This window comes from Dendrobates tinctorius, unplaced genomic scaffold (assembly GCF_039654945.1).
Source record: "Dendrobates tinctorius isolate UK_male_01 unplaced genomic scaffold, ASM3965494v1 ptg000165l, whole genome shotgun sequence".
NCBI lineage: Eukaryota > Metazoa > Chordata > Amphibia > Anura > Dendrobatidae > Dendrobates > Dendrobates tinctorius.
This window is the reverse complement of record NW_027361832.1, coordinates 13,789,948-13,900,000: the sequence shown is the minus strand read 5'-3', so window position 1 is coordinate 13,900,000 and position 110,053 is coordinate 13,789,948. Positions and strand designations below refer to the sequence as shown.

Below are 110,053 nucleotides of genomic sequence, written 5' to 3'. Positions count from 1 at the left end.
AACATCACTGCTCTAGAGGAGATCTGCATGGAGGAATGGGCCAACATACCAACAACAGTGTGTGGCAACCTTGTGAAGACTTACAGAAAACGTTTGACCTCTGTCATTGCCAACAAAGGATATATCACAAAGTATTGAGATGAAATTTTGTTTCTGACCAAATACTTATTTTCCACCATAATATGCAAATAAAATGAAAAAAAAACAGACAATGTGATTTTCTGGATTTTTTTTTCTCAGTTTGTCTCCCATAGTTGAGGTCTACCTATGATGTAAATTACAGACGCCTCTCATCTTTTTAAGTGGTGGAACTTGCACTATTGCTGACTGAATAAATACTTTTTTGCCCCACTGTGTATGTATATATATATATATATATATATATATATATATATATATACACATACATATACACACACACACACACACATATATATATATACACACACACCTATTCTACGTGCATATATCTATTCTATCCTATTCTCTTCATTACTGTATGCGGCATCTGCCGGCTGTTACTATAGCTATCTATCTATGTATGTACACACACATACTGTATATACAGTAGGTTTTGAAGATTCTTTTGTTTTAAAACGATGTGTACAGTGTTAGTTTACAATGCAATTTTAATAAGAGTTTTTACATAGAGAGAACTGCTCTATGTAAAACCTCATGTTAAAATCGCATTGAATACGGATGTCGTACGCATGTCATATGGAAAAATCGCACTGAAATCGGATTACACTCGCATGACAATCGCATAGAATCTGTCCGTTATTTCCATCCAGAGAACGGACTGGTTTTTTTCTCACAAATGGGGAAGAGCCCTTAGAGTCTGCCAGTTATAGTAACATGTTCATACGTTAGTGATATTTAGGTCGTAAAAATACATTTTTTCTTTCCTGTCATGTCATTTTGCATTCATTCCTGAAAAGCACCTGAAGGGGGTTAGGCGGCGCTGATCTCTGCTTTTTCCGAAAGGCCAGGAAATCTTGTTACAATGTGCAGTGACAGTGCACTCTCTTGCTGGCTCGTCAATTCTCCTCAGAGCCGGTGAGGGAGTGCACTGTCACTGTCACATTGCCAAGACCCTGAGACAACTGACTTATACTCAGAGCAGTTCCTGAAACGGAGGTCACCAATTTCAATTCGTGTCAGGATGGAAACAGAGGCTGCAGCAGTGACCGCAGCCTCTGGGCCCTGATGACATTTCGTTTGAGTATCCCAGCATGCACTGGGGGTTCTAAAGAAGCATCGAGAAATAAAGAAATAAAACAGTTATGATAATGTAATTACGGAAATCAGACTGATTACTATCATGGCAAGAGAGCAAAATATAGCGCTAGGTCAGCAATTTGCAGCAGCCCCAAATGAATGACGACCATATGGGGCTGCTACCTGTTAATGGCACAGCGCTATACTCCACCATTTTGTCATAAACCCAACCCGTCTGATAAAAGTCTTATTGTTAAGACTGAAACGTTACTTATGTTGGATTTCACTTTTAATAAAGCATTACATCGTTTTTGCATACATGTGAGTGCCGGATTTCTTTGAATATATGGAGTGGTATCCTATTCCAGCACACACCCACACGGAGTGACATGTCTGGTTTCCAGAATATTCTGTAGAGCCATGCTTCAGGCTATGCCATCTGTTAACAAGCTACACCTGACTAAAGTTATGCCGTAAAAACTGATGGAACATTTGAAAAAAAAAAACAACAAAAAAATAATTAAATGTTGGCAGCTTTGAGTAAAGTGGACGGTGTCCTCCACATTGCAAAAGAGCACAGTCTGGCTTAGCAAGTCTAAAAACCCAAGACTACATTATTGATTTGATTAATTGAAGTACAGCATTCTTAAAAAAAAAAAAAAAAAAAAAAATATCACAGGTCGAAAAAAATGCATGCTTTCCTCCATAGCAGCAGCCTTTGCAATTCGCCCCCTCTGTCCACGCTTTCCTCCATAGCTGCAGCCTGTGATGACCCGATCCATGTGCTTTTCTTTTCTCCTTACCCACAACTACATTCCTACCAACTCCAGAACCACGGACTCTCAAAATCTAGTGCGCCAACAGCTGATGACAATGGCCAAAAACTGCAATATAGCTGGACTTATGTCATTACCTTAGCAATTAGCAGGATGATCATGGATAACAGCCAATGAGGAAGAAAAGCTTAAAAGGGACCTAATGCAGAAGGAAAGTTAGTATGCATATTATATACACATACTGTATGTAAACACATATGAGATCGCACACACACGGGTCTACTTTTAGTGATACTTTTGAGAATTTTATTTAAAACTCCGGTTGTAACCATTTTATGTCCTGGCAGCACAAAACCACTGATTGAGAGATGTCCTCCTTCTCCTACTGCAGGGTTTCCCAAACTCCAGCCCTCCCAGCTCCAACAGATCCCAGTTTTCAGAATTCGCTTAGCATTGCACGGGTGATAGATTAATTAGCAAGGTATCAGAATGCGCCAAAGGTTCTCACCTGTGCAACACTAATAAAAATCCTGAATTCATGCGCTGCGAGGACTGGAGTTTAGGAAACACATCCCACATCCATACGGTTACAATGAAGATCTTCATTCCCACAAGGAGTCTATGTAGTTGCACAATGATGAATGATGGCAGCACAGTGTGAGCTGAGCAGGAGTAGAAAGTCCGCTGACAGGTTCTCTCCTCCATCAGTAAATGCCATATGTTGGCTCATCAGAGTCCCGGTATCGGTCCAAATATCTTAATGGTTGACGGTGAGGAAATTTAACTTGTGGAGGATGATAAATTGGAGGGAACTGGTGTTCAAAGATGGGTTCCTTCATATCTAGTAGAGAAGAAAAGATGATCATCAATGAACACATTTTAGGTAGCAGTAAATGACTCGGTCTTTTGCTTTCCCAAACAACTGGAGTTGTGTCCAGCAGCGCAAACGTTTCTGCAGGCTGATCGCACTCTACCGACACACTGTAACAAGTCCAGCTGTGAGCAGGCAGAACCTTCTTCATGTAGCAGATAATGTGCTAGAAATGGTGGGATCAGGCCTATGTACTATGCACTCACTCAGGACATTGTGGAACACGTGGCTCACGCTGTCGTCCCATGCACACTGGAAGAACGCCAGCCCCGCCGGGGTCATCTTATCCTCATACTTTCTGTAGAAATCCAAAGTCTTAAATGTCCTCAACTTCAAGCTGTGGCTGTAAGAAATGTACAATGTAATATCTGCATCTAAATAAGACCGGGATCATCGAGGTAAAAGCAAAATTAAGATTTTACCAAGGGTTTGGGAGCAGCTTGCCCTTGAAATCAATGTGTCCTTCTTGCTTGAATAGGATGAATATGTATCTATGGTATCCAGTGCCTTTGGCAGGGAATGCGGGGAAGTAGTGACACACTTCATCTCCAGAATATACCTGGTTACCAGGAATGTTACCGCTACAGAAAACCAGAGACGGCGTGAGAATATATCCAGCCGAGCACAATACGAGGAGCGGCAGACAGTGAGATACTCACATCAGCCAGTGCACATACTCCGAGTCTGTCGCCCTCAGGTGGCCATCTGGAAGGATAGCACAGACGTGCATGTGTCAGAAATCAGATACAAGTCATTAATCCAGCAGTAGAGTATCAGACAATGTATAAAGTAGCACAAACATCTAGAAAAGTCAAACACCCTCCCCCACCCCGAAAAAAACAATAACAAAAACAAATATAGTGGTTTGGGGAAGGGGAATATCTACTAAACTTCAACTGTTTTCTAATGATCTGAATGCTTATGTGTATCCAACCCAAAAAATGACCATGTAAATGTATAAAAACTGCAATTACAGAGGGGCAGAGGCAGTAACAGTGGCAGCTGTTCTTGCCTCTGATTTCTAGGCTGATGCAGCACAAACACTGACAGCCTCCCTGGTCTTTAGCTAGTATGTGACCAGTCAGTTGCCATGTGCTTTATTTTATTGGCGTTAGAGCCGGGCCATCAGCAGCACGGGACGTGACCCATGCGGCCATCAGCAGCACGGGACGTGACCCATGAGGCCATCAGGAGTACGGCACGTGACCCATAAGGCCATCAGTCGTACGGGTCGTGACCCATGAGGCCATCAGCAGTACGGCACGTGACCCATAAGGCCATCAGCAGTACGGCACGTGACCCATAAGGCCATCAGTCGTACGGGTCGTGACCCATGCGGCCATCAGCAGTAAATATAGACTCATAAATGTGAGATCGGGGTGAAACAGAAAGAGGCATTTGATGAAGCAGAGCATTCTTCTACAAACCTGGATTTGTCAGCAGCAGGGTCCACAGAGAACCTTCCTCTGCCTGAAATGAAACTTCTGGAGCGCTGGCAGCCTACAATGATGAAACCACTGGTCAGGTACGTCTGTATGTTAGGAGTCTAGTCCTAGAGTGCCACTTATAGATGCCAACCTCTGCAGGGGTAACCATGTTCCCATAATACACAGGCATCACTGCGTCCTCTCCTGTGCTGTACTGGACTCTTAATGTGACCCAGGGAACAAATGTGGCTTCCCCAAAGAGATCCTTGTACACCCCATAATGCTCTGCCACCCTCTGTATGTGATTGGGGCCACATGAACTTTCCCACTCGGCCCGAACTTCATCCAGGGGAATGAGCACTAGGATAAAACAGAGAAAAATTCAATTACTCTAAAAAAATACACAATATCCAGCTGACAGCCATGAATGTACAGCCATGGTCACTGTGGACGAGAGCTGCATTATCTAGATGGTTCAGGAGAACGTCCCGGCGCTGCACATTAACTAGCAGAAAACACAGTGTATTACAGTAGCCGCGTATGTGATGTAACTAATTCTTATTCCCACTCCGGAAACAAAATCTAAAAAAGGAAACAGCAAAGAAGGGTCATACATGTGCGGTGACGCGAGGCTTTTTCCAGCTCCGGGTTTTTGTGGTTTGCTTTAAGCGCTTCCCTCTGGGCCTTTACTCTTTTTTTTATAGACGATGACACACAGGGGAAGCCGATGTCAAACTTCTGCAAGCCGTCATCTAGGAGACAGAGAAAAACGGTATCTTATGGCAACCATGGGAAATAAAAAATAAAATCCAACAGGATTAAAAAGACGTTATCTAAGAAGTAAAGTGACGGCAGACTGTGTGTGATGTCCACACTGTCAAGATTCCACTTTATTCCCATTGCGAGTGTGCGGTCATGTGACCACATATATGCGATTTGCTGTCTGGTGCGGACCTCACTGTCCTCATTGAGAAGTGGATGAAGAGTGTCTAGTTGCCCATAGGTATACAAATTGCTTACATGTGGTTACGTAACCCCTAACCCCCCCCAACAGATTACAGGGGAATGGTAGCAGCATATGACTTATGACTTTAGTGCAGCTCAGTGGTTAGCACAATTGCTTTGCACCACTGGGGTCCTGGGATGAAATCCCACCAAGGACAACATCTGAAAGGAGTTTGTATGTTCTCCCCTGGGTTTCCTACGGGTTCTCCTGTTTCCTCCCACACTCCAAAGACATACTGATAGGAAATGTAGATTGTGAGCCCCAATGGGCAGTGATAAGATGTCTGTAATGTGCTGCGGAATATGATGACACTATAAAAGTAAGCATAATAAAGCCAGTCCGCCTTGGCAGTCATGATGCTATTGCTGGCAGGACTGGATTAAGGAAGCCCCCTCCAATTGCCTGAACCATAATCGGCACTGACTGTTGCTCTAACCAGGCTACACAGCCGATATTGGAGTTTTCCCATCACGGCTGTGAGTTTGGTTCTCAATTGCACCTGATCAGAGATGAAGTATAAACAGCATCCTGTAAGAACGACATACATGCTGCTGCTGTACATTCAGATCATTTTCCATGACGGGGTTAAAATAGTTCTAGGAAGCAACAGTATCTCGATTACTCAATGTAGCAGTATCCCCATAGGTATATATGTGCACACGGACAGATCCGGGGCTCCGTGGTGAGCATCTGCCATAGGTGGAAAACACAGTACGAGTGTGAACAAAGCCCTAGAGGCGACTCTTATAGCGGACACCAAAGGTGCAGGAACAAATATGGACACTACCTGCGACCGGGTACAGGAACTGTCTGTACGTCTTCCACCAGTTTGTCTTCTTGCTCTCCTTGTCGGCGTAGCGGTAATACTTCCTGAAGCAGCGATACTTCTGCAAAGAGTCCAAATCCTTATCCCGAAACTCATCGTTGGGAAGTGGGCCCAGAGGAGCGGCTCGCCGGCAGAGAGCGGCTGTGGAGAGGAAGGAAAAACGTCACAATAAACACATTCTGTAAAGACCGCCATCTGCAGAGGACACCAATCACTGCAGCCTGTCCGCTCTGACAGCATAGTGACAAGCAGCAGCGACCTCTGATTGGCTACAGCGGTCACATGTCACAACAATGTCATGTCAGCACCAGGGGGAGTCATCTCTGGACCAGCATCAGTGCCGGACACACTGGCTGATGTTATATGTACACTACTATTCAAAAGTTTAGGGTCACTTAGAAATTTCCTTATTTTTGAAAGAAAAGCACAGTTTTTTCCAATGAAGCTAACAGTAAATGATTCAGAAATACACTCTATACATTGTTAATGTGGTAAATGACGATTCTAGCTGCAAACGTCTGGTTTGTAATGCAGTATCTCCATAGGTGTATAGAGGCCCATTTCCAACAACCATCACTCCAGTGTTCTTATAGTACTTTGTGTTTGCTAACTGTGTAAGGCTACTTTCAGACTTGCGTTACAAGGCGCAGCGCTTGGCCGCCGCTAAGCTCCGCCCCGGCCACGCCCCCTCCGTTAGCTCCTCCTATGGGCGCATGACGCTGGATGCGATCAGCGTACCCTATATTTAGCGTTGGGTACGCTGGCATGTTTTTTCTGTCGCATGCGCCCTTTTTGCACTGCGCCGACACGCGCCAAACGCACCTTGTTGCATTTTTGTGCGCTCGGCGCAGTGCAAAAAGGGCGCATGCGCCGGCAAAAGCATACCAGCGCACGGCTAGCGTACCCAACGCTAAATATAGGGTACGCTGATCGCACGCAGCATCATGCGCCCATAGGAGGAGCTATCCGGAGGGGGCGCGGCCGGGGCGGAGCTTAGCGGCAGCCCAGCGCTGCGCCTGGTAACGCAAGTCTGAAAGTAGCCTAAGGCTGTGTGCACACGGTGCGGTTTCTACTGCGGATCTGCTGCAGAACTGCAGGTGATGTACAGTACCATTATAGCCTATGTAAAAAAAAAACCGCTGTGTACATGCTGCGGTTTTTGTGCGGAAAAAAAAAAAGCAGCATGTCACTTCTTTTGTGCGGTTTTGCTGCAGTTTTCCACCTACTCCATTCTACAAATCCGCAGGTTGAAAACCGCAAAAAAAAGGAAGAAATCCGCAGGAAAAATGCAGGTCATTTGACCTGCGGAGTTAGTAAAATCCGCGGGAGGATCCGCACCGTGTGCACATAGCCTAAGAAGGCTAATGGATGGTTAAAATACCCTTGAAAACCCTTGTGCAAGTATGTTAGCACAGCTGAGAACATTTTGGCTGATTAGAGAAGCTATAAACCTGACCTTCCTTTGAGCTAGTTGAGAACCTGGAGCATTACATTTGTTGGTTCCATTAAACTCTCAAAATGGCCAGAAAAAAAGAACTTTCATGTGAAACTCAACAGTCTATTCTTGTTCTTAGAAATGAAGGCTATTGCAAGCGAGAACTTGCTAAGAAACTGAAGATTTCCTACAACGGTGTGTACTACTCCCTTCAGAGGAGAGCACAAACAGGCTCTAACCAGAGTAGAAAGAGAAGTGGGAGGCCCCGCTGCACAACTGAGCAGCAAGACAAGTACATTAGAGCAGGGTTCCCCAACTCCGGTCCTCAAGGCCCACCAACAGGTCATGTTTTCAGGATTTCCTTAGTATTGCCCAGGTGATAATTGCATCACCTGTACAATACAAGGGAAATCCTGAAAACATGACCTGTTGGTGGGCCCTGAGGACCGGAGTTAGGGAACCCTGCATTAGCGTCTGCAGTTTGAGAAATTGATGCCTCACAGGTCCTCAACTGGCAGCTTCATTAAATAGTACACGCAAAATGCCAGTGTCAACGTCTACAGCGAAGAGGCGACTCCGGGATGCTGGCCCTCAGGGCAGTGGCAAAGAAAAAGCCATATCGGAGAATGGCTAATAAAAGGAAAAGATTAATATGGGCAAAAGAACACAGACATTGGACAGAGGAAGATTGGAAAAAGTGTTATAGACAGACGAATCCAAGTTTGAGGTGTTTGGATCACACAGAAGAATATTTGTGAGATGCAAAACAACTGAAAAGATGCTGGAAGAGTGGCTGACGCCATCTGTCAAGCATGGTGGAGGTAATGTGATGGCCTAGGGTTGCTTTGGTGCTGGTAAAGTGGGAGATTTGTACAAGGTAAAAGGGATTTTGAATAAGGAAGGCTATCGCTCCATTTTACAACGCCATGCCATACCCTGTGGACAGCGCTTGATTGGAGCCAATTCCATCCTACAACAGGACAATGATCCAAAGCACACCTCCAAATTATGCAATAACTATTTAGGGAAGAAATAAATCCAAAACAATAAGCCTACATTAATGGCACTTCAAGCTAAACACTATCCAATACGACAAAAAACGAAGTTATGCCATAAAATCAATGACCTTTATTAAATCACATTACATAAAAAACACTAAAAAGTGCGCTTCAGGAGATACACGTCTAATAACGCCCAATTGGCAATACATATGTCATAACAGGCAAATGTCTAAAAGAAGCTTCAAAGTTGCTGAAAATTTTTTTTTATATACATCTGCTCCCCTATATATTATACACAGCACATATGGTAAGGTACTCAATAATGACCCCGTAAACACCACATCACACAGACAGTATAGATATATAAAGTCAAATGTGATATGTCATTCAATAACCAGATATATACAGGCTACATAGTGCACATATATAATCCCTAGTCCCTGCTGAAAGGTCTAAATTTAAACAGCATAATGCTATCCGACAGGGTACGTGGAGTAGCGCACAGAGCCAAATCAGCCTGAAATGAATAAAGTGCAAAGTGCTTTCTGAAATGGTACAACCTTATTGGGCGAAGATCCCCGACGCGCGTTTCGCCTTTGCTTCTTCCAAGGAGGGTGAGTAATCATTGATTTTATGGCATAGCTTCGTTTTTGTCGTATTGGATAGTATTTAGGGAAGAAGCAGGCAGCTGGTATTCTATCTGTAATGGAGTGGCCAGCGCAGTCACCAGATCTCAATCCCATTGAGCTGTTGTGGGAGCAGCTTGACCGTGTGGTATGCAAAAAGTGCCCATCAAGCCAAACCAACTTGTGGGAGGTGCTTCTGGAAGCATGGGGTGAAATTTCTCCAGATTACCTCAGCAAATGGGACTACAAGCAATGGGATGAAACTGAATGGGAGGAGACACAGATTAGATATTAGAAAAAACTTTTTGACAGAGTGATCAATGAGTGGAACAGGCTGCCACGAGAAGTGGTGAGTTCTCCTTCAATGGAAGTCTTCAAACAGAGGCTGGACAGATATCTGTCTGGTTTGATTTAGTGAATCCTGCTTTGAGCAGGGGGTTGGACCAGATGGCCCAGGAGGTCCCTTCCAACTCTACCATTCTATGATTCTATTAAATTAACTGCTAGAATGCCAAAGGTCTGCAATGCTGTATTTGCTGCAAAGGGAGCATTCTTTGACAAAAACAAAGTTTGAAGCAGAAAATTATCATTTCAAATAAAAATCTATTTTTCGAACCTTGTCAATGTCTGGACTAGATTTTATATTCATTTGATTAATAAAAGTATGAGTTCTCATGGAAAACACACAATTCTCTGGGTAACCCCAAACCTTTACACGGTAGTGTACATGGAAAAGCACTTGGGGATTAGAGGGGACTTCTACAGGAAGTATTTGGGGTGCACTTTTCTAAATGTGGAAAATGCATTTAGAGGGACTTTCCTGGGCTGAGATGCTGATAGATGGTCAGGATGAGAGCAGCCTGACACCCCCCGCTCCGTTCATACAGCGGCTACTGTCAGGGCTGATAGCGGCTGATCCGGGGGGGGGGGGGGGTGCTGGGGGTCAGACTCACCTCACACTGACCGTCTGTACTAAAGACTGGTCACCGGTATCTCAGCCCAGGACGATCCCTTTAAGACACATTCCCATCACTTTTGAACATTGAGGGAAATGTATTAACAAAAAGACACAAGAAAACTGTATGAAATGACATGGCGACCTCCGCGGGGGGGGGCTCCCTACTTTGTGTCCAGGTCGTCACCCAGCCCCTTAAGGCTGCGTTCACACATAGCAGTAGTATGCGGTTATCAGCCGTGCAGTTCTCACAGGCGTCTGGGCCCGGCCTCATCACATCTGCTGCTTTTGGCGGAGCTCCATGTGTGATAGGCAGAGGAGGACCCTGACTGCAGCTCTCCCGCCGTTTATCTCCGCCTTACCCGCTGTACTCAGAGTCCTCCCCGTCACCGGCCACACTGACATCCTGGCCAAGGGCGCCGCCATGTTCCCAGTGTCAGTGCAGCCAGACGGAGCGGGCGGAGACACAGCGAGCATGGAACCAATCACTGTTGGATAAAACAACCAATAGAAATCCGGTAGTCACTGTCATGTGATTATGTTCGAACCAATCACTCTGCAGCTCATGAAAGGGTCGAAAGGAAAGACAGAGAGCGCCTTGTCCAATCATATGCCTTGTAACAGTTTTTTTTGCCCTTAATTAATATGGCCGCTTCCAGAAAGCGTAAACGTCGTTGTCTTGGTAACTGGAAGCGTCTTAACTCTGTAATGACCAGATTGATGTGGCGATCGCACCAGACTCATGGCTGACGTGCTGGTGCTGCGGGCTATCCGGGGTAGAGCCAGGACCCTGAACCTGAGCGGGAAAAGACTGCATCGTGTGCCGAGGGCGGTGGGCAGCCTCACCCAGCTGACGGCCTTACAGCTGAAGAATAACGCGCTGTGCCAGCTGCCTGCGGAAGTGATCGCGCTGAGCAATGTGAGAGCCCGCAGTGATACTGGGGTGTAAGGCTAAGTTCACACCAGGCGTTTTTACAGCAGTTTTTACGCTACTATGAGATTTCAGAAATCTCCTGCACACAGCTGGTTTTGTTTTGTTCTCTTTTGGTATTAGGATTTTGGTCTTTGCATGTATTTTCACAATGGAGCATGTCACTTCCTTCAGCGTCTATTCATCGTTTTTCAATCATTGAAATGAATGGGAGGTGAAAATACACAAAAAAAAAAATACATAAGAAACGCAGGTATCAGGTTTTTCTGAGTGTTTTTTGTATCAAAACCTGATGCCATAGAATTGGACTTTTTTTTCAACACTAAAGTTTATCAGCATGCGCAAGAGACAAATCTAGCGTACCAAAACCGAAGCAAAAACGTAGCAAAAAAACCGCAAGGAAAACGTGCTTTCTTCTGCAGCTTCCTAACCCTCAAGAGATCAGGTTTTGCTGCGGAAAAAAAATGCTGACAAAACGCCTAGTGTAAACTGACACTAATTGGATGATACTGTTGCAGCATCCCTCCACTTTGAGTTGATGTAGGTCGTCGCCTAGCAACAGGTGACCCCCACTGGTGACTCTGGGCATCCCGACACCTGTGCGACTGCGGAGACTCTTGGCATCCCGGCACCTGTGCGACTGCGGATACTCTGGGCATCCCAGCACCTGCGTGGCTGTGTAGACTCTGGGCATGTCGGCACCTGGGTGGCTGCGGAGACTCTGGGCTTCCCGGCACCTGGGTGGCTGCGGAGACTCTGGGCATCCCAGCACCTGGGTGGCTGCGGAGACTCTGGGCATCCCGGCACCTGGGTGGCTGCGGAGACTCTGGGCATCCCGGCACCTGGGTGGCTGCGGAGACTCTGGGCATCCCGGCACCTGGGTGGCTGCGGAGACTCTGGACATCCCGGCACCTGGGTGGCTGCAGAGACTCTGGGCACTCAGCACCTGGGTGGCTGCGGAGACTCTGGGCATCCCGCCACCTGTGCGACTGCGGAGACTCTGGGCATCCCGACATGTGGGCGGCTGCGGAGACTCTTGGCACCTGGGTGGCTGTGGAGACTCTGGGCATCCCGGCACCTGTGTGACTGCGGAGACTCTAGGCATCCCGGCACCCGTGTGACTGTGGAGACTCTGGGCATCCCGGCATCTGGGTGGCTGTGGAGACTGGGCATCCCGGCACCTGTGCGACTGTGGAGACTCTGGGCATCCCGGCACCTTGGTGGCTGTGGAGACTCTGGGCATCCCGGCACCTGTGCGACTGTGGAGACTCTGGGCATCCCGGCACCTTGGTGGCTGCGGAGACTTCGGGCATCCCGGCACCTGTGCGACTGTGGAGACTCTGGGCATCCCGGCACCTGAGTGGCTGTGGAGACTCTAGGCATCTCGGCACCTGGGTGGCTGCGGAGACTCTGGGCATCTCGGCACCTGGGCGGCTGCGGAGACTCTGGGCATCTTGGCACCTGGGTGGCTGTGGAGACTCTGGGCACCTCGACACCTGGGCGGCTGTGGAGAATTTGGGATAAAAACAGAAAGTTAAAGATTTTCTCTGCATCGATTCTAGCTGCTGAAGAGAGGGAGTTTTGTGTATCGGGTACCATCCACAATTTCTAACAGAAGCCACACTCCAGGGCCAGATCTGGCCTCAGTTGGACCCCCTAGATGTATACCAGGGTCTACCCGGCTCTGATGAACTGTCTGTTGCTATCATGGACAGCAGCATAGCCAGGTCCGGCTTAACCCCTTCATGACCCAGCCTGTTTTCACCTTTCTGACCCGGACAATTTTTACAATTCTGACCACTGTCCCTTCATAAGGTAATAACTCTGGAACGCTTCATTGGATCCCGCTTATTCTGAGTTTGTTTTCTCGTGACATATTGTACTTCATGTTAGTGGTAAAATTTCTTTGATATCACTTGCGTTTATTTGTGAAAAAACAGAAATTTGGCAAAAATTTTGAAAATTTTGTAATTTTCCAACTTTTAATTTTTATGCCCTTAAATTAGAGAGTCATATCGCACAAAATAGTTAATAAATAACATTTCCCACATGTTTACTTTACATCATCACAATTTTGGAACCAAATTTTTTGTTTTGTTAGGAAGTTATAAGGGTTGGCTAAAAGTTGACCAGCGATTTCTCATTTTTTTAACAAATGTTACAAAACCATTTTTTGAGACCACATCATATTTGAAGTGACTTTGAGCAATCAATATGACAGAAAATGCAAAAAAGTGACACCATTCTAAAAACTGCACCCCTAGAGGTGTTTAAAACCACATTCAAGAAGTTTATTAACCCTTCAGGTGCTTCACAGGAATTTTTGGAATGTGGAAGGAAAAAATAAACATTTACTTTTCTTTCACAAAAATTTTCATTTAGACCTAATTTTTTTTTAGTTTTGCAAGGGTAACAGGAGAAAATGGACCATATATTTTGTTGTGCAATTTCTCCTGAGCATGCCGATACCCCATATGTGGGGGAAATCTATTGTTTGGGTGCACGGTGGGGCTCGGAAGGGAAGGAGCGCCATTTGACTTTCTGAATGTAAAATTTGATGGAATAATTAGCGGAAGCCATGTTGCGCTTGCAGAGCCCCTGATGTGCCTAAGCAATGGAAACCCCCCCACAAGTGACCCCATTTTGGAAACTAGACCCATTAGGGAACTTATCTAGATGTGTATTGAGCACCTTGAACCCACAGGTGCTTCACAGAAGTGTATAGCCTAGAGCCGTGGAAATAAAAAAAAATCACATTAAATCTTTTTTAGCTCCATATTTTGCATTTTCATAAGGGTAACAGGAGAAATTGCTTCATATAATTTGTTCTGCGATTTCTCCTGAGTACGCCGATACCCCATATGTGGGGGAAAATTACTGTTTCTCCGCACGGCAGGGCTTTTTATTGCAAAAACTAGTTTTTGCTTCACCATATTTTGAGAGCTATAATTTTTTCATACTCTGGCCGAAAGAGTCATGTGAGGGCTTGTTTTTTGTGGGACGAGCTGACTTTTTTATTAGTACCAATTTCGGACATATGACATTTTTTGATCGCTTTCTATTCCGATTTTTGGGAGAATGAACAAAAACCAGCAATTCAGGATTTTTTTTTATTTACACCGTTCCACATGTGGTAAAATTGGTAAGACAGCTTTATTCTTCAGGTCAGTACGATTACAGCGATACCTCATTTATATCATTTTTTTATGTTTTGACGCTTTTACACGATAAAAACTATTTTATAGAAAAAATAATTGTTTTTGCATCGCTTTATTCTGAGAGCTATAACTTTTTATTTTTCCAATGATGGAACTGTATGGCGGCTCGTTTTTTTGCGGGACAAGATGACGTTTTCAGTGGTACCACGTTTATTTATATCCGTCTTTTTGATCACATGTTATTACACTTTTTGTTCGGTGGTATGATGGTAAAGCATTGTTTTTTGCCTCGTTTTTTATTTATTTTTTTATGGTGTTCACTGAAGGGATTAACTAGTGGGACAGTTTTATAGAGTGGGTCGTTACAGACGCGGCGATACCAAATATGTGTACTTTTATTGTTTTGTTTTATTTACATAAATGTATTTATTGGTAATATATTTCTTTAATTTTCTTTATTTGGGCATTTTTAAAAAAATATTTTTAAACATTATAATATATTTTTTAATTTTATTACATTGTCCCAGTATGGGACATTACTATATAATGTTAGATCGCTGATCTGACACTTACCACTGCTGACAAGCCACCTCCCTGCAGGACCCAAAAGGACCCCGCGACCATCTTGGTGCCAGGAGTCTCTATGGAGACCATCAGAATAATGCGATTGCATCGCGTTATTCTGATGGAAGCACGCAGGGAGCCCCCTCTCTACTCGATGCTTCTCTATGCCGCTGTCAGTACTGACAGCGGCATTAGAGGGGTTAAATGTTCACGATCGGTGCTAGCACCGATCGTGGGCATTGTTACGGGGTGTCAGCTGTCACATACAGCTGACACCCGCACCCGATCACTGTGGCACTCAGCGTGAGGCTGCGGTGATCGTGCTGCCGTACTAGTACTGCTACGGGCAGAAATGAAGTTCCCGCAGAGCAGTACTAGTACGGCACGGATTGTGAAGGGGTTAGGGTTTATGTAGGTTCCAGGGTGACACAGTCCAGTTCCCGGAGGCCATGTTTAGTTTTCACATATAAATCTTTATTTGTCACTCACTAGAGTTGTTTTTTAAAAACCCACCCAGCAATTAGTGGCACTCGATACCAACGAATAGTGCTTGATTTTTTTCTGACAAATAAAAACTGTGCAGGGCAGACACCAATGCTGTTTCGCTTGAACACACGCTTTCTCAAGGCCTCACCTGGGGGAGGTGTTTGCCCGGCTCACTTTGTATATATCTGGATAAAGTCAGCAGTAGTCATTGGTATCGAGTGCCGCAAATTTTTGCATGGGTTTATGGATTTAGAGCTGTCTGTAATCTGAGCACCATCACCTGTGCTTATGGGCGCCGGATCTAGAGGTGGACCTGCCATGGTGTCTGTCCAGTGGAGTTGCCTGTTCGTGGAGTCTGCAGAGTCGGTGTGACATCCACTTTATGTCTTGTGTTATGAATGAGTCACCGAAGGAGGAAAAAACAAAAGTACAAGCTAAGTCCAGAAAACCGGAGAGGTTGGTAGCTATCGGATTGCAGACCCCTGATCCTATCCAGAACAACTAACAGTAGCCGCGGGGGGTTCCTACGATGCCCTAGACCCCTCGATCACAGCCGGAGAACTAAATAGGCCTAAAGAAAGAAAGGGGAAATCTAAACTGCCCCAGAGCAGACCCCAAAGCAATAGGCAGCCCCCAACATATAATGACGGTGAAGCAAGATGAAAACACTATACAGATAGAAAGATAGGTTGAGCAAACGATGGGGCCCAAGCTAACTAAAAAGGACAGGATAGAAAAGCTGCTGTCTGCAATCCGTAAAAAACCCTACCAAAAAATGTCCCAACCGTCTGATAGGAAAAACAGGCCCTGAAGTCGCTAGGACTTCAAAATGACTATATCAGCACTCAGGTAAATTCTGAAGACAGAGCAAGGAGACAAACTGATCAGAGACAAAAATGGAACTCAGCACACCCCCGACCAGGGATAGCTGAACTCCAAAAAACAAGGTAAACAAAACAAAACTAATAAGTTCAATAGCAGAGCAAAAACTTATCTTTGGGAAGCAGGAATCAGACTGGTCTCCAAGAATCCAGCAGAGAAATCACCAGCGACTCAGAAGGGCGTCGGCTGCCTTATATCCAGTCAGCAGTTCCTGTTACCCAGTCATCATCTACCAGATCAGGTGTTTGGTAATCAGCCTCACTACCTTCCTTCACCAGAAGAGGGAGTTCATCAGAAATCGACGGTGAAGGGGAAAATGAACTCACAACAGTCTTGCATTAGTTGTTTTTCTTTTTTTAGTTGTTGTTTTAATCGCCACCATTTCGGAGTCTGTAGGACATTCTGATCTCTTAATTCGATTTTTTGGGAGGCGAAGTGACCATAAAACAGAGAACTTCCCAGTTTGATTTTTGTTTTAGTGTTCACTGTATGGAATGAATATTATGTTTTATTATTTCAAACAATTAGGCAGGCGCCGATATCAAATATGTTCATTGTTGTATTTTTTAGATTTAGTAGGGCAACATAATCTTTTCTATAGATTCTTTTTTCAATCACCTCACTATCTATCTATATTAGATACAAGGGAAATTGTAGATGGCGTTGCTCCCATGTACCAGCCTGAGGTCAATAACTATGTGGCTTGTTCTGTTGTATTTTATGCAGTCGTTTTGAGGACACAAATGTTGACCTAGATAAATGTGAGCGCCTTCAGTTGTTAAAGGGTGTCCAGGATTTCATTTGATTTTTTTTCATAAATCAATGGAACAAGTTAAAATAAGAAACTTTGTGACATATCTTATAAGAGAAATCTGTTTTCTTCTTGCCCTGGTCATTCCCTCCTTATTCTTGGGTAAACACTGTCTTCAGTTAATACTTGATTACTTATACAGTACATTTGAAAGAGAAGACAGTGATGTAAGCGCTGATTGCGCGCAGGGATCATGTGACATAAGAACCTCACATGGGCCTCGGGAACGTGAGTGCCGACACCGCTGGAACAGCATCGGCACCGGGTGTTTTTATTTTAACAGGGGCAAACATTCAGAGTGAGAAGATGTTGTCTCAGTAGTGGACGGCCCCTTAAAGATCAGTCAATGATTTTAATATCATAGATAAACCCTTTGACATAATCTTGTTTTTGGAAAATCTGAAAAACATAGCTGTCATTGCTCAATTTAACCATATGATGTCTTTTCTACAGCTCACTGTTTTGAACTTGGGGAACAACCAGTTTGTAAAAGTTCCTGAAGAGCTGAAGTTTTTACAGTCCCTACAGATATTACACATGTTCGGTAATAGGATTACTGACATCCCAGGCTGTGTATTTGGTAAGTCATGAAATGTTGTAAATCAATTGTCTGATATACAGTGATCCCTCAGAAATTTTACAACATTAAGGTCGCCAATACAGCAGTAAAAGGTAGCCTTTCTTCTCAGGACATATTTTGATGGCCTGACTTTGTATTTTAATTTCCCACAATTTTTTGAGGGTTTCATCAGAAGTCCCAAAAATTACAAACTATTAGATGCCCTTATACTTGAGCAGTTTGGAGAATATGTAATTTAGTACATAACTCCAATTAAAAAAAAGTTAGGTGTTATGATAATATACAGTTAGGTCCATATGTATTTGGACAGAGACAACATTTTTCTAATTTTGGTTCTAGACATTACCACAATGAATTTTAAACAAAACAATTCATATGCAGTTGAAGTTCAGAGTTTCAGCTTTCATTTGAGGGTATCCACATTAAAATTGGATGAAGGGTTTAGGAGTTTCAGCTCCTTAACATGTGCCACCCTGTTTTTAAAGGGACCAAAAGTAATTGGACAATTGACGTCAAGGCCATTTCATGGACAGGTGTGGGCAATCCCTTCATTATGTCATTCTCAATTAAGCAGATAAAAGGCCTGGAGTTGATTTGAGGTGTGGTGCTTGCATCTGGAAGGTTTTGCTGTGTAGGAAACAAGCGGTCAAAAGCGCTCTCCATGCAGGTGAAACAAGCCATCCTTAAGCTGCAGAAACAGAAAAAACCCATCCGAGAAATTGCTACAACATTAGGAGTGGCAAAATCTACAGTTTGGTACATCCTGAGAAAGAAAGCACTGGTGAACTCATCAATGCAAAAAGACCTGGGCGCCCATGGAAGACAACAGTGGTGGATGATCGCAGAATAATCTCCATGGTGAAGAGAAACCCCTTCACAACAGCCAACCAAGTGAACAACACTCTCCAGGAGGTAGGCGTATCAATATCCAAATCTACTGTAAAGAGAAGACTGCATGAAAGTAAATACAGAAGGTTCACTGCACGGTGCAAGCCACTCATAAGCAGCTCATGATCCAAAGCATACCACATCATCTGTAAAACACGGTGGAGGCATTGTGATGGTTTGGGCATTCATGGCTGCCAGTGGCACTGGGTCACCAGTGTTTATTGATGATGTGGCACAGGACAGAAGCAGCCGAATGAATTCTGAGGTATTCAGAGCCATACTGTGTGCTCAGATCCAGCCAAATGCAGCCAAACTGATTGGTCGTCGTTTCATACTACAGATGGACAATGACCCAAAACATAAAGCCAAAGCAACCCAGGAGTTTATTAAAGCAAAGAAGTGGAATATTCTTGAATGGCCAAGTCAGTCACCTGATATCAGCCCAATTGAGCATGCATTTTACTTGTTAAAGACTAAACTTCAGACAGAAAGGCCCACAAACAAACAGCAACTGAAAACCACCGCAGTGAAGGCCTGGCAGAGCATCTAAAAGGAGGAAACACAGCATCTGGTGATGTCCATGAGTTCAAGACTTCAGGCAGTCATTGCCAGCAAAGGGTTTTCAACCAAGTACTAGAAATAAACATTTTCTTTACAATTATTTAATCTGTCCAATTACTTTTGGTCCCTTTAAAAACAGGGTGGCACATGTTAAGGAGCTGAAACTCCTAAACCCTTCATCCAATTTTAATGTGGATACCCTCAAATGAAAGCTGAAAGCCTGAACTTCAACTGCATCTGAATTGTTTTGTTTAAAATTCATTGTGGTAATGTGTAGAACCAAAATTAGAAAAATGTTGTCTCTGTCCAAATATATATGGACCTAACTGTAAGTAACTCACTAAAAACTGCAACTAACCCTGTTGGTTCCTGTACAGACTAGAGCTCTTGTCCCACTGTTCCTAGGGGTTCCTGCAGGTACAGATGTAGCCCTAACAGCAGACTAGATGATGGCAACCCAGACCTAAGCTGCCTAAAAGGCCATCGAGTTCTTCACGTTTCTCCTAAGGAACCAGAGGGCAGAGCAGAGTGCAAATTACCTACAAAAGGGAAAATGTGCTGAGATAGAGATTCCAGAGTGAGTAAAACAAACCACACAATACAAAATAAAGGTATAAGTACATACTGTGAGCGAATATGTAGCGAATATGCCGCCTACTTCCTAAAAAGAAACAGAAGGTAGGTGCAGAGTAAAGAACATAACCCTAGCTGGTCTTTCACTGACTGGCTTACACTACAGCAGTATGGCTGGACTTCCAAATGAGACTATCAGCAGCAGGAAGCACGACTAGGGGGAAAGTATATAAAGCTGCACCCAAAAGGTGATAGGGCAGATAAATGAGTAAATTGAACACCTGTTACCCTAAAAAGACTGAATACCAGAAACTAAACACCCGGACAAAAGGCATATCTGGTGTGTCTTCACAGACAGAGAAGCCACAAAGCATAGGCTCAAGAGTTCAAACCCAGACGCATGACATTAGTATGCTGTAAAAATGCAATGATTTGTAACTCTATTATAGCCATATTCCCTGCAGAAAATAGGACACAGATCAGAAGGTGAATGTTGGACATTTTTTCCATTTCATTTGAAAAAATAATTCATTCAGAAATTGATGGCAACAACACATCTCAAATAAATTGGAACAGGATTAACAAAAAGCTGGAAAAGAAAGTGTTACTAATGAAAACCAGCTGACTGGTCAATTTTCAGCTAAGTCACATGATTGTGTATAAAAAAAACACTTTAGAGAGGCAGAGTCTCAGAAGTAAAGATGGTCAGAGATCCACCAATTCACCACATGACATAGTAGAAATGTCACCCCTTAGATCCCAGTCAGAGGCCTTTCATACAGCCAAATCAGACCTCATGCTTTGCACTGATAGGGGGCAGCAGCCCGAAACACGATTGAGTTTGTCTTTTATCCTAAGTCATGTGGTAAGGCTCGATAAAGGGTCCATATTGACTTCCAATAGGAGTTGCTAAAGTTTAAGTCCTTTTTCTCTCTGAAGAATCAATTTGCATGGACTCAGGAATACATCCAGAAAACACTGTCTGTGCACACAGTTTGCCATGCAAACTGTACATGATGCTGTATCATGCATAGAAGAAGTCGTATATCAACACAATCCGTTGCCGCCTTCTTTGGGCCAAAGCGCATTTAAAATGGACTTGGACAAAACGGAAAACTTTTATGTGGTGTGGTGTAATGACCACTGTGTCCGCTAGGGGGCGCTGTTTGGATGTCCCAAGAGAGAGGATGAGTGGCGGAATGCGGGAGGACTGGTATGTATCTCCAGGTGGGTGGCCTTGAGATGGAGACTGACGTGTGTGTTGAACAGCTGTTGTGCTGTTTCAGTGTGTCAGGGAGAAGTCTCCAGGTAACTGGGGAGATGGGCGGACCCAGTTACCTACAAACCCACCCAGGGGTTGTGTTTAATGCTTGTAGTAAAAGACTGTGAGTATGTGAAAGACCTGTGATGAGGTCATAGCCATGTGACCCGGTGGGCGTGGCTACGGACCATATATGGTGGCCAGGGTAGGTCACATGTGGTGAATGTAGGGACCTGGTTGGTCCAGTGTGGAAGGTCCCTCTAGGAGATGTGTCTCCTGGCACACAGCATGAGAAGTGGCTGTGTGGAATGGCTGCCAGCATCTGAGAGTTCCCAGAGGAGGGAAGGAACGTCTGCAGCGAGCTGTAGCAGCCATGAGGTAAACCCTGACGGGATGAGAAGTCTGTGAGGCTGAAGAGCCTGAATACTGGACATTGAGACCCTGTGTGACCACAGGCTCTGTAATGGATGCTATGCTGGTGATATAAACTATAAGTTATTGGTCACGGTTTATGATGCGTGAATAAACCGCAGGGACTGATATGGTTTTATGGAAAACCTGTGCCAGATGTGATTATTGGGCTGCCAAGCGAGTATCCCCTATCCGAATGACAGCGCTACTTCACAGTGGTCAAATGAATTAGGGAGCTTACATTAGTGGCTCCGCTCCATCACAGAAATAAAAAAAACAACCCAATAAAGAATAACGCATAATCGAGACAGAGGCCAAAAATATTTTTCTTTCATTTAAAAGCCTGAGACGAGTTTCACACATTCATGTTTCACTGTGCAAGTACGAACAGATACATGGACTGACTGCGGGACTTCTGCACTGAGGTTGTCAGCGTCACATATGTCCATGAGATTTTGGAGTTTGGATCCGTGGCCGGTCTGTGCATCTTGGTCTGTACTCGGGCGGATGTGACAACCCTGCCTAATACTGACTGTGTCTACAGCAGTTCAGCATATTTTAGTGTACTTTCACATCCCTTTTCCTAAATTTTTATTACTTGACTTATTAATGTAGTTATTTTCTAGAGACATGTGTACAGTAGCAGGAACGTTATATTTGAGAAAGAAATGAGTAGAAATTTGAGAAGGTTTCTTTGACGTAGTATTGCAGTCTTGAGGACCCTTATCTATAATAACACAGAGATGACGTCCTCCACCTCCTGTTCCTGTTCACTGGTGGAACGTTCTTGGCATCGATCCTCCATGGCTACTGGATGGGACGTTCAGTACACGGACTGCTGAGCGTAACAGGCAAACTAGTAGATCTTGGAGGGTAAATGAGGTAATGTGATTGTACCTCCCACTTATACACTAAGCCTTCTGCCAGGAGAGAGAGACTTTGTAATAAGAACGTTATGGAGTTGCCATGTTCAGTTGTTGTCACGTCGCAGCCAGACTCAGGGCCTGCTGTTCCGGCGTCGGCCACTAGGAGGCGCCGGACGTCACTGCCAGACTCAGGGCCTGCAGTTCCGGTCTCGGCCACTCGTGGGCGCCGGACCGTCACGTCGCCGTCGGACTCAGGGCCTGCTGTTCCGGCGTCGGCCACTAGGAGGCGCCGGACGTCACTGCCAGACTCAGGGCCTGCAGTTCCGGTCTCGGCCACTCGGGGGCGCCGGGCCGTCACATCGCCGTCGGACTCGGGGACGGCTATTCCTGCCTCAGCCACTGGGAGGCGCCGTGGTTCGCTCCAGGGTGAGGGTGGTGGCAGAGAGGGGGCTCCTGCACAGGCATCTGGTGGGTGCAGGCTCCGCCCCTCTGTCAGTCATGTAGGGCTTACTGCATGTCCATCTGGCCTGGTCCGGGGGCGGTCCTGGTTACATCATCGGGCCGGGAACCTGTGAGGGAGGACTTGATCCCTCAAATACCTGGGGACTGGTCTTGCAAGCCGCCGGATATATTCTTGGTTCCCCTGCGTGTTACTGTGTGAATTTCTATAGTGTATACTCTGACCTCAGCCTGGATTCTTGACCATTCTATTGCCTGCCGTTTTTGTACCTCCGCCTCTCTTCCGACTTTTTGACGCTGACCTTTGCTTGGATTCCTGACTCTCATTCTGCCTGCGGATTCTGTACCTCGCTGCCCTCCTGGTTTTACTGACCCTGGCCTGGACTTTTGACTCTCCCTCTGTCTGCTGATTTTGTGCCTCTGCGGCGCCCTGGTCTCAGACTCCTGCATCCTGACCTTGATTACGGGTTTTAGTTTTGACCCCTTGGTGGCCGTCCTGCTCTGGTCCACTGCTACTCTAGACAGCTACCTCCTGGGCCTTGCTACAATTCCAGATCCCTGTATAGGGGTTAAGGGTCTCGGGGTTACTCGGGGTGCTGTCCCCACTGCAGCCCAGATTCGCAGACGTCCGTCACATTATATCCGGCCTAAAAAGAACTGCTTTTTGTGTATATTTCCATCATATATAAAAGCAGTCTCCTGATTTTTTTTTTTTCCCTGAGCTGATTACCTGGCCTACACCTGCTCCAGTGCACAGTCTGAAGGAATACTCCCATCTTCCTATACCATCATGCTGCAGCCTGGAGGCTTCAAGGGAAATGCTGAGCGTCAGAAATCCACATTCCTGGGACGTCTGCCTCTGGGCAGCTCTGGTCGTGCTGTCCCAGAGGCTCAGGTATTGCCCGCAAATGCGGCTAAACTTTTGTTACCCATTTCTCTCATTTTCAAAGAAATCTTTGTGTGTGAAGGCCTATGTGGATTGTGGTTCCGCAGGCAACTTCATAGATTTTTTGCTTGCAAGGAAACTCGGTGTACCTCTTTTAAGGCTTAATGCTCCTATTCAAACCACGGCGATTAATGGTACATCCATTATCCAGGGTGGAGTGGAATTTGTTACTACAGAGATTGTTATGTCAGTGGGGGCATTACACACAGAACATATGTCATTTTTTGTTATTTCCAATTTATCACATGCAGTTGTGTTAGGTATGCCATGGTTGCGCCAGCATAATCCTATTATTGACTGGCACCAAGGGGATATCGTGCGCTGGAGTCCACAGTGTCAGAATCACTGTATGTCGCTGTCAGTGAACCAAATTAAAATTAAAACACCCTTTATACCTTACGCATTAAGGGACTATGAGGACGTCTTTTCCATAGTGGAGTCTGAGAAATTACCGCCTCATAGAGAGTATGACTGTCCTATAGACTTGGTTCCAAGTGCTCGTCTCCCTAAGGGGAGAATATTTAACCTCTCTGGTCCTGAGCGTGTAGCCATGAAGGACTACATAGCGGACAGCTTGCAAAAAGGTTTTATTAGACCCTCCACTTCACCTGTAGGGGCTGGGTTTTTCTTTGTAGAAAAAAAAGATGGTGGACTCAGACCGTGTATTGATTATCGTGAGCTGAACGCGATTACTGTGAAAAATCAGTATCCGCTTCCACTCATCCCTGATCTGTATAATCAGCTACTAGGAGCCCGTTGGTTCACTAAGCTTGATCTCCGGGGGGCTTACAATCTGGTTCGCATAAGAAATGGGGATGAGTGGAAAACAGCCTTTAACACACCTCTTGGTCATTTTGAGTACCTTGTGATGCCGTTTGGATTGAGTAACGCGCCCGCCGTGTTCCAACACCTTGTGAATGATATATTCAGGGATATTTGTGGGGTATATGTAGTGGTTTATTTGGATGACATCCTGATTTACTCCGCTGATGTTCTTGCACACGTGCAACATGTCCGTGCTGTACTCCAGAGACTTAGAGAACATTCTCTATACGCCAAGTTGGAGAAATGTGTTTTTATGGCTGAGGAGGTACAATTTTTGGGGTACATGATTTCTGCTAAGGGGTTTCGCATGGATCCTGCCAAGATCCGACCCATTAGAGAATGGGTACAACCTAAAACTCTAAAAGCGCTGCAGCGATTCTTGGGATTTACTAATTACTACCGTAAATTCATCAAAGGCTTCTCTGAGATCGCCAAACCGCTCACGGATCTGACCCAGAAGGGGGCTGACGTGGTTAATTGGAAGCCAGAGGCACTTCAGGCATTTTCTGTTTTAAAGGAGTGTTTTTCTGCCAACCCAATATTAATTCAGCCTGATCTAGATCGCCCCTTTGTGGTAGAGGTTGATGCCTCTTAGGTTGGGGTAGGTGCAGTGCTTTCCCAAGGCACTGCCTCTCTCACTCAACTCCGCCCATGTGCCTTCTTTTCCCGAAAATTCTCCCCTACTGAGAAAAATTATGATATAGGGAATCGGGAATTGTTGGCCATAAAGTGGGCCTTCGAAGAATGGCGCCACTTTCTCGAAGGTGCTAAACACAAGGTTACCGTGATCACAGATCACAAGAACCTGACTTACTTGGAGTCTGCTAAAAGACTGAATCCTAGGCAGGCCAGGTGGGCCTTATTTTTCTCAAGGTTTAACTTTGTGATCACGTTTCGTCCAGGGATGAAAAATGTAAGGGCTGACGCCCTCTCTCGAAGTTTCTGCCCCTCACAGGCTGAGGACTCGGAACCAGTCCCAATACTGGCCAATGGGATCGTCGTGTCGGCCGTGTCTCTGGACCTTCTGGAGGAGATCCGTAGATCCTCAGAACAAGTCCCGGACACAACGCCCCCCCCAGAAATTGTTCGTTCCGGCCCCGTTGCGTCTACAAGTTATGAAAGAGTCGCATGACTCTGTCCTGGCAGGCCATCCTGGTGTTAATAATACAGCCAGACTAGTGACCAGGAATTTTTGGTGGCCGACGGTGGTTAAGGACTGCAAGGATTACGTACTGGCTTGCGAAACTTGTGCTCGTGCTAAGTCCCCCCATGTCAGTATCTAGTCCTGGAATCTGTTTCTCTTGCCCTTAGTTAACATGGATCTTGATGTTTCCACGTCGGCCATCTTGCTTCCTGCCAAAGCTGTATATAAAGCCAGCACCTGCTCTGATTCATTGCTTGTGTATTATGTATTGGACTTTGTGCCTCTGCAGTCCCAAGCCTGGACTTACTATCCCTGTTGGTCCTCTCTTAACGGCGAAGTCCTCTGCCAACCTGCACGTCTGGATCCCTGCCTGCTGACCGAGTGATTGCTGAACACTTGACTTCAGGAACCTCTGCCTGACTACACCTGCGGTGAAGTAAGAACTCCAGCCAGCTAGTGTGTTTCTCCGCTCTGCAAGAGTCTGTGTCTTGTGCCCGCATTGCTCAGTGACTTTGCATGCTGTGTCGCAGAGTATCAGCTCTGCTATTACCTTTTATCATATTGACTGAACATTTATCTGGACTTATATGCTATATTGCATTCAGATCATTAATACAATATTGCTTGCACAACCCACTGTGTCTGTAGTCTCTTTGACCTAGCCACTGGTGTCCAGTTGTATCCACTAGTATCGTGACAGGATACACAAGCCTTAAAAATGGATGCCGCTGGGTCAGAGACTTTAGAAGTGCGTGTTAAGAAGCTAAATAATATCACTGCCACTGTACACGCTGAAGTGCAGACATGGAAGAGCAGAATAGAAGGCCTAGAGGGGCAGACTAAATATGATATACAAGTGCTCAGTCAGACCCTTCAGGAATTGCGTGGCCGAGTTGCGGCTCTGGAGGCACAATCTCAGGCTTCTGTTCCTACCATCCCCAAACTACCACCATTTAGGTTTGGTGGCGACCGAGACAAGTACCGTGGGTTTCTGAACCAGTGTCGTTTATACTTTGCTGCACATGTCTCACAGTTTCCTACAGAACTATCCAAAGTATTGACTATCATCATGTTGCTGACTAATAAAAAGTAGATATGACAGGCTCAAACCCCAACTTAGGTGCTCTGGGAAAAAACAAGACTAAAGTATAGGAGTAACCCCGGCACACTAATAACATGAAAGTAAAGTCTTCTCAACGACAGTCTTTAATTGTTGTGATTTTATTGATTGTGAAAAAAAAAAAAAAAGGGTGGTGTTACAATCCAAAAAAGGGTGGTGTTACAATCCAACGTTTCAGCTCTACATCTCGAGCTTTCATCAGGGATATGACTACAATATATACAATAAAAGAACAAAAATCAATAAATAAACTTTATAAAGTATTATAAAACCAAAAATCTAGTGATAGGTGATACATAAGGTGGGGACAGTGTCAAACATCCTTTGTGAAGGTGTGTATGGATCTATAATGATGTGAGGCCAGTGAGTACATACTCACTGGCCTCACATCATTATAGATCCATACACACCTTCACAAAGGATGTTTGACACTGTCCCCACCTTATGTATCACCTATCACTAGATTTTTGGTTTTATAATACGTTATAAAGTTTATTTATTGATTTTTGTTCTTTTATTGTATATATTGTAGTCATATCCCTGATGAAAGCTCGAGATGTAGAGCTGAAACGTTGGATTGTAACACCACCCTTTTTTGGATTGTAACACCACCCTTTTTTTTTTTTTTTTTTTTTTCACAATCAATAAAATCACAACAATTAAAGACTGTCGTTGAGAAGACTTTACTTTCATGTTATTAGGTTGCTGACTAATAAGGCCCTTGCCTGGGCAAACCCTCTGATAGAATCACAGGATGCATGTCTGAATGACTTCAATATGTTTATCGCCACCATGGGGCAGATGTTTGACGATCCGAACCGTGGCCTTACAGCTGAGACGGCCCTGCTGAATTTGCGTCAAGGTAAACGCCCAGTGACTGAGTATGCTATGGATTTTAGAAGGTGGGCTCAGGACACCACCTGGAATAGTGCAGCGAAGTACTCTATATTTAAGAAGGGGTTGTCCAGTTCTATCAAGGACGAGCTTGCACGTGCGGAGGCTCCCACTGCTCTAGGTGATTTCATCAATCACTGTATTCGCCTAGACGCTCGCATCTCCGAACGAAAACTAGAAAGGTGGTCTGAGATGAACCGCAGCAATAAATCGCTTCTTCCTTTCCTTCCTAAGGAGATTCCGGACTCGAGTCCACACCTGAGCCGATGCAGGTAAATTCCCTACGAAGTCGAGTAAGTGACGAACGGAAGGAATTTCGCTTCAAGGAGAATTTATGTTTTTACTGTGGGAAGTCAGGACATTTTATTATCAACTGCCCCAATCGTTCTCGCAGAACAACCGCAGCCGTGGTAGAACGCGACTTCTCTGAATCATACTCCATGACTTCCGAATCAGGGCCACTCGAAATTGCAGCAACCACTCCTGATTATGACTTTTCAGATATGAACTCTGTTACATCCGAAACGATACTACCCATTAATGCTGTTATTCTATCTTCTGCAGTTTCATACCCTTGCAATAAGAAAAAAGATTCACATTGTTACCTTCCTATTAAGATCTGGATTGACTCCCGTTGGGTGAACAGTTCCGCCATGATAGACTCTGGGGCTAGCGGTAACTTCATGGACACTTCTTTTGCTAAGGAATATGGAATCCGATCACAGAGAAGAGTGTCTTCAATTCTGATGGAGACTGTGGATGGGTCCCCTTTGACCTCGGGGCCCGTAGACCAGCAGACTGAACCACTGAAGGTCCTCATGGGAGATGATCACCAGGAGAAATTGCCCTTCCTTCTGATTTCCTCTCCACATTTCCCTATTATCTTGGGTTTACCCTGGTTGCAGGCTCAAAATCCCATCATTGACTGGGAGACTAAGAGATTGCGCTTCCCAGCTAAAGAGGTAACTTCTGAGAAATTGACTGATCCATCTCCGGCCTACCCATCATCGGACCTAGAGTTACCGGCAGTTTATAAAGAATTTTCGGACGTGTGAGATAAAAAGAATGCAGATAAATTACCACCACACCGCTCTTATGACTGCCCAATCGAGCTTCTGCCTGCTGCTACCATTCCTTTTGGTAATATTTATCCATTGTCCGGTCCTGAGCTCAAGACTCTCAAAGAATATATCGACGAGAACCTGTCTAAGGGGTTTATACGCCCCTCATCCTCTCCAGCCGGTGCACCCATCTTTTTCGTTAAAAAGAAGGATGGATCCCTCAGACCCTGTGTTGATTACCGGGAAATTAACAAGGTAACCATCAAGAACCGCTACCCCATGCCATTAATTCCGGAGCTTCTCGAGAGAGTTCGTCAGGCCAAGGTCTTTTCAAAATTGGACCTACGCGGGGCATACAATCTAGTCCGTATAAGACCTGGAGACGAATGGAAAACAGCATTTAGGTCTCGATATGGACACTTTGAGTATTTGGTCATGCCATTTGGACTTTGCAATGCCCCAGCAACGTTCCAACATCTCGTAAATGATATTTTCAGAGACATTCTTGATATTTTTGTCGTAATCTATTTGGATGACATTCTGATTTTTTCTAGCTCCATGGAGGAACATCAGCAACATGTCAAGACTGTCTTACAGCGGTTGAGGGAACACCAGCTGTACATCAAGCTGGGGAAATGCGAATTTCACAAGTCGGAGATTCAATTCTTAGGTTATGTAATTTCTCCACAGGGTCTGAGTATGGATAACAGCAAGATCAAGGCAATTCAGGAGTGGCCAATCCCCAAGAACGTCAAGGAGGTCCAACGTTTCATCGGGTTTGCTAACTTCTACAGACGTTTCATCAAGAACTTCTCTGACATCGTCTCGCCCATCACCCGGTTGACACAAAAGAAGACAGCATTTATTTGGTCCCTTCAAGCCCAAGAAGCATTCTCTCGGCTCAAGACCAAGTTCACGTCAGCACCAGTACTGATCCACCCTGACCCGGAACTCGCCTTCATTATTGAAGTGGATGCCTCAAACTGTGCCACCGGGGCTATACTGTCCCAAAGAACAGGTGAGAAGAATTTACTTCATCCTTGTGCTTTTCTTTCCAAGCAACTGTCTCCTGCCGAAAAGAACTACGATGTAGGAAATAAAGAATTACTGGCTATCATCGCCGCCTTCAAGGAGTGGAGACATCTTCTGCAAGGAGCCTCACAGCCGATCGTGGTCCTCACGGATCACCGCAACCTTGAGTTCATCAGGTCAGCAAGATTCCTGACCCCACGGCAGGCCCGCTGGAGTCTTTTCCTTAATCAATTCAATTTTACAATCTCTTATAGACCAGGTTCTCGCAATGGAAAAGCAGATGCTCTATCCCGGATGTTCTCCACTGACGCTGTTCCAGATGCTCCACCTAAGACCATACTTTCTGATTGCAATTTTGTAGGAGTCATTCAGAATCAAGATTTGCTGCAGGTCATCAAAGAAGCTTACAACTCTGATCTTTTCCTGTCTCAGCCATCTGATGAGGTAAGCCTTCTTTTTAGGAATGGAGTTTGGACCCGGGAACAGCGCCTCTACATTCCTGAAGCCGTGAGGTTAAGAGTGTTGAGATTGGTTCATGATTCCAAGGTTGCAGGGCACAGAGGAATTCAGAAGACTCAAGAATTCTTATCTCGCTTCTTCTGGTGGCCAGGTTTTCGGAAGGATGTCCAGAAGTACGTTTCATCTTGTGAGGTATGTTTCAAATTCAAGGTTCCACGTGCCTCCCCTACTGGTCTGTTACAGCCTTTGCCGGTGCCGTCTCGCCCGTGGGGATCCATTTCTATGGACTTTATTGTAGAACTGCCCCTTTCTGAGGGAAAGAGTACGATTTTGGTGGTGGTCGATCACCTGACCAAGGCGGCCCATTTCATCCCTTGTTCCGGTTTACCCTCTGCGAAGGACACTGCTGACCTAATTATCCAGAACATCTTTCGCCTGCACGGGGTTCCGGATGAAGTTGTTTCTGACCGTGGAGTTCAATTTACTTCAAAGTTTTGGCGAAGCTTCTGTTCAGCATTAGGCATAGAAGTTAACTTATCTTCTGCTTTCCACCCACAGTCCAACGGGCAGACAGAACGTACCAACCAAACACTAGAGCAATACCTTCGCTGCTATGTTTGCCATTTGCAAGATGATTGGGTAAGGTTACTCCCCTTGGCCGAATTCTCTTATAACAACTCCCAGAGTGCCTCCACCAAACAGTCACCATTCTACCCTAACCTGGGATATCACCCTAGCATTCTTCCCAGATTACCGGTAGATACATCTTTACCAGCAGTTGCCGACAGGATCTCTTCACTTCAACAGGACCTTGAACTTCTGAAAGAGACTTTGGGTTCCGCACAAGAGAGGTACAAGAATGCAGCTGACAGATTTCGCAAACCAACACCAACATTTAAGGTAGGAGATTTAGTCTGGTTATCTACGAAGAATTTAAAGATGAAGATCCCTTCCCCTAAGTTGGGACAGAAGTACATTGGTCCTTATAGTATCAGTGGTCTGGTAGGTGCTGTTGCATGTCGCTTAAAACTCCCAAGAACACTGAAGATACATCCTGTCTTTCATACTTCCCTACTAAAGACTGTAGTACCAAATCCTTTTCCAGGACGTTCATCTCCTCCTCCCGATCCCGTTCTTGTGGATGGTCAAGAGCAGTTCATCGTTGAGAGGATTCTGGATTCAAGAATCTACAGAAATCGACTGCAGTATTTGATTAAATGGCAAGGCTATTCCTCAGAGGAGAATTCCTGGGAACCCGTGGATAATATTAACGCCTCCCGACTGATTGAGCAGTTCCATCAAAGGTACCCTGGCAAGCCTGGTTTAGGGTCGTCCGGAGGCCGTTCTTGAGGTGGGAGTAATGTCAGTATCTAGTCCTGGAATCTGTTTCTCTTGCCCTTAGACTTGCCCTTAGTTAACATGGATCTTGATGTTTCCACGTCGGCCATCTTGCTTCCTGCCAAAGCTGTATATAAAGCCAGCACCTGCTCTGATTCATTGCTTGTGTATTATGTATTGGACTTTGTGCCTCTGCAGTCCCAAGCCTGGACTTACTATCCCTGTTGGTCCTCTCTTAACGGCGGAGTCCTCTGCCAACCTGCACGTCTGGATCCCTGCCTGCTGACCGAGTGATTGCTGAACACTTGACTTCAGGAACCTCTGCCTGACTACACCTGCGGTGAAGTAAGAACTCCAGCCAGCTAGTGTGTTCCTCCGCTCTGCAAGAGTCTGTGTCTTGTGCCCGCATTGCTCAGTGACTTTGCATGCTGTGTCGCAGAGTATCAGCTCTGCTATTACCTTTTATCATATTGACTGAACATTTATCTGGACTTATATGCTATATTGCATTCAGATCATTAATACAATATTGCTTGCACAACCCACTGTCTGTAGTCTCTTTGACCTAGCCACTGGTGTCCAGTTGTATCCACTAGTATCATGACACCCCATAATCGGCCTGCCGGCTGGCTCCAGTCCTTGCCTGCCCCAGAGAGTCCATGGACCCACATCTCCATGGACTTCATTACTGACCTGCCACCCTCAGAAGGGAAGACATGCATCTGGGTGGTGGTAGACAGGTTCAGTAAGCAGTGCCATTTTGTTCCCCTGTCTGGACTACCTAATGCAGAAACGCTGAGTAAATTGTTCGTTATTCATGTAATACGACTGCATGGCGCCCCGGTGAATATCGTGTCCGACCGAGGAACCCAGTTCGTTTTTAAATTCTGGAGGGCGTTCTGCAAATGGATTGGCGTTGAATTATCCTTCTCCTCCGCTTACCACCCTGAGACCAATGGTCAAACTGAGCGCACTAACCAGGGCCTAGAGCAGTATCTCCGCTGTTATGTTTCGGAACATCAATCTGATTGGGTGGAACATCTCCCGTTAGCCGAATTCGCCCTAAATAACCAATACCAAGAATCCATCAAAACCACCCCGTTCTTCTGTAATCTTGGTTTACACCCACGTTTTGGTTCATTTTCGGCTAAGATGTCGGACCTCCCGGGGGTAGAGAAATCCATACATCACTTAAGGACCATCTGGTCAGAGGTGAACTGAAACTTGAAAGGCTCCCAAGTCAGACAGGCTTCGGCGGCAAATAAACGGCGGTCCAAGGGGCCGCACCTGGGAGTTGGGGACAAAGTTTGGCTGTCTACCAAGAACATTAAACTTAAGGTACCGTCTGCCAAACTGGGCCCCAGATTTATTGGTCCCTATGAGATTTTGGAGGTAATTAACCCGGTAGCCTTTCGCTTAAAGCTCCCTCAGTCCTTCAAAATACCCAACGTTTTCCACAAATCCCTCCTAAAAACGTACCGCTCCCCAATTCAACCTGTCCAGTCCCCTCCTCCTCCAGTTTTGGTCAAGGGTACCTTGGAGTACGAAGTCCAAGGTATCCTTGATTCCCGATTAGTGAGAGGGTCCGTGCAATACTTAGTGCATTGGAAGGGCTACGGCCCAGAGGAGAGGTCCTGGGTCCCCGCTGGAGACATCCATGCCAAGGGGTTAATTAGAAGATTTCACCTCCTTCACCCGGACAAACCGGGTTTTGAGGGTCCGGAGGCCCCTCTTAGAAGGGGGGGTACTGTCACGTCGCAGCCAGACTCAGGGCCTGCTGTTCCGGCGTCGGCCACTAGGAGGCGCCGGACGTCACTGCCAGACTCAGGGCCTGCAGTTCCGGTCTCGGCCACTCGGGGGCGCCGGACCGTCACATCGCCGTCGGACTCGGGGACGGCTATTCCTGCCTCAGCCACTGGGAGGCGCCGTGGTTCGCTCCAGGGTGAGGGTGGTGGCAGAGAGGGGGCTCCTGCACAGGCATCTGGTGGGCGCAGGCTCCGCCCCTCTGTCAGTCATGTAGGGCTTACTGCATGTCCATCTGGCCTGGTCCGGGGGCGGTCCTGGTTACATCATCGGGCCAGGAACCTGTGAGGGAGGACCTGATCCCTCAAATACCTGGGGACTGGTCTTGCAAGCCGCCGGATATATTCTTGGTTCCCCTGCGTGTTACTGTGTGAATTTCTATAGTGTATACTCTGACCTCAGCCTGGATTCTTGCCCATTCTATTGCCTGCCGTTTTTGTACCTCCGCCTCTCTTCCGACTTTTTGACGCTGACCTTTGCTTGGATTCCTGACTCTCCTTCTGCCTGCTGATTCTGTACCTCGCTGCCCTCCTGGTTTTACTGACCCTGGCCTGGACTTTTGACTCTCCCTCTGTCTGCTGATTTTGTGCCTCTGCGGCGCCCTGGTCTCAGACTCCTGCATCCTGACCTTGATTACGGGTTTTAGTTTTGACCCCTTGGTGGCCGTCCTGCTCTGGTCCACTGCTAATCTAGACAGCTACCTCCTGGGCCTTGCTACAATTCCAGATCCCTGTATAGGGGTTAAGGGTCTCGGGGTTACTCGGGGTGCTGTCCCCACTGCAGCCCAGATTCGCAGACGGCCGTCACAGTTGTCCTTAGAACATTCAAAGGGTAAACTTGGTAAACCGGACCAACTAATCACTTGCGAAAGAGAAATACATTGTATATTGATGTAAGAAGTTATCCATGACAAATACCATATCATCGAGCTAAAGGACGCACCCAGATAATAGGACAAATATATCTTGCCAATTAAAACTACCCTTGAGGTGTGAGGTGGTGGATGCAAACTCGTCATCATTATTTCCATTTTAGTCAATTATCTTCTGTGGGGATTGCTGCAGGGTGGATTTGATTTAAATCTAACTGATTTAAATCACGACTTAAATCACGATTTAAATCACTAGTCAGTAAGGCTTGATTTAAATCAGTGATTTAAATCAAAGTTTCTACCTAAACTAGTTCTTGCTACTTTAACATGCAAGTAGATGAATATTTTTAGAATCACTTTTTATATTACTTTTTTCTCCCCAGTTTAATGGGTTAATCATTCATATTTGGACACCACTGTTCTGTTGTACTTAGGAAGGGGAAAAATAATCCTGACCTTAATAACAATTGAAATAGATTTATTCAACTGAAACAATAACAACATTACAGCATAAGTTATTTGCTTAAACAAACATCCATGTTTGTTAACTAATTTGGCTAAACAAAATATATACACTCACTGGCCACTTTATTAGGTACACCTGTCCAACTGTGTGTTAAGACTTAATTTCTAATCAGCCAATCACATGGCGGCAACTCAGTGCATGTAGACATGGTCAAGACAATCTCCTGCAGTTCAAACCGAGCATCAGTATGGGGAAGAAAGGTGATTTGAGTGCCTTTGAACGTGGCATGATTGTTGGTGCCAGAAGGGCTGGTCTGAGTATTTCAGAAACTGCTGATCTACTGGGATTTTCACGCACAACCATCTCTAGGGTTTACAGAGAATGGTCCGAAAAAGAAAAAAAATCCAGTGAGCGGCAGTTCTGTGGCCGGAAATGCCTTGTTGATGCCAGAGGTCAGAGGAGAATGGGCATACTGGTTCGAGCTGATAGAAAGGCAACAGTGACTCAAATTGCCACCCGTTACAACCAAGGTAGGCAGAAGAGCATCTCTGAACGCACAGTGCGTCGAACTTTGAGGCAGATGGGCTACAGCAGCAGAAGACCACACTGGGTACCACTCCTCTCAGCTAAGAACAGGCATCTGATGGCTACTTTCAGCAGGATAATGCGCCATGTCATAAAGCTCGAATCATCTCAGATTGGTTTCTTGAACATGACAATGAGTTCACTGTACTCAAATGGCCTCCTCAGTCACCAGATCTCAATCCAATAGAGCATCTTTGGGATGTGGTGGAACGGGAGATTCGCATCAGGGATGTGCAGCCGACAAATCTGCGCCAACTGTGTGATGCCATCATGTCAATATGGTCCAAAATCTCTGAGGAATGCTTCCAGCACCTTGTTGAATCTCTGCCACGAAGAATTGAGGCAGTTCTGAAGGCAAAAGGGGGTCCAACCCATTACTAGCATGGTGTACCTAATAAAGTGGCCAGTGAGTGTATATATTTTAAGAAACTTAGACTGTCAGCCCAGCCGACACATGAAAAACTTAAATACTACTGTCCCTGCTGTCCTCTGTAGCTCACTTGTCGTCATCTTCATCATCATCTTCTTCTTTGTTCCTATTCATAATCTGGAAAAGAAAAACAAGCTTTCCTGCTTTATTGGGTCCCAACCGATTTCTCAATTTAGAATGAATGAGTCCAAAGGAAGAGAATATTCTTTCAACGCCTGCAGAAGAAGCTACTGCTGTTAAAAGTGAAATCATTACTTGAACAGTCTCTAAATCCAAGCGCTTAAGTGACTTCCACCAGTTTACTGGTGTGACCTTCCTTAAAATATCTTCAGCAAACATATATTTCTTGAATGGTTCCCCCTTAGCTCTGAAGTTTATTATAGTTGGCATTAAAGATGGATGATTGCTGGATACCCATGTCATAGCTAACTCCTCTTCCTCAGCACTTAGGTTTTGACCCTGATATTGGATATTGACAATATTTGCCAAAAAATGAGCTGGAGTCAGTGCTTGTCCCATTCGTTTGTTTACTGCTTGTAATTTAATTCTGTCCATGTGTAGTTCTGTTTTTAAGTGTTCACTCAGTTCCTTCCAAATTTCAACAGCATCCGCAATAAAACAGCTATTTTTCTGTATTTTGTTTAAAGCTTGAGAGATGGGTTTCAGGAAGCTCAGCATATGTTCAACATTTCTCTTAAGCCCAATGTTGAGGATTTTGGCCGTGACAGTGCCATCTATTTTATCTCGATTTTCTTCACAAAGTGTCATCAGAATAGGCCAGTTTTTGATATACTGCTCAAAACAGTCCACCACAGAGTCCCATCTAACATCTTGTGGGAGCGTTAGCTTGGTTCCACCCATCCTTTTCAGAGCTGCTGCAGCAAAATGATTATTACGGAAGTATTTAGCAATTTCAACAACATTAGCCTTTATTTCTGGAACACTTAAGTCTTTGGCTAAGAGGTGCAGCAAATGAGCACTGCAACCATATGTTATTAGCAGCTTTGTATTCCCTCCCTGCTCTTCTAAATCTCTTCTCATCTTGGATACGTTTGCAGCATTGTCAGTGACCAAACTGCGTACTAGACATTTGAATTTTTGTTCACATGTCGTTATAGCTTTTACTGCCACTTCTTGTAAGTATTCTGCTGTGTGTGCATTTCCTGACGTATCAGTTGTTTGTGCAAGGAAGACTTTACCTTCTTCTGTTGTTATACAAGCACATACAATAGGATCATTGTGGACATTACTCCACCCATCAATACTTAGGTTAACAATTTTACCCTCCAGAGCTGTTGCACATTGCTCCATTTCTCTGTCATACACTTGATCCAGCAGTTTCCCTGCAACATCAGCTCTGCTGGGTGGACTGTATCCTGGTCTCAGTGACTGAACCATATTAATGAAATGTGGGTTCTCAGTCAGACGGAAAGAAGAGTTCGTTGCATAAATAAACTGGGCAATTTTTTCATCAATCAACTCTTTTTCTAATCTGCTAGTTCTTATCACAAACCTATCTATGGTGGTTCCAGGAGGTAAAGGTTTTTTCTTCCTTTTGGGTGATGGTGATATGTGGCTGTGGGTGTCTGATGATGATGCTGCTGCTGCTAATGAAGCACTGTCCTGGATGGATAACTCTGAAACTGTAGAACAGGATGATGGTGATCTTGGAGGTGGATAGTTTCCAGAATCCATGAATTCCCCTAAACAAAAAAAGTCAATGCTGTTATTTTATTGTTTATACAATTTCTGCTTATTGTACACAACACATCACTGCCCCTGCCCCAAAAGGAATATTTGTTTTTCTTCATAACTGTACCAAATGACAGTAACATGCAGTAATAATAAGAAATATAATTTTTCTCACACATGACAGTTCAGTCTTTAGAAATAGGATTCAATAAAAATGTTTACCAACCTGAAGATCCTGCCTGTTCAGAAGTGTTTCTTTGGTCATCTTCATCACCGCACTTCTCATGATGTTGCCTCATTCGCGCCACCAGGCCTTGCATCTCTTTGTTGCATCGTTTGCATTTTGCACGCATGCCTGCCTTACCGATAGGTGAAGGAGCTTCATTAAAATATTCCCAAACTGGGTCTCTTTTACGGCCTGCTGCCATTATAAGGAAAGAATGTAATAAACCTCAGATCGTACACACAAACAGATCCAGACTTGTCTGTCTGTGGCTATGCTGCAGTATTGTGCTCAAAGTTTCACTTTCATTTTCTTGTCTGCTTGCCCTTCCTCCTCCTCACACTTAGATTCACATTCTTCTTGTGTTGTGCAGATCTATTCCACTCCAAACAATCAGAAACATATTGTCTAACTTCTTGGACTTGGCACTGAAGGGGTTGATTCTGTATTCATAGGTTTGTAGAACAATAGGATTAAGGTCTTTTTCTCAACTCTGTTCACAGGGCTGCCACTAGGAATTTCGGGGCCCCATACTGGCAAAATTTTCGGGGCCCCCTTTAGACTCCGCCCAGGCTCCATCCAGCCCCGCCTCCACCACTCGAACTGTCCACAGTCCCACCGCTCTCTCTTGGATAAACTCCACTTCTCACCTATCACACATTAACAGTTCCCATCACCAGGTCACACATATAGCCAGCAGCTTTTGCTTTGGCCAAAAGATTGTTTTAAGTCGCCACCATAACAGGGTAGACACTTTTGGCCAGGCCCTACTCTACTGTAACCTATTAAATATTTGTTAAAATATGCAATACAATTTAGGTATATTTTTATTTATTTTTCAATTTTTTAAAATGACCAATAATATCACATACAAGGAACAAATACCACCGCACCATGTCCAGACCACAACTTACCACCACATACAAGGAACAAATACCGCTACACCATGTCCAGACCACATATTACCACCACATAGTGACCTATAATAAGACATACAAGGAACAAATACCGCCATACCATGACCAGACCACATATTACTACCATAGTGACCGAATAATATCACATACAACGAACAAATACCACCGCACCATGAACAGACCGCAAATTACCACCACAAAGTGACCAAATAATAGAATATACAAGGGACAAATACCACTGCACCACGACCAGACCACATATTACCACCACATGGAGACTGAATACTACAATACTGACATTAATTAAAAAAACATAATACTATGACCATAAGAGACATTATACACACAAGATCTGTACTTAGTATGCAGTGTCTGTGTACAGGTAATATAGTGATCAATGACATTATACACAGGAGCTCTGTATATAATGTACAGGTAACACAGTGATCACCGGTGACATTATACACAGTACCTCTGTACATAGTGTCAGTGTACAGGTAACACACTAACTCACCAGTGATGTCTCTAGGTGAAGTCCTTCATCTTTGTTTTTCATCTTTCATCCAGCACAGATCGCCATCACGTCTTCCAGCCAGGACTTGTCTCTGCAGGAAATAACACAGTTATCTAGAGCTCCGCTTGCAGAACACATTACTTATTTTTTCCCAACTTCTACATTACACCACATGAAGAAAAAAAGGCGACATAGTATCACTCTACACAGTAACAGAACCGCCCCCCCATTTACAACATTATCCTCAAGAAAATAAAATACATCACTGCAGTAATAATATCCCTTAATTAGCCCCTATGGTAATAATATCCCCCATCCTGACTCCCGTGTGTCTCATTTTTGGCTTCAGCCATATGTTCTCCCATCCCACCCTCATCAGTATCCATTCTGCCCCATATGATCTCCCTCCTGACCAATCTGTCTAAATCGTATCCATCCTGCCCCATGACCCTGCTCCATCTATCTCCAATCATGCCCGGTGTCTCACATTCTGCCCCCTCCTGTGTCTCACTCTCACATTCTGCCCCCTCCTGTGTCTCACTGTCACATTCTGCCCCCTCCTGTGTCTCACTGTCACATTCTGCCCCCTCCTGTGTCTCACTGTCACATTCTGCCCCCTCCTGTGTCTCACTGTCACATTCTGCCCCCTCCTGTGTCTCACTGTCACATTCTGCCCCTTCTGTGTCTCACTGTCACATTCTGCCCCCTCCTGTGTCTCACTGTCACATTCTGCCCCCATGTCCAGCATTCTGCCCCAGTGTGTTGCATTCTGCCCGCAGCGTCCAACATTCTGCCCCAGCTCACAGCCTGCCCCCATGTCCAGCATTCTGCCCCCAGCGTCCAGCATTCTGCCTCAGTCTCCAGCATTCTGCCCCAGTTTCGAGCATTCTGCCCCATGTCCAGAATTCTGCCCCAGCGTCCAGCATTCTTCTGCCCCATGTCCAGCATTCTGCCCCGTCTCACAGTCTGCCCTCATATCCAGCATTCTGCCACCAGCGTCCAGCATTCTGCCCCCAGTGTCCAGCATTCTGCCCCATGTCCATTCTGCCCCCAGTGTCCAGCATTCTGCCCCATGTCCATTCTGCCCCCAGTGTCCAGCATTATGCCCCATGTCCAGCATTCTGCCCCCAGCGTCCAGCATTCTGCCCCATGTCCATTCTGCCCCCAGTGTCCAGCATTATGCCCCATGTCCAGCATTCTGCCCCAGCGTCCAGCATTCTGCCCCATGTCCATTCTGCCCCCAGCATTCTGCCCCATGTCCAGCATTCTGCCCCCAGCGTCCAGCATTCTGCTCCCAGCATTCTGCCCCTAGCGTCCAGCATTCTGCCCCCAGCATCCAGCATTCTGCCCCCAGCATTCTGCCCCCAGTGTCCAACATTCTGCCCCCAGCGTCCAGCATTCTGCCCCCAGCATTCTGCCCCAGCGTCCAGCATTCTGCCCCCAGCGTCCAGCATTCTGCCCCCAGCGTCCAGCATTCTGCCCCCAGCGTCCAGCATTCTGCCCCCAGCGTCCAGCATTCTGCCCCCAGCGTCCAGCATTCTGCCCCTAGCGTCCAGCATTCTGCCCCCAGCGTCCAGCATTCTGCCCCCCAGCATTCTGCCCCCAGCGTCCAGCATTCTGCCCCCAGCGTCCAACATTCTGCCCCCAGCGTCCAACATTCTGCCCCCAGCATTCTGCCCCCAGCATCCAGCATTCTGCCCCCAGCAATCTGCCCCAGCGTCCAGCATTCTGCCCCATGTCCATTCTGCCCCCAGCGTCCAGCATTCTGCCTCCAGCATTCTGCCCCCAGCGTCCAGCATTCTGCCTCCAGCATTCTGCCCCCAGCGTCCAGCATTCTGCCCCCAGCATTCTGCCCCCAGCGTCCAGCATTCTGCCCCCAGCATTCTGCCCCCAGCGTCCTGCATTCTGCCCCCAGCATCCAGCATTCTGCCCCCAGCATTCTGCCCCCAGCGTCCAGCATTCTGCCCCAGCGTCCAGCATTCTGCCCCATGTCCATTCTGCCCCCAGCATTCCTGCCCCATGTCCAGCATTCTGCCCCCAGCATTCTGCCCCCAGCGTCCAGCATTCTGCCTCCAGCATTCTGCCCCCAGCATCCAGCATTCTGCCCCCAGCGTCCAGCATTCTGCCCCCAGCATTCTGCCCCAGCGTCCAGCATTCTGCCCCGGCCCCCTGGATAGCCGCTCTCAAAAAAAAAAAAAAAAAAATTCTTCTTACCTTGTTATCTGGCTGTGCTCCAGCGGCGAGGCTCCCTCCCTCTCCCAGTCCCACGTGGCACACTGACTGAATGAGGAAGTGGAGGAGCAGAGCAGTGTGTGTCAGGTCAGGTGAGGGCGGAGCTGTGGCTGGACCATTGTGCAGGGGGGGATTTCGGCGCTGGCTGGACCATGGTGCGGGGGGGGCCTGCCCGAGGGGCCCGGGGGGCCCGGCAGGCGCTGAGTCTGAATTTAAAATAAAGCTGCAGAAGCCTGTATAAAATGTAGGGGGGCCCCAGCGCGGATCGGGCTGCCAGCATGGTCGGGCCCCCCTAATCACCGGGCCCCATACACATGTAAGGCCTGTCATGCCCTGATGGCGGCCCTGTCTGTTCATGTTGTAACATTTTTGCCGTGAAGAAGAGGCTGGGACCTCTGCGGAGTCAAATTCAGTTTTGAGAACTGCGTAAGTAAAGCGAGCGTCTGTGATAATATAGGAGAGAAACTGCCCACTAATCCTACAGAAACCTCTGGAAGAGCATGGCATTGTGAATGTTACACATATACAGCCTTTATTCTACTGAGTTAAACAACTCCGCTTTATCTCATGATGGAAGAACCTTTGGATGGTAAAATATTTTCCTCAAAAAGCAGTTTATTGAAAAAAATCCAATTTAAATAAAAAAAATCCGATTTAAATAAAAAAAATCCGATTTTTTTTATTTTTTTTAAAAAAAACATTGATTTTTATCCACCCTGGATTGCTGTGTATAACTATCTCTAGTATGTTTGTTGGTGCAATGAACTCATTTTATAAGCACAGAGGCGTAGCTAGGGGTTCAGCTCAGGGATGGCGAATCTTCTGAGTGAGCCCTGGTTACAACCATGGTGGTGCACTCCAATTGTGGGTATAGGGGAACCTCATCAGATCACCAGGCTGAAAATACATCTGTATACAAACACCAGCACTGATATTACCGCCATAGAGTGACATCAGAGTGACATCGCCATAGAGTGATAATAGTCCTACAGACCATACAAGTGATTACAATGCAGTTATATATTAGATGACTTGTAGCTGACGTTCTTTCTGATGGAATCTTCATTTTTTTCGTCTTTTTCAATCTGGCCCAGAGCGACACAACAACTTCTCCAGCCAGGACTCGTCTGCAGAGTTTACATCAAAGACACATTTCACTTTTCACATTTCCAACACCAACCCCATCTATTCCCAACCTGCAGAAACTCCTCATCCTGCTGATACCCCAATACTGAGCCACTGCTGCCTAATGTGTCCCTATTACTGTCCCTATTACTGTGTGGGGATTCTCTTAATGCCGCACATAATAATACACTGTGCCCTTTACAAAGTAAAATGCCACTTTTGTGCCCTCTGGATGGTAAAATTACCCCTTGAGGAAAAAATGTATGCCCTGTGTAAGTGCCCTAGAAAATAGTGGTCACATTATGCCCCTGGAAAGTAATAACGCCCCCTGTGTGCCCATTTAATGGTCACAATACCCTGACTGGCCTTATAACAATAATTTGTTTGTTTGCTCACTTAACATTTAAAAATATCCTTGGAGTCCCTCTGTAATAATGTCTTCTGAATCCCCCATGTACAGCTCTTCTATGCACTGTATAATGGGCTAACAGCTCCCCTATATACAATATAATGCCCCCATAGCACCCGTATAGACAGTATGATGGGCCCACGGTTCCCCTATACACAGTATAATGCCCCCATAGCACCCGTATGCACAGTATGATGGGCCCACAGTTCCCCTATACACAGTGTAATGCCCCCATAGCACCCCTATACACAGTATGATGGGCCAACGGTTCCCCTATACACAGTATGATACCCCCATAGCACCTCTATACACAGTATGATGGGCCCACAGTTCCCCTATACACAGTGTAATGCCCCCATAGCACCCCTATACACAGTATGATGGGCCCACGGTTCCCCTATACACAGTATAATGCCCCCATAGCACCTCTATACACAGTATGATGGGCCCACGGTTCCCCTATACACAGTGTAATGCCCCCATAGCACCCCTATACACAGTATGATGGGCCCACGGTTCCCCTATACACAGTGTAATGCCCCCATAGCACCCGTATGCACAGTATGATGGGCCCACAGTTCCCCTATGCACAGTGTAATGCCCCCATAGCACCCCTATACACAGTATGATGGGCCCACGGTTCCCCTATACACAGTATAATGCCCCCATAGCACCCGTATGCACAGTATGATGGGCCCACAGTTCCCCTATACACAGTGTAATGCCCCCATAGCACCCCTATACACAGTATGATGGGCCCACGGTTCCCCTATACACAGTATAATGCCCCCATAGCACCTCTATACACAGTATGATGGGCCCATGGTTCCCCTATACACAGTGTAATGCCCCCATAGCACCCCTATACACAGTATGATGGGCCCACGGTTCCCCTATACACAGTATAATGCCCCCATAGCACCTCTATACACAGTATGATGGGCCCACGGTTCCCCTATACACAGTGTAATGCCCCCATAGCACCCCTATACACAGTATGATGGGCCCACGGTTCCCCTATACACAGTATAATGCCCCCATAGCACCTCTATACACAGTATGATGGGCCCACGGTTCTCCTGTACACATTATAGTACACTTCTCTAGAGTGAATTTGTTCGGATTTGGGTCTGAATACGATTGGCAGCTAATATTGTTTTTCAATATTCGTCAAACACAGCCGAACGTCATTGGAGTCAATGGGAGTAGAAATTACCGAATATGTTCGGAACCGATCATCAAACACACTTTCGGAACGAATAGGGTATCAATTTGGCACAAATATGGCAAATTCAGATTGGGTTATTATTTTAACCCACTGCTAGCCATTAGTGGCCAAAACTTGTAAGTGCAAATCCCCTTAAGCATTCAAACATACTCCTTGTCATACCCATTCACATTAACGAGGCAAAAGATGAAACTTTGGACTCAGTTTGACCTGCTTACCTGTGGGGTTCATTTTTTTGTCATACTCAACAGCTTGACACCATTTCATCTTTTAGACTACTGATGCCCAATAAATTGTGGGCCACTTTGAAATCAGCTATGCTCTCTAGGTCGTTTGCTACAATTGGCCCATGTGCGAGGTCCGAGAACACGAATGTCTGAACGAGCCTATAGTTAAGCTGTACAATTAGTATTCATGAAATCCAGTACCATAGAGCATATCGGTGACTTATAAAAGTACAGTCAGTAAAATTAGATGCTATGGCCTCTCAAGTTGTATACTGATGATCATTATTCCAAATATGTCAACTCCTGCCTATAATATTATTTTTCATTTATCTTTTTTTAAATGAACAAGATGGATTACAGAATCTGATATGTTTGAATCTGAACAATAACTTCATTGAGAGTCTTCCTGCGGAAATTCAGAAGTAAGTACCGTAAGTTAGCTGGTCAGCATGTGAAAGGTTTCTTACCTTTGATATTCCTAGTGATTAGTTACTACATTTTAAGGCCTCCTTGACAGGACCATGTTTCCAGTACATGTGTTTTCGATTTTTTTCACGAATACCACATGTACCCATTATAACCAGTGGGGCTGCTCTTATAACTGGATTTTTACTCTTGGCCATGAGACATATCTGTTTTTTTATGGCAGCATGGATGTCAAGGGTCAATACCAATCTAAGAGTCCGTGAAAAACACTTACAGCATACAGATGGTATCTGTATGCTCTATGTGTGCTGTACGTGTTTAACATTGCAAAGTATAAGAGAAGCTTCGTAGCTGATTTTTTTTTTATTTCACTGATGACACATTGATAGTAAAAACAGACACATGAATGGAAAACACTGATGGCACCAGTACCAATTTTTCACGTATTTGTTTATCCCCTTTACAACATTTGTGGTACCTATACATGGTCGGCTAGGGGTTCTTGATCTATTACATATAGGTACATCATGGCAATCGTATGCAGCACAGAAGCTATGCCCGTGTGATCACCACCTGGAGCTCAGCTTACGTGATAGTCAAGCCACGGCTCTCACAGCTAGGAGCAGTGGTTGCACCACCCCCGGCTGTTTGATTCCCTAAATGCTACAATCAATATCGATCACAACATTTAGGAGGCTGGGAGAGAGAGGGGGCTCTGATGATCCCTCAGTCTGCCAGCTATGTCAAGCCTGTAAGCCCTTGATGAGAGACAGATAGATGATAAATAGACAGATGTCCTTGAGATGTATAATTAGTGCATTGCCTGTGTAGCTTACTGTACATGTAGTAAGCAAATAAATACAGTAAATAAAACAAATGATATGAGGTTCCCCCATTTTTGATTACCAGCAAAGGTAAAGCAGACAGCTATGAGCTTATATTATCAGGCTGGGAAGGTCCATAGTTTTTGGGTATCACATTAGATGCCTCCAATTCTGGTGCTTTTCCTCAGCTCTACCTCAGCTATTGCTGATTGCCCTGGTACATTGACAATTGGGGTAATAGGGCTTGGGGTTCATGTCAGCCGTGATTATTCAAAAATCACAGCTGGCATCAAGCCCTGGTGTTAATAATGGAGTATGATAAACAAAACACACATAAAAATACTTTATTTGAATAAACACTCCCTCACACTTTCCTTGGTTCACCAATCTATGAAAAAAACATTCAGGTCCGCTGTAGTCCACCTAATCCGTATGAAAATCATAAAAAGAGAGAAATAAAAACAATACACCATTTGTTTTTGTTTTTTTTTTAAAAATGTTCCCAACAAGATCTGACGTAGTCCAGCGTTCCCCGAAATAATAAAGTTGTCTAATCACTTAGAACACACCAGGAACGGTGTAGAAAAGAAATAAAACACATTCTTGACCTGCTGTTGATTCGTTCATTCTGCCTCCCAAAGATCACAGTAAGGGTTGGCTCACATCCTGCGCTCTACAACATCCAGGTTTCCATGTAAATCTCCAAAATAAGTGATTCAGATGGAACCCCCTGATTCCCTATAATGAGGCAGATGGAAGCACTGTGGACGCCGTCTGGCCTATGATCTAGCGGTATACGTCTTTATAAGCATTCATAAAATTATGGTCCACCACAGTTTTGTGCAACTCTGAAAAGAAGGCGGACCACTGAAAGAGGCCAGGCGCAGTCTAGAGTAACTTTGCTGCCTCATTATAGTGAAAGGATCTGTCAGGGCTAGTGATGAGCGAACCCCTGGATGTCTGGGTCCAGCGGGTTCAGCCGCACAGCTAAAAAAAAGTTCAGTTCAGGTATGAGAACAGTACCTGAAACTGATCTCGGACCCCATTCAAATGAATGGGGGGCCAGAACATCCATTGCTTGCCACGCTGTCCTCTGCATGGCAGTGTGGGAAGAATGGTCTCTGATTGGCTGTAAGATCATTATCGCCGGTCAAAGAGCTGTGGTTCACACGCTGTGAGATGACAGCGTGAGACAGCAGCTTGGACCTGAGGTAAAAAGTTTATCTTCAGTCACAGGTGTCTGTTGATGGGAATACTACTCCCATCAGCCTACACCTTCTGTCGCTGATAACATCGAGAGCAGGCAGTGGCTGGTGGAAGTATTCATCAGCCAGTGCCTGCGCTATAAATAAATAAAATGACATGAGGTTTCAGCTTTATCATGACTGGTTATCAAGAATAGAGGGGTCCCCTCGCCGTTTTTTAAAATTATGTAAATAAATATTAATAAAAAAAAACAGCGTTGAGTCCCCCCCATTTTTGACAACCAGTCAAGCTAAAGCAGACAGCTAGGGGCTGTTATTCTCAGGCTGCTAAGAGGCCATGGATATTGCAACCCCCCCAGCCTATCATTGTCACCATGGCAACCATTATGATATCATCGTCGACATGGCAACCATTATGACTTCATCGTCGCCATGGCAACCTATTATGGTATCAGTGTCGCCATGGCAACCCATTATGACACCATTGTCACCATGGCAAACTATTATGACTTCATCGTCACCATGGCAACCTATTATGGTATCATTGTCGCCATGGCAGCCATTATGACACGGTCGCCATGGCAACCATTATGACTTCATCATCACCATGGCAAACTATTATGGTGTCATCGTCGACATGGCAACTATTATGACTTCATCGTCGCCATGGCAACCATTATGACATCATCGTCACAATGGCAAACTATTATGTATCATTGTCGCCATGGCAACCAATTATGACTTCATAGTCGCCATGGCAACCTATTATGGTATCATTGTCACCATGGCAACCCATTATGACATCATTGTCACCATGGCAAACTATTATGACTTCATCATCACCATGGCAGTCTATTAAGGTATCATTGTCGCCATGGCAACCATTATGACTTCATCATCACCATGGCAAACTATTATGGTATCATTGTCACCATGGCAACCCATTATGACTTCATTGTCACCATGGCAACCATTATGACTTCATAGTCGCCTTGACAAACTATTATGGTATCATTATCGCCATGGCAACCCATTATGACATCATTGTCACCATGGCAAACTGTTATGACTTCATCATCACCATGGCAATCTATTATGGTATCATTGTCGCAGTGGCAGCCATTATGACATTGTCGCCATGGCAACCATTATGACTTCATCGTCACCATGGCAAACTATTATGGTATCATTGTCGCCATAGCAACCCATTATGACTTCATTGACGCCATGGCAACCATTATGACATCATCGTCACCATGGCAACCATTATGACTTCATTATCACCATGGTTATCTATTATGGTATCATTGTCACCATGGCAACCCATTATGACCTCATTGGCGCCATGGCAACCATTATGACATCATCGTCACCATGGCAACCATTATGACTTCATCGTCACCATGGCAACCGATTATGGTATCATTGTTGCCATGGCAACCCATTATGACTTCATTGTCATAATGGTAACCTGTTATGGTGTCATTGTTGCCACCCATTATGATTTCATTGTCATCATGACAGCCTATTATGGTATCATTGTTGCCATGGCAACCATTATGACGTCATCATCACCGTGGCATCCGTCTATGGTACCATCGTCAACATGGCAAACATTTATGACTTCATCGTCGCTATGGCAACCTATTATGGTATCAGTGTAGCCATGGCAACCTATTATGACACCATTGTCACATTGTCACCATGGCAAACTATTATGACTTCATCATCACCATGGCAACCGATTATGGCATCATTGTCGCCATGGCGACCATAATGACATCATCGTCACCATTGCAAACTATTATGGTGTCATTGTCGCCATAGCAACCCATTCTGACTTCATTGGCACCATGGCAACCATTATGACATCGTCACCACAGCAACCATTATGACTTCATCGTCACCAAGGCAAACTATTATGACATCATTGTCGCCATGGCAACCATTATGACATCATTGTCGCCATGGCAACCATTATGACATCATTGTCGCCATGGCAAACTATTATGGTATCATTGTCGCCATGGCAACCATTATGACATCATCGTCACCATAGCAACCATTATGACTTCATCGTCACCAAGGCAACCGATTATGGTATCATTGTTGCCATGGCGACCATTATAACTTCATCGTCGACATGACAACCATTATGATCATCGTCGCCATGGCAAACTATTATGTATCATTGTCGCCATGGCAGCCATTATGACTTAATTGTCACCATGGCAACCATTATGACTTCATCATCACCATGGCAAACTATTATGGTATCATTGTTGCCATGGCAGCCACTATGACTTCATTGTCATCATGGCAACCTATTACGATATTGTCGCCATGGCAGCCATTATGACTTTGTTGCCATGGCAACCTATTATGGTATCATCATCGCCATGGCAACCATTATGACTTAATCGTCACCATGGCAACCATTATGATTTCATCATCACCATGGCAACCGATTATGGCAACCATTATGACTTCATCATCACCATGGAAACCTATTATGGTATCGTTGTTGCCATCCCATGGCAACCCATTATGACTTAATTGGCGCCATGGCAACTATTATGACATAAGCGTTGCCATGGCAACCATTATGACTTCATCATCACCATGGCAAACTATTATGTGTGACGATTCTGGCCTAATACGTCCAAGAGTGGACCCTCTGGGTCGTGGATCAGGAGCCCCTGGGCCGAGCTCACCAGGTGAAGACCGACCCCTGTACAGGGATCGTTAGGGGCAGGACCGCAGGGGGCAGAACCGCGACAGCCGGTACCAGGAGGGACGGCTCGAAGGACAGGCAGGCAGAACAAGAGTACCAGGACGGAATAGCGGAAGGCACTGGGCAGGAGTCCACATGAGGAGGGTCGGAGCGGAGGGGACAGGGCAGAGACAGACAGACGGGAGCGGAGCAGGACACAGGGCACACAGGGGGAAATAGCCCTAGACAGAAGGACAGGCAGGATACTCTAGAGCAGATATGCTGCCGATGAGTGCAGGGAAGTCACACAATCACCAGGCGCCCTCAGAATAGGGCGGACGCCTGATATATCCTGAACCAGGAAGTACGTCCTACAGACCCGCCCCTCAGCGACGCCCCCCACTAGCAGAAGAGAGCGGGGGAACGCGCGTGCGCGGCCTAAGGCCGGCGCGGTTACCCGCAGCAGGGCGGAGGCCAGAGCGGAAGTGCGCGTGGACAGGAGCGTGCAGGTGAGGGGATGCTGCGGCGGGCACCGCCGCTGAAGGGGCATCGGCGGGCACGGCCGCCGATGTCACATTATGTATCATTGTCGCCATGGCAACCCATTATGACTTCATCGTCACCATGGCAAACTATTATGTATCATTGTCGCCATGGCAACCCATTATGACTTCATTGTCACTATGGCAACCCATTATGACTTAATTGTCTCCATGGCAAACATTATGACATCGTCGCCATGGCAACCATTATGACTTCATCGTCACCATGGCAAACTATTATGGTATCATTGTCGCCTTGGCAACCCATTATGACTTAATTGGCTCCATGACAATCATTATGATATCATGGTCACCAAGGCAACCGATTATGGTATCATTGTCGCCATGGCAGCCATTTTGACTTCATCGTCACCATGGCAACCTATTATGCTACCATTGTCGCCATAGTTACACTGTAAATAAATACAAAACAAGAATAAAGTCCTTTATTTGAAATAAAAATCCACACCCTGTTTTACCAATTTATTTAAAAATAACAAACAAATCTATACTCATCTTATGCCCATTCCAATAAAGCCCTCGTCCCCTCAAAAAACAAACAGAAAATCATAAACAACAATAATACTCGCTTAACGCTCATTCCATTGAAGCCCTGGTCTCCTGTAAAAAAAACAAAAATAATAACATAATTCATGTCTGCTACAGTATAAGTGGTTTTCAACCTGGACGGTGCCAAGATGAGACGGCCAAGGCTGAAAACCATGGGAGAATGAACTGCTGCATGACTAGTCGTAACGTCATCAAAATTACCATAGGTCACTGAGTTGCGTTCCCAGCTCACTTCACTGTGAGATGGGATTTCGAACTGCCGTGACCTCAGTGAGATCACCGCTAGTACTGTGAGAATAAGTCTCACAGTGCAGCTCTGAGCTCAGTGAGTTCACCACAGTTCACCATAAGAAATTTCTTATGGTGAACTCACTGAACTTAGCACTACATTGTGAGACGTTTTCTCACAGTGCCAGCATTTCTGTAGCGATGAGAGCCTGCTTAATTTACGGGTGCATGACTCTAGAAGCACGAGGTGGCATAATGTATGCGCATTACAACGTACTGGGGACTACAACGGCGGTATGTAAAATCTGGGGATAAAACTAAATTTTTGTGTAATTATTTTTTCTTCACTGCCCAATGATATAAAATTCTTTAAGGCACATGTGGTGTCAACATGCTCATTGTACCTCTAAATGAATTCATTGTGTGTGTAGTTTGTAAAATGTGGTCATTTATGGGGGTTCTGCTGTTGTGGCACCTCAGGGGCTCTGCCAATGTGACGTGGCACCCTCAAACCATTCCAGCAAAATCTGAACTCCAGTATGGCGCTTCTGAGCTTTGCACTGTGCCTCAGTAGTTTTTTTTTTTTTAAATTCTTTATTTTCAAGTTTAAACCACACCATAAGACAGAACATCGTTTTACAAATACAGATGGTTAAAGATTGCTTAGACGTCGGTCCAAGGTGTTAAAAAATAATAAAGGGGGAAAAACAAGGGGGGGGAGGGAAAAGTGGGTGGGAAAAAGGAAGAAGAAGAAGGGAAGGGAAAAGAGGGATACATAATAGCAAACAATAACAATGACATCAACACAAAGCAGTCGTCGGCATCGACACTAGCAATAAATGAGTGTATTATAAAAATAGAGTAGGTGAACAGTTTTATAAGTAACCTTGGAACCAGCTACCCCAAAATCAAGGCCATCAGGTCTAAGTAAGCTTCATGTATTATCCGATCTCTCGCCTGGAGGATTATCCCCCAGATATCTAGTCCACGGGGCCCAGGTCAACACATAAGATTTGTGGTTGAAGACCTCCCAGCTAGACAGCTCCTCCAGACGAGAAATCTGATTTATCTTACCATGCCACTCCTCCAATGTGGGGGGAGCGACATCTTTCCAATGAACAGCTATCAGTTGTTTTGCAGCACTTAACATCAATGGGAGTAGGCCATGTTTTTTTGGTAAGAAATCCTTTGATGGGCACGAAAGAAGAACCTCCGTAGCCCTGAGATTGGTCTTTATTAACTGTAATTTCTTGAGAACTAGCTCGACACCGTCCCAAAAATGTCTCAATTTGGGACAATCCCAAAATATGTGTGTATGATGTCCTCCAGGGTTGAGGCATCTCCAACAAGCATCATTATCAGCAAGACCCCTCTGAAAGAGCTTCGCGGGAGTCCAATGCCACCTGGTCAATATTTTATAAGAATTTTCTTGCAAAAGAACACACCTGGAGAATCCCCGTGCACTAGATAGCATTCTAGATACTTGTTTCTCTGTGAACGTAGTATTAAGTTCCATTTCCCCAGGAGTAAATAAATGAGGGCTTAAAATGTACTCCCGGAGAGATCAGATGTGAGTAAATACGAGACAGGATTTTTAGCCGTGGAAGCGGGAGTTTGATCATATTATCTAACTAGGACCAGTTTGATTTGGTCGGGAATTTCTTCCTAAACTGTAGAAGCGTACGTCGAATGTGCTGGCACTGAAGAAAATTAGTTGGTTGACTCATTTCATTTGATGGCCAAACTCCTCCCTGTAATATTTTATTACCGTAAAAGCTATTCAATGTATCTCTAGGGAGGGTAAACCACAGATTATAAGGATCCTGAAAATCAGAATCCAATAAAAACGGTATTGAGCTAATTGGCGTTAATGTCGAAGGAAAAGTGTCCTCTGGTAATTCCCCCAACATCAATCTTTTGATACGTAATGTAGTAGAAGTTATCTCATCCAGTCTAAGAGTAACCGGTGGTTTAGCCCTAGTCCATAGATAAGGGAAACCCCTCGGGCCCAGCAAAGCCAGGTCGACACAAGCTCCCTCCCCACCCTCAGTGCGAGACACTACCTTTAACCATCTGCCAAGGTGGATTGCCTTATAATATACCAGGGGGTCTGGAACTCCCAATCCACCAGAGGAGACTGGGTAAGTAAGAAGCCTATAAGGCAACCTAGCCGGTTTAGATTTCCAGATAAATTTTCCTATTAGTGACTTTAATGACTTAAAAAAGGTCAGGGGTATCTGAATCGGTACCATATTCATGGCATACAAAATGATAGGCATAATATATGCCTTAAACACGTTGATGCGACCCAACCAAGATAAAGTGGGTAGGTTATATTTATGCATCAGATTAGTAACTTTCTTCAATAAGGGTATGAAATTACTTTGAAATAAGTTAGTGGGGTCCCTAGTTATGAATATTCCTAAGTATTTAATAGAGCCATTAGCCCAAGAGAAGGGAGTCTGCGTACGAAGAATGGAAAATTGGGAATGAGAGAGAGTGATATTTAACGCTTCAGATTTGGCTAGGTTAATTTTAAAATTGGAAAGGGAGCCAAACTGTTGAAAAATTCGGAGGATGATCGGGAATGTCTGAGATGGGTTGGATATGAGGAAAAGCAAATCATCTGCGAAAGCTAGCGTTTTAAATGTCCCCGGGCCCACCGACAACCCCTTTATGCGTTGTTCTTGTCTGATGCTTTGTATCAAAGTTTCTGTAACCAAAATGAACAAAGATGGGGACAGAGGGTATCCCTGCCTAGTCCCATTGTGAATCTCCAAACTTTTTGATAGGGTGCCATTTATCCTGACCCTGGCCGTCGGTTGGGAGTAGAGAGAGAGGACTGCTGTTATATATTGAGGAGGAAAACCGAATTTAATTAACACCTGCTCCATGAATCTCCAGCACACTCTGTCAAAAGCCTTTTCGGCATCCGTTGACAAGAGTACCAAGGGGACCTGCCGGGTTTTAGCAAACATTATAGACTGTATGACTCTAGTGGAGTTATCTTTCCCTTCCCTACCCCTCACAAAGCCCGCCTGATCCGCATGAATCAATTTGGGTAAAAAGTTGCTTATTCTACCCTCTAGTATTTTAGCCCACAGTTTTATGTCCGCATTAAGTAATGAAATTGGTCTATAGCTGGCGCACAGGTTTGGGTCCTTACCCTCCTTCGGGAGAACCGTAATATATGCCTCCAGTGATTGCTTTGGGGGAAGCTGGCCTTTCAAATAGGAATTAAACAAGGTCAACAATTGAGGAAAGAGTGATTTTATAAACTTTTTATAATATATAATGGGGAGACCATCCGGGCCTGGGGCCTTTCCATTTGGAATGGTGGAAAGAGTATCCAAAATTTCTTTAGGGGTAACCGGAGCAGTTAACAAAGTTTGGCCTTCCGGGGTTATTTTAGGTAAAACTAGTGGAGTCCGGAACTCTCTAATTTTTTCTATAGCTTTTATTGGGTCTTGCATACTATCTGGTATGCTTAGATTATATAAGCTGTCATAAAAGGATCTAAACTCCTCAGCAATATCAGCGGTCTCGGAAATTGAGGAGCCATCCAGAGTTTTGAGTTGCCTAATAAACGTCCTTTCTTGCTGCTTTTTAAGCAATGAAGACATAAGCTTGCTGCTTTTATTGCCATGGAGATAGAACCTCTGTTTACATCTCATATAGGTTTTGGCCGATTGGATATTTGAAAGATTTTTTAGCGAATTTCTTAGGTCCGTCAGTTCAGTTAGTGTCTTAGTTACTTGAGATCTCTTATGCAATCTTTCCAAGGAATTAATTTGGTGCAAAATAGACACAACCTGTTTTGTCCTTTCTTTTTTGAGATGGGAACTCAAAGCTATAAATTCTCCCCTCGTTACCGCTTTATGTGATTCCCACACCACAGGTATGGGTGGGCCAGAGTGCAGATTTGTCTGAAAAAATAATTCCAGAGTGTCAGTCAGTCTCGTAATGTGGGAATCTGAATCTAATAATGTCTCATTAAGCGACCAAGACCTGGCTGGTCGCGGAAGGGTTTCTATGCCCATGTCGAGAAAAATAGGAGCATGGTCCGATAGTGTGATAGCGTATATGGTCGCATTTTTGACTAATGAGAGGTTAGTTGTTTGTGTCAATATATAGTCAATTCTATGATAGCTGCCACACGGATGGGAATAAAAAGTGTAGTCTCTGCCCGAAGGAGAGAGTGTCCTCCAGGGGTCTATCAAGTGTAATTCTTGGAAAGAAAGGTGTAATTTTCTCAGTGCCTTTTGAGAAAGGGTAGACTTGCCCGTGGAAGTATCCAAAAATGGATTAAGTGGTACATTAAAATCTCCCCCCATCAGCAATAATCCTTCAGTAAATAGTTTTAAGGTATTCATTGTCCTGCACAGCCATCCAATCTGATTCTTGTTTGGGGCATATAAGTTACATAAGGTAACTTTGGTGTTAGCAATAAGGCCCTTCAGTATAATATACCTTCCTTCAGAATCTGAAAGGCAATCATGCAAGACAAAAGGAACATTTTTTTTAATAGCAATACTCACTCCTCTAGATGCCGACCCACCTGTACTATGATACCAGGTCGGGTAACGAGATCTGGACATGTCTGGTACTCTCCCCGCTTTAAAATGTGTCTCCTGTAGAAAGATCACACTAGCCTTTTTTGCATGCAGAAGGTTCAATACCTGATTTCTCTTACACGGGGAGCGTAGCCCCTTTACATTATACGAAGCCACTACTATAGTGGCAAATTTTTCCTTGTCACCCATAGTAAATTAGATGTAGCAAAAGAAAAAATAAATGATAAAGTGTCCCATGCCGACAGACCACAAAAAATACAAAATGCAAGGTGAAATAACAGTAACCAATAGATAACAATAACCAACTACCTGCCTGCGGCAGGAGCAGGGGGACCAACATGCCCCCCATGACAGAGCAGGGAATCACATCCCCAACACACGAGTAGCACATGTTAGCTTGTACGGCAGTTAAATGAAAGCGTCAATACCTAGGCAGGTGCCAATCAAGGCAAACTAAAGTGATCCAAAACATTGCAAAGTTAAACCAAAACTACTGAGTCCAAATGTAAGAAAATGCGACTAGACCCAATAAAACAAAATTCAGGGGGGCATCTCTTTTCTTGCCCCAGATTTCCCTCGCTTAGGGGGCATGCGTCTCTTCACTGAGGCCCAATCCCCCTGACCTCCTGTATAAGCGTTGATAGGAGGAGGTGTGCGAAGATCCATATCCAAAGGTAGCCATGAAGGAATATCAATAGAAGCAATGTCAAAAGTGTCCCATATTTTGCTTAAGTCTTCGGGACTTCTCACTGTTACTTGTTTGCCGTCTCCATTTACCGATATTCCAAACAGCCATTTATAGAGAATTTTACGCGAGCGTAGTATTTCCAATAAGGGTCACAGGATTCTTCTCTTTGCAAGGGTTGACGGCGCAATGTCCTGGTAGAGTTGTATGGCAGATCCTTCGTAGGCGAGATTTTTAACATCCCTTGAAGCAGACAAAATAACATTGGTGTCCACATAACTCAACAAGCCGCAGATCACATCCCTCGGGGGTTCAGAGGGCTTAGGCCTGGGTCTGAGCGATCTATGGACCCTCTCAATTACAATTTGGTCGCATTTTTCTTGCGGAATTAGGAGGGCAAAGATTTCTTTTGTGGATTTTTCCAGTATTTCTGCAGAAACACTTTCAGGCAATCCTTTAATCCTTATATTTTTTCTGCGGCTTCTGTTCTCTTGATCTTCCAAGGCCAGAAGAGAGTTATTAAGCTGTGCTCTGTGGTAGTCCAAATGGTCCCTCATGGCATTAGAGTGGCTAATGAGAGAGGACTGAGATGCTTCAAGGGACTCCACTCTGTTACCAATATGTGACAGATCAGCTCTCATACCAGATATCTCTGTAACCAAAGGTTTTAATGCTTGGGTCAGAAGTTTTTTAAATACTGATCTAGAGAACTTCCCAGAGTCTGAGTGGGTAATGTCGCTACCTGAGACATCTTCACTTGAGTCCGAGTCCTCGACCTGTTCCTCTACCTCAGCATTTGTATGTAGCTTTTTTGGTGTGGGCCTAGCCGACCCAGGTTTATTTTTCAAAAATTTCTCCATTTCGCTTTGCCTGCCTTGATGCACCCCAGTATCCAGCGGTTTTGCACGCTCTTTATTAGATTTGACCATAATGTTGAATTAAAGCGTGCATTTAAATCACTCCTCGTGCATTTAGGGAAAGTCTATTAATACATGTTCATAGGTGAAGATGACCTCATGCGTATTAAAAGGTGGAGCGCTGGCATTAGTAAATAAGGGCCTGATATGGTGCCCTATATATAGTGTTTCTCACTTCTGTGGTATGGGATCAGGCCGGTCTTAGTGTCTCTGGAAAGGGGGAGCAGTACCCCCAAACCCCCAGTTACTATATACAGCAGGAGCGCCCGTCCCAGCCACCAGGAGCACCCAGCACTGCGGCCACCCTCTGATCACCAGCCAGGCTCCTGCGTCCAGCTCACCTCCCTCTCCTCCGGTAAGCAGACCTTCTCCTTCCTTCCTGTAGCGGTCAGCGGTCTCTCCTCCAGCATAGGCCGTGGCCCTCCACCACCTCCAACGGCTCTCCACAGTCTTCTGGCCCACGCCGCTCAGGAAGAAACAGGAAGACGCAGCAAAGATGGCGCCTGTCCACCTCCGGCGCCAAGACCCGTTCCCCGCGGCCGCTCTCCTCCCAGAGAGCCGCGGTTTCCTCCACGCAGTCCTCCACCACTCTCTCCTGGTCCAGCTCTCTCCGGGGGGCACACAGACACCCCCGTTGGGGTCAAAATAGGGCTCACTTCGTGGCTGGCAGCGGGAGCAATAGCAACACACGTCCTCCCCACAAGCGATCCAGGCCACGCCCCCGTGCCTCAGTAGTTTTTGACCACATATGGGGTATTTTCGTACTCAGGAGAAATTGTGTAATAAATTGTACTGTTCAATTTATCCTATTATCCCTTTGAAGAATTAAAAACTTGTGGCCAAAGCATCATTTTAGTGGACGAAATGCTAATTTTCCATTGATTCAGCCCAATGTTATACAATTCTGGGAATCACCTGAGGCTTGCAAAATGCTCACTACACCCCTAGATGAATTCCTCAAGCTGTGTAGTTTCCAAAATGTGATCAATTTTGGGGGTTTCTGCTGTTTTTGCTTGTCAGGGGCTTTTAAAACGTGACATGGCATCCACAAAGTATTCCAGAAAAAAAATGTGCTCCATCATTCAATTGACGCTCTTGCCATTCACCCAAACAGTGCCACATACGGGGTATAATGTACTCAGGAGAAATTGCAAAACAAACTGTATGGCCTATTTTCTTCTGTTATCCTTGTGAAAATGAAAAATTTGGGGCTGAAGCATCATTGTTGCAGGAAAAATGTATGCTTTTCATTTTCACAGCTCAACGTTATAACATTTTGTGAAGCCTCTGTGGATCTAAGGTGCTCACCACACATCTTAATAAGTTCTTTGAGGAATGTAGTTTCCAAAATGAGGTCACTTGTGGGGGATTTCCACTGTTTAGGTACATCAGGGGCTTTCCAAACAGGACATGGTATCCACTATCTATTCCAGTCAATTTTGCACTCCAAAAGCCAATTGGCGCTACTTCCTTTCCGGGCCCTGCCATGTGCACAAACAGTAGTTTTCCACCACATTTGGGGCATCAGTGTACTCAGAAGAAGAGTAGAAATTTCACACAACAAACTGTATGATCTATTTTTTTCCTGTTACCCTTGTGAAAATGTCAAATTTGGGGCGAAAGCTGATACTTTTGTGGGGAAAAAAGTAAATTTTTCATTTTTTTTCTCCCACATTGCTTTAATTCTTGTGAAGTACTTGAAGGGTCAATAAACTTCTCAAATGTGGTTTTGAGCACTTTGAGGGATGCAGTTTTTAAAATGGTGTCACTTTTGGGTATTTTCTGTAATATATGCCCCTCAAAGTCACTTCAAATGTGATGTGATTTTTGTTGGAACAATGAGAAATCACTGATCAACTTTGAATCCTTATAAGTTCCTTACCCCCAAAAAATTACCGTATGTTTTAAAAATGATGCTGATGTAAAGTAGACATGTGCAAAATCTTTTTTTTTTTATGAACTATTTATTGTGATATAACTGTTTGGTTTAAGGGCATTAAAAAATTGAAAATTTGTAAAGTTAAAAATTGAAAAGTTAGAAAATTCAAAATTTTTGCTAAAATTCCAATATTTTCACAAATAAATAGAAAAAATATTGATCTAAATTTACCACTACCATAAAGTACAATGTGCCAAAAAACAAAACAAAACAGTGTTATTACCAAATAAAGTGACGCTGGTCAGAATTTTAAAATTTGGCCTGGTCACGAAGGTGAAAATAGGCTTGAAGGAGAAGGGGTTAAAAGTAAATAAATGGAAAAATCTGGGGAGCAGCAGAAATAAAATAAGAGCAAAAGTCCTCTTGATGCCTCCTTCACACGTCCATATTTAAAGGCCTTATTATTTCATCTTAACCATAGGACAAATGGATGTTATTTCGGGAGGGGGCTGTCATGGTGTGTTTTGAGTTTTGGGTAGGTGATGCAGGGGTTAACTTTGAGAACCTCTCTGTGGATTTGAGGAGGGTTCTTATAGCATCAGGGGAGAGCCGTCCTCGGTCGCTTATAATATCAGGCTTCAGACAGAGACCAGGTTACTGACCGACAGCTCAGGGGGCAAGCACATGGGGTGGTTGTATGATACCCAGCGTCTTACCTCGCAGAGGGAGGCTGGAGCACCACGTGGGTGCAGGCAAAACCGGGTCCAGGACCTGTGGGGAGGGCAGAGTGGTATGGAAGCGCTCAGAGCCCGCAGGACCTGCAGTCACGTGACCGCACGTCAGAAGGAGGGGGCAGAGCTATCGCTGAGCTCCCACAACGCTGCTGAAACTGGTGACAAGGGAGAGACAGAGAGTGGTCAAACAAAGCCAAGGTTCATACACAGTATGGGCAGGCGCGGTACAGGAGGGATAATCAGAAGGGAGGTCAGACAAAGCCAAGGGTCATACACGGGCAAAGCAGGTACAGAGTCCGCAAACCAAAGACATAAACCGTAACAGAACAGGGTCAGAATACCAGGCAGACAGACAATGATTGGCGTGCAGCACGGATAGAGCAGGGTCGGGCACACTCAGATAGGAGTATAAGCGACAGGGGACGGCTCTCCCCTGATGCTATAAGAACCCTCCTCAGATCCACAGAGAGGCTCTCAAAGTTAACCCCTGCATCACCTACCCAAAACTCAAAACACACCATGACAGGGGCCCACTGAGCCCCATGCAGTCAAAATATACCAAAATTAGTGCGGGTGAAATGTAGGATTATGTGCTATTTATTAAACTGATAGTACATGGCTACACCAGAGCGAAAGCATTGCGAGCAGCTCTTCATTTTTAATTCAGTGGCCCCCCCACCAAGACATATGGTATATACATTACTGTAGCTTGGACAATTAACCTGAGTAAATAGGTTATCGGTACAGACTGATCTCCCAGCTGTGTGCTGCATACATTCTTATCCGTGACCCCATGACTACTGTAAATGTTTTGCTCAACTACAGGGATCAGTGCTCTTAATCTCTGGGTGTTTTTGCTAGGAGTAAGCTCATGCAGCATAACTAAAACATGCTGGGCACCATGGTAAAGCTAACTTCCACCATCCACTGAATAAAGGCGAAAATAGCCGCTAGCAGAAATAACTATTCATAAGACTCAAAATAGATTTTAATGCTAAAGGGCATTAGGTCTGCTACATAAACAGGAACATGTTAGCATATGATAAAACGTGATTAGAGTGGCAAGGATATTCGTCAGTTTAGCTCTTGTTACTTCCTGTTATCAGGGTTTAGATGGCATGGGTGGCATTTAAGTAGAGGATGTCTTTAGCCATATTTTCCCCATATTTCAAATTATTTCAGAAATATATCTTCTAAACAGCACATCTGCTGCCTTGGGGTTATGTTAGACTGAGATCTTTTTTCACTCTCTATATCCAAACGTTCGCTTGTTCATGTCACCTTCACCCTCCAATACATCTTCAGAATCCTTCCTTTTCTTATTGTAGAAAAAATAAAAGCAAGATGTCGCTCGGATTCATTCTCATCTTGACTACTGCAACTCACTACTAATCGGTCTTCCTTTCATTGAATTCGCACCTCTACAATCTATTCTGAATGCAATTGCCAAGGTCATATTTATGCACAGCCACTACACTGGTGCCTCTACCCTGTGCCAGTCATTGCACTGGTTTCCCATCCTTGATAAAATACATTATATAACATACAGTGGGGCAAAAAAGTATTTAGTCAGTCAGCAATAGTGCAAGTTCCACCACTTAAAAAGATGAGAGGCGTCTGTAATTTACATCATAGGTAGACCTCAACTATGGGAGACAAACTGAGAAAAAAAAATCCAGAAAATCACATTGTCTGTTTTTTTTTTCATTTTATTTACATATTATGGTGGAAGATAAGTATTTGGTCAGAAACAAGCAATCAAGATTTCTGGCTCTCACAGACCTGTAACTTCTTCTTTAAGAGTCTCCTCTTTCCTCCACTCATTACCTGTAGTAATGGCACCTGTTTAAACTTGTTATCAGTATAAAAAGACACCTGTGCACACCCTCAAACAGTCTGACTCCAAACTCCACTATGGTGAAGACCAAAGAGCTGTCAAAGGACACCAGAAACAAAATTGTAGCCCTGCACCAGGCTGGGAAGACTGAATCTGCAATAGCCAACCAGCTTGGAGTGAAGAAATCAACTGTGGGAGCAATAATTAGAAAATGGAAGACATACAAGACCACTGATAATCTCCCTCGATCTGGTGCTCCACGCAAAATCCCACCCCGTGGGGTCAGAGTGATCACAAGAACGTGAGCAAAAATCCCAGAACCACGCGGGGGGACCTAGTGAATGAACTGCAGAGAGCTGGGACCAATGTAACAAGGCCTACCATAAGTAACACACTACGCCACCATGGACTCAGATCCTGTAGTGCCAGATGTGTCCCACTGCTTAAGCCTGTACATGTCCGGGCCCGTCTGAAGTTTGCTAGAGAGCATTTGGATGATCCACAGGAGTTTTGGGAGAATGTCCTATGGTCTGATGAAACCAAACTGGAACTGTTTGGTAGAAACACAACTTGTGTTTGGAGGAAAAAGAATACTGAGTTGCATCCATCAAACACCATACCTACTGTAAAGCATGATGGTGGAAACATCATGCTTTGGGGCTGTTTCTCTGCAAAGGGGCCAGGACGACTGATCCGGGTACATGAAAGAATGAATGGGGCCATGTATCGTGAGATTTTGAGTGCAAACCTCCTTCCATCAGCAAGGGCATTGAAGATGAAACGTGGCTGGGTCTTTCAACATGACAATGATCCAAAGCACACCACCAGGGCAACGAAGGAGTGGCTTCGTAAGAAGCATTTCAAGGTCCTGGAGTGGCCTAGCCAGTCTCCAGATCTCAACCCTATAGAAAACCTTTGGAGGGAGTTGAAAGTCCGTGTTGCCAAGCGAAAAGCCAAAAACATCACTGCTCTAGAGGAGATCTGCATGGAGGAATGGGCCAACATACCAACAACAGTGTGTGGCAACCTTGTGAAGACTTACAGAAAACGTTTGACCTCTGTCATTGCCAACAAAGGATATATCACAAAGTATTGAGATGAAATTTTGTTTCTGACCAAATACTTATTTTCCACCATAATATGCAAATAAAATGAAAAAAAAAACAGACAATGTGATTATCTGGATTTTTTTTTCTCAGTTTGTCTCCCATAGTTGAGGTCTACCTATGATGTAAATTACAGACGCCTCTCATCTTTTTAAGTGGTGGAACTTGCACTATTGCTGACTGACTAAATACTTTTTTGCCCCACTGTATAACATATCGCAATCACTCCCAGAGCTCTCCTCAGTGCTGCATTGCTCTATAGCTTCTCCCTCATCTCTATCTACAATCTTACCCATCTTCTTCACAGTGCTGCACCACCTACATCTCTTCCCTCATCTCTATCTACAAATCTGCCCATCCTCTCTGCAGTGCTGCACCACCTACAGTAACCTACGAAAATATTCACCACCCTTGGCTTTTTACCTGTTTTGTTACATTACAGCCTGTGTGTAAATATTTTTGTAATCCGATTTATATGTGTGATTCATAAGCACTAAATAGTCTTAAGTTGGTGAAGTGAGTTGAAATATAGGCATAAAATAAGTTTATGGCATCCAATAACTAAAAATTGGCATGTGCGTATGTATTCACCCCTAAAAATTTCTGGTGCAAATAATTACCTTCGTGGTCACATCTTTAGTGAAAGGAAGTCAACATGTGTGCAATCTAAGTGTCACATGGTGTTAGGCGTCGGATTCCTGGCACTGCACAGCGGGAATCCAGAGCCAGACATCCTGCGGTCTCCCATTATCCTCCGACCGCTCGGACTCCTGCTCAGCAATCTTGGCGAACCAGGCATTCCCCACAGACTCGTTCTGTGAGCCTGGATGTTGCTGCCACCTCTGGTGCAGCAATGATAACGCAACCTGCTTTGCAGGGAACTGCTCTAGAGGCTAAGTCCTCGCGCCGTGCGACTGGGCATGCCCGCAACTTGTCCTCTCAGTGGAGAGCAGGGGTCACATGTGAAGGTCCTATGTCGGATCTGATTGGTCCTTCCTATAGTACTGGAAGGTCCCGGAAGCGCATGGCTATAAAAAGCCTGCATGGCGGCTCGGCCATGCGCTAGTGTAGCATATTATGCTGTGTGTGTATGGTGATGGATGCATGGACTGGTGTCTGACTTATTATGAAACCCCTTCCCTCGGATATTACGAATGGTGACAGTATGTTGGGTTAGTCAGCTCCAGATTGTGGCAGGCTACACGCCACTGAGCCTTCCTCACCTACACTAGCGTCCGTCGGTGCCCGGCTCCTCCGGCATCGTCGCTTAGCGGCTTCAGTTACGGCCGCGCTGCTGTAGTAGCAGCTTTTGGTGTTCGCTGCTGCGACGCCACACGCCGGCTGACCTGTGCAGCTAACAGGTTCAGCCTTTACTTCTAGTTCATACTTTGGCGTCTCTGTGACTAAACAGAGTCCGCTCTCAGGCTCTCGGGTGACGTTAACCCGAGCGCTGTATCGCACTTCTAGCGTATCTGCCATCGTCCAGCAGCGGTCTTGTCATCTACCGCACGGTGGACCCCGGGCGGCGAACGCACCTTCCATTATTTATATCTGGTGCGTTCCGCCGACCCTTACATTACACTAGCGCCAGGGTCTGGCTGGCAATGGCAGACGTGCAGCAGCTGCAGCGCTACATTCGGCAGCTGGAGAGCAGGTTGGCGGCTATTGAGAGCACCAACTCAGCTGCGAATGCTGCGCTAGCTGCTGCTCAGACAGTCGCTGAGGCTGTCTCACGTGCGCCCACACTTTTGCCCCTGCCGACAATGTCTCGCCTCCCGCTCCCCGATAAGTTTTCGGGTGATAGTGCCTCCTGTAGGGGATTCGTTAGTCAGTGCTCCATCCAGCTGGAGTTGCTGGCTGCACGGTTCCCTACGGAGCGGGCTAAGGTGGGATTTATTGTCTCTCTGTTGTCTGGCCGGGCATTACAGTGGGCCACGCCATTGTGGGAACGTGGTGATCCCATGGTACAGGGGGCTGCTCAGTTCCTCGCGGCTCTGAAGCAAGTCTTCTTGGGACCACGGGTCACCCACGATACGGCTCTCCAACTGTTATCTTTAACACAAGGGTCACTTTCGGTTAGCCATCATGCTGTCCAGTTTCGGACACTGGCTTCCGAGTTAGAGTGGCCGGACAAAGTGTTGGTCCCGGTGTTTTGGAGAGGCCTGGCTGAGCACGTAAAAGATGCTCTAGCTACTAGGGAGATTCCCACCAGTTTGGAGGAGTTGATCGCCGTTTCCACCCGCATTGATCTCCGCTACACGGAGCGCGGGTTGGAACGAGCGCAATCCAAACTTAGGGTTAATTTGGCTCCCACCTTTACTGAGCCGCTGAAATTTCCCGCACAGGAGCACCTCTCCTCTGAGCCTATGGAGGTGTCTCGCACCGGCACTAAGTTGCGTCCGATGCGAACCTCTGTGCGCTGTTATCAGTGCCGACAGTTGGGCCACTCGGCTGGCACATGCCCTCAGCGGCCGAAAAGACGACCACGTTCAGTGGCCGTAGGTGGTGGTCAATCCAAGGTGGGACCCTTTTCACCCAAACCGGTGTTCCGGGGTACATTAGATAGTGGGTCCTCCTCCTGGGAGGCAGAGGTCACCCTGGATTCCGGGGCCGAGGGGAACTTTATGTCCTCGACTTTTGCCCAGAGACACGCTATCCCTCTGGTGATACTCCCCCAACCTCTGACCATCAGGGTGGTAAATGGGGCACCGTTACCATCTCAGGTGACCCATCAGACAACCCCACTCGGACTCTCTATTTCACCCTCACATCGGGAGACTCTGTCCCTGCTAATTATGCCCAATGGCATCGATCAGGTGCTCCTCGGAGTTCCCTGGCTTCGTTGCCACTCCCCGCATATTGACTGGGCTTCAGGGAGGATTCTGGGCTGGGGCAAGGACTGTGAGGGAAGGTGCCTGAGGGGCAGCGTTCAGGTGGCTTCCACAGAAGTGCCTGCGGATCTCTCCTCGCTCCCCAAACCCTACCACCATTACGCGGACGTCTTCTCTAAGAAGTCTGCGGAGACGCTCCCACCGCACCGTTCCTATGATTGCCCGATTGATCTCCTGCCAGGCACAGAGCCTCCCCGAGGCTGTGTTTACCCTTTATCACTCCCTGAGATGGAGGCTATGTCCCAGTATATCCGGGAGAACCTGGCTAGGGGTTTCATCAGAAAATCGGTGTCACCGGCTGGTGCCGGGTTCTTCTTCGTACAGAAGAAGAACGGAGAGCTATGCCCCTGCATCGACTACCGAGGTCTCAATGCTATCACGGTTAAAAACAAATACCCCCTACCGTTGATCTCGGAGTTATTTGACAGGTTGCGGGGGGCCCGGATCTTTACTAAACTAGATCTGCGGGGTGCATACAACCTGATCCGCATTCGCGAAGGAGACGAATGGAAGACAGCTTTTAATACCAGGGATGGCCATTACGAATACCTGGTTATGCCCTTTGGCCTTTGTAATGCCCCAGCTGTCTTCCAAGATTTTGTCAACGACGTCTTCCGCGACATGCTCTCTACCTCGGTGGTGGTCTATCTGGATGACATACTCATCTTTTCGCCAGATTTGACCACCCACCGGAGAGACGTCTGCAGGGTCTTTGACCGTCTGCGGGCAAACTCGTTATTTGCCAAGCTGGAGAAGTGCCAGTTTGAGCAGGAGTCCTTGCCGTTCCTGGGCTATATCATCTCGGCCCAGGGGCTGGCCATGGATCTGGCCAAACTACAAGCGGTAATGGACTGGCAGGAACCCCATTCCCTCAAAGCGGTGCAGCGCTTTTTGGGGTTCGTGAATTACTACCGCCAGTTCATACCACACTTTTCCACACTGGTGGCTCCTTTGGTTGCTCTCACCAAGAAAGGAGCTAACCCCAATGCTTGGTCAGAACATGTCTCCAAGGCCTTCTCGGCTATAAAATCACATTTTGCTGGCGCTCCCATATTACATCGTCCCGATGTGGATAAGCCGTTTATCCTTGAGGTAGACGCTTCTTCCGTCGGTGCAGGAGCAGTCCTTTATCAAAAGGATGCTCAAGGTCGGAAGCACCCCTGCTTCTTCTATTCCAAGACCTTCTCACCGGCGGAGAAAAATTACTCCATCGGCGACAGGGAGCTGCTAGCCATGAAGTTGGCTTTTTCTGAATGGAGACATCTCCTGGAGGGAGCCCGGTTTCCCTTTCTGGTATATACGGACCATAAAAACCTGGTCTATCTACAGACGGCCCAACGCCTGAATTCCCGTCAGGCCAGGTGGTCGCTCTTCTTCTCACGATTCCGCTTCACCCTCCACTACCTCTCTGGAGAGAAGAACGTCCGTGCGGATGCTCTCTCACGTTCAGTGGTCTCAGCGGAGGAAGGAGAAGCTGAGCCTCGGTTAATTCTCCCGCTGGAGAGTTTTACGACCGTGGCTCCAGTTGCGCTCGAGTCGGTACCACCGGGCAAGACCTTGGTGCCTCCACAGCTACGGCCGGAGGTCCTCGCCTGGGCACATGCCTCCAGAGTGGGTGGCCATTTTGGTAAAAAACGGACCGCCAAACTCCTGGCAAGGTCATATTGGTGGCCACATATGGCTCGAGATGTCAAGGAGTACGTGCAGGCATGTGTTTCGTGTGCTCGGAACAGACCCTCTAGACAGAGGCCGGCGGGGCTGTTGTTTCCCCTGCCAGTGGCGGATAGACCATGGGAGATGGTTGGCATGGACTTCATAGTTGGCCTGCCCAAGTCTGGTGGCAGTACGGTCATCTGGGTGGTCACCGACCATTTTTCCAAAATGGTGCATCTGGTGCCACTCGCACGCCTGCCTTCCGCTCGAGGTCTGGCCACCTTGTTCATTAAACACGTATTCCGTCTACATGGCATGCCGGACAAAATCGTGAGTGACCGTGGTCCCCAGTTTGCGTCTCGGTTTTGGAGGGAGCTCTGCAGTTTACTCAGCATCGAGCTAAATCTATCCTCCGCTTACCATCCCGAGACGAATGGCTTGGTCGAGAGAGCCAATCAGACCTTGGTCACCTATTTACGACATTTTGTCTCTGCCAGGCAGGATGACTGGGCATCCTTGCTACCTTGGGCAGAATTTGCCCTAAACAATGCGGTGGCTGATTCCACTGGTCAGACGCCCTTTCTCCTAAACTATGGCCAACATCCACGTGTCCCTGTCCCGATGCCAGTGTCCTCCACTGACTCCAGGGTGGCAGACTGGGCAGTGGAGGCCCGGGACATTTGGGATCGCACTCAGGATGCTATCCGGGCATCTAAAGAAAGGATGAGGGCGTCCGCCGACATGCATCGGCGGCCTGCGCCAAGCTTCTCCCCTGGCGACATGGTATGGCTCTCCACCCGAAACATTAAACTGCGGGTTGAGTCTCCCAAGTTCGCACCGCGATACATTGGACCATTCAAGGTCCTCGAGCGACTTAGCTCGGTGGTCTACCGCCTGGCTCTACCTCCACATTTGGCCATTTCGGACGTGTTCCATGTGTCCCTCCTCAAACCAGTTCACATGGTCCGGTTTTCTGAGTCATCTGCCGGGTCATCAGACTTATCGTCTGATGAGTTTGAGGTTAACGCCATCGTGGGGCGCAGGTTTGTCCGTGGCAAAAAATTTTATTTGGTGGACTGGAAGGGTCATGGGCCCGAGGCTCGGACCTGGGAGCCGGTGGAAAATATTCACGCACCGCTCCTGATCGCGGCCTTTGAGCGCAGTGAGGCTCAGAGGGGGGGGCCCTAGGAGGGGGGGTAATGTTAGGCGTCGGATTCCTGGCACTGCACAGCGGGAATCCAGAGCCAGACATCCTGCGGTCTCCCATTCTCCTCCGACCGCTCGGACTCCTGCTCAGCAATCTCGGCGAACCAGGCATTCCCCGCAGACTCGTTCTGTGAGCCTGGATGTTGCTGCCACCTCTGGTGCAGTAATGATAACGCAACCTGCTTTGCTGGGAACTGCTCTAGAGGCTAAGTCCTCGCGCCGTGCGACTGGGCATGCCCGCAACTTGTCCTCTCAGTGGAGAGCAGGGGTCACATGTGAAGGTCCTATGTCGGATCTGATTGGTCCTTCCTATAGTACTGGAAGGTCCCGGAAGCGCATGGCTATAAAAAGCCTGCATGGCGGCTCGGCCATGCGCTAGTGTAGCATATTATGCTGTGTGTGTATGGTGATGGATGCATGGACTGGTGTCTGACTTATTATGAAACCCCTTCCCTCGGATATTACGAATGGTGACAGTATGTTGGGTTAGTCAGCTCCAGATTGTGGCAGGCTACACGCCACTGAGCCTTCCTCACCTACACTAGCGTCCGTCGGTGCCCGGCTCCTCCGGCATCGTCGCTTAGCGGCTTCAGTTACGGCCGCGCTGCTGTAGTAGCAGCTTTTGGTGTTCGCTGCTGCGACGCCACACGCCGGCTGACCTGTGCAGCTAACAGGTTCAGCCTTTACTTCTAGTTCATACTTTGGCGTCTCTGTGACTAAACAGAGTCCGCTCTCGGGTGACGTTAACCCGAGCGCTGTATCGCACTTCTAGCGTATCTGCCATCGTCCAGCAGCGGTCTTGTCATCTACCGCACGGTGGACCCCGGGCGGCGAACGCACCTTCCATTATTTATATCTGGTGCGTTCCGCCGACCCTAACATTTGGTCTGTCAGTATATACACACTGTGATGCAGTGACACCTGTGACAGCTAGGGGGCGCTGTATGGGCTCCCCAGGACATACATGCATGCAGGTGGTTTCTTTATTGTGATGCGGAAACAGTGGCTGGCATTGTTGTAAACAGGGCAGTGGAGTCGGAGTCGTGGAGTCGGAGTCGGAGCTCATTTTGGTGGAGTCGGTATAAAATGGACCGACTCCGAATCCTAAAGTATATAATAAATTGGGTACAGTAGTTCTATGCAGAATGTGCTGAATATTTTTTCATAGGAATTTGGGAAAGTTATGAAATGTCCTATAAATGGCTGTTCTATTCCTGATCTAAGGCTACATTCACACACAGCGTTTTTGCTGCGTTTTTTTGAGGATACGTTTTTCAGCTGCAAAAGCAGATCAGCTTTTTAAAAAACCGCATCACCTGAAAGATTTTTGAGCTCATAGATAATGTTTTCAAAAGCAAAAGCAGATTGGAAAAACGCCACACAAACTGACATGCTCATTCAGCCCAAAAACGGATCCTCACAAAACAATGTGTCTGAATGTCATATCTTGAAACCTATTGACTTTGCTGGGATGCCCAGAGTCACTGCATTTTACTGCAAAAAACGGATCCGCAAAAACGCTGTGTGTGAATCATGGCCGTAGCCAGCGAGGGTCAGGGGGGGCAGCTGCCCCCCCTAGAAGCAGGGGCACGCACCTATCAAAACTCACTTGTATGCTACAGTGCTCCCATCCTGCACCGGCTCCAGACTGCAGGGGGCAATCTCCCCTCCTCTGTCCTGTCTTCTGCCATCTTCACCAGAGAGAGGAGGGGAAGGGGTGCCTGCCCTGCACAGGATCCAATTCCTGGGCCCCGAGCTGGAGAAAGTGGGAAAGTTTTGCACATGCTGCAGCTGGCAATAAGAGAGAGTCTGCAAGAGGGACATGCTGGAAATCTGATTGGAAAAGTGAGGAAATTGGTTATTGCCGCCAGAACCCCAAAAATTGATTCCATCTTGAAGAGACGTGCTGAGAAATGGGCAATTGTCGATCAAGCCACTTGGTGGGGCAGCACTTATTTAATGATTGAGCGATTGCTTGAACTAAAACCGTTTCTTATAGATATGGCGAACCCTCAAGTAACTCTAAATGAAGGTCAATGGACACTGGTGGCTGAATTGAAGGAATTACTTAATCACCCATTTACCGTAACTAAAAAATTACAAGCTGAGGATTTAACTTCTGGCATTTTCATAAGGGAGTGGAAGAACTTGCTATTTTGCCTGTCCCAAAGAGGAGGTTTAATCGCAGATGGCATTTCTGCTTTAATGAAACGGAGAGAGACACAGCTATTAGGAAATAAAAAAATTTCTGGCAGCTGTTTATGTGGACCCAAGTCATCATACTGCTTGATGATCAACAGCTTACTAAAGGAAAAGAAGCTCTGACTGAGGTATCAGTTAGGATGAGTGGCCTACAGGAAGACTGCCAGGCGCAAGAGGACTTGGGTCCTGACAGTGCTACTGCTGCCATATCTTCATCCTCATCAGATGAGGAGTTTGACTTTGACAAGTATTTGGATGACATGGAGCAGGCAAAGCGTTGCTGCAAGGAAAAAGATTTCACTCCGTCTCCTATAGCAAGCAGATTAACCATATTTCAGCAAAATGTTTCACTTGCTCTCAAACAAATAGAAAAATTCAACCGTTCATCAAAACTGACTGTGCATGAGGCAATTCCTTTATACCCGGAAATTGTTAGAGATGCTGCCCATATGGTTACGGCTTTGCCTCCAACCCAAGTTAGTGTAGAGAGGTTGTTCTCTAGCCTTAAAATTATTAGGTCAGATTTGAGGACATCTATGAAGGAGGATCTGATGGAGGCAATTCTATTTCTTAGAACAAATTCATAGACTGCACAAATGTTATTTAGTATGTTTTTGTTGAAAACTGTTTTTTGCCACTTACATAGTTTATTACATAGTGTATTACATATTTACAATTTATTACAGTTTTTTGTGTTCTAAAGTTGTATTCCAATAAATATATATTATGGTCTATCTAATTATCTTGATTATTGTATCATAAAAATGATTAAATGTTTGATGTTCACATTGTACTACAATACATTTTTCACTTAAATATAAGCAATATATGTGGGAGTCGGAGTCGGTGTAAGGGAAATTGAGGAGTCGGAGTCTCAGGTTCTGCTTACCGACTCCACAGCCCTGGTTGTAAATGGCCGATATGTTTTTCAAATAATTTTTATTAATTTTTCATAAGGGAAGAAAGGGTGAACAAAAGGGAAAAGGGAATAATATGAAACTTAGAGAACTCTTCTTGTATAATAGATGCTTTGCAAAACATGCCATACAATATACTTCGTAAACATTAAACATTTTACTGTTGTATTTATCTTAATAGTATTAAACTAAAGACTAAACTAACCTAACACTACTACCAATCCAGTCTTAAAGCTTAACCTCAGTCGCATTCCTGTAGGAACCGTAAGCAGCTTATTGTAACTACAAAAATTTTGAGTTCCACCGAGCCCACTTTGTGTGGTATTCATTCAAAGAGTTGCTATTAAAAGCAAATCTTTCTTCTGTAGAGCTATGGAAAAGTAATGTGTCTAGAATATCTGAGAAGGAAGGGATATCTGATTTTTTCCAAAAAAATGCTAATGAATTTTTTATAGTTAGAAAGATGTGAATCATTATATATTTGGTTGAAGGATTGATACTCTCCAGATCTAGAGAAGTAACATCTGCGGGGTTACAGTAATTTCACTGTCATGTAAAGTATTAATATGTATTAATATGGATTTTGACTTCCTTTCAGAGGATTTTTAGTTTTGGACAGCTCCAAAAGATATGATATAAATTGCCATTGTTTCCACATCCTCTCCAACATTGGGATGACATCTCCTGATTAATATGGGATAGCCATATAGGCGTATAGTACCATCTATTCATTACTTTATAAAAGGACTCCAGTAAGGCCATAGAAATAGTAGACTTATAGGTATGCCTAATGGCGTCCTCCCATTGTTCTGGTTGATCTATAATATTTAAATCAAGCTCCCATTTGTGCATATAATTGTTTTTTGAAAAGGATGTATGTTTGTTAAAATGTGAGTAGATATTTTTAATACTCCATTTAAAGTTATGATTAATATTAACTAGTAATGAAGAGACAATTTCCAGATTCTTAGCCCTGCTGCGTAACAGCTTTTTTATATTCTCTTTTACCATGAAAAAAGAATATATTTCTGACGAGGGCAGATGATATTTGGATTTAAGCTCACTAAAAGTACTAAACTCTTTCCCATCCCATAAGTCTCCAACTTTTTTTTATGCGTACCTCATCCCAGGTATCTGGTATTGAGAAATTGTAAATCTGGGCCAAGAAGGAAAGAGGGAGTCTTCTAATCATATCCTCCTTATTCTTGTCATGATACCAGTGCTGGGTGACCGGCATTTCTGGGGTTAATGTTTTGATCTCAGTGCAGACTCTTACCTGCACACCTGGGACCTATTATGGTGGCCTCTCATTGGTTCTGGGAAAGCTTCTTATAGCCTCAGGAAGCTCCCATCCCCCGTCAGTTATACTTTCGCCCTTGGCATTGTGTGGTGACCCCTGAGTGTGTTAGTGCTGTGTTCTGGTTGCTTGATTCTCTGTGTACGACTCGGTCTGTTCTCTGGATATTGCTTTGGATTCTGCTTGGTACCTTCTATGTCTGTTTGGTTTTGACTTTTGCTTGGCCCTGACCATCCGTTCAGTCTCATCCCTGGTACTTTACTGATATCTCTGTGTATGACCTCCGTTTTGCCTGACTCTGAGTATTTCTGTATAGTGTCCTGCCATCTCTGAAAGCAGGACGCTAAGCCCCGCCCCCTTGCAGTCACATGACCATAGGTCCTGTGACTGCTTGCTAAACTTCAGCGTCCACAGGTCCTGTGTATCTGTACTTTCCGGCTGTACCTGACCCCGGGCCCCCCTACAGTGCGGGTGAGTCCCTGCTCAGCGGAGGCTGCACGCCGGTGCTGACAGGATCCTGACATTATAACTGACCATTAAGTTTTTGGGGGTTTTTTGTGCAGAGAGTTATGGATCCCATACAGTCTCTGGCTGACCAGATGAAAAGTCTGACTCAGATGTTTCAGGGTTTATCGCTGGAGCAGCAAGCTCTGGCTCGTTCTCAGCAGCAGGTTTCTGAGACAGTGCGAGGGGCTTTATCTGCTGGGTCTCCCGGTGCTGGGGCGAGGGATGTTGTTCTGGTGTCCCCAGAACCACCTGTTAAACTGCCTGATTTTTTTTCTGAGAACAAAAAGGATTTCAGGGTCTTCATGGAGGGGTGCAAACTTTTTTTAGTTTGAGACCACGTTCCTCTGGGGACGAAAACCAGAAGGTAGGGGTCATTATGTCATTATTAAGAGAGTCCCCACAAGCTTGGGCTTTTCTCCCTTCCTCCCACTGCCCCTGAGAGACTGTCTGTGAATGCATTCTTTGAGGCCCTCGGGCACATTTATGATGAGCCTGACCGAGTGCGATTGGCAGAGGACATGGTGATGAGCGTCTGTCAGGGGAAACACTCGGCTGAGTGGTTTTGTACTGAATTCCGCCGCTGAGCCGCAGAGGTCTCTTGGGACGACGACGCACTCCGAGGACTCTTTCGCAGAGGCTAGTCCGAGCGGCTGCAGGATGCCTTGGCGTTACATCCCCCACCTAACTCTCTCTCGAGGACGCCATGACCCAGGCCGTCCGGATGGACCACAGGCTGCGGGCCAAAGGGGTGATGCAGGTGGAGATTCCATTGTTCCCCAGTGGGAAAGAGACTGCCCCTGAGCTCACGGATGTAGACGCCCTCTCCCTGAAGGATACGGAGAGGAAACGCCGGAAGGACAAGCAGTTATGCTTTTACTGCGGTAAAAGGGGACATTGGAAAAGGGAGTGTCCTGATTGCCCGTCTTCGACCCGGTCGGCGGGAAACGACTAGGTCTGGGTAGTCAACGGGGAGACTACTCAGACCCTCAAGTACCCTTTTCCTCGTTTTCTAAAGTGTTACTTCATGTGGAACTGTTTGTGGATGGTAGTTCTTTTCCCTCTACAGCCTTCGTGGACTGCGGATCATCGATTAATCTCATTGACTCCCAATTGGTCACACACTGCACGATAGGGACAGTAAGGCTCAAGGTTCCGTTCAAGGTGGTGGCCATTGACTCCTCTCCCCTCACTAAGGAGGGAATTCTCTTTATGTCTGACTTGTTTTCGCTCAGAGTCGGCGCTACTCATGTGGAAAACCTTAGTTGTTTTGTTCTGGACAATCTACCTGCAGGGTTGGTGTTGGGCATGCCCTGGTTACATCGCCATAACCCAGTTATTAACTGGAAAATGGGGGAGATTGTTCAATGGGGGTTTAATGATTTTAAGTTATGTGATAAATCCGCACTGCTGGTTGAACCTGTTAAATCCGTGTCTGTATCATCTGTTGAGCTGGAAGGTATTCTGGAATGCTTGAAGGACTTCAAAGATGTATTCTCTGAAAGCGAGGCCGAGACGTTACCACCACATAGACCCTTTGACTGCGCTATCGAGCTGGTCCCGGGGGCTAAATTACCTAACGCCCGTCTGTTTAATTTATCCGGCCTTAAGCGCTTGACTATGAAGGAGCACATTGCTGAAAGTCTGCCCAAGGGACACATACGTCCTTCAGTCTCACCTGTGGCGGCAGGTTTCTTTTTTGTAAAGAAAAAAGATGGCGGGTTACGTCCCTGTCTCGATTTTCGGGAGCTTAATCAGATTACTGTACAGAATACGTACCCCTTTCCGTTGATTCCCGACTTGTGTAACCAACTATCAGAGGCAAAGTGGTTTTCTAAACTGGATCTTTGGGGGGCATATAATTTGATAAGGGTCCGAGAGGGGGATGAATGGAAAACTGCGTTCCTCACGTCAGAGGGACTGTTTGAAAATTTAGTCATGCCGTTTGGTCTTACCAATGCCGCCGCCATATTTCAGAATTTCATCAACGTGGTATTCTCGGATCTCATTGGTCGTTTTGTCGTTATCTACTTAGATGATATTTTGATATACTCCTCTGACAGGCATTCTCATCTGGAACATGTATGAACTGTTCTCCAAAGACTGAGAGAAAATTATCTGTATGCCAAATTGGAGAAAGGTGTATTTTATGTGCAAGAATTGTCTTTTTTGGGATTAATAGTATCCTGTGAGGGTTTTCGCATGGACCCCAAGAAGGTGCAGGCCATTGCGGATTGGGTGCAACCCCAACATCTTAAGGGTCTTCAGCGCTTCTTGGGGTTCGCCAATTATTACCACAAATTTATCCGGGGGTTTTCGCAGGTGGTCAAACCTCTCACGGATCTAACATGCAAAGGTGCGGATGTGAGAAATTGTTCCTCGCTCACAAAAGAGGCCTTTGCGACGCTGAAAAAATGTTTTATGTCTGCTCCTGTGTTGGTACAGCCAGATCCGTCCAAACCATTTGTGGTGGAGGTGGATGCCTCCGAGGTGGGGGTGTGGGCAGTGTTGTCCCTTGGGCCTGCCACTCTAACCAACCTCAGGCCATGTGCTTTCTTTTCCAGGAAGTTCTCTGCTGCTGAAAGAAATTATTATTTAGGCAATAGAGAGCTTCTTGCGGTCAAGTTGGCGTTTGAGGAGTGGAGGCACTTTTTGGAGGGGGCCAGTCACCTGGTTACTGTGATCACTGATCACAAAAATTTGTCATACATTGAGTCTGCTAAAAGATTAACACCCAGACAGGCCCGTTAGTCACTTTTTTTTTCTCGTTTCCAGTTTACAATTACATTCCGTCCAGGGTCAAAGAATGTCAAGGCTGACGCCTTATCTCGTAGTTTTCACCCTGTGTCTGCCCCTGAGCCACCGTCCTCCATTCTGCACCCTGGGGTGGTATTAGAAGGGATCTCGTCTGAATTGGAACGGGAAATTGAGGGGGCCCAATCACTGGCTCCTGCGGCCAAGCCAGGGGGCAAATTGTTTGTCCCAGACCAACTTCGCCTTAAACTCTGGCAAGAGTTCCACGAATCCAAGTTGTGTGCTCACCCTGGTATATCAGCCACGTGACTGGCGGTGGCTATGATCTTCTGGTGGCCTACCCTTGGTTCTGATATAAAGAAATTCATTTCTGGTTGTGGGGTCTGCGCTCGTTCTAAAAGCTCCCATAGCCGGCCGGCGGGGGAGCTGATGCCCTTGGAAGTTCCCGAAAGACCATTGACCCACCTGTCCATGGATTTTATTACCAATCTTCCCTCTTCCAGGAGTAATACAGTGGTATGGGTAGTGGTGGACAGATTTTCAAAGCAGGCTCATTTTGTTCCCCTGTCCGCATTACCTTCAGCTGAGACCTTATCCAGATTGTTTGTGCAGCATGTGGTCCACTTGCATGGGGTACCCCTGAATGTGGTGTCTGATTGTGGTGTGCAGTTTGTGGCTAAGTTTTGGCGTGCTTTCTGCAAAAAATTAGGGATATCTCTGTCCTTTTCGTCCGCATACCATCCTGAGAGTAATGGTCAGATGGAACGCACTAATCAGTCTCTAGAACAGATCCTCAGATGTCTGACTTCTGCTAGACAGAATAACTGGTGTGATATACTGCCGTTGGCTGAATTTGCCTTCAATAGTCGGGTGAGTCAATCCACTGGTATGTCCCCTTTCTTGATCAACTATGGGTTCAGTCCTCATTTTGGTGAGTTTTCTCGTATGGATTCGGGGTGTCCCGGGGCTGAGGACTCTGTTCAGCGGTTAAAAGATACATGGGCAGAAGTCCAGCGGCGTATATCTAGGTCTCAAGGCAGGTATAAGTTTTTTGCGGACAGGAAACGAACACCTGATCCCATGTTTCAGGTTGGAGAGAAAGTTTGGCTCTCCACGCGAAACATTAAGTTAAAGATTCCGTCAGCCAAATTGGGCCCCAAATTCATTGGCCCGTACAACATTGTGGAAAAAATCAACCCAGTAGCATACAGGCTGTGGTTTCCACCCTCTTTCAAGATCCCTAACGTCTTCCATAGATCTCTACTGAAACCGTTTGAAGCAGTCCGGGGAGAATCCAATTCCGCTGCTCCTCCGGTTTCGGTTGAGGGACATGTGGAATATGAGATTGGTCACATCGTAGATTCTAGGTTGGTACGGCGGTCAGTACAGTACCTAGTTCATTGGAAGGGGTATGGGCCGGAGGACAGGTCATGGGTGCCGGCCCGGTTGATGCATGCGGATCGCCTGGTTTGGGCTTTTCATGCTAGGTACCCGGGCAAGCCTGGGGGTCCAGAGGACCCCCGTTGAGAGGGGCGTACTGTCATGATACCAGTGCTGGGTGACCGGCACATCTGGGGTTAATGTTTTGATCTCAGTGCAGACTCTTACCTGCACACCTGGGACCTATTATGGTGGCCTCTCATTGGTTCTGGGAAAGCTTCTTATAGCCTCAGGAAGCTCCCATCCCCCGTCAGTTATACTTTCGCCCTTGGCATTGTGTGGTGACCCCTGAGTGTGTTTGTGCTGTGTTCTGGTTGCTTGATTCTCTGTGTACGACTCGGTCTGTTCTCTGGATATTGCTTTGGATTCTGCTTGGTACCTTCTATGTCTGTTTGGTTTTGACTTTTGCATGGCCCTGACCATCCGTTCTGTCTCATCCCTGGTACTTTACTGATATTTCTGTGTATGACCTCCGTTTTGCCTGACTCTGAGTATTTCTGTATAGTGTCCTGCCATCTCTGAAAGCAGGACGCTAAGCCCCGCCCCCTTGCAGTCACATGACCATAGGTCCTGTGACTGCTTGCTAAACTTCAGCTTCCACTGGTCCTGTGTATCTGTACTTTCCGGCTGTACCTGACCCCGGGCCCCCCTAGACCGAGGGTGAGTCCCTGCTCAGCGGAGGCTGCACGCCGGCACTGACAGGATCCTGTCAATTCTCTTTCCTATGTAGCTTAGTCAAAATGTTCCAGTCCGAGAATATGGCCTGGAGGATTGGATGGTGCTGCTCCTTCTGCCGAGATTCCAATAAGTAACTGAAAAAAAGTTTTGGAATGGAACTATAGTTTATTTGGGCTCTTTCTATATCCAGCCATGCCGGATGCGAACTCTCTTTGACCCAATCCTGACCAGATATTGGGCAAAGCGAGTCCGCCATGTCTCTTTGTTTTGTATAAAATATCCGCTGCAATCCTTGCCTTTTTATTTTTCCATACAAAGAGCTGAATTAAATTCTGAATTTTTGTTATAAACGAGACATGTATGTTTAAAGGGATAGTTCTAAATAAATAAAGAATTTTTGGTAAGATGAAGACCTTTACCACTAAAATTTTTCCTAGTAGGGTCAGGTCGTGAGTTTTGAATCTATGGAAATCTTTGGAAATAGTTTTAACAAGGTTATATTGGTGGGGATAATGGATTTAAGTTTAGTGGTACCCAAATAAGTAATTCCCTTTTCTTCCCATACAAAATTGGATTGCTTTTTTATTTTTTCAATTACCGTGTTATTTAGATTGAAGGGTAGAATTTTTGATTTCTCTGCATTGATCTTAAAGTAAGAAACTTTTGAGAATCGGTCTAGGGCCTGGGTCAAAGCTTTTATTGAGTTTATTGGATCTGAGATTGAAATGATAAGGTCATCAGCAAAAAGTGTTATCTTATGCTGACATTGCTGTGTTTTGATGCCAGATATAGAATTATGACTCCTAATTTTTTCAGCCAGGGGCTCAACCGCGAGGGCAAATAGTAAGGGTGATAAAGTGCCATTTGAGATGGGGAATTGCGTAGAGAGGTGGTTGTTAATATAAATTCTTGCATTCGGTTGAGAATTTAGGGAAAAGATTGAGGAGATAGATTTATTATCAAAACCAAAATTAAATAAAGAAGTTTTTAGATACTGCCAATTCAATCTATCGAATGCTTTTTCTGCATCTAGACTTACGAGCATAGAGGGGATGTTTGATATCTTTATCAGATTAAGCAAATTTATAATTCTTTGCGTCCCATCTGAGGCCTGCCTGCCCGAAATGAAGCCAATTTGGTCTTTTCTAACCAGGTAAGGCATGATATTTTTTAGATACGCTGCAAGGACTTTGGCATATAACTTAATATCACCATTTATTACCGATATGGGTCTGAAAGTTTGGACTTTTTCCATGTCTCCAGTTTCTTTTGGTATCATTATTATAGATGCTTCCAAACATGTCTGCAGGGAATGCTCCTAAATTCGAGGCATGGTCAAAAAGGGTTTTCAAATGAGGTGAAATAATATATGTCAATATTTTAAAATATTCATTTATAAACCCATCTGGGCCGGGAGACTTCAGTGATTTAAGTTTGGTTATAGTGCCTGCTATTTCTTTCACACTGAAAGGTGAATTTAATAGCTCTAAATCTGAGGGAGTTATCTGTGGAAGGTTTAGATCAGAGAAGAAAGAGTCTATGGCAGCTTGATCTGGGCTAGGCATTGCAGAGTCAGACTTTAGATTATAAAGCTTGCTAAAATATTCTGCAAATTCATCTGCAATGTCCGAAGGATGGTGTTGAAGATCTAATTTTCTCTATTCTCCTATGTATGCGTTCTTGCTTTAGTTTGTTAAGCATGCATCTAGTTGGCTTATTCGTGGACGTATAAACATTAGATTTGGATGCCTGAATAATTGAGTCATACTCTGTTATGAGTTCTGCCCTAAGTTCCTGCCTTGGTTTCATCAGTTCTAAGTGAATGGTATGAGATGGATAGTCAGATTTATTTTGTTGATCCTCTTTTATTTTTATTTGGGATTGCAGGTTGGAAATTTTTTCCCTTTTTTTTTTTTTTTTTTATGCCTAGCTGAAAGCAACCCCTAATGACCGCTTTGTGCGCTTTCCATAGTATAAATAGGTCAACATCTGATGAGTAGTTTTCATGGAAGTAGTTATCAATAGTATTCCTAATTATCTCTCTATATTCTGGGATTTTTAGCAATGTCAGGTTGGTTTTCCAAAGAAATGTATTTTTTATCGGGGGACCTAGAATAAATTCCCCCATAACTGGGGAGAGGTCAGAGAATGATTTGTTTAGTATTTCAAGCTTTTTGAATTGAGGTAATGAGAAAATATTAGTTAAGAAGAGATCAATTCTGGATGATGTTTTATGCACATCTGAATAATGTGTAAATTCTCGTGAGGTTGAATTGAGACATCTAAAGACATCGAAAAGTTCATTTTGGGTGATCCAGTTATTTAGAGTTGGAGCCAAATGACGTACGGTAGACGAGGAATCCATATTTCCATTTGGCACTATATTGAAATCCCCTACTATTAGTAGCTCTCCCCTCTTGGCTTCTTCTATTTTTTTAATAATTTTATTAAAGAAGCAAAATTGTCATACACATTGACTATTGTACATTTTTTACAATTTAGGCTGCAAATCAGGATGTGGAATCTACCCTGAGGATCAATCTCCTCACTGATCAGTTGGAGTGGGATATCTTTGCTTATAATTGTGATAACCCCTGCCCTTTTTTTGTCATTAAGTGATTTGTACATGTGGGGGTAGTTATTGTGTTGGAAGTAAGGGTGGCCATCCCTAACTTGACCTCCTGGAGGCAAACAATATTAGCCTGTGCTTGTTTTATCTCTTTCCAAGTGGCAAACCATTTGTACGGGCTATTTAAGCCTCTAACGTTGTATGATAGAATTTTTACTTTCATATTTCCTGCCTACGTTCCTACAAGTTATAAATTACAGTCTGGATGTGAACAATCAAAGAAGAATATCAAAGACTTTCTTAACTAAGCCTAAATCTGCTCAGTAATATTTCAAACAAAACTTTGTTCAACTCGAGTAGAGCTCTCCTGAGGGATCACACCTCCAGTGAGACCTGTCTCTAGCTTGGGGGGAACAAACCAGAATTGTGGCAAAGAACCCGCCTAGTCACCCCAACACTATACGTAATAAGACTAAAGGCATGTAGACCATACCTACGAAGAGATTAATGCATAGTGTTCATCCCTTATCTTTGTGGGCTAGTTCTTCTTGGAGGTAGCGTACAAAGTCTAAACCCTCTTCTATTGTAAAGAGAGGGATATTCTTTCCCTTTTGCCAAATCAGCAATTTAGTCGGGAATCCCCATCTATAGGGGTTCCCAGATCTCTAAGTTTGGATGTTACTTCTCCAAAAGCCTTTCTAGCCTCCATTGTGGCTTTTGAGAAATCCGAGTAAATTTTGAGGTTGTTATATGGAGGTGGGAACTGGGAAGGACCCCTTTTCTCTAATGGATTTCAAGATTAGTTCTTTCGTTTGCAAAAAATGTAAGCACAAGATAGTATCTCGCCGTTTGTCAGCGGCGATGCCTCGTGGACGCGGCAGCCTGTGGATCCTGTCTATAGTGAGCTGTAGCTCAGATAGAGAAGGAGCTGTTTTTTTAAAAAGGGACTTGGTGTAATCTGCAAGGTCATTCTGCAAGACATTTTCAGGGATTCCCCTTATCTTAATATTGTTTCTTCTGCTCCTATCTTCTAAGTCAGTTATTTTTGATCTCAGGGATAGGAGCTCCATTTTTAATTCCAAATTTTCTTTTGCCAGGGATTCTGATTTATTTTCCACTTTTATTATTCTTGCCTCATTGCTTTCAAACCTCTAGCTATGGATCCCTGCAGAGCACATGGGGAGGCCCTAGACCCAGTGAGGCTGGTGTGTTGAGAGATCCCGGGAGTACGATCGGATACCAGAATAGCACCAGGTGAGGCCTGTGTGTTGGACGGTTCCAAGTGGGGACAGACGTCCTGAATAGCACACGGACAGGCCACATGTGTGTGCAGAGTCAGTGATGGCACTGCATTGGGGGAGCTACCGTCTGTCTGAGGAGCTGGAACTGTCAGGTGGCTTGGTGAGCAAGTCATTAGCCAGGATGGTGATCCCATTTCAGCAGCTTCCCTAGGAGAGAGGACTGACAAGAAGTCACGATGTGGAGCAAGAGCTCCTGTAAGGTAACTCCATAGACTGTTGGTACCTGTTATGTTCCATGGATGTTACTGAACTGTACGGCGTGCGGTCACACACGGTAACTGGACAGTGAGAAGTCCAGCGTGTTTAGAGACTGCGAGTTAAAACCATACGTTATGAAGTACTATGGACTATGTGTAAGCCGGTGATGTGCAACCTCGCTTACCATGTGGTTTATGTTGTATAAAATAGACTGTTTTATGTGCAAAACCGTGCCTGTCTACATTAATCCTGTGCCAAGCGAGTGTCCCCCAACGCACTCAGTGAGCGCTCTCTTACAACACCTTGTCACGGGTTTACCGCGACAAAGAGGAGCCAGAAAACTACAGTGTCTGATTTCTCCTACTTCTGCACTGATTAGAAGCACTGCACCGTCACGGTTCAGGTTTCTCCTAGCAGTGCAGATTATAATTAGAGTTGAGCAAATTTTTCAAAATTCAGTTCCAATAATGATCGACGGTGAATATTGTTTTTGCAATATTTGCCGAACATCATTGGAGTCAATGGGAGTAGAAATGAATGAATGTGTTCAGAACCAATCATAAAACAAAAATTCAGCACAAATAGGGTACCAATATGGCACGGATATGGCAAACTCAGATTCGGCAACTGATTCCGAACATATTCTCTCAACTCTAGTTTTAATCTGTTTCATTAGAATGCTTCTGGAAGCTTACCTGCTTTATGGCTTTTAGCTGTTCATTCCTCTCTCCTATTTAAACTGGCCTCTAGCAATCAGGAAATGCCAGAGTTAGCATCATTGCTGCATGGTTCAGGAGCTTGGAGGAGTTTGGTTGTTTGAGGAGTCGTTTGGTGGATTTATCTAGTGCCTGTTGCTTGGCTTAGCTTGTGTGCAAATCTATTTCTTCTCCTTCTTGTATTTTCTGTTCCTTCACTCCCCGGTGTATCCCTCTGTTGTTTATGTGAGCTTATTTGTATGATTGGTATTTTTCTTTATCCCTGTATGTATTCATTTGTTAGTCTAGTGGGTGAACTACTCTCCACTTGCCTGGGTGGGGGAAAAGAACAGACTAAGGGCGGCATCAGGAGCTCAGAAAAGTACATGGCCCTGGCGTCTTCACCATCAGAAGTAAACCGGGGAACAGGGATAGATTGGGCGCTCCTAGCGCTAGGGACAGGGAAGGAGCCCCTGGCCCCGGGATACATGACAACAGAGTCGTGACACACCTTTTCTGAAAGGACACAGAGGCTGCAACACCATTAAGCCAGAGGTACCACTAACCAAACAACACCATGAAGACCAAGGAGATCTCAACAACTTTGTCCCTGACTTGTTTGTAGAAGTACAAGTCTGGGTTGGGTTATAAAAAAAAAAAAAATATATACTTATCTCTGATGAACCACCAGAGCACCATCAGATTCTTTATCATCAAATGGAAAGAACATGGTACCACAACAAACCTGACAATAGAAGACCACCCGCCAAGGCTCTCAGCACGGGCGAGGAGTGCATTACGCAGTGAGGCAGCACAGAGACCAAAGGTAACCCTGAAGATGCTGCAGAGCTCACAAGCAGAGACTGGAGTATCTGTCCATAGGACCACAATAAGCCGTACACTTCATAGAGAGGGCCTTTATGGAAGAGTGGGCAAACAAAAGCCTTTACTTACACACAAAAATTGTAAGGCTCATTATGAGTTTGCCAAAAGACATGTGGGAGACTCCCCAAATGTATGGAGGAAGGTGGTGTTGTCAGACCATTTTCCCCGTCACTGCTGCTGAAAAACATCCCCACAGCATGATGCCACCACCATGTTTAACTGAGCAAAACCTGTTTCAGTCTGTCAGAGATTTGAGACTGGGACGGAGGTTCACCTTCCAACAAGACAATGACCCATACTGCTAAAGCAACACTCGAGTGGTTTAAGGGGAAACATGTAAATGTTTTTGAGTGGCATAGTCAAAGCCCAGACCTAAATCCAATTGGGAATCTTTGATCAGACCTGAATTTTCAGTTTGTTTTTTCCGACGTGCGCCAAACGCACTGTGTTGCATTTTTGTGCGCTCGGCGCAGCGCAAAAAGGGCGGATGCGCGGGCAAAAGTGTAACAGCGCACGACCAGCGTACCCAACGCTAAGTATAGGGTATGCTGATCGCATGCAGCATCATGCGATCGGAGGAGGAGCTGACCGGAGGGTGTGCGGCCGGGGGCGGAGCTTAACGGCGGCCCTGCGCTGCGCCTGGTAACGCTAGTGTGAAATTAGCCTTATTTGCTTCACAAGAAAAAGAAAGCCAAATGTTCACATTTGTAGGCATGCACTTTACAGGACCTGATTAAACCTTAAAAAAAGTGAAATTCCAGGTTGTGAGGTAGACAAACATGGAAAATGCCAAAGGGGTGAATACTTTTGCACGGCAATGTACATGTTGTCCTTCATCCTCATTGCTCTATCTGTTCACTCCAAGGTGCTGCACCACCCTAAATCTCCTCTCTCTTATCTACCACCTTACACATCTTTCCCACAATGATCCAATGGTCTACATCGCCTCCTTCTTCTCTGTCTGCCTCCGTACACCGTGCTGCTCACAGTGTTGCACTACCCTATATCTCTTCCCTCATTTTTGTGTACCACCCTGCCTGTCCTCTCCATAAAGCTTTCCACCTAAATCTCCTCCCTCATCTGTCTCCCCCATACCTGTGCTCTCTGTTCTGCTAATGATCTAAGGCTACTTTCACATTTGCGTTTTTTTGCGCTACGCACCGTGCACAGTGCAAACGCACAAAAAAACGCATCATGTGTTTGTATGCGTTTTTTTTGCGGGTTTGGGTGCGCTTTTTTAAAAAAAACGCATGCTTTTTTTGCGCATACGTGCACATTACCATGCGCACGTATGCGCGCTCATAGACTATAATGGGTGTTTGGGTGAAAAAAACGCATTGCGTGCACATGCGTTTTTTGGGGGCAAGTCGGATGCACAAAAAATGCCAACAGGATGCATTTTGTGCGCCTGAGCGCACACTACAAAAAAACGCATGCGCATACAAACGCGTACAAAAGCATGTGTATGCGCACCCATGTAAAGTATAGGAAAAAAAGCACATGCTTTTGCTTCTCTCCAACTCTCTAACCAACTGACTGACTCTTGTCCTAATCTCTTCCCGCTCTTTGTAATGTAATCTAACTCCACCCACCTCCCAGCACGTTTCGTGTTCCAAGCAGGGAGCCTCCAATGGGTACTTTGCTATACTCCAAGCAGGGAGCTGCCGAAGGTGCTTTGCTACACTACTTTGTGGTGTGGGGTGCAGGTGTTGGAGCGTGGTTGGGAGTCTCCATCTTACCTGGATGGTGGGATACCACACCTCAGAAGGAGGTGCAGTATCTCTATGGCGACTGAGCCTCAAGGGCGCCACACCTGTGCACTGCAGTACTTTACTCAGCCCTCAACAGGACAAATCAGTACGCCTGCTCCGGAGCCGCGACGGGAAGCAAGGAAGAGGACGTCATCACATGAAGATGGGACACCCATCGGATCGGACTGCCCCGGGTGAGTATAATCTAACATGTTTTTCTTATCTTTCAGGTTACATCGGGGGCTTATCTGCAGCATTACGAAATGCTGTAGATAAACTCCTAATGGCGGTGGCCAAAGCTTATATGCGAAAAATGAGGTGACAGATTTCCTTTAATTTGTGGTCCATAATCTCCTGAACTATGTTCCGACAATGGTATTTGGTGAGTTTTGATGTTGCAGATTTTGTGCACTCATTAGTTAAAATAGGTCACTTGCATTTTTCGAAAATATGCAGGATGAAAAAAAACTCACCAAAATCTCATTGCGGGAATGTAGAATTAGGTAAATTAGGCTTTTCTGCGTGCAATATAATTATTTGGGGAAAATCTGAACATAAAACTCAGCGTACCCACAAGAGAAATTGTCAGGTACCGGATTTGAAACACGCACCGCAGGTCAGATTATGCTGCATAAAGAAGAAGCACAGTGGGCAGGAGATTTCTATAAATCCCATCCTTAACTGCAACTGTAAGACTGTGGTTTTCTTTTTGCGTAGCAAAAATGGGTAACCTCAGATACGCCACCAAAAACTGATCATGATCGTGTTTTTACATGTTTTGCATGTGTAATACCTAAAGTAACATCAGCCAGCAGCGTACCTCACTTCTTAATCTGCTCTATATAGGCTACAATGTCTTGAAAAACTCAGTATAAACCACAACTGTCTACACAACATCCCCAAAGAGTTGTGTGTCCTACCAAACCTTTGTGAGCTGCACCTTGGAAATAACCAACTGGAGACACTCCCAGAGCAGATCGGCAGTCTGAGCAACCTGAAGGAGCTGCGAGTCTACCGGAACAATCTTTGCAGCCTGCCAGAGGTGAGGAACATATGTAATATTCTCATGTTTGGTCAGGTGCCTGTTTCTAAAGCTCATATATTGTAGTCATGTGACAGATGAGCCCTGTCTGTGACTGACCGGGGTATTAGGCTTTTGGAGAATGGGTTATTCTTAGGGGGTGAAAGTAAAGCCTAGCAGATCACTGCCACGATGTCAAATGTATGATTTTGGAAAGCTGGACAGCTATTCCTTCTGACATTTCCTATATACGTGCATGATGGATTGGACATTCATGTGTTCTCAGAGGGCAAACAAGAGTAAGGCCACGTTCACACATTCAGTATTTGGTCAGTATTTTACCTCAGTATCTGTAAACCAAAGCCAGGAGCGGGTGATAAATCCAGAAGTGGTGACGTGTTTCTATTATACTTTTCCTCTGATTGTTCCTCTCCGGGTTTTGGCTTACAAATACTGAGGTAAAATACTGACCAAATACTGATAGTGGAAACGTGGCCTGTCTTCCCTAAGAACAAAAAGAAAGAGCGTTTAAATTCAACATGCTCAATCCTTTCTCCTGTCAACATCTATTGGGGGGGAAATTTACACATTGATGCACATAACATTGTTGGCTAATCCTGCCTAAATTTGTGTGGTTTGCTTGATTTTTTACTTTATATTCATGGGCATCTTTAAGGCTGTGGGCACACGTAGCGTTTTAAAACGCTCACTAAAAACCAGACTCCTTCCCAGAAATCGCACGTTTTTTTCCGCGCGATTTCACCGCGATTTTACCGCGATTATGATCGCGATTTTGCCGCGATTTTCGCGTGCGATATTCAAGCACTTTCCAAGCGATTTGAAGCATCGCTTGGAAAGTGATTGACAGGTTGGTCACACTCGTCAAACATAGTGTTTGACAAGTGTGACCAGGTTTTTACTATTGAGGCCGCCTATGCGGCATCAGTAGTAAAAGATAGGATGTTAAAATGCTAAAAAAAATAAAAAAAATCGGGGTATATTTACCTTCCGACGTCCCGCGCTGCATTCCCGGGCCTCAGCGTTCCCAGTAATGCCTTGCGAGACCTGTAATGACATAGTCTCGCGTTGCTATAGCGATCTCGCGAGACCGCTAGAGTCACGCGAGACTACGTCATTACAGGGCCTTGCCGCAAGGCATTACTGGGAACGCTGAGGCCCGGGAATGCAGCGCGGGACATCGAAAGGTAAATATACCCCAATTTTTTATTCTTTTTTTTACAGGGGTATGGTACCCAGGGCCTGGAGGACAGTCTCCTCTCCTCCACACCGTGGGTACCAACCGCACATGAGACGCTTAACTTCCCGCATGGTGGGCATAACCACATGCGGGAAGTCAGCGATTCTCATGCATTCCTATGGGTGCGGAATCGCGGCAATTCTTTGCGATTCCGCACAAAAGAATGAGCATGCTGCGATTTTTTCCGCGATGCGATTCCGCCGCGGAAAAAAGCGCAGCATTAGCACAGCATGTGCGGAATGCCATAGGAATGCATGGGGGGCGTTCTGTACACGATTTTTAAGCGTTTTCGCGCCGAAAATCACGGCAAAATCGCTTAAAAATCGCTACGTGGGCACATAGCCTAAAGCAGTTTTCCAGGCTTACTATATTACTGACCTAACATGGGACTAGGTCATCAGTATGAGAGTGATGGGGGTTCAACAACTGGCATCCCCCAAGCAGCTGCTCCATTCACTGTGTGTTGTGATCGGTCCTAGTTACTAGAACTCAACTCCTATTGAAGTGATTAGGAGACGTGCTGCAGTACCGAGGTATGGCCACTACACATTGAATGGCGCTGTGCTCTCTTGGCTCTGTTTACTATTTATCTACAGCTGTTTTCACTGTTTTCATCTGGCTGAGTGTCGGACCTCTGTCACTCTAAAGCCCCTGTCTCACATAACGATATCGTTAGCGAGATCGCTGACACGTCACTGATTTTGTGATGCAAAAACGACCTCGCCAGCGATGTCGCTACGTGTGACACAGAGCGGCGATCGGCCCCCCGTTGGATATCGCTGATCGTGCTCGAATGTACCAGGCCATTTTTTGATCGTTGGTGTCCACTGGCCAGCACGCATCGCTGTGTTTGACGCCGATGAGAGACCTCGTTGGCGATGCAGAACTCATGGACGCTGGCGTGAATCGTCAAAACAGCTGCTGTGTGAGAAGGTCCCAATGACCACCGAGGTCGTTATACAGATCGCCGCATCGTTGCTGCGTCGTTGAGTAGATCTGTCTGTTTGACAGCCTACTAGCGACCATGTAGCGATGCACCCGCTGAATCGGCTGTGGGTCTAATGTAAATGGGGGCCTGCTGACTCTCTCCCGGCATCATTTGTTGGAATTCCAACAGCCGATCCTTATCCTGTCCAGGAGATAACCCGCGGTCAGGGGAGTCTGACAGCTTCTATCTCATAGAAAACACAGGAATCCTCGGCTGAGCCAAGCGATCCTGTGTATGGGGGAGTCAGAGAAGATGGCAATCTGATGAATGATTGTTCAGCCGACACCTTTCTAATGTGACAGGGCCTTAAAGGGCTTCTCTAAGAGTGTAATAAAAAGACGTATGATGTAATTCAAATGATGATCCATCCTAGTCACTTGGAAGAACTGGCTGCAGTCTGAAAAACACAACTTCTGAGACCTGTGTCTAAACTGACTGGGGAGCTATTTTAGTACATTCTTAGAAAAACCCTTAAAGGATAGCTCATCAATTTCTTATTTTTTAGAAATCCCAATTAATTAGTCCATCAGGCTCATTGTTTTCCATAATGTCTAGTCTCCATCTTCCATATGTGCATTGTTTTATCTCTAGGGGCTTTGTAGGTTGAGGATGTTGAAAATTCTGGATGTTGCAGGAAATCAGATACAGACATTTCCATCCAGGGTAAGTAATAAATCCTTCAAATTAATGCGGTCGCGCGCAATTTAAGAGAACAAATAGCTTTTTAATACTCCCAGGAATCTTTTCCTCTCTTCCCCATAGTCTGTGTCTAGTATTACAGCTCATACCTAATGAAGTAAATGGGGTTTACTAACTAACTGTGACTATATGAGTGGTCATAACCATGGGTACCTAAACTGCTGTAATTCCCTACATGAGGTAATCGACACAGCAAATCTGAAGAACTATACTAAATTTCTAGTTGGAGGTATTTGCTAATATTATTAATATTACAACTAATACATATTGGGATAGGGTTGCTTTGCTACTATTATACTGATGACCCATTCTTGAGATAAATCTTCAATATAAGCTTGGTGGGGGTTTGGCAGCCAGTTCACCCAGGGATCAGCTGTTCTCGGTGCCGGTGGCGAACAGATGTTATCAGCTGCGGAGCTGTACATTATAGCTCTGTCATCTGTGTATTGGCTGCAGTTGGGTACTAAACCAATCAGACATTAATGAGCTAGCCTATATTGATGACTTAGGCTATACTCATGATGTATCTTATAGTGATGCCTTAGCCTATACTGATGCCCTAGCCCAGGGTTCCCCAACTCCAGTCATCAAGGCCCACCAACAGATCATGTTTTCAGGATTTCCTTTGTATTGCACAGGTGAAGCAATTATCAGCTGAGCAATACTAAGGAAATCCTGAAAACATGATCTGTTGGTGGGCCTTGAGGACTGGAGTTGGGGAACCCTGCCCTAGCCTATAGTGATGACCTAGCCTATACTGATGACCAAGCCTAAAGTGATGACCAAGCCTAAAGTGATGACCTAGCCTATATTGATGAGCTAGCCTATACTGATGCCCTAGCCTATACTGATTACCAATCCTATACTGATGGCCTAGCCTATAGTGGTGACCTAGCCTATAGTGGTGACCTGGCCTATAGTGGTGACCTGGCCTATAGTGGTGACCAAGCCTATACTGATGACCTAGCCTATAGTGGTGACCTAGCCTATACTGATTATCTAGCCTAAATTAATGACAGATGCAGCCAGTCACTGTCTCAGCCATTTGGTACTGTCTACATCAGTATAACTGCTGAGCTCAATGATTGTCTGCAGTTGTCACATGATGTGGACAGTAATAACTGCTGCAGCCACATCCACAAAGCCCAAAGGCTGCAGAGTGGAGCTGGTGTGTGGGTGTGGAGCTCCCTCACTCACCAGAGCCGTGGGGTGCTCGGTACCGGGCTGGTTGATCTTCTCAACGGGGGTTGTCACGGCAGCAGTGACCCGGTCCGTTACAAAAGGGTTGTTTCAGTGTGCTTATGGTGGTGAAAGTTTATAAGTGATTCATGACGCCACCTGTGGTGTTCGGCAAGGAAGATGTTAAGCCGACGCTGCAGACAGATCCTCTGGGACAGATGGTGTAGTGCAGCAATGATGTTCTAGCCCTCCACAGGCAGGGCTGTTGTCCCAGGGCAGTGTAGGTGAAGTGACACTTAGATGGTGTAGTGTCGAGCGCATGAGGGATATAGCAGTGTCGGACAGGTTGGCGCAGGAATAAGTGGAGGACACCAGGGCATGTAGTTCCAAAGCTTTGCTCAAAGTCTGTTGCAGGTACAGGTGCCCGCATCCGTGCCGTGTCCTCCGGGTCAGGAGCTCAGCCAACTTCCAGGCAAGATGAAGTACTCCTTTCCAACACTCCGCCAACATATGTGCCTTTTCTGAACGTCTCCTCTTATAGCGCCTTTGAATGAAGTACTCCTAGTACTGAGTTACACTGGAGTTCTTCCTGTCAGATGTTCCTATGAACTCTACTTGTACGGCAGACATCTGTAGCCTTCTTCCGGGAATCCTTGCTACTGAGTCCGGGCTCACTAATATGTTGCTGTTGTGCCCTCAAGTCTTGTGTGGGAATAAAGTGGTCACTACTTCTATTCCTCCGGTGTCTGCTGCAGGACCATTAGTATCCGTACAACCTCGGGGACTGGACCCCGGCCTTGCGCTTAGAACTTGAAGAGGGTTTTCCTCTAACCCTGGTCCTTGTTCTCTTATTCTCCTCACGTTCCGTGCTAATCCTTCTTCCCAATGGAGAATCAAGCTTCCCTTCTCTGTCTCTTTCCTGTGCCAGCAGACCCAGATCACTGTGGCCTGCAGCAGCACTTCCTTTTTCCATCCCTCTCCTGGGGATCTTTCTTTCTCACACTCTGTCCTTCTACATCCTCACTCATTGACTGAATGAAAGACTGACTGACTGACTCAATTCTTCCCGCGCTTTTGTGCGAACTAAACCCCACCCACCTCCCAGCATGTTTCGTGTTCCAAGCAGGGAGCCACCAAGGGGTGCTATGCTACACTCCAAGCAGGGAACCGCCGAAGGTGCTTTGCTACACTACTTTGTGGTGTGGGGTGCAGGTGTTGGAGTGTGGTCAGGTGTCTCCACCTTACTTGGATAGTGGGGTACCACACCTCAGGAGGAGGTGCAGTACCTCTGTGACGACTGAACCCTCAGGGGCACCACATACCCCCCATTAAACACAGCACGTCCACGGGCTGCAAGAAAACAAAAATTGACAAATACAGGAACATGCAAAATTTTTATAATGCTAATAAACAGTTCTTATCTAATTTTCTCAATACGAGAGGCACTCATTCTTGAACGTTGCAAAACAGTTTTAACTATCTATGTTCTAATACAGTACCTAATTCAAAAGTGCTATTGGCACTACTCACTAACACTTCAAGTATTCTTCATCAACACATCTCTTCATCATCTCTTCTTTCACATTTTTTACTTCCTTTTATTAACCTCAAGTGACAACCGTTGATGCCTGGTTCGTCATCTGCATTTCTCAAATCTTCATCTTTATTCAATTTTCTTTATTAAAACATTCCTATTAGTCATTGCTACTAATTAGATTCTATACAAAAGCTATTCTCTATTAATACTGTCATAAGGCACGTTATAAAATACTTCACATCAATTATTCTTGTAAGTGCTGGACACCGCTCCCAGCCGGGATCTCTTGCAGTGTCCTTTTGGGTGGAGCTATGCTCCATGATGAGGTAGTTCTTGTCCATAAAATGGCTATGTAAAACCAAGAAAGGGCACCTAAGGAGGTGCAACTATACACATTAAAGTTCTGGATCACTCAGTGTTCATGATCTCCACAGTTCAAGTGCGAGAAATGCTGCCAATGAAACTGGGCAACCAAAAAAAACAGGGAAAAACATGATGAACAAACAAAAATAACTTTAAGGCACAACGGTGCAAATACCCTCCTGTGTAACAGTTAGTTGAGGTAAACATTATGGCTAGTAATCCCCTCCTGGGGTTCTGGAAGCTGGTTGCTTGGGCTGCTTCTTCCAGGGGAGATGCTCTGGGTGTCTTCATCCTGTTGCTGGCAGTCTACAAATTGCAGGTATTCCTTTTCTCCGGGAGTAAGGTTGTCATCTGCTGGTGTTAATGGGATGGCAGCGGAAGTAACTGCAGCCTGTACGGGCAACACATCAACTGCCACTAATGGTATCCCAGTTGCCTGTGACTCTGCAGGAGTTACAGCTGGTACCAAGGGATGTTGTTCTGTCACTTCAGGTGGGACTGCAGTTAGCGGCACTACTACCTTGGTTTTTGGCCTGACATCTGGTGGTACCGGTGCCTGTGGGCGCTTGTAGGGGTTGAGGCGGGGGTCCTGAATTTGTGGCAAAGGAAACCCATGATGTATGGTGACACCCCTCATCTGCTCAGCCTCTTCTGCTGAGATCAGAAGATGTCGAATGGGACGCTCCTGTTCCAGCCTTACTCTTTTCAGCAAGGACTTCTTCCATTTCCCCATCGCAGTCAGCTTAGTGCTTTTAAATTGGGAACACAGCTCTTCCATTTGTCCCATGCGGAGTACCGGCCCGTTACACGCGTGTGATACAAATGGGATATGCATGAGTGAGAGACTGGTATAGATAGGCATCCAGTCAATAAGGTAGTGATTGCAGTACATTGAAACATCCATTTGGATACTATGGATTGTGACCGGAATCTGAACTTTTCCTACCATGAGGAGAGCACACACTCAGGAATGTGAAAAGCAACCACCTGCTCAGGCATTGTTGTGGGAGTTGGAAGGGAGGAATGTGAGAACCAAACCAACTGAGATAAAGGAGGAATGTGAAAAAGAAACAAGTTACTGCGCATGTCAGTGCGTGATCATTCCAATTAATATTATAAAAAGTACTGACCTCCTCAGCGGGTAGGGACTTTCCAGACGATTCAAGTGGACGCACTTAGTCTGTGATGCTGACCGAGGAAAACCCCTTCCCGCTGATCGAGGTCCCCCGATGCGAAGGGTGATGCTACAATAACTCGGTAATTATTATTGATGCTGAAATCTTTCATGTCATAACTGTCATTTTTTTTAAATCTTGAGACTATTCATGTGCTATGTAAAACAAAATGATTGCTTGCTGAAATAAAAGATTGTCAATAATCTTTGCCTGGTTGGGATGCCAGTGAGCGCTACGTAAGTTAAGGTAAATAACCTAATTTGGGAGAAAATTTAGCAAGACATAAATTGGCGTAGTCGGCAGGATCTTTTTCAATATGTTTAAGAAACGAAAGGAAAAGCAGGAGGATGTTGTGGATGTGCCCGGTTGGACTGAGGCACCGTATAATGTATTGGCACATGAGTTGAGCAGTTCTGGACTGGCGGAACAGTGGTCTAGTAAGCTTAAAGGTAGTGAACCCACTGATGTTGTTAAAGTACTCAGGGGTGATGTAGAGTCTTTAGGACGGCGTATGTGGATTTGTTTTCCCTGCAAAGGCAGGTGATGCAGTTAACCCATGATGTTGTTGGTTTACTCATGGGGATCCCTGCAAAGGCAGGTGATGCAGATAACCCCTCGATGTTGTTTAGTTACTCGAGGTTTTCCCTGCAAAGGCAGGTGATGCAGTCAACCCAGGATGTTGTTAATGTACTCAGGGGTGTCCCCGCCAAGGCGGGTGATGTTGTGTCGCTTGGGCGACGAACTTGGATTCTGCTCAGTGCATATCGCGCGATGCATGAGCGGAATCAACAAATGCAGAGGAAGTGCTCTCAATTGGAACAAAAAGTTGCAGAGCTAGGAGGGCAGAAAGTGGTGCTGGATTGCAATACCCATCTGCTCAAAGATAAGTTGGAACATTACCAGAGTGTAGCAGAGAAAGCTGCTATCATAGTTGCTCAAAATAAATATCGCAAGAGAAGAGGAAAAATTAATAAAGAAAAAGTATTCCCACAAAATTCAAAGGTCCAACAATTAAAATTGCCGGACTAGGAGGACAGGTAATCACCGGAGTACAAACACAAGTTGCTTTGAAAATAGGAAACTTACCGATAAGAAATTACCGTGTTTTAGTAGTACCCATTCCAGAATATACAGTATATTGGGAATTGATGTTTTAAAAGGAATGACTTTAAATTTATCGGCTGGAAAATTCTCCTTTGGAGTAAAAAGGGCAGAAATACAAATGAGACCTGTAATGGTAGGAAAAGTAAAAATGCCCCCTGTACATATCCCTCCTGCTACTAAAATGGTGGCAATGAAACAGTATCGAATACCAGGGGGACACAAAGAGATTACTGAAACAATTAAAAATCTGGTGGACGCAGGAGTCATGCGTACCACTACTACTGCATGGAATAATCCAGTCTGGCCAGTTAAAAAGAGTGATGGCTCCTGGCGTATGACAGTGGATTACAGGGAATTGAACAAATGTACCCCCCCATTAACAGCTGCAGTGCCAGATACTATCACTATAATAGAAAATATACAGAGTCATAATGGAACTTGGTATGCAGTGATTGGTTTGGCTAATGCCTTCTTTACAATTCCAATAGAGGAAAAGGCGCAGGATCAATTTGCTTTTACCTGGTTAGGTCGACAGTATACCATGACCAGATTGCCTCAAGGATGGCTTCATAGCCCTACTATTTGTCACCGGACGGTGGCAGAACATCTAGATCAGTTCTCCTTGCCCTCAGATATGCAAATTTCACACTACATTGATGATATAATGATACAAGGAAATGAGGAGGCAGTGAAATTACAATTGGAAAAACTTTTGGTGCATATGAGGAGCAAAGGATGGGAAATAAATGAAGCAAAGGTCCAAGGACCGGCTCAAGTTGTAAAATTTCTTGGAATACAATGGAATAAAGGACATAGGGAAATTTTACCAAAAGTAAAACAGAAGATTATTAATTTCCCTACTCCCAAGTCTAAGCAAGAGACTCAATCTTATATTGGGCTATTTGGATTTTGGAGACAGCATATACCTCATTTAGGACAGATGCTGTCCCCTTTGTATAAAGTTACGAGGAAGAAATATGAATTTCATTGGGGGGAAGAACAACAAACCGCCTTTGAAATGGTAAAAGAGGCCATACAGCAAGCTGTAGAGTTATGGCCAATGACAGCGGGGAGTGTAGAATTGCATGTATCAGTACAAAATATGTATGCAAATTGGTCATTATGGCAACAACAAGGGGGAAAAAGAGTCCCCTTAGGATTTTGGAATCGAAAACTCCCTGATGCTGGAGAAAAGTATACTCCATTTGAACAACAATTGCTAGCTTGTTATTGGGCATTGGTAGAAACAGAACAGCTAACTTTAGGACATGAAGTCTTATTAAGACCAGCAATACCTATAATGCAATGGGTATTGTCTAACCCTAAAACCAATAGGGTAGGACATGCACAGGAACAAAGTATCATAAAATGGAAATGGTACATTTCTGAAAGAGCAAAGAAAGGAGAAGGCGGGATCGCCTCCCTCCATGAGAAAATAGCTGAAATAGGGGAAGAAATCAAATCCCCTGGGAAACCATCTGTCCTAGAAGAGTCCCCTGTAAAATGGGGAAAATCTTATGAAGATTTAACAGAACAACAACAGCAACATGCTTGGTTCACTGATGGGTCAGCTCGATATGTCAATGGAAAGCGACATTGGAAAAGTGTGGCCTATAACCCAAAACTAGAAAAACATTTGATTATGGAAGGTCACGGTAAAAGTAGTCAATATGCAGAATTATATGCTATCTTTCTGGCATTGAGTTTTGAACAAGGGAAGGAGTGTCACCTTTTCACAGACTCGTGGTCTGTGGCTAATGGTCTTGCAACTTGGATGATGGGATGGAAGAAATATGGTTGGTTAATACATGGTAAGGAAGTGTGGGGAAAAGAGGTGTGGGAATTTATAGAACAAATGGTTCAAATCACACTTACTACTGTTTTTCATGTTGATGCACATATGTCTGCTGACTCACTTGATCGTTTGTTCAATTCTGAAGCAGATAAAGCCGCCGCCATTAGACAGACTTCTGAAGTTGATCAAGAAAAAGAAAAATGGCTGCAAGGTACAGCCGTTTGGGCGCACAACAAGAGTGGACACCTTGGAGAAAGAGCCACTTACAGGTGGGCCTAAGAAAGAGGTGTTCCACTAACTATGGACATAATAAAACAAGTCATTGCACAGTGTCCAGTATGCCAGCATTCACAAAAAAAGGGAAGTTCCACACACAGTAATGGGACACATAGCTCGAGGACAATTACCAGCTCAAATTTGGCAGATGGATTTCATTGGTCCACTCACTGAGAGTAGGGGATGTAAATATGTCTGCACAGCAGTAGATACCTACTCAGGACTTATGATAGGATTCCCTTGCAAAGCAGCCACACAATGGAGCACATTATGTACATTAGAGATTATCACACAATACTATGGTGTTCCACTGCAGATACAGACTGACAATGGGTCACACTCCACTGGTCAACAGATAAAGGATTATGCTAATGAGCATAATGTCCAATGGGTATATCATATGCCCTACTATCCCCAAGCTGCAGGGTTGGTGGAAAGGATGAATGGACTCTTGAAGTCCACTCTGAAAAAGATACACAATAAGGAAGGAGAATATGGCCAGTGGAGAGACAATTTGAGTGAGGCTTTACAAATTATCAACAATAGGCCTATAACTGATTCCATGACACCATTGATGAGAATGCTGACACCCAATCTTACCATACACGAAACTCATATTGTACATACAATCACTTGGTGGAAGATGAATCAAGAGGCTAAAATTCCTGAAAGAGCAACTCCCCTGTCTGCGGGATTGGATCTCAGCGCAATAGAGGTGACTATTGTGCCGCCAGGTAAGACTGTTCCTATACCGACGGGATTGGGATGTCAAATGCCTAAAGGACATTATGGTCAGTTGGCAACTCGGTCTAGTTTTGCTTTAAGAGGGGCCATAGTGGTGGGAGGAGTAATTTATTTGCCCAGAAGGACAGAGCTGTAACATAGCTAATGTAACAGTGGAAGGATATGTATGGATAGGCCCCTGTGGGGCCACCTCATTTCAAGTAGCATATATGTTACACAATATGCACGGAACTGCGAATATTACCGCTAAGGTGAATTTAACATGTTGTAATGCCGGTGAGGGTTTTGAGTCTTTGTATCCAACTCAACAAATACGGATCTATAAGAATTGCACCCCCACCATTGGAAGTGGAACAGAATTAGTATTCAGTATTAATGTCCTACAGACTTTACTTTGTCATAATGCTACTAGTATAACGAATAGAAGTACTTGGGCACAAAGTATAACGTTTGTTAATATGAATTCGTCAAAAACGGATCCGGGACATATGAAGAGGATCCCCTCGTCCTGTGTAAAGACTGGAACTCAATCACAAAAGACTGTAGTAACAGCTATAGTGATATTTCCGTCTAACGTTCTCTGCCCTATAAGACAAAAAAGGGCATGGTATGATACGTTGCTGGGGGGAGTGGGAACTGTTACTGGGACTTTGAATTATTTTGATATTGAAACTCTAGCAAATCGCATGAGTAAAGCAGGTGCAGGAATACAAGATGTTTTAACTTTACAAGGTAAATGGATGCCTACAATATGGCACCCACTGACACAAGCTTGGCAAGCAGATACATTTTTACTAGATATGCAGAATATTTCAAATTCTTTTGTATTCAAGGAAGGATCAAATATTAGTGCGATTCTTAATTGGACTATGTGTACAATGCAGACTCGTCTTATGACAGGAAATGAATGGGTATGGAGGACTATGTTTAATAACACAATCCCTGGAGTTTCATGGCTTAAAATTGAAGCTCCCAAAATGGTTTGCAATGACACAGTATGTCAAGGGATATTGAATATATATAATGTAACCAACCAGCAAGTAATGTGTAGATATGTAGTTTTACCACTATTATTGGGACCCCTAGGGGATCAATGGTTGTGGATGCCTAAAATGAATGGCTTATATATTGATGACAATAATCGCACGCATGATTTAAGCTTATGTGAAGACACATTAGAAGGTAAAATTTGTAGGTTGCATTCTACTGTATATGAACCATGTTTGCTACAAGAGACTGTGAATATTTGTGAGTTCACCATTCTACCAGTATCCTACAAGATGTTGGTGGAGATAGGTTCACAAGAAATTTGTGTAATAACTGATGTCCCTATTATTCCTGGGATGAAAGTTCCTTATGTGGGGTGTTTACAGAATGTTTCCGCTTTACAGTGGGAGGGCCAAACCTTCCTTCTCACTCATGACCGGGAGGTGCAGAAAACAATGCGGTGGCAACCGACCAAGTTGCAGGTAAACAACTGGGAATTGAATATGACCCGGCTCAGGAATATTATGGAGACATCTGAAGAAGGGAATAGAATAATTCAAATGTTAAATAAAACAATACAATATCATGTTGTTAGTACCACCATAGTGGCAGGGAAAATTGTTAAAAATGGGATCGATTATTGCTGATGCTACCTCTCATCATTGGTATGATATTTTTCTAGGGTATTCGCCCTCAGCTACCAAATTATTGAATTGGCTGATTCATCCCGTGTTGGTGATGGCTATTGTAGTGATTCTATTATCCATATGGAATTGCTATATAGCTTATAAAATGTGTTGCAAGAAACCACAAGTGCTCATGGTGTCCTATAAAGATGGTGTTTAAAAGACTGCAATCAAGGACCGATTGTGATACAAATGGGATATGCATGAGTGAGAGACTGGTATAGATAGGCATCCAGTCAATAAGGTAGTGATTGCAGTACATTGAAACATCCATTTGGATACTATGGATTGTGACCGGAATCTGAACTTTTCCTACCATGAGGAGAGCACACACTCAGGAATGTGAAAAGCAACCACCTGCTCAGGCAATGTTGTGGGAGTTGGAAGGGAGGAATGTGAGAACCAAACCAACTGAGATAAAGGAGGAATGTGAAAAAGAAACAAGTTACTGCGCATGTCAGTGCGTGATCATTCCAATTAATATTATAAAAAGTACTGACCTCCTCAGCGGGTAGGGACTTTCCAGACGATTCAAGTGGACGCACTTAGTCTGTGATGCTGACCGAGGAAAACCCCTTCCCGCTGATCGAGGTCCCCCGATGCGAAGGGTGATGCTACAATAACTCGGTAATTATTATTGATGCTGAAATCTTTCATGTCATAACTGTCATTTTTTTTAAATCTTGAGACTATTCATGTGCTATGTAAAACAAAATGATTGCTTGCTGAAATAAAAGATTGTCAATAATCTTTGCCTGGTTGGGATGCCAGAGAGCGCTATGTAAGTTAAGGTAAATAACCGAATTTGGGAGAAAATTTAGCAAGACAACGCGGTGTACGGGAACTCAGGGGGCAACCCGGTTGCAGGGGCGGCGATCATACCTGATGTTTCCCGGTGGTGCAGTCTTGGCTCCGGTGCAGGCACGATGCGGCTCCCGGTGGCAGCAGTGGCAGTTGGAACTGCCCGATTAAGTAATGAAGACAGCGGTGGAGCAGATGGTGGCTCTGGATCCGCGGGGATCTCCGGTGGGACCTGCGCAGCCGCGCTAGGTCCAGGCAGGGACTCAGCTTTCTTCGCTTCAGGCCCCAGGCCCTCAGATGACTCCTCTGGGCAGACAACGCTCAGCGGCGGTTGCAGCGTGGGGATGGTGTTGGGCGCTGCCGGTGGTATTGCAGCCTCCTCCGGCTCCAAGGGTGCTGCCTGGGGTGTAGCTTGTGAAGCGGCGAGGGGTACCGATGGTGAAGGTACCGTGGGTGTAGGCCCCTCCTGGGCGCGCTGCAGGTTCAGGGTCCATAAGGTTTCTTGTCACAGCCACAGATGGCGGGTCAGCTGGGCTATCTCATCCTCCAGCTGCTGATGGTCCAGATGGGAAGCCAGATCGGAGCCTTCAGCCATTGCGCCGGGGAGGTTCAGCTTAACCTCCCTTCGCTCTTCAGGCCTCCTCTCTCCCATCATGGCGTTCTCCTTCTTCTTCCTGTCTGGCCTCTTTTCCCGCCACCGGCTCCCGCTCCTCCTTCTGGGGGCGGCACCTTCTTCCTACTCCTCCATACCATGCTAGTATACGAACCCCTCGGGGGGTGGGCCATGTTGCTGTCTCATAGAAGTTCAGACAGGGGAGGCCCAGGACAGTTCGCAGTCTTTTCTTAGGACCACCAATGTTGTCACACCCTTCTTCTCCGTGCTGGAGGCCATTTTTAGCATTCATTTTACAGTCTATCAAATTGGGTCTTTTGCACATTTCCACAAACTTTTAAGTCCAATAAATCGTAGGCAACAGAACCCGGTGGCACCGGGTCTCATCATCCTGTTCGTGACGCCAAGTTGAAACGCCCTCACTCACCAGGGCCGTGGTGTACTCGGTACCAGGCCGGTTGATCTTCTCAACGGGGGTTGTCACGGCAGCAATGACCCGGTCCGTGGCCCTGGGGCTCCATTACAAAAGGGTTGTTTCAGTGTGCTTATGGTGGTGAAAGCTTATAAGTAATTTGTGACGCCACCTGTGGTGTTCGGCAAGGAAGATGTTAAGCCGACGCTGCAGACAGATCCTCTGGGACAGATGGTGTAGTGCAGCAATGATGTTCTAGCCCTCCACAGGCAGGGCTGTAGTCCCAGGGCAGTGTAGGTGAAGTGACACTTAGATGGTGTAGTGTCGAGCGCAAGAGGGATGTAGCAGTGTCAGACAGGTTGGCGCAGGAATAAGTGGAGGACACCAGGGCATGTAGTTCCAAAGCTTTACTCAAAGTCTGTTGCAGGTACAGGTGCCCGCATCCGTGCCGTGTCCTCCGGGTCAGGAGCTCAGCCAACTTCCAGGCAAGATGAAGTACTTCTTTCCAACACTCCGCCAACATACAGTCATTGGTATTATTATCTTCATTTAATTTGTCTTAAATGAAAAAACACAAAAAGAATTGTCCTAAAGCCAAATTGGATATAATTCCACACCAAACATAAAAAAGAGGGTGGACAAAAGTATTGGCACTGTTCGAAAAATCATCTGATGCTTCTCTAATTTGTGTAATTAACAGCACCTATAACTTACCTGTGGCACCTAACAGGTGTTGGCAATAACTAAATCACACTTGCAGCCAGTTGACATGGACTAAAGTTGACTCAACCTCTGTCCTGTGTCCTTGTGTGTACCACATTGAGCATGGAGAAACGAAAGAAGACTAAAGAACTGTCTGAGGACTTGAGAAACCAAATTGTGAGGAAGCATGAGCAATATCAAGGCTACAAGTCCATCTCCAAAGACCAGAATGTTCCTGTGTCTACCGTGCACAGTGTCATCAAGAAGTTTAAAGCCCATGGCACTGTGGCTAACCTCTCTAGATGTGGCCGGAAAAGAAAAATTGACAAGAGATTTCAATGCAAGATTGTGCGGATGTTGGATAAAGAACCTAGACTAACATCCAAACAAGTTCAAGCTGCCCTGCAGTCCGAGGGTACAACGGTGTCAACCCGTACTATCCGTCGGCATCTGAATGAAAAGGGACTGTATGGTAGGAGACCCAGGAAGACTCCACTTCTTACCCCGAGACATAAAAAAGCCAAGCTGGAGTTTGCCAAAACTTACCTGAAAAAGCCTAAAACATTTTGGAAGAATGTTCTCTGGTCAGATGAGACAAAAGTAGAGCTTTTAGGGCAAAAGCATCAACATAGAGTTTACAGGAGAAAAAAGAGGCATTCAAAGAAAAGTACACGGTCCCTACAGTCAAACATGGCGGAGGTTCCCTGATGTTTTGGGGTTGCTTTGCTGCCTCTGGCACTGGACTGCTTGACCGTGTGCTTGGCATTATGAAGTCTGAAGACTACCAACAAATTTTGCAGCATAATATAGGGCCCAGTGTGAGAAAGCTGGGTCTACCTCAGAGGTCATGGGTCTTCCAGCAGGACAATAACCCAAAACACACTTCAAAAAGCACTAGAAAATGGTTTGAGAGAAAGCACTGGAGACTTCTAAGGTGGCCAGCAATGAGTCCAGACCTGAATCCCATAGAACACCTGTGGAGAGATCTAAAAATGGCAGTTTGGAGAAGGCACCCTTCAAATATCAGGGACCTGGAGTAGTTTGCCAAAGAAGAATGGTCTAAAATTCCAGCAGAGCATTGTAAGAAACTCATTGATGGTTACCGGAAGCAGTTGGTCGCAGTTATTTTGGCTAAAGGTTGTGCAACCAAGTATTAGGCTGAGGGTGCCAATACTTTTGTCCTGCCCATTTTTGGAGTTTTGTGTGAAATGATCGATGTTTTGCTTTTTGCTTCATTCTCTTTTGTGTTTTTTCATTTAAGACAAATTAAATGAAGATAATAATACCAAAGAATTTGTGTTTGCAATCATTTTCAGGAAGAAACTGAATATTATCTGACAGAATTGCAGGGGTGTCAATACTTTTGGCCATGACTGTATGTGCCTTTTCCGAACGTCTCCTCTTATAGCGCCTTTGAATGAAGTACTCCTAGTACTGAGTTACACTGGAGTTCTTCCTGTCAGATGTTCCTATGAACTCTACTTGTACGGCAGACAGCTGTAGCCTGCTTCCGGGAATCCTTGCTACTGAGTCCCGGCTCACTAATGTGTTTCTGTTGTGCCCTCAAGTCTTGTGTGGGAATAAAGTGGTCACTACTTCTATTCCTCCGGTGTCTGCTGCAGGACTATTAGTATCCGTACAACCTCGGGGACCGGACCCCGGCCTTGGGCATAGAACTTGAAAAGGGTTTTCCTCTAACCCTGGTCCTTGTTCTCTTATTCTCTTCACGTTCCATGCTAATCCTTCTTCCCAATGGAGAATCAAGCTTCCCTTCTCTGTCTCTTTCCTGTGCCAGCAGACCCTGATCACTGTGGCCTGCTGCAGCACTTCCTTCTTCCATCCCTTTCCTGGGGATCTCCTCTTTCTCAGATTCTGTCCTTCTACATCCTCACTCATTGACTAAATGAAAGACTGACTGACTCAACTCTTCCCGCTCTTTTGTGCGAACTAAACTCCACCCACCTCCCAGCACGTTTCGTGTTCCAAGCAGGGAGCCACCAAGGGGTGCTATGCTACACTCCAAGCAGGGAGCTGCCGAAGGTGCTTTGCTACACTACTTTGTGGTGTGGGGTGCAGGTGTTGGAGTGTGGTCAGGTGTCTCCACCTTACCTGGATAGTGGGGTACCACACCTCAGGAGGAGGTGCAGTACCTCTGTGACGACTGAACCCTCAGGGGCGCCACAGGTGCAGCAGTGGATGAGTACAGCTGCCTTTATTTTGGAATACAGGAAGCCAATGGAGTTAAAGAGAAACACACATATGACGTTGTTTGGAACCTTTTAAAGGGCGTTTCTTTGTGAAGTCCTCTCCCATAAAGCAAAGGAGGCAGCCCCTTTAATAGTTAAAGGGGTTGTCCAGTATATTTTTATACTGGACAACCCCTTTAACTATTAAAGGGGCTGCCTCCTTTGCTTTATGGGGGAGGACTTCACAAAGAAACGACCGTTGCAAACAACGATGTCATATGTATGTTTTTCTGACTACATAACAACATAAATAGCATTAGACCAAATTTTTGTTCATTTGTGTTTCCAGATGCATGAAATCCCTTTACAAGAACTATACTGTGAAGAAAACCCTCTGCTTGTAAAGGCGCCAGTGTCTGCCATCCAGGATGAGGAAATATTGTCCCTAAAGGTAAAAATGTGCCAGACCCCGAGTAGACTATTGAGAAAAATGCTGCAGAATTAATCACCATGATCACTGAGGGATTTGGATCGATGTTCTGTAATTCTGTTTATAGAAATGAGTAGAAAGTGTAATTATTTGTGATGGCTGTCGTGTGGTTGTGTAGCGATGTGATCAGCCAAGATCTGGCGCCAACGTGCATGTCTACACACAAGTCCATTCTTCCGGTCAGGCTGCATACAGGAAGTCAGTAGGGAAGACGACTAGTCAGTCATCACACATGCTGTTTCAAGTATTTTAGCCATTTTTTTTAGTTGAATAGAACAGATAGTGGCTTATTAAAAAAGGGCATGGCTTTTGCAAAAAGAGGTTGTGGCTTTAGCTGGAAAGAGGGTGTGACTTTAGGTAGGAAAGGTGTGGCTTTAGCTGGGTGTGGCTATAGTCAGAAAAGGGCATAGCTTTACCATAAAGGGGGCATGGCTTTAGCTGGAAAGAGGGTGTGGCTTTAGTAGAAATGAGGGTGTGGCTTTATTCTGAAAGGGTGTGGTTTTATTGTGAATGAGGGTGTGGCTTTATTCTGAAAGAGGGTGTGGTTTTATTGTGAAAGAGGGTGTGGCTTTAGATGTAAAGAAGGAGTGTTGTAAAGTTAGACAAATTGTCTACAGTTACGCCCCATCTGTCATCCAGCATGAGCCGCTATGATATCTTTGATGCATTTCAGAATATCTAGTGTAAAGTTATGTGGTCAGAGCATTGGATAGGAATAGTAAATCTACCCCTAATTTTTTTTACCCTGAATTAGTTTCTAGGTTAGCGTCCAGCAGTCCAATAGAATTACATTACAACAACCCTCTAATAAACAATATGACTAGAGAATTTGTAGGCTATTGGGGCAGATATAATAATCCTGGCTTATTGATAATAAAAAGTGTAAAATTTGACAAGACATTATAAAAATTTGGTAAATTTTTCACAGTGATCTTATATCTTTAATGGGAATGTGGTATTAGAAGTTAGAAAACAACCCATTTTAAATACAATTTGTGTTTACACGTATTTCACAATCTATATGAAAAAAGTAGTAGTCTTGCAATTTTCACGCTGGCCACTGGGGCTTTTTTAGACTCCTACTTACAGTCCTTTTGCATAAGATTTTTCGGAAGTGTCATTATCATTAGAGACAAAATTACAATGACAGGTGACACTCCTATACACAGCGGAAAACGCCAGATCCACCAATCACAATAGGCGGTGTCACAGATGCCCCTGCTTCCCCTCCCTTCAGTGACCTTTGCACATGCTCATTAGATGCTTCACTACCAAAGGTAGGGACCGAGTTATTCTATTGCTGCTAACGTTCATGTGTTTTTTTTATTTATTTATTTTTTTAATAAATATTGTGATCTAAAAATAATGAAAAAAAACAACATTTTTTTTTAAATACTTGTAACAAAAATCTTGTAAAAACTGATTTAAACAATAGGTCATTTTCTAATGACACAATATATTTCTGAAGTATTATTGCTGTTACAGCAAGTGATGGTATTTGTTAGAATATTGAAGCATATGCAGATTATTAGAAGTTCAACTGCCAGGACCTACTGTATGTTGATCCAAAGACTGAAAGGGCCAAAGCATCGGCCCCTGTGTAGGCTCAATTCCAATCAGTGGGCAGCCCTGCAGCTTCTCTCATGCATCTTCCCCGCGGGGCCTGCACTGGATGTAACGAATTGAATAAAAAGGTTTAGCCATTATTATTTTTATTTAAGTTTAACGTTTTTCTATGATTTTACACATGTTTTATCAGTCAGGCAATGTTGCAAAATTTCCAAATTATATGGGTATACTTTAAAGTACTTTGATGCTGCAAGCAAGTGCAAGATTATCATGTTATATGGATTATAATTCAGATTACCAATTAGCAAGCATGTAGCCATGTGACCAGAATTGTAAAGTCTGACTATGGATCATCATCTCTCTTCTTCACTGTGGATCTCACATTACTCCCTTTACCTCCTCTTTGTTCTTGTTTCTAGAATGAACCTCCTATAATGATTGCTTACTGTCTGTATTATCATAATTCCAGGAGTTAACAGCAAGATTTGTTTTAAGTCATCTGCAGAATGGAAGCTCCCAATTTCTGCGAGAACAGATCACGTATTATCCCGATGCTAGAAGACTGCTGAGCAGTAGAAATGCCTGTGCCCTGTGCAGAAAGTGGTTTCTAGACATGTGGCTTGAGTGTGTAAAGTTTGTGGATGTGAAAAAGGTAATAAAAAGAAAAACTTACATCGTGGCCCAAATTCATCGAACAGCTTTGGCCATAATTCTGTTATAAAACGCCAAAGTTTTTGTGCGCCGCAGTTGAAAGATGCCTCAAATTCATTAAGAAGTGGACAGAGCACATAGGAGACAACGGGATTGGTGTATATACTGCACATAGCAGACATCAAGACTGGTGTGTATATATTACGTAGGAGACACCAAGACAGGTGTGTATATATCACATAGGAGACCCCAAGACTGGTGTATATATCACGTAGGAGACACCATGACTGGTGTATATATCTCATATAGGAGACGCCAAGATTGGTGTATATACTGTATATATCGCACATAGGAGACACCAAGACTGGTGTATATATCGCACATAGGAGACACCAAGACTGGTGTGTATATATCACATAGAAGACACAGAGAATGGTGTATATATATCACATAGGAGACACCCAGACTGGTGTATATATATCACATAGGAGACACCAAGACTGGTGTATATACTGCACATAAGAGACATAAAGACTGGTGTATATATATCACATAGGAGAAACCAAGACTGGTGTATATATATCATATAGGAGACACCAAGACTAGTGTATATATATCATATAGGAGACACCAAGACTGGTGTGTATATATCACATATGAGACACCGATGCTGCTGTATATACAAATTACATAAGAGACCCAGAGACTGGTATATATACAGCAAATAGGAGTCACTGGGACTGCTGTATGTACATCACCTAGGAGACACTGGGACTGTTGTATGTCTATGTACATCACATAGAAGACACTGAGACTCATGTGTATGCATCACATAGGAGACACTGAGTTTGTGGTATATACGCCACATATGCATAGGCGACACTAGGACTGCTGTATATACTGTACATCACAAGTTGGGAATATGAATATTGTGGCTAATGTACATGTGTTGTTCCTGGAACAATAGGAAGTTAGAGTCTAAAAAAAGTCCTGGTGGCCAGTGTGCACCTAAGGCCGGGGTCAGAGTTGCAAGAAATTCGCACGAGTCTCGCAAGTCAATACCTGGCACTGCCGTCGGCACTCGGATTGGAGTGTTCAGCTGCATGTATTTCTATGCAGCTGAATGCTCCGGTCCCGAGTGCCGGTGGCAGTGCCAGGTATTGACGTGCGAGACTCGTGCGAGTTTCTCGCAAATCTGACCCCAGCCTAACCCAAAGTATACACATGTGTTATTGAGGCATTTGACTGATTGTTGACAGTTATCTCATGTCTGTGGCCAGAATAATACTCCTGCTGATACTAGGCCAAACGAGTGTTGGTAAGACGGTGTGTTCCTGATCATTGGCCCATGTAAAGACGTCATTAATCAGCTGATGAAGGTGCAGAACACTCACCCTCAGAGACCTTATAGATCATTCATGCAGCCTAGACCTCACTGTTGGTAGCAGGTCTCCTGGTGTATTTGCAGGGAATGTCTCCATGCTGTAGGGAGACAGAATGATCATATTGCTTCCTCCGGTCCCGGCCATTTTTTGTGTTTGTTCTTTTGTTCTTCCTTCTCCTAGCATTTTCCTCTTCTGTCCACATAGCCTTAGATGTGTTGTTTTTTTTTTGTGGGACGAGTTGTAGCTTTGGATTATAATATTTTTCTGTAAATGTAAATAATGTGCTGAAAATGTGGGGAAAAAATTCCAAGTGCAGAGAAATGGTAAAAAAAAAACACAGTTCCACCATTGTTTTTTGAGATTTGTTTTTATGGTGTTTACTAACATAAAGTCTTCAGGTGAGTATGATTACATCAATTCCAAACTAAAATAAATGATTTTTTATGAGTTTGTGCTTCCAATTTCAGATACCGTAGCGTTTTTATTTTTCCGTTGATGAAACTGTGTGAAAGCTTAATTTATAGTGTAGATGTAGTTTTTATTGACATTTTGATTGCTTTTTTATTTGGAGTAGGGTGGAGATTAGGTATCTAAAAAATATCAATTCTTGCATTCTTGTTTTTTTTCTTTATGGTATTTCTGACATGAGATAGATGGATTGATAAAAAGTAGATTATGCAAAAGGAATGATAATGTATAATAATTTTTATTTCTATAGCGCCGACATATTCCCACCATACCACCATTCACTGTTTTGGCCTCTGTCAGGTGAATACAGCCCTTTGGGTGCATTTGGCGTCCATGTCCAGCATTTACGGCAGCGCTCAGGTCCTCAGCCTCTACATATCATATAGTGATGTATATATGTATTATATTTGCTTAACCAATTCTTTTTCCTTCTCAATAGAAAATGAAGACGTCAAACAATCTTCAGCTGTTACCAGTGAAAATCTTACTGTGTTCCTACCAGTGCTTTAACCAGACACATACTGATATTTTTGGAGTCGCAGTCCATTGAGGGGCCTTTTTGTAAAACATTTCATATAACCTACATAATGTACAGCATTTTCAATAAAAGTTTTTTAAAGCAGCTTGTCACTTGAAGTATTTGCATGTTCAGTGGATTTAAAAAGTCTACACACCTCTATTAGGGTATGTGCAAACGTTGCGGATTTGCTGCGGATCCGCAGCAGTTTTTCATGCGGTGTACATTACAATGTAAATCTATGGCAAAAATAATGCTGTGCACATGCTGCTGAAACATCCGCTCGGAAATGCAGCAGTTTATTTTCCGCAGCATGTCAATTGTGCGAATTCCGCAGTGTTTTTACACCCATTCCATTATAGGAATCGGCAGGTGTAAAAATGCAGGCCAAATCCGCACAAAAACCTCAATAAATCCGCAGGAAATCCACAGGAAAAACGAGCGGATTTTGACCTGTGGATTCTGCCAAAAGTAGCAGATTTCGCGCGGAAAATTCTACACAGCAATCCACAGCATGTGTACATACCCTTAAAATGCCAGGTTTCTGTCATAGAACTCTGCAAAGGAATACGTGGATTTCATCCGCGCTGCCCAAATGATGAAATTCCAGAAGGTTAATAAAGTTTGACAGTGGTTTATTTAAAAAAAAACACTGTCATACTTTATTAACCTTCTGGAATTTCATCATTTGGGCAGCGCGGATGAAATCCATGAATTCCTTTGCGGAGTTCTGTTTCTTATAGTCGGTGACCGACTTGTGGATCTGCAGCAGCCCTTATCTATACATGCTTTGAATACCTTCTACCAGGTGAGCAGTTTTTTGTCAAACCGCTTACTTTATTTGTGGGATAAGACCCTATATTGCGCTTGTGTCTCCCTCTTTCCTCACAACAATAGGTTTCTGTCATAATCATATAAAGAAGAATCATTTCAGAACTTTTCCCACTTTTACTGTCACCCATAATCTGTATAAACTGAGCCGTACCGGCTAGTATACAGCGCGGCTCAGTCCCCGACAGCTTGTAGGTCTTTCTCTGAAATGCCAAAGGGTTTCAGAGTCAAACATACCTGGCGGAGATCTTACAGCCAGTGCTTGGTACATGCCACCTGTGTATTACAACCAGTGCCTGGTACATGCCACCTGTGGATTATA

The 110,053-nt window shown here is 45.1% G+C and overlaps 2 protein-coding genes across 5 annotated transcripts; one reads left to right on the top strand and one right to left on the bottom strand.

The window, feature by feature from the left end:
• Window positions 1–2,274: 2,274 nt before the first annotated feature.
• On the bottom strand, window positions 2,275–10,640 carry MRPL38 (mitochondrial ribosomal protein L38). 2 transcript variants are annotated; one of them, XM_073550509.1, is made up of 9 exons: window positions 10,504–10,640; window positions 6,086–6,265; window positions 4,907–5,044; window positions 4,444–4,652; window positions 4,293–4,365; window positions 3,525–3,570; window positions 3,288–3,446; window positions 3,072–3,208; window positions 2,275–2,835 (listed from the first exon to the last, which is right to left on the bottom strand). In XM_073550509.1, exons 1-9 carry the CDS (start codon window positions 10,616–10,618, stop codon window positions 2,699–2,701), a joined length of 1,194 nt encoding a protein of 397 aa, XP_073406610.1. In that variant the 5' UTR covers window positions 10,619–10,640; the 3' UTR covers window positions 2,275–2,698. The 2 variants fall into 2 exon arrangements, with proteins under 2 accessions (XP_073406610.1, XP_073406611.1); XM_073550510.1 differs by lacking the exon at window positions 10,504–10,640 and adding an exon at window positions 10,310–10,480.
• Window positions 10,641–10,818: 178 nt separating this feature from the next.
• On the top strand, window positions 10,819–109,006 carry LRRC69 (leucine rich repeat containing 69). 3 transcript variants are annotated; one of them, XM_073550507.1, is made up of 9 exons: window positions 10,819–11,060; window positions 17,427–17,553; window positions 44,463–44,535; window positions 86,141–86,336; window positions 89,153–89,224; window positions 104,170–104,271; window positions 106,349–106,531; window positions 108,634–108,683; window positions 108,823–109,006. In XM_073550507.1, the coding sequence occupies exons 1-9, from the start codon at window positions 10,884–10,886 to the stop codon at window positions 108,827–108,829; spliced, it is 987 nt and encodes a 328-aa protein (XP_073406608.1). In that variant the 5' UTR covers window positions 10,819–10,883; the 3' UTR covers window positions 108,830–109,006. The 3 variants fall into 3 exon arrangements, with proteins under 3 accessions (XP_073406608.1, XP_073406607.1, XP_073406609.1); XM_073550506.1 differs by lacking the exon at window positions 108,634–108,683; XM_073550508.1 differs by lacking the exons at window positions 89,153–89,224; window positions 108,634–108,683.
• The last annotated feature ends 1,047 nt before the right edge of the window (window positions 109,007–110,053 follow it).

What these genes read in the sequence shown, in the direction of transcription:
- MRPL38 (XM_073550509.1), bottom strand. Translation starts at nt 10,618, where the DNA reads ATGCTCGCTGTGTCTCCGCCCGCTCCGTCTGGCTGCACTGACACTGGG. An exon ending in GTTCCTGTACCCGGTCGCAG is followed by an intron (nt 5,045 to 6,085) that starts GTAGTGTCCATA and finishes TCTGTCTCCTAG; the next exon opens with ATGACGGCTTGCAGAAGTTT. An exon ending in CCTGCTGCTGACAAATCCAG is followed by an intron (nt 3,571 to 4,292) that starts GTTTGTAGAAGA and finishes CTATCCTTCCAG; the next exon opens with ATGGCCACCTGAGGGCGACA.
- LRRC69 (XM_073550506.1), top strand. Translation starts at nt 10,884, where the DNA reads ATGGCTGACGTGCTGGTGCTGCGGGCTATCCGGGGTAGAGCCAGGACC. An exon ending in CTTCCTGCGGAAATTCAGAA is followed by an intron (nt 44,536 to 86,140) that starts GTAAGTACCGTA and finishes TGCTCTATATAG; the next exon opens with GCTACAATGTCTTGAAAAAC. An exon ending in AGTTTGTGGATGTGAAAAAG is followed by an intron (nt 106,532 to 108,822) that starts GTAATAAAAAGA and finishes CCTTCTCAATAG; the next exon opens with AAAATGAAGACGTCAAACAA.